General features: G+C 39.5%; 3 protein-coding genes across 15 annotated transcripts; 1 reads left to right on the top strand and 2 right to left on the bottom strand.

Moving 5' to 3' along the window:
- Window positions 1–69,133: 69,133 nt before the first annotated feature.
- C4BH4orf33 (chromosome 4B C4orf33 homolog) lies at window positions 69,134–75,850 on the bottom strand. Of its 7 annotated transcripts, XM_030450797.1 has the most exons (8): window positions 75,697–75,850; window positions 75,295–75,615; window positions 74,753–74,847; window positions 72,747–72,936; window positions 71,896–71,956; window positions 71,673–71,724; window positions 71,392–71,582; window positions 69,134–69,975 (listed from the first exon to the last, which is right to left on the bottom strand). In XM_030450797.1, exons 1-8 carry the CDS (start codon window positions 75,848–75,850, stop codon window positions 69,876–69,878), a joined length of 1,164 nt encoding a protein of 387 aa, XP_030306657.1. In that variant the 3' UTR covers window positions 69,134–69,875. The 7 variants fall into 7 exon arrangements, with proteins under 7 accessions (XP_030306657.1, XP_030306656.1, XP_030306660.1 ...); XM_030450796.1 differs by having other exon boundaries at window positions 75,295–75,850; XM_030450800.1 differs by lacking the exons at window positions 75,295–75,615; window positions 75,697–75,850 and adding an exon at window positions 73,764–73,888 and having other exon boundaries at window positions 72,747–72,996; window positions 74,753–75,222.
- SCLT1 (sodium channel and clathrin linker 1) lies at window positions 75,338–99,202 on the top strand. The gene is made up of 21 exons (XM_030450802.1): window positions 75,338–75,534; window positions 76,308–76,375; window positions 76,562–76,614; window positions 77,487–77,556; window positions 78,062–78,117; window positions 78,459–78,591; window positions 79,193–79,315; window positions 79,628–79,693; window positions 80,446–80,516; window positions 83,257–83,347; window positions 83,519–83,610; window positions 84,626–84,803; window positions 85,581–85,679; window positions 87,065–87,136; window positions 88,075–88,149; window positions 88,572–88,717; window positions 89,604–89,796; window positions 91,202–91,398; window positions 95,819–95,897; window positions 96,931–97,026; window positions 98,787–99,202. Exons 1-21 carry the CDS (start codon window positions 75,501–75,503, stop codon window positions 98,847–98,849), a joined length of 2,055 nt encoding a protein of 684 aa, XP_030306662.1. The 5' UTR covers window positions 75,338–75,500; the 3' UTR covers window positions 98,850–99,202.
- A 1,225-nt stretch (window positions 99,203–100,427) lies between these two features.
- On the bottom strand, window positions 100,428–138,724 carry JADE1 (jade family PHD finger 1). 7 transcript variants are annotated; one of them, XM_030450794.1, is made up of 12 exons: window positions 138,447–138,724; window positions 129,174–129,251; window positions 121,698–121,757; window positions 121,533–121,615; window positions 118,024–118,181; window positions 114,274–114,461; window positions 112,712–112,923; window positions 111,139–111,306; window positions 110,440–110,556; window positions 106,406–106,936; window positions 105,018–105,135; window positions 100,428–104,130 (listed from the first exon to the last, which is right to left on the bottom strand). In XM_030450794.1, exons 2-12 carry the CDS (start codon window positions 129,223–129,225, stop codon window positions 103,229–103,231), a joined length of 2,589 nt encoding a protein of 862 aa, XP_030306654.1. In that variant the 5' UTR covers window positions 129,226–129,251; window positions 138,447–138,724; the 3' UTR covers window positions 100,428–103,228. The 7 variants fall into 7 exon arrangements, with proteins under 7 accessions (XP_030306654.1, XP_030306649.1, XP_030306651.1 ...); XM_030450789.1 differs by lacking the exon at window positions 138,447–138,724 and adding an exon at window positions 138,097–138,415; XM_030450791.1 differs by lacking the exon at window positions 138,447–138,724 and adding an exon at window positions 137,531–137,751.
- Between the last annotated feature and the right edge of the window lie 5,455 nt (window positions 138,725–144,179).

Genomic DNA, 144,179 nt, shown 5'->3' with positions numbered 1-144,179 from the left:
GAAGTCAGTTCTTCAGTTATAAACTTGTTTCCTTGAAATAAGCACATGTCATGGGGCTTTGATATACCAAGAAGTCACAGCCTTAAGTCACTTAAAATTCCTCTGCCATCTGTACAAGAATAACAGCAAAGCAAGAAACATTTCCTTTGAAATTCTCACTTCTTCTTGCATTCCATTTCAAGAGAAGAGAAAGGTTTTCCCTTTGCCAGATTAGATAAGAAACTCGATTTTTTTGTGAAATTTGTATTTAAAAAAATCATGTAAACATGTATCAGAGTTGCTTTAAATCCATTATATTCTATTCTTAGCAGGGTAGTAATCTTAAATGCATCAGTAAGCATTTATTAAAAGTGATCTTTCTGCCTTTGCAATCAAAGCTATAAATGGCAGAGAGAATTTCATTTGTGGGAAAAGAACAAAACAGAAAAAAACTTTTGGAATTTTTCCAAATTAAAAAGTCAGCTTCATGTCAAGTGCACAAAATCAGTGAATTTGAAAGTAAAGGCTGCTATTTATCTGAACACAGTTTCACATTTACCTGGTGTAGATAACTCCACACACAGCAGCATAAACCCTGGGCCTGTTTTATGGCACTGTCTCTCTCTGCTTTCTATTTAATACGACTGAGTTCATTTACTCAGGCAGCACTCCATATTTCTCCCATTTTTACTACAGCCTCTCCATGGGTTTGGTCAGAAACTATTGCCCAACAGTAACTTCTCAATACCCCAGAAAGCCAGGCTTTCCACTCAAAAGCACTGTTTACAAAACATTTTTGGCACTCTCAGAGAATTAGATCTTCTCATTTCAATTTTATGACTGAGAAGCCAGAAGCAACATGAAAATTTTTAGGTCTACGAGGGACGTGCAGATGCCATCACCAATTCTAATCATATGCTGCTAGGACCTGTAATCTTGTAAGCATGAGTGTCTTTTGGCAAGGAGAAAATCCTCTGAGTAAATATCCTCCTCTCCATCCCCCCCCAGCCTGGCATCTGCAATGGGAAGGTCACATCTCAGCTCCTCTCACTTGCTTCCTTCCAGCTCCTGGTACAAATGCTGATCCATCCACCTGAGAACAAAAAGTCACATCCAAAGACAGGCCAACCAAAAACTGCTCCAGATCTTTGACCAGCAAGGAAAATTTTACTATGGAGTACACACCAGCTGGAACTTCAAGTTGCTTCTGTGTCTTAGTTGAGGAAAGCACTTAAATTAAGCCTGGTCTCAGCATCTTTGTGACACTGAACAGCCTTCAAATCAGCACACACCACCACACACACACCTTGTTGCCCAGCCCTCTAGCAAAAAGCCTTTTAATTTCAGTCCATGGGATAATAATTTCCATAAGATTGGGCAAGGTGCATGTAACCAAGCCCTCAACAGGTACCTGCATCTTCCCATCCACTCATCTAAACACACAAAGAGCCTTTAAAGGAGCTGATAAAAATCACCTGAAAAACACAAGCATTTCTTAACTGAGGAACCTTAAAAGAAAGAACACTTTATCTACATGCAGGTCCTTAAACACAGCAAGGATTTCACTTCTACTCTTACCAGCTGCATGGTCTTCTCAAAGAAAAAAAAAAAAGGATTTTCTCCTTCTTTTAGGAATGACAGAATAAAATAAACAGATGCAAAAAAGCCAATCACAGAATGGTTTGGGTTGGAAGGGACCTTAAAGCTCATCCAGTTCCAACCCTGCATGGGCAGGGACACCTCCCACCAGCCCAGGATGCTCAAAGCCCCATCCAGCCAGAGGATGAACACTTGAACACTTCCAGAGAAGAGACAGCCACAACTTCCCTGTTCCAGCATTTTTTAATGTATATTCAAACTTATAAACCTTAATCCTAATACGTGCTACGAGTCTGTATAATTTTATAGAGTTGTATCTATGCAAAAAAAATGTCTTTTTTCTTGTGGTTGATCTCTTATTCATTGGAGCTCATTTTGTTATACATTCCAGTGATTAAAGGCAGAGTCACAAGGTGCTTCTTCAATGTCATTAATGCCAAAGTGCCTCAGGGTTTTGTTCAGCACCAGTGATACTACCTCTGCCAGGTCTTTAATGGCAAAAAACATTTTCTAGGCTCATCCAGGGACTTCATACCATGAACACTCCATAAGGTGAACTCTTCCTGGTCCTCATTTAGGTCTAGCAGCAATTATAAATTTAAGCAATTATGCTTAAATTATAAGCATAATAGTAGAATGCTCTTTTTTTTTTAACTAATAGTCATAATATTTTCCAGTAGACTGGAAAAAAAGAGGGGAGTGTAAAAGGAAAACAAAACCCTTGGATTTTTCTTGCATTACCTACTTTGGCATGCAGACAAGTTCCTCAGCATGCATCTCTAAAAACAGTAACTTCAAAAACCACAGTTCTCCTAAACAGAATTTCTAAGGAAGAAGAAGAAGAAGGTTAAATGTCTTAATATCCACTTAGCTCAGGTTTAGCTCTCAGCACAGCAAGAATTCCACCTAAAAAGCAACACGCAGGGAGAGAAGTAAAACACCATGACCAAATGTGCATATTTGTTCTGTATAATGGGAAGAAGCCTCATTAATAAAAAGGGAAAAAAGTAAGAAGAAAGACACTAATATTGTTTGTAGGTTTAAGTGAGACTGACACAAAACATTCTGATATAGATTTGAAAGCTTTCACTAGGGTGAAGGCAGCTTATGGTGGTGCTGAAGTGTGAATCTGCAGAAAGTAAAGGAAATTAAAATATCCATTGAAAATTCACTTGAAAAAAAGATTATAGAGAATTCAGGTGCTATAAAGCCATGTTTTAACTTAGTGCTACATTCACTTGAGCTCATTTTGTAACCTTGCATACAGCTGTTGGGTGGAAAGCCTTGATTCTTTTAGTGAGCACGGTGACAACGTGCAAATAAAATATAAAAAACCTGATCATCTGAGCAACCTGAGAGGATGGCAGTGGAGGATGAGTGAGCAGCCTGAGAGGATGGCAGTGCTTCCATCACTGCATCTGTGAGAAATTTCTTCCAGCAGCACATTTCACCTCGACACCAACACTAAAGCCAGTGCATTTTCTGAAGACACGAAGAGCAGTGATTTAAAACCTGTTGTGCATGACCAGTGGGGTGGGGAGTGACCTGCAGATGCAGATATGAAGGACAGGACTGCCCCTCAAAGCCTCTTACCCCACTGATTTATACAAGGGGGGCTCCACTGACAACTGACAAAAGCTGGGGAACAAATCCCCAATCTGCAGAGGAATCCTTGCCAGTTCATGGAACCTGCAGCCTTTATTTCTGTGAGCAGTGCTGGCAACTGGAGGCATTCAAGCCCATGTCAGTTGTAGACCATTTATTCCGAAGTCTACTAGCCTGGTGCTTTTGCCAAAGCAAAACTGAAGAGAGTTCCAAAAAATGGTCTGGAGTTTAATTCACAGACACAACAATCATGTGAAAGAAAATTCAACCGTATTGGCTGAAATCTGTATTTCAAAACCAACGTTTTATAAGAATCAAGGGAAGAGGAACTAAAAGTTTAGAGCTATGACATACAGATTAAAGTCCAGTTGACAGCAGCTGGAGTGTTGCTGATGAAACAATAGTTTGGGTCCAAAGACATGGATATCACTGGCCTGTCTATTAGCTTCAGCAGCACATTTCTGCAACAGGTTTGGATTTTTTTTTGAAGTACACAGAACCTGTGGTCAGTCCATGTATACACAAGAGTGATGTGACAGCCTCTGGCATCATTCCATGGTAAATCACTGTCAAGTTTAACAGCACAGAAGGATAATACATTGTGTTTCCATCTTTTGATGACATTTGATTTTTCTTTACTGTTTATTTGCTTGGTATATAGTATACCAAGTATAATTGCAAGGAGAAATAAGAGGAGGATGGATGGAGAAATGAAGTACATGAACATTTATCTTTTCCACCTTCCCTATTTCTCTCTCTCTCTCATTTTTTTTCTGTTTTCTGAAGCAAATGAGGGACTCTTCTTATACTGAATTAGAATGAAACCAGTATTGAAACCCCCTGACTAGCTCATTAGGTCCTAGTATTGCAAATCATATTACTGCACCAGGCTGGATAAGTCACAGTTTCAGTCCACATCCATACCAATAGGAGCAGAAAACCGAAACCCACGAAGTTTCCCACAGCCATACATTTTTCCTATTTAAAAAGCTGTCAGTAGACATATTTTCAACATTCTGCTCTCTCTCAGCAAAAGATTTGCATGCCATTACCTATTTGCTATTCTGCACAGAAGCTGCTTTGGATGTGTGCAATTTGGGCAAGCACACAGTGGGCGACTTCAAATTTCAGCTTGCATGGGTGCTAGCAGGAATTCTGACTGAAACAGACACTTCCTGGCTGATTCTGAAACTCAAAGCACTGCAAATACTTCCACATCCATAAATTCAATTGGATAAATTGCTAAAGAATGAGTCTCTGCCATGACAGATAAATGTTCTGTTATTGCCTACAATAGTATCTCCCACGGAGAGAGGAAATCCTCTGAGTATTTTGTGCACTTTCCCCTCCACCTTCAGAGCAGATCAGGTTAGGCAGAGTGTTGATTTTACTCCAAGTAGAAAATCTGCTCCAGAATGAGGCTGATTTCAAGGTTAGGAGCCTTTTCTCTACAGATTGCACCTGGAGAGCTGGCAATGTCTCCAAAGGAAAAGAAAGGATCCCCCATCTGAGCCAGGAGACTCTGCCAGATCTCTCCAAACCTACTTCAGTGCCCAGCTTGCCAGGCCAGCTCTTTCCCCCTGATCAATGAAGCCAGTCACAGAATCCACAGAGGGAAAACATTTATCAAAGGGGAGTGCTGAAGTGAGACAGACATGCAGTCCCTTCACTGAGGATGTAAGGAGCAGAATCCAGTCTGGTGAGGCTCTGACAGATGGGTCAGGCACTGCTCAGATACTCTGCACCCCTGCAGAATGTCCCAGCCCACAGCCAGACCTTCCCCTCAGCTGAACAGTGCTGGAAAGCTTTGCCTTCCCTTTAACATCCTCAGCTTTGAGAGAGCTGCTCAAACTCACATGTCTAAAGTCATTTAAATCAGACTAAAGGTTTGAATGTGGAGGTTACTCAGACCTCCTGTTCAGTCCTACTGGAGAACTGGTCACTTCTGGAATTCACCACTAAGTCTTTTAGGCACAGACTAAACCCCACAGCACCAATATTGATCTGCATGGCTCCTAAGTGACCTGTCACTGATGCCCACTATGAATCAATAACTTTTATCCTTTTGCTTTCCATCCTTAAAGCAGTTGAGCTGTTCCGACATTTCTCTTCCCATCAAATCTCAAAATGAATGGTGATTTTTGTTCACACACTTTCACATCTTTTGTAGACTCTGTTCTCCTTCTCTGTGACCCTCCAGCCCTTTTTCTACTCCTCATAAATATAAAAGTAATGTAAATAATTTTTCTACAGTACAGATAAACCATCTCCATTTTCTCCTCAGGATGACATTTGCTCCATATCTATAAAAAAAATCAAATTTTGCTTTTATGTATAACATGTACATACATATGTATGCATGGAACAGCTCTGAAATTATGTATACAAGTTAACATTACTGTATACTACTATGTATATTAAAATAGTATATATTTTTACATATATTATAGTCCATCCATACATTTTAGAACCTATTCTGAAACATCTCCAGTTCTGTAACCATGTCCCAAAAGCATCCTTGTCTTTCCTTCCTGCATTCTAATTAAGGAATACTTAAAACCCATAAGTTTTCTGAGCTATCAAATTATGTATATATTAAAGAATCTTGTAAAAAAAAAAATCCTATAAGCATTATTTGCCTGTATCAGCTCTTTCTGTCCCCAGAATGATAAACTACAATCTTCTAATTCAGTGCTGAGTCAGGAAATACGTTTTGATCCACTTCAGTATTATTTCTGTCCTTATAGAGTGATCTTCTTCAGCTCTGCCCCCTCTTGCCAAGGGAACACTGAGCTTTTAAAAAAGTGTTGGTGGCATTTAGGTCATTTAAATCAGACATTTCCATTTGTGGGGTAAGAGTGTCAGAAGCACCAGCACTCATCACCAAATCTTCCTCACACCAGAAACAATCTGGAATAAAAAAATGTCTAACTTCTCAGACTGATTAATGCTACAGCACATCAGACAGCTGAAAAAATAACATCTGCTTTCAAATCCATCCTCATCTGTGTTTCCACACACACCCTGTGAAATGAAACTAACATTTCCAAGACCAAGCTTCCCAGACACAGAGCATTATTTCCATTACAGCATACAGTAGATGCAGACAACCCACTCTGACTAACAGAGAGCTCATCACAAACATTGAAGGTATAAAATCAAAACTGGATCTCCCCCTAATATCCACAAAATACCCACAGAGTTGTAGGTACAGATTTTTCACACCTCTTCAAATGAGAATAAAAATATAAATTCTGCAGATTAAAGACATTCTGATTTGCTTTCCAACATTACACAATCCTCCAACTACTCAAATACACCTGGTGTACAACAGTTTTCTTTAATGCAGGAAGTGACAGTAGTATCACAGGCTGGTGCTACTACAAACAAATCTGTAATTACAGTAATCAGTATTTTTATAGTCCCAAGGACAAAGAAAAGAGAGAAAGGGAGAAAGTGATCAAGCTTTTCAGAATGATTTACATTAAACTTAGGCAATCAACCCTCCAGGCTACTTTGCAAAGTGAAGCCTAAAAATTCTTTTTATCTTAATCTTTCTTTAAAATTCTACCCAGAGGAAGAAATTCAAGGGTGTCTTTTCTGTGGAATAATGCCATCATTTATCATCCAGGCTGATATGCAAAGTGACACAAGATACAGAAAATCTTTTTAAAAAGATGGGATGAAATGCTGGACTCCTTCAAGTTGCTACCAAAACTTGCATGACTGGACAAAGCTGCATCATCAGTGGTCCTGATTTCTGAACACTGTGATGCCAACCTTCCAGTTTGCAAGAAAACTCCTTAGACCATTAAATGTAGCTGTTTATGTTCTATCATTACTACCCGCATGCCTAATGAATCCATTGCATATAATTTGATTATTAATTATATCCCACTACAATCCTAAAGACTTATATATCAAGTTGGATATAAGTAGGAGAAATCTGCTACTTTAAAAAGCACACAGAAGCTTCCCTAGGTACGGACATGACACTGAACAGAAGGGCAATGAGTGGCAAGATCAGAGGATGCAATGATAAACTACAAGAGAAATGATGAACTGAGCAGATCTTCAATCAACTTCCAAAAGCAAATGAGGAGTGCACTCCTCAAGCAGGCAAGTCACAAGACAGATATGGATCAGGAGCAACTTGGGAGAAGGACAAGGAATTTCTACCAAAATTCTCCAAAAAAAAAAAAAATAGGTAGAAGATAAGTGGCTTGTCAAAAGAGGATTAAAAAAGAGAAACTGAGTGCTTAATTATTGTCTCATAGGAACAGGCTATTCATGCAAGATAAGTAGAGGTAAGATGGATGATATCAAAGATTTAAGTCTGGAATTTTAGAGGCACAACTGAGCCTCAGAGACTATTAGATATAAGTGGATGTACCAAGCTGGTCAGGGATGAGTGTGAAGTACAGCATGATAAAGCTGGCAGAGCTGTGCATTGTAAAGAATGATCTCCAGGCAGTGCTACCATCTGCCAGACAGAGTTGGAGAACAGAGGAGGAAAATTTCATAATATTTTTACACTGGTGTAACTCTTCATGATTCATACACTATAAAACTGGTTAGAGTGACAAAATATTTCACTGGAAACACGAAAAAGGATTGCAGTGGATGGGAACTGACAAAATCTTGGTCATAAAAACACATGTGCATAATATTGCTTTTTTTCCTCTCACTTTAGGATTTCATTAAGATGATCTCATTACAGAGCTATGAAAAACAGCAGCTGGCCAACACTCTGAGAATATAATCTTTCCTAAAAAACTCCAGTAGGCTTCTCTTGAGCACCAGTTTGGGTGACAACATTCTGAATTTACTCTAACATACTCTAATTTGGAGGGTATCAGTACTTATGTGGGACATATGGTAATATTTTTTAATTGGTAGAAATTTGTGAAGAATTTACTAGAAATGGTGAAGAATATGGTCAAAAGAAAAAAGAAGTGTATGACTGAGCAGTCTGGTGGAGGAAGAAAGCCATTAAACAGTAACTAATGCCATGCATGTACACTTAGATAACTCCTGTGAAATATATAAAATTACTGTGAAAAAACTTTCAGCAGGAAAAAGAAAACATGATAAACAGATAAACCCACATGACCATTTACAACTTATGTTCAGCCCAACTCAGCATTTAGGCAGCAATCAGAGCATCTTAAGTTTGCACTCAAATGATTCCAGAGAAAGCTGGAAGCTGCTGCCTGAAAATAATCATCCAAATTCTTTCCCCCTTTCACTCTTCTCTTTAGCAGGGTGGCACTCATGAAGCTGCCATTTGCTCCATTAGGATTCATTATTATGTACACAGAGCCTCCCACACAAGAATATTGCTATTTGCCACCTCAAAGTAAGCTAATAGCATTTTCAAAATGCAATTAGAACCTTTCAGGAGAAAGCTCAAGCTGTGTTTGGATAATATGAATTTAACTCTCTATTACATTTCACAGACAGGCACACCAAAGCTAATAAATTCTTCTCATGTCTTCAGATTATTAACACACCTACTGGCAATGTCATGATGTTAGTTTAAAGAATTTCAAATAGGAAACAGTTCAATAATTTGGTTTATGACAGCTGACTGACAAAGCTAATTAGCTGCCTGGAGAAGATTCTTTATAAATGAAGCAACTTCTGTCTGAACATATTTCCAAGAAGAACAAAATGTTTGTTTTGTCTTTCTTCTCCTTCATATTTCCTCCCTTGTAACCTTCCCCCATCCCATCTAATCTTTAACAGAAGCTTTCTTGTTGGTATTTATATCCTGCCCTTCCTCTGATTTGGTGGGGTTTTATTTTCTGTGTCCTTTGTAGCTTCCTGCTGAACACCTGGACCCCTCTCTCCAGACCTTTTTCATTAAAAGGTCCCTTGTGCCCTGAGGGAATTTTATGTTTGGGCATCTCCAAGCTCTCCCCAGCTGCAAGGTTGCTGTTTCCCAACATCCATATCTGCCTCAGGGATCTTTCTCTTTTACAGCCCTTCCACCACACAGCATTTCCAAAAAGCACAGATCCTGTTTTTATCCTAGTTACAAAGAAGAAAAACAGTACTTCAGGGTCTTTCCCCCCCTTTTCCTCACAGAATGCCATAATTTGGGGGAAGTTTTTGTGCAGAGGAAGCTAACACTGATGGCTCCAGTCATTACTGGCCTTTACTGGGAGCAGCACCACACAAGTACAGGTGGGTTTTTCCTGCCAGTACCTCTCCATCTTGGCCTAAAAGACATCATTACACCCATCAGGTGGTGTCCCATTAGTAAGAATAATCTTTATTAAAAGAGATCATGTTTTATGAAATGAACATGCAGCAAAGCAAATTAAATTACCTATTGTGTGACATTCACTATGAATCAAGGGCACTGACAGTGGTGAAGTTAGAAAATACCTGCAAAATCCAAATAAAAACCCCTGCAACAAGAGGAAGAGTTGTTTTATTCAGATAAACAGACTTTTATTTCCACCAGAATCCAACTCTAAGTGTAATGTGCTGCATTTGAGCATTACAGGCAGAATAAACAGCAGCAGGATAGGAAATGCTGATTTTTAAACTGATGCTAAAGGATGCCTGGGATGCAGACCACCAGCAGCAGATTACTTGTAGCTGGAATTTTTGTCATCACAAGTTTGTAAAAATTGCAGATCTTAATTCAAAATAATTTATTTATTTATGCAAAAAAATAATTTATTTATTGACCAGATCTTTTTCTAACACCAACAGAACAGACTGAAAATTTCACTGTGTACCTCACCATAAGTATCAAAGCAAGGAGCTATCAGATTACCAGCAAGACTTGCAGAAGCATCTGCAGAAATTCCAGTTGCAGGTGTCTGATCCTGCTCAGTCCTCTCAGAATGAGGAAAACCCACCCAGCACTGACAGAAAGTAGATGTGTGTCCTGTGTCTTCCTGCCTCATTTGCACCCTGCCCCTCCCCTCACTGGTAATACATTCAGAAAGGGTTCAGGTTTTCACACTGAATCATGAATTCAAGCAAATGAGTGGAATTATGCAGAACATACTCAAGAAAGAGGAGTGGGATAAAAAATGGGAGATAATGAGACATGGAAACTGGCTTGTGTTGCTGCAAAACAGGAATCTGAGCTATTGCCGGAGTCCTTCCCCATATGGCCCTCAGCAAAAGTCAGAGCTATTCACATTTGGATTTCTAATAGCCTCAAAAACTTAAGTTCATGGAATGTGTCAATTTAGAAGCAAATACTTTATGCTGTTTCAGTCAAAACTTAGCAGTACTGTTTTCCTTTCTGCTGCCACATAAGGTCGCCCTGAGGACATTTCTTCAAAAGACTCTGGCCATTAGATTTGAGGGAAATAAAAGCACTTGAACACACTTTTAAGTATGCATATATTGTTAAAGACTTACTGGTAAATAATCTTTATTAATGAGTATGTCAGGATTGAGTCAGAGAGCCAAGCTCCAGATGAGTCATTTTTCCCAATCTCTCAAACTCATTGATTGTGCTTTGCTTTTAAGGTCTATGCTTGCTAATTAAGGAATATCAGTAATCTATTTTTAATATGTACCATCTTCTGTTCTTTTCGGTGCAGCCTTAAGACAGACTTTTATCTTTACTGCTGTGCACAGATCATCTGAAAATATAAGTTCCCTACTACATGACAACTCATAATGAGCCTTAATGAAGCTTGGGAACAGCTGTTAAGAACTCCAGTTGAATAGGTTTGCCCAAGCAGCAGCTTCAGATGCTTTTTCTCTTACAGCACTGTTGAGTCATCTGCTCACCATACATATAATGAGAAAAATCAAAACTGAAACACTAAAGCAGCTTAATCCTTTTTCCTTAGACATTTTATTTTAATCAGTTTTAATAAGTACATTAGGAACCATCATCTCCTAAGCCTTTCACCTTTTTAATTATATTCCTGCTCTGAACATCGTCAAAAGCAAATGTTATTATGCAAATTTTTCTCTGAATTCATGTCCTTACCAAGAGCAGAAGAAACGGAGTTCAAACTCCATTTTTAATTATACTATAGATTAACGAGCTGCAAATTACTAGAAATGACAATAATCTCTCACGATGTTTCCATGCCACCTAAGCTAAAAGTCAAAGGATTTTGTATTTTGGGTAGGACAGAGAACATAAAGAACTATGAAGGTTAAACAGGATGGGAACTAATTCCATCCCTTTGTAATGTTTTTCTTCTTTTATTGACCTTTCATTGCTTAGACACCAAGCTATGCAGCACGCAGGACACTCAAGGGATTTTTGTTTTGTTTTTCTGATTACAAGGTTGTGGAGGTTCCCTCTAGCCCTCCAATTGCTTTTTTTTTCTAAACTTAATTTGCCAGCCATTCAATCAGAACACACAGGACCACTTCACTTTTATATATCCACTGCAAAGCACTACTTCATGAAACAGAATTTTTTTCCTCCAGTATCCTCATACTCTGGTTTTGTCCCTTTAGCACCCATAGGTCTAATTCCCACTCTGCCAGGCACAGTAGTGCTGAGTTCCAAAGCACACAGCTCAAGTTTAGAGCCAATGGAGGAATAAAAACCCAGGTGAGAGGAGGAGGAGATATGGGTTGAACATAAGCAGAAGCCACAGAACACCTGACCAACTTTTTCTTGTCTCCTTCCCTCAGTGTTTCCCAATGGAAGTCTCAAAACCTGACCCTCCATGCCAGTGCCAACATTTTGAATTATTAACACCACCCCAAGAGAGTAAAAAACTAGCCATAGGCATTGGGGTTCAGATTTTTGGTTCATGTTTCTGGGCTTTGAATGCTTCATTGTGAAGTTTTACAGTTGTTCTGTAGGGAACCACCAAGAAAAAGAAGGTAAGTGATAGAGCAGTATATGATGAGCAACAGGAAACCTGCTGATGCCCTGATCCAGTGAATTTGTACTGTCAATTGGCACCAAAGTCCATTTTCCTCACCAACTCTGAACTCCTTGCACAAAGACTTGGAACTGGTTGGTTGTGGAGAGTCTGCTGTTTGCTGAATTTTTCAAAGTTCCAGTCTCCTGGTTCATTAAGGTCGTGATGCTGACATCTCATTCTCATCGTTTGCTTTGGGAGGTGCTGCACAATTACCACAATATCTCTCATAAAAAATAAGTTAAAATGGATCTGCACAACTCAGAACTCAAGTTGGCAGCTCATACACTGTTTCCTTTCCAAACTGGGACCATACCAGCAACACTCAGTGAGTTCTATGCTCACTGCAGACAAATAAAGTGATGCTTTATCTCTAATCTTTCAAGGAGAAAAATGAAGACTAAGGCCATGATTCTTAGTTATAAAGAACTTATCTGAAGTAGTTGCACTGGAAAGACTGTAAAGCTTCCTACTAAGAATTCGATGCAAGATGGGGTGGAATTTGTAAGGGGTAATGCACCAGAGTCTTTTGCATAAAGCAGAAGTTTTAAGCAGCTTAAACTTTTTTTTTTTTCCAGAAGGGAAGAGTAAAAATAGAATAAGGCTGGGGGTTTTAAGGCAGCCACTCTCTCAGAGATGGCCCTCAAAGGTCACATTATCTGCTTTGCTCAGTGAACTCACTCCCACTAGACAGAATAAAGGGAGGATGGTGGCAATGTTCTAATTAGTAAAATTAGCAAATATTGTAAGAATTAATGGAAACCATACATGTGAAAATAGCAGAGTGGCAGTGAAATGTTAGTACAACACTTAAAAGTTCCAGAGTCATTTCCCAAATAGGCCTTTCAGTGTAGCATAAATACATAAATAAGTAAATTAACAATCTGTCCTTCCTGCAGTTTGAAAAATGAACCAGATTACAGGTTAAGTACCTGGCAGAGTGGTCACTTCATACCCATGTTCCCTCACTGCTCTTTGATGCTTGGCATCTGTGCAAGCTGACCAAAGTGTTCCCTAAGGAACTGATCCTGAAGGATTCAGTGCTCCCATCCACACCTGTGAAACAGCCCAGGGGGGCTACAGGCACAGGAACAGCCATAGGCAACATGCATCTAAAGATGCAATGCACACAGAATACCAATAATAAATAATAAAAATATATTTGCTGTGTATTTCTTTGAGATGGAGTTCTATCCCCAAAGAACCTGACACTTGCTGTATTTTATAATCTTCCCATTTCCCAGTACTTGCCTATATTCATCACCTTTCAGAATCCCTGACCACTATTTTGCACGTTTCACACACACACACAACTAAAAATAATTGGGCTTCTTTTAGCCTTTAATGTCTTCAGCTGTATTTGACAGTTGGAGTACTGATAGCAAATCAGAAGGAAAAGATCTCACAACAAGAGATAGAAATCTATCTTTTTACAGATCAAGACTTCAAGAAAGGAGCCTGAATTTACTGAACTGGGAATCTTCTTGCAGTTATCTGCTGGAAAGGTATGAAGCAGAGGAAGGCAGACTTGGCTCAGAGGTACACAGTAAAAAGAAAAGAGGCAATGGGAAGAGTTGCAACAAGGAAAATTCTAACAAGATGTTAGAAACAAAATCCACTAGAAAAGCAATGAAAACCCAGAGCAGGTTGCCCAGAGAGCCTTAGAGATACAGTTTTTATGTTAGAACAGATAACATCCAGAAGTCCCTTTAAGTATAAATTAATAGAGTTCAAAGTTTAATACAAGAATTCTGTTTATAGGTGAGGCCCCACACAAACTCACTACCCTTGCTTTCCAGACCTTCTCTTTGCTTTTCAGTAGATATCAGTAAGTATGAAAACCTCTTCACCTTCTGTAGTGTCTCCACTGTTAACAGCTGCTGTAGGATTGCAGAATTTCAAGAGAATAAAAATCCCAAAAATACACAAGTGAAGTTTCTATTCTTCTGCCTACACACAATAAAATGAGAAAAATTCCACAACACCTCCACAGAAAGAACCACTGGTTTTCAGGATGAAATCAAACTTCTTCTCCCTCCTCCACGTTAGCATCAGAGAGACTTCTTTTTGACACATACACTGTATTTCTGTCATCTCTCAGGTGCTGCAGAGAAGAGTTTAACTTTGTTTGCACCTAACCCTCTGCCTCCATTTTGTGGTTTTGACCCTAGACTTGCCCACTGCCCTGTGGATGCAATAGAGCAAATTTTAAACCTGAATTCGTTGAAAATTAGAAGGAATCTATTTTTATTTATTGCCATGGTGAAAAGCTGGCAAGCAGAAGAGAGTCCAAAAATGTTCAAAGGATTCTTCAAAAGGTGGGGCTTTTTTTTAAGTTTTGGGTGTTGTGGGGTCTCTTATAATTTAGGTGGGTTTTGAATTTTTTTTTGCTTGGTTTTGTTGAGGGTTCTTTTGTAGCTTAACAGTGAACAAGATCACAGGCTGTTGCTTTCCAAGCTTACCTCACCCATATCTTTTCAGACAAGGAAAATAGTTTGATTTTAGGAATGGTATCAAAGCCTGAGATGCCTCCTGAAACTGAAGAGGTAATGATAAAACACAATCTCAGTATGACTGGGGCAACGAGGATTTCTTCAAATAAAGCAGTTGGCTTTTAAACCTCCAGCACATTTAGCAAATTTTCCCTAGGGGAAGAATAAAAATAAATTTTAAAAATTCTTGGCAAGTGAGCTTGGTGCTCTGTAATTCATCACCTGTGTTACAGCAGTTACATGCCCCAAAAACCTAATGGTACCCTCCATGCAAACAGTTCAGGTTTGCCTTAAAATAATGAGCTGACTTAAACCTGGGTGCACTTCCAGGGAATCAATTAGAGCTAAATTGATGCTAAGTATGACCCTGTGTACAGCACTGCCTCAGAACAGGCTATTTGATGTGCAGTGGCTGTTGCTGTTATGCTGACACTTTGCCAAGCAACCAACTTGGCAAAAATCTCATCTTTAATCACTTCAATTACACATCAGCAAAACATGCTTGAGACAAACAATAAGCTGACAGGCACTAGCCTCACAAATTCAAGGTACAGCTACTCAAACAGCCATTGCCAAGTGAATAAACTGATGTCAATAAAACCATATAGCCTAATAATGAACATTTTCCTTGAGTGGATGCATGCTGCCATAAGCAGACAGCAGACAAAATGGCATCGGGTTGCTAGAACAGGACTTTTTGCTCCAGCCATAAGTGTCAATAATTTCAATTTAACACATAAATTTGTATTGTGATGAAGAACATTCAGTCCAAACCTGACAACTACTGCTCTCTGCAAGCTCTTAATTCATAAGGCACCATTAAAAGCAACAGTGATGGGATTAAGAGATGAGCAGAGATCAAAACAGTGATCCCACTTTATTACTTTCAGTAAAATAGATACTAAAAAGGGATGAAAAAGATCAAATACTTTGGGCCTGGAACACTAAAGGGTACTAAAAAGCATTTGCTTAATTATGCCACTAGCTCAGTAAAGATCAACAGCATTGTACAAGGACTTAGAGCTAAGCATCTCCTGAGCTGCCTTGTGAGTCCAGGTGTTGGCAAACACCTTCCAAAGGCATTTCCAGTTAATTTCTGTCCGGATCAGATAAGTGGCACTAATAAGAATGGATATGTTACACACAGAAAACCAAATATTTTCACTTCAGCTTGTGAAAACTTAACAAGTGAAAAGTTTTTCACTTAACTTTCACCTGTTACCCAGCAGATACGAGGTCTCTGAAGTGTAACTACAGCTTAATCACTCTGGATAGCACCCCCCTGATAAGAAAAATACCTGCTGAAAGCAAACTTATTCAAGGGACAGAGAATCATATGTTTGAGCAGCAACACTGGATATTAATTTTTTTTTTTTTTAAGAGCAAGTTCTGTCTTGCAACTGGAAATTTTACTTTGTCATTTCTCAGGCTACAGTTACCAGCTGTCCTTCTGTTCCTCAAATCCTCAATGTTCCATGGTCAAAATAATGAGTAAGGAAAAGTGCCTTAAGTTGTGGTTGGGGTAATGAGTTTAAGGCAAGGCATTCCTACTGTACTGCTGGGAAGGAATGCTTCAGTAGGCTGCTGCATGTTATTATAACAGCTCTGTTAATAAATTTCATAAGTAGATATACAAAAGTGATAAGGTATTTAATCTAAAATTCTATTTCAGGTCATTTATTTTATTTGTTGTTACTGGCTTTTATCTATAGCAGTGCCAGACAAAACAGACACTTATGTGATTTAGGCACCTAGGAAAAGGCAAAGAATTATATGCAATGTTGACAATTTATATTCAGCAGAGCCACTGTGTGACATCTCAATCTGTCAAGATCCATCATCCAGTTACCACTGTAGCCACTTTAAAATTATCCTACTTTCTGTCATAATGCCATGTGGGGAGGGAAACACACTGCCTTCTTTTGAAGTTCTTGCACCTCCTCACTCTAAAGCCCTCTGCTGAATAAAAATATCTGTCACTTTGCAGATTTCATTGTCATCTACTTTCAACATACTGATTTCCCCAGAGACCTAGTCAATTGATTTCATTTTTTTTTAAGCTACTGTACAGTTGAACAGAGATGCTAAAGTAGCAGTAAAACCAGACACTTCCAAGCTATCATATGGAAAACTCCCTACGTGGTTCTTTTCCTTTCTAACTAAATAGGCTTTTGTCTTTTCCAAAGGAGCCTTAACACATCAGACTAGACCTTTCCTCTGATGTGTTGTAGTAAGTCAAAGTAAATCAAAGAGTGACCTTAGAGCAACAGACCTCCTAACCAGGCAGCTCTAGCTGATTTTTCCTACCATAATAACTAGCTGTGAATATTCTTCATGTATTTTCCTTGACATTTTCCTCCCATTTGGTTTAACACCACCCAGTCAGCTGGGCAGTATCAAGATGTTAACTTTGAATCTAGGGCATTCCCTCAGAAATTAAGGGACAGCTTTCTTATTCCACCTTGCTCAGCTTATGTTATTCTAAGCATACTCAGAAATAAAGACTTCAACATTTTTTGAAGTGCAAACAAAGTCCCCTAGAAAAGATAACTTTATAAAAAGGCCATAAATAAATATATTACTCTATTTCTCTGAAGAAAATGCTGTGCAGTTTTGAAGTTTCAAGAACTGATACCAAATGGAAAGTCAGCAGAACTGTGAGGAAAAGTAAATAGCTGAAAAGCAGACCCAGGTGGTTATACTTTGCTTTCAGTGTTTGCTAATAAATGCTTTAAGTTTGGGGAATACAAATAGAAGGGGAATTGCTTTTTTCAAGATACACATCATATATACATATATAGAATTTCCATAGGAGAACACTTTGTCATTCACAGGAATTAGTTTGTGACCCTACTGCTGAAAACACATGAAAGATTGTAATTAATTTTTGACAGTACCTTCCACAGCAGGACATGTTAATCCATTTCTGGATTATGATTTCACTAGTAGGAATTTTGAAGACACTATTATTCAGTATTAAACATTCCTAACTGAAAAAAAAGAGTGGCTAGAAGAGAGCATGGGCACACATAACAACCATATTTTCAGTATGCAGAAGTTGGCTGATTTCTGACATTTCTGTAGGAATACAGAAGGGCACCTAGGGCCCAAAGAAGTCAAATACTCAGGAGTTTTCAGACTGCCAAAAAAAATGTCATTTTCATAGAATAGTTTCGATTAGAAGGGACCTTAAAAACCATCAAGTTCCAGCCCCTTCCATAGGCAGAAACACCTCCCACCTTGAGCCCAGGATGCTCAAGGCCCCATCCAACCTGGCCTTGGAAGGGGGCAGCCAGAATTTCCAGCATGCCAAACGTGTTCATCTGAGCATCTTGCACCCTGAGCTCCTCTTTTATAATCTCTACTAAGATTATTTGTCACTCATTTAGGTCTCAAGCCTTCTGCAAGTGACAAATCCTCTCTCTTAAATTTCTAAGTACTATTGATGCTATTTAAAAAGTACATTTCAGCATTAGTTGTTTAAGCTGTTTATATTCACACCACAAAGCAAGAAGATCACTGAGTTAACATTGGCTTCATGTTTCAACTGTTTCCCAACCTTGGCTGAATGACCCCACCTTGAGGTCTTGGCATCACCACCTATGAACATGACACATTTTGAGCCTATTCATCCATAACATCATAAACCAATAAAGAATTGACATCTTCAAGTTGCTACACACACATCTTCATCCCCAGGATCTGCTCACTCCTCAGTACAAAACATGGAAAGCATTAAGGGTTTCTGAGAGATATTTTGAGTCTTTAAAGAAACCCTCACCAAAACCTCCCTGTTCCTTTGCTTACAGATACAACAGCCCCAAGAAGAGTCATTATAAGCTTCTAATTCCACCTGGAGTGCTCCCAGGTGACTGGGGGTTTCCTGGAAGCCAGAGAGTGAGACCACCTGCACATAATTACAGCACATTAGAAGCTCAAAGGACACAGCTGGGAGAAATACCAGAAACCTCAACTTCTAGAAAGTTCCAAGACAAACTCCTTCAGGAAGCTTCAGCAAAGTCTTCTTTCCCCATACTATCAAAGACACCAGATCCTCCTTCAGAAAGCAATTTATACAGTACCCATTTTGTTCTATTATGAGAAACCTTATAGCCATCACCACTAAAATCTCCTTTGAGGAAAAAGAAGCAGGAGGAAAAAGGGGACTAAAATTGGTCCCTGAAGCAGCAGGGAACTATTAATGGAATTATTGGAATAACAATTCCTACTTATGTTTCACAAGTTTTAAGACAGTTGTCTGTTGCCTTACAATGACTAAAAAGCTCTAAACTTAGAAAAAAAAAAGCTTTTAGCATTTTTTCTCATTTTTTTCTTACTGAATCAAGTCTCACATAAGTAAACAGCAAAACCTCAGTTATTTTAAAGCACTACACTAAATTTAGCTAGAAGAGGGAACACAATGACAAACTTTGTTAGAAGAATGCTCATCATCAAGAAAAAAAAAATTTGCAGTGCTATGAAGGTGTCTCTGCTGGACACCATAGAATTATTTTGGATAGCACAAGCTTGCCAAAGGCTGGAAAATCAAGCTATTAGTTACACTACTTCTTAAGCAAGACTAGGAATTCATCAAATCTCTAAATCAACAGAACAGGAACCAACACACACATTTATTACACTATAAGCAGTTACCCAACTCCATGCCCCCAGGGAACATACCTTTACAACCAGGAGGTCTGGAACTCAGCAAGTCTTCAGTCCTTTTCACTCTAAAAACTATTAAACTGCACAGAAATCCCTTCTGTCCCTCCAAGAAGCAAAACCTCCAGGCACAGAGGAGGAAAGAGAATGAAAGAAGCTCCTAAGCTGGTGTTCCTTATATGCAATCATTAGGAGCACCTGTTAACCTCCCTTTCATCAGCACTGATGATTTTCACCTGAGTGCCATTTCTGTCCCACCAGAGCACTAAGCTTCTCATTGCTGGATGAAACAAGATATTTGCTAAAAACTCCTTTATGTAGTCTAATAATTCCTTGCTAAAGTCAGTGTATAGAATCTGTTTTACCAAAGGCAGGCACTTAAATTTTGAGATGGAGTTTAGCTATAAGATACTGTTCAAAGAGTAGAAAAGAAGGGTGGATTCCTGATTATTAGAATAAACATTTTGGTAACTTTGTACTGCAGGTTCCCAAGGAGGTCTTTGCCCTGCCAGTTTCTCTCTGCAGCAGGCAGGCACAGGACCACAAGATGATATGAAGTGTTACTGAGCTGGGATATGTTTACTTGCTGTAGCAAATTGCATTTCTTTCAATCACAGCCTTTTTTACTCTATGTGAAGTACAGAAGCTCAGTGCTTCAGTCTCTTTTTAGCAGTAATTACAATTAAATGATAAGTGCATTTTATAGCCTCCAAAATCTTATCCCTTTCCCTGTTATATTTTTTTCTTCTTTTCAGGAGTTGTTTCAGTTTTTCAGCCTTTTTTCTGCTGCTGCTGTCCTTAAATTTATACTCCCAGTACACCTTATGCAGGCTTCATGTAATCACTGAAGTATTATAGCATTGCTGTGTACCACAGGATTAAGTATCCCATAGTATGTTTTAGAAAAAACAAAGCTCACCCACAATTGCCATGTGTTTTCTGAAAGAAACTATTTAGGGATGTTTGGAAGACTTAAACTTGAAGCATATCCATAGGGTAAATGCAGTATTCCTTACAACCATGGTCACTGCCTACATAAAAGTACAAAGTGTCCTTTTAACAACATAGTAAAATGCAGAGATGAACTTTTCATCAAAATACTAACATTAATATTACTGCAGTTTTACCTCTACAACCCTAACACACCACTAAAAGCTCATGGCAATTGCCTTTGCCTTTTCTCCCTTTTCAGAGCAACCAACGCTGCAGATTTCAGGGGAGTCAAAGGCCCCACAGTAAACAAAAGGAACCTTTTGAATAGTCCTAGCTAGGGACTGTAATTTTGAACAACTTCCTTAAGCCAAGCTCTGGTCTCTAGCCCAGGTAACACACAGCAGAACAGAAGCTCTCAGTCTTCTAAGGAAATACAATCTCAGAGGTCTGAGATCAGCTCTCTTGTACAATTTATAAGTACACGATGCTCACAGGGCTGATAAACTCTGGACAGGTTACTAAATTGCACCCAACAGTGAAAACATTAGTATAGACCCTTCTGTGAGAGTGAGCAGACATTCTGCAACCCATTTTGCTGTCATTCCAGGCAATATTTCCAAATAAAGCCATTGAAACAATCCCCTCTGAAAACACTGAACTGAATTCATGGGTGAATTCAAAGCAAGCTACCTTCTATCTTGCATTTTGCTTTCTCTCCCCCTTTACCGGCATTGTATAAGATGTTAAAGAAGGTCCCTAAAACCTTATTAAACAGAACTCAATGTATTTAATCCATTATGCATTGCACAGGACACTGTTCTTTCACAGAGATGAAGCCTGAAAACTGAAGCTCTTAAACCTAGTTTTACAAAGAGCTCCCTGCAGTGGCTCCTGCGGTCACCCAGGAGCCCTTAGAGAGAGAACTCTAATTAAGGGCCTAACAACATGGTTAGATACCTAACCTGAGGTATCTGCTTCACAAAATACCATCCCCCTAAGAGCTTGGTTTGCAAACCTGCTCAGAGAAATTTGTTCCAAATCTGCCCTTAAGAAACACCCTCAGCCTCTTTTACAGTGGGAAAGAGGTCACTAGAAAGGATCATTATTAATCATTCCCTTCCATGCCAGCATCACTAATTCTATTCGTTTGCTCACAGATTTCATACTCATTACAGAACTTTTATTCCTTAGTACAGCTAGGAAAGAGATGACTCTGCTTGAGATCACTGTAATTACAGAGAGCCTGGCAGGTGTGGTATCCTTTTCTTTCCTGTTAAATCACAGTTATTAGCTTCTAGTTGGACAATCAGAATTTGGCAATGTAGTATCAGCAAACCCCACCTTCACCAGGTCTGGTAGAGCTCCTGTGACTGAGCACTTAGCAGGTTGCTGAGTTTGTGCATTTGTAACAACTCAATTAATTTCTATGGCTATAATGCCACTTCTGTCCTTGGCTTGCCCAGTTACACAAGGTATCTCTGCCTGCCATCTCTTTGTGTAAAGGAGATTTTGCAGCAGAACCCCCTGATGCTGCATGTTCAATCCTTATCTTCCAGACTCACCAACAAGCACATCCTCTTCTGGAGCTGGGCTTTGGTTATCAATTAATCACTTCCAAGGCATATGACAGCTGAATCAAACAGTACACAAACCTCATTTCAAAAAAACATACACCACACTTTAAGTGGTACAAGAGAGAGATAGATGTAAGCAAAGCAATAAAACACTCCCACATATCTCTTCTTTAATACTGCTAACTAATATGAAAAATCTAAAAGTAGCCTTAGCCAGAAGGCATTTAACTTCCCAACTTCCCTTAAAAAGAATAGAATTTATGTACAGAGGTGACCTTGAGAAGGCAAATGAGTATAAGGCATCTAAATATTGTTTTCAAATTGGCTTTAAGTCCCTTCATAAAAACAGGACTTGGGTAAATTGTTAGTATCCTACAGGTAGTGAAAGCCTGTAAGAGAAGTCTAACCTACAAAGGCATCCTGTGGAGTCAATGAAAGTTGGGAGTCTCTGTGACTTAGCATAGCATGACTAACCACATTTTAAATACATCCTTTTCAGAAGTTATGAAATAGAAATTTGCCATTTTAGAAGCTTAGACAGCATTTATTAGAATAAATTGTATCTGAGACCCTTGAAGCAACAAGAAATGCCTCAATTTATTTCATGGCAGTGCAGACCCACCTTTGAGTTATTAGAAGAAAGCAAGACTGATGCATCTCATTAAATATCTTACACTATGTCCTTTGTCTGGAGCTTTTGCAGCTCAAGACTATTATATTGACAGCCTGAATGAGTAAATCATACCTGTTAGATTAATATCCAAGAAAACAGTTTGAAAAGCTTAAAAACTCCCCCTCGCCATTTTACAGGAGCTGAAAGTCACAGGATTATCTGGAAACTGTTTCAGAAGTGCTTTAGATTACTGGAAATGAGAATTTGAATGGAATAATTATGCAGAATTCCTAAGATTACCTGAAGATGAACCTGTTCTGATGTTCTAAAGTTCTAAACTTTTGTCAGAAAGTTACATTTTATGCTCTCAAGTCTGAAATACTGAAATCTTCTGAGATACCCCATTTTCACATTATTTCATGGCATCAGACCTAAACATTTCCCTTGACTTGATGAACTTTATAGAATTACTGTCAAACTATATTTGGCAGAAAGATCTGTTTATATGAAGCTGATTCATGGGTTTGCTGCTAAGTAAAAAGATAAGTCCATCTGCTGTCTTTGATCTCACCTTTTTATAAAAGCCTGCAAGATGAAGCCTCTAGCAATTTTATTTTTTTTTTTTTAATCTTTCTTTGGCTGTTCCATTTTCAAATATCAAATGACATTTTTCAGCCTACTGAAGCTTCCTTCCACTGAGGTTGCAAAACATCATTAATCCTTAGCTCTAAAACCTACACATGCAAGATGGTCACATATTTAAATGCTCATCAGCTTCCTACTTTTCATAAAGGTTGTAGTGCAAGAAATGTCATGTACAGGTTCTTACTGTAAGTGACTTTAACTTCATTCCAAAGAGCCTGTTTCTCAAAGCCAAAGAAGAAAGGCAGAATATTTCATTTCCTTAAGACTCAGTTTTTGGAATATGTTTAATATTTGGCTACCTTTGTTGACATACACTTCAAATTCTAGACTGGCAAATCCTTCCAGTTATTGTTAAGTAGACTCCACAGTAAGAGATACCTGATCAAAAAAAAAAAAAGGAATAGGAAGAACTATTGCCTATTCCTTTTTTTTTTTAGGCAATAGTTCTTCCCACTCCTGTTATTTTGCTAGAACATTGATTGAGACCAACTTCTAAAGAAACAAAAAAAATCTGTGTAGTTCTTCAGGATGATAACACAGAGCCATTATAATCAGATACGTGACTGAAGCATGATAAAAACCACAAGATTGTATTGCTTCATCTTTTCATCTTTACTAAACTGAGTGTTCTGGTTTGAGAAGCTAAAACTGTGCCACTGAGCAAGGTCTCAACAGGATACATTATCTCCAAGATACTTGCTGCCATTATTCTGGATTCTGTGCTTCCAATAGTAGCTTAAATAATCAATCCTTGACAAGAATCTTTGGAGATACAGATTATGGTATTCAGAAAGACCCCTGCAAATGCAACCTCATCAAATAAACAGAACAAACAAGTAAATCCAAAGACTATTATCTGGATATTTCTGTGGGATAGCTGCCATCTAGGTGTATACACCAAGGGCTGTGAATGTACAACTGTACCACAACACACCTACTTGTCCATAGGCTGCAGAGACCACTGTTAACCCCTTGCTGGTATTCAAGATGGTGAAAGTTACCTTTACTATCCTAATCCCTTTGCTAAAACAAAACAGCATCTAAAGCCCTCTTGTACAAGATACATCTGGTCTTCTGATAGCTCCATTTCATCCTTTCTTTGTCTACATGCCATGGTTCATATGGAACCTAAATTAAGAACTGCGTTTACTTGTGTCCATCCCTTGGTTTGCCAAGAGGCAGGTTCATTGGCCATGTCAGTGATGTCACAGATCTTTGTATTTCAGTCATCTGGAGTAGCATTTGGAAAGTGCTTTTGCTGCCTAAAATCAATACCTTCTCTAGCTGCTGTAATATTTCTTCTTAGTTGGAAATATTACTCAGAATATAAAAGCAATCAATTGTAAGCAGAAAATATACTTGCCAATTGCTGATGGTGAGAGGAAAAATACAAAGTGCCCTCTAGCTTGAGTAGCTTCAGCTGGTGACACAACAGTAGAAATCAGCACGTGTTTCAGAGACATGAGAGCCTTCTCCAACTCCTGCCTGATTTTCCTTCTTTTATGTTGAAACCCAAAGTCTGGTTTATTCCAGTGAAAACATGAACCCAGATTTCTAATGCTGGATTCCTCAGAGACTAATTCTACAGTATGTGACTCAGAATATATGGTTGTAGTGAAAATGTGAGCTAATTTGCTTATTTTTTAAAGCAACCTTTCCAATAACCTTATCAAAACTAGAAGAGGTCAGCAGATCAGTGGAACAGATTTAAAATAATGGATATTTGTCCTTTCTTGGGACTGAAGTTCAAGTAAACTGGAAGTTGTACAGCTGACTGCAAAAAGAAAAAGTTATGATTACCTAATAAGGGTGATACTCAATATGATAACAGCAGATAACAGTTTAGCTTTGGTTTGGCAGGTGTTGTACCTCTGGGGTGGTGTTTGTTGTACCTCTGGGTTGGTGTTTGTTGCACCTCTGGGTTGGTGTTTGTTGTACCACTGGGTTGGTGTTGTACCTCTGGCTCCTTCTCCTGCTCTCCAGCCACGCACGGTGTGTGTCGGATCATAGCAGGAAACCTGGAAGTGGAAGAAAAGCCCCAAAAAAAGAGTTTCAATAAGCAAGACAGAAGCAACAGGTAAATGGCCAAACTCTCGAGGATGTTGGGTTGAGTAACACTTTTTCTCCTATCTCTTGTTTCCCTGTGTACCAGAGAGTCTTGGTAAGAGCTATTTTAAGGCTCATATTTTCACAGGTACCTCAGTACAATTTAATACTGGATTAGAGCACCTAACTCAAACTTTCTTGAAAGAACAGATTAAAGTATGAATCTTTTGTTTCTTACACATGCCAAGTTAACCCTTTCTTTAGAAGGAAGCCCTGACTTCCACAGATGTCACAAAAGCCATCTGTATGTTAAATCAGACAATACTCAGACAATTGTTTTTAATAACAATATTAACAACATTTTCAGAACCTGTATCCTTCTATACTTACACAGCTTAGTTATTCAAGGATCTAAAATAAATACCTTGATAAATTTGAGTCCTCCATGATATACGTTGAGACCTAGAACACAGTTCTGATTCTTCTCTGTATGGGTTGTTCCCTTATGAATTTCTATATTCCACCACTTTATGTATACCCCAGTCATTTACTCAGATTTGATCTCAAGAAGTACTTCAGTGTTTTTAGCACCAGCAGCAAAAAAGGTTCTGAAAAAAAATATTTTATTTAAGAACTACTGTAAACCTAGAGCTAAATATAACACACTTTCTAAGAGAAGACAAAGTAAAAAAAAATGCAAAATCAGAAAATGTTTTGGCTGGTTTCTCTTCACAGATAACTCCCTCTCCCTTGCCCTGACATTATACAGCCATTACAGCAGGCAAAGCCATCAGTTAGCACACTTAGCAGGCTATTTACATTTTAAAAGGATGCTTTGGATCACACTCAGTTCCAAGAAAGCATTACATACAATTGAATTTGATACATTGGGCAGTACTGAACTCCATTTGCCATGCTGCTTCAACAAATATTATGTTGACAAAATGTCTACAGCTTCATACTTCCAAAACAACAACCCTTACCCCCCCAACAAAACAAAACCAACCAACCAATCAAACCAAAAAAAAAAAAAAACCCAAAAAACCAAACACTTTGTGTTGAACCACTAAATCTTTGTTTCAAAACTATATATAAACCTATATAAATTATTACTGTGATGGACAGATAAACTCATAGACCTTTAAAGAAGAAATTTTTAAGACAGGGTCAGGGTGATTTTTAGTATGAGTCAGTTTGAAAGGCTTAACTTCACTGGAAAACGTAGCAATGTTTAAGTCTGATTTTTAACACATAAGTTACCATCCATAATGGTGCTCACATCCAACTGACCAATGCAGAAAACTGAGTTGTGTTCAAAATCCATTCAAGGATAAACCTGTTTGTTTCTAGTTATTTAAGTAGGACAAAAATAACTTATCCGTTCTCCATATTAACTGGTTTCTTGTAAATTTATTCCATTCTAAATACATATAAACAGCACAATATGTGATGTTTATCTACATGCTACACTTCTAACATTGCAAATGTTGTGCACAACAAGAAGCACTAGGAAGAACAAGCAAATATATTCATTTAGGCAAGTGGAAAATGAGAGAACGTTGTCATGAAAAGTCTCCATCAGTCACTTCATGCTTCAGCAATTTCAGCAAGGTCTGCTGTGCTCATATGGCAGCCTACCAAACACTGGTTTGCCCAAAATTCATTTTGCATCAGCTTGGTCTGTTGCCCAGCAAGGAACTTAATAAACGCTTTCAGAGTGAAGAATTAAATGGACTGCCACCTTAGGCATCCCTTGTATCTTAGTCTCTTTTTCTCAGCCATGCCACTTCTCTGCTCTGCAGTGCATAACCACTGTCTAACTAGATAAGTGTTACTATCAGCAGCTCTGTACTTGATCCAGTTTGAATCTGTCACTATCACAGCTAAAGAGTCACCATCACTTCTGCTCAGCCCGTGTTGCTGTTTCTATTCTGACATCATTTTCTGACTCCTTCAGTTCTCCTGACTCCTAGCCAGACCTGGATGTGTCAGCAGAAAAATTAATTGTTCCAAAACTTCTTTTTCTGCATAATGTGGGAATAATGAATTATCAGCAACCCTTGAGTAATTCTGCCTTCCAAACTTTCACCTTTATTTCTGAGAATCAAATGCTCTGAAAACTTGGGGTATTCACCTAAACCAAAGTGATTTTGCACAAGCTGAACATATTGGAAAGGTGAGGCTCGTCCTTAGGAACAACACTTATGCTGCTGGTTAGGATTTCTTCTGACACACCACTTACCCAAATTAATTTTCTATGCTCTCCTTGCCCTAAAGATTCTTTTCACGCTTTCAGGAACAGTAGCATCTGCAGAGGGGAGCTCCAGCCACTTGAAACTCATTAAAACATACTTGAGATTGACAATGAATAGAAAACATCTGTCAGACTTGGCCAAGATTTCAATCAAGTGTGATGCCACCATATTACTTTGCTACATTGACTTAATAAATGACTTGGCTGCTGTCAATGCAAGGAAAGTTGGGTTCTAATTACCAGCCTGATTTTTTTTTCTGTAGCTGAAATGCACTTTCACTTAAAGGTCCACTGTCTATGTGACATGCATTTAAATTGTTTTGCTGAATCTAGAAGCTGAGGTAAAGTAACAGAGATTGGCTTTTTTACATGTTGTATTAGACCTCAGCTAACTTCTAACATGGTGTACATGGAGATGGGAACAGAATTACCAACAGAAGGTGAGTAATATGCTTCTCCCAAACAGCCTGAGTAAACAAGTGAGTACCTGGTACTTTCAGCCTCATTTTTTATTATTAACCTCAAGTCTCAAGCACCTCTAAGTAAAAGCTGTGTAAGAACTAATCAAGACAATTTTTTCCCTTAGCTGTACTCTGGAAAGACACATAAATGGAAAAAAAAACAACCCCTCAATTTTTTCAAATTATGGAATGCACTTTCTGTGTGTTGTCTTACTGTATGGAGCCCTGTCACACACTTGGTTCCTCAGTGAGAAGCTGGCAGACAGTCTACTTGTAGCTGTATTCTTTTAAAAATATAATTATGTGGTCAGCAATTGAGTTTCCTAATGATTTTCCCTTTGGAGGAGCACCTCTGCTTACAGTAAGATATTATAACATGAAAAGATATATTAGACTCACGTGTTCTTTACACTATAAGCAAGGTTTTGAAACCCTAGCAATGGCTCTGATTCTGCAGCTCCTTGTAACCAGGACAGGGCATCAGGAGAGCAGTGATTTCAGGTGCTTTCAAAAGGCAGAAACAGAGCACTCTGGGTTTCAACCTCTGGACACAGAGGACCTACCTGAAGCTACTGAGGCTCCACCAGGGCACAAAACTCCACCTGCCTCAAGAAAACTTCAAGATGGGGATCATGAATTGCTCCAGTGAACCTGAAGCCAACACAACTGCCAAAGGCATATGAAGAAAAACAAGGAAATCTCTTCGCAATTAGCCCACGACCACTTAACTAGATGGTCATCAACATACTGAAGAAAAAAATTTGTTGCCAATATAGTCAGGGCTCTCTTAATTTCATGCACTGTGACTTCAACAAGTTCTTCATTTCCCATTTTATTTCTCTAGAAGTGGCTTCATTTAAAAGCAGGGAAACCACATTTCATGCTCTTCAGTTTCATTAAAGATATACAAAAGCCCTTACCAAAAGAAGACTACTCTAATTAAACCACTGTAGCAGAAGGAAATATTGATATGATGAATCTGAAAGGATTCTGACGTGCTCTATATTCTCTTGCACTTGATTCCTTATAATATCAAAGAAAAACGAGCTCATCCTTTAAAAAAAAAAAAAAAAAAAAGGATTAGAACCACATGACAAAGCATGTAATACTCAACATGGAGTAGCACAAATAGACTATCTCACAGATTTTCTAAAGTGTGCCAAGAAAGAAGGTCATTGATCACTTCTTTACCAGTATAAGAACATGGTGTTACACCTTCAGAAAATCAACTTCCATCTGCTTGAAAAGGAAGGTATGGTTAAATCCCCTGCTTAAAACTCATTCCACAGGAAATGTGATATAAATACCACATGAATTACATAAGAGAAACTCAGCATTATTCAATATGTGCTGCTTAATCAGCACTTGAATTAAAGCATTGCTGAAAATAAAATAAAGGAATAAAATCTGAGTGTTACTCTTTCCCTCAGGAACTGAGGGACTGACTCAGGAACTCAGGAACTGACCTTTTTTTTAATTAAATCATTGCAGGAGCAAAAATAACAATAACTGTTCTGAGTCCAACAAGAATTTTATTTTACTTTTGAAGCTCAAAAGAAAAAGTCCTAGGACTTTCTAGGACTTCATTAAAAAGGGAACTCAGTATTGTGGTTAATCAATTAATTGCTCCTAATTCCAACAGTATTTGAGGGATTTTAAATACACATATCAAGGACTTGTTCCTAGGTGGGTAAGCAACCATTTCTGTGGCTGTCTTGAACAACAGAAGCATCTTATATTTATTCAGATCCCATTTCATGGTGGGGAAGGACCTTTTGACACCCTTTAGCACTCAGCTCCTACACAGGTAACCACAGCCTGCTGGCTGTTCCATCAGATGAGGCTACTCCAGGCAAACTCACCAGTGGTGAAGATATCTATCACAGCCTCTTCTCTTTTCCAGGTCAAGAAAACAGCTTAAAAAGCAAAGTTTAAATTAAAAAAAAAATACTTGCTTTCTTGTAGCTCTGTCCAAGGACAGGAGATAACCATAACACTCCCATCAGAGAGCCCCCTCCACAAACACACCTTCAGTTCCTGATGTTCTCCAACCCCTGTACTGCCTCTGACTCCTGGTGCTACAACTTGCTGAAGAACCATCCCTCAGGGTCTTGCTACATGAAAAGGAAAGGCTGGGAAAGTATTTAAATACTCCCAGTCCCCACAAAGCCTGTAACATCATGTTTCCACTTGCCTCTGATATCCTCAGAGTTCCAAGATGACAGAGAAATGGCACAGAGACAGGTGATTAGACTTCCTTGTCTTCAGGACTTTTTTTTGTCATTCTAGTAAGAAACACCTTCACAGACATTTGGAACCTACAGAAAAGATGAGCAAAACAGATACTTAATTCTGTGCTTTTTTTCAATTATTATTCCAATGGATCCTGTCACATAGGCACAATGTATGACAGAAGACCCCAAAAATCATTTCCAGTAATCCAAATCCTATTTATAATAGGCAAGAGGAACATGAGAGTAGATTGCAAGGAAATCAGGAAACCAAAATTTTGCTTCTTTCATCACCTGAATGAAAAGGAAAAACTGATCTTCCAACCAAAAGAGAAGATAAATTAGTGAACTTTGTCAATCTCACAAAAACCTCTCTATGAAATGAAAAGCCATGAATTATTAGCTGTTATTTTAAATCTACTTTTGCTGCTCTCCTTACAACCCACTGCAAATACTTAAATACTGGAACCATCCAGCATACACCTGTTCAGAGCTCTGGCCCTACTATCAGCAGCCATCAAAGCAGTGAAGAGAGGAAATGCATTTCTGACTGACTTTTGGAAGACTTTAATCTTCTGCCATAAATCACTTTTCTCCAGCTACCTGATCATTTACATTTCAGAACAAAATGCCTCTTTTCTGAAAGGTTCTGATTGATCTGCATGGCTCCCAAGAAGGACCATGAGGAGTCTGAAATGGCAATGGCCACAAGGCTTCCTGGGGGTTTTATGCATCTCTTCAGAAACATTAGACTGCCAGAAATGAACCATGACTCAGCTCATGAAGAAAGCTTTCATTTTTTTAACAGAACTTAATATTGCAGGGAGCTATAACTGATCATTCTTTTCTTCTTTTTTTTTTCTCTTTTTTCTTTATTCTTTTTTTCTACCTTGTAAGACTTCAGTAAATATGTATTAAACGTATATTTAAAAAATATTTGCTAAATCCATCCACTAAAATCAAATAATTTAAAATCTTGCAGTATATCTAACTTGCTTACTCCATGTAAAACAATGGATTGCATGCTATAAATGCTGGTGGGAGTGCAGGTTCCCTAAAACATAACCCACAGGGAAACTGAGCTCTAACATACCTTGCCAGTTTTGCCTGAAGCTGTTTCCATCAACAACAAAGGAAAGGAGGTATTACTGATTTCAATGGATTCTGGCTCAGATGCAAAGGCAGTACACAAACAAAGCTTCCTGGACTGGTTTTGATCATCCAAGGTGTTTTTATTATTATTTTTACTCAACTCTGTATTTCCTGCTTTTGCTGAAATAAACAACAGGTGTTCCACAAGCTCACCAGTTCAAAGCTGTAAAGACAAAAGTTGCATCCAAATTTCTTTTCTCTTTAGTACAGATCTTATCTCATTCAATGGGGAACAAAATAAGTATAAAAAAGGGAGGGAAGGAAGTCAGTCTCCTAAGTCTGCTAGATGTGGAAAAAAACATCTCTCCTGCATGTGTATCTACAGACACATTCTGCAGGAATTTTTTGCTTCTCAGTATGTGACCAACAGAAAAGATACCACAGTGAGATGGCTCACATCCTGAGGACTGTTCCCCAAAATTGCTCCTGTCCCATTACAGTGACAATCCTGCAGAGCTGGCATTTTTCCTGGATGGAGACACATATCTATTCTTCAACACACATGATCCTCAGACTGAGTTACAGTACTTATGTAGATGAGTTGTAGGCACAGAAGATCTGATGTGATTATGCTCAGTGGATGCATTCTGATTTTCTGGACATTCAGTACTCCAGACAAACATCCTGAACCCTTGTTTTCTGCCTCAACAAAATCTGCTGCAAAGTAAGTGGATATGGACAGAGAATCATGAGCATCAGAGTAAGATGTAAGCTCAGTGTGACCCCAGCCCAGTACATAGTTTAGCATGTGCTATAAAACCTGCCCAAAAATTGGTTCTGGTTCTTTGGTACCACAGGCACACCACTGATACAGCACTTTCCCCAGAAAGATGCGGCAGCTACCTCTCAGCTTTCCAAGAGCATGAATCAGCTCAGGGAAAACACTGTCATGTTTTCAAGAGAAACTTCTCACTTTGGATGGGGCTGTGTGTTCCAAGTGTACCTCCAGCCTCTCTGCTCTCTGCTCAGCTCAAGCATCACTCCCTACAGTCACTGCCATACCAGAACTTTACAGAGATCCTTAAAGTGGGGTTTAGTCTGTGGCTGAGGAACAGGAGCTCCACATTTGTTCCTTGCTGCCTTTCTAAACTGAAGGAAACAAATTATGCTTATGTGCCTGTTGCTCAGGGGCTGCTGTCCTTTCCAAACCAGAAGGACAAAGATTCCTGGCTGCAGGCAAGAGGAGGCAGACAATTAGTGTCATACACACACTCATGTCTAGGAAGAGATTTGTCTCTCAGCCATAGCAGCAAACAAGGGATCAAGAATTCTAGGTCTAGTGCTTTTTTCTTCCTTTCCCTGCTGTCACAGAGAGTGAGATGAGGCAGGGATGACAGCTCTCAGGTAAGGTGCTGCTTACCTGTAAGTCAAGTGCCACACACAACTGGTTGGCAGCATCGTTTCCCACTCACAATAAGGGCCCATTCAGAACCCCAAATATTAATTCAGCTCACAAGACTCTGCTCATTATCTGGCCCTTGTGCTCTTGTAAAACCCTCCTTGAGTATGTAGGCATGAAATAATCTGCTGCCTGTAGCACTGGCCCTTTTTCTTTTCATATGAGTGCAAATAGAAACTCCTTATTCAAAAAGGAAAAGGTTATTAAACTCAGAAGAGTTATTTTAAAAGAGATAGAAATGAACTGTGACTGCAATCTTAAGTGTGAGTCTTGCCTGGAAAGCCATTCAATGCACAAAAGGCAAGCAAAAAGCAGAGATTCAAGTCAAGCCTGGCCATGTATTGTCACCATTAAGCTGACAAGACAGTAATATGGTACCTCATTTTGTTATGAATGGCCCTTTAATTTAAGGGGTTTATTATTTTTATTAAAGACTCCTTTACACTGTATGCTCTTCTGACATTAATCTTACTTTTTCAAAGAAGGCACACATCTCAAAAGGCTTTAGATATTGATGTGATTTCCACTGGTGAGCTTCCTCACTGGTGTCAGAGTGACTCACAGGAGTAACATGAAGACCAGTAAGTCCACTGGAGCCCCAGCTGATAAAATCCTCATATCATCAGCAGTTCATCTGTAAAGTATCATAATGGCTATGATAGGAAAAGTCAGCAGCTGGCAAGCCAATGAATCAACCACAGGCCTCCAAAGGGTGATTTTTAACTTAAATGCTTGTTTTAAATAGGGTGATGAGTGACTGTAAAAATGACACTCGTTCTTTGTCTTTCTCATGCTCTTGTTTGTTAAGGGCTGGATTGCCCAGTTACAATATTTCTTTTAACACATCAAGCTTTTTAAGTGCACTCCAAAGCTGCAGTTTTAATGCAATTCTCTATGCTAACGTTTGCTGGGTGCATAAATTGCCACAACAATCTCCCAGCTCCTGTGATGGCAGTACAATGCCTTGAATCAACAGTCTCAGGTAATTCTGAATTACTATTAGCACCAGTCACACTTGACTGAAAATAAAACAGATAGTCTGGTATTAAACCATCTTATTGGTAACCATCAGAAAATGAAATGAGCTAATTACTATTTCCTTTCTTTTCCCAGTGATCTGCCATCAGTGGATGGATGCTGTGTAAACCAGAAAGGTTTTTGTGGCCATCCTTTAGTAATTGACCTTTAGCTCCCCCCATTTCATTTGCCCTAAGTGTTAATTGACTTTGAAAAAGCAGTATATTATCCTTTTAGAAAAAAAAAAGTCTGTGCCCGCCAACATCTTAGAGCATCAAAGCCCTGTGAAATCACAGTGCAGTGCAGCTGGAAATGAGACTCCAGAAGAAATGGAAAGGGGGTGGGGGAAGGCAGCAGAGGCACCAACAGACAGAGCTCCACTGCCATCTAGAGAGCATCTGCAGCAGGCAGCTTGCACTGGGGAAGGATCAAGTCGTTAGTCAAAATATTTCCATTCTGTTGCCGTTCTGGGGGGAGCCAGGGACTTCATTAAGGTTCACCACATTTATACATTTTTCAAATCAACTTTGTAGTAATTTGCACTAAATATAACCTACCCTGGAATATAATCCACTATAAATCCTAAGGAAGATAGATTTAATGGCTCACTTAGAAGCTCTCCTACAATGAGGTATTGTGTCTGTGCAGTTTTCTTTCAGACACCCCTTTGAAGGGGTAGGTGCTGTATTTTTGCAGAAGGATGTTTCAGTCACAAACAATTTACCCTTTGAGAGACATTCCGTGCTCCCAGCAGCTGTCCTCATATTGCTTGTCAGCTAGAAAGAAGGAATGTCCTATTTTAAGCTACAATATTTCCCTCAAATATATAAAATTGTCTTTTTCTGAGTGTTTTATACGCAGCCAGCTCCCCAAGACTGGTCAGACAGAGAGCAGGAGGCATCCATGCAATGTGTTAGTAGTAGCAGCCCACTCTAACCTGACTAATTTAATTTACTCTGCCTCTGTCCAAAGAGCAACTGAACTCATTTAGTGTACCTGATGGGTCAGCCACTATGAGAACAGGAGAGGCATTCCTCACCACCAGCACCTAATGCAGTTCCATTCTCAAGACAGCTGACACATGGCTACCTGGCTAACTGCATCTGGAACAAAAGAAATTAATTTGTAGCTTAGGGTACAGTCAGCAAGTAATGAAACCACACTGCTAATGCACCTCAAAAGGGAGAGTTCATTACTGCTGTCTCACAAAAACACTCACTCTGAGTTGTGGTCCTCTTGGTCTCCATCACTGCTGTTTACTTGCTAATTAAAGAGCAATGTGGGACTTGTAACAACTAATAGGAATTCTCAGGTCCTTCTGGCTCTGACTCCCTGAAGATTTCAAAACCAAAAACTGTTTGAGGACTAAGGACTGCTAGTATCAATCTAGATGTAATCTCTAAAACACTGCCTGGAATTCTTTCATATTACAGTACAATTTTTGTTTGCTTCAGTTCTGAAATCCTATAGGGCAATCCTATCTTTTGAGAGCAACAAACCCAGGAAATTAGGTTTTGGCTTTCTGCTTCAGCTAGCCAGTGAGGGGCTCTGTGACAGGGCAAGGTATTTGCCTGCTATGGCAGCAGTGGTGAACTCACAGTCCACAGAAGAAGCTGATGGTGGTTATCCTCTAGCTAAGCATATGTTCAACATGCTGCTTTATACATTTATGAATGGCAGCAGCCAAACTATTTATACTACTCATTCCTGACTAAGAATGGCACCTGAAAAGATGATTATCAAGGAACCAGGAAAAAAAAAAAAAAAACAAACACCTTTTTCATTTTACTGGCAAACACTGAAATCAGAAACATTTGATTACACCCTGCCCTGCACTTCTTGACATTTATCCCAGCTGGATGCTAAATCAGACCATTCTTAACACATTTTATACTGGCATGGGTGGCTACTCAAGGTGACAGAGCCTATTATGCAAACCATAATGTTCACTAAGCCAAGAACTACTCTCAGCGAGGTGACTGGCTGTCTTTTCATTTCTATTAATGGTAACTCTCATGATCCCTGGATGGAAGAACACAGTAATTTTGAGTGATGGGCTTAGGAGGAAACAGAATCCAGCACTTTGATGGAGTAGCAGGAAACTCAATATAGAAGAATGAAGTGGATGTCTGACTAGATAGATCTTCCAGTCCAAACGTGTGGCAAAATTCAGGAGGCATTTCTTGCATTCATTACAGCCAATAGACCTGTCAAAAGGAAACACCCAATGCACCTTTAAAACCCAATTTATCCTTTTTGCTGATAAACAAAATAAAGGTGTGCAATTCAGGGAGAGAAGAGCAGGCATAATAAAATAATGGTTATTGTGAAAAGGAAATAAATTAAATATGGCTAGATTGGGCTCTTGGCTGTCATCCTGCTTCTTACCCTGTCCAGAGACTTTGAAGACAGTCCTGAAATAATGGCAGAGCTCACCTTATAAAAATACAGCATTAAAACTGAATTGGGTAAATGTCAAAAGCCAGGCAGTTGTAGACATAGCACTGCTTCTTTTTTTAAAGGCAAATAAATTCAGCCAATAGTGTTTGCAACATGCAGACCAGCCTTTTGTCCACTGTATTTCACACCAGAAGTGGTTTTAGGCATTATTGCCGACAGACAGTCCTGTTAACAGCAGACACAAGTACATCAACTAGAAATAGAAATAACAGTCATATTGTGGGAATGAAAGGATAACATCTCTTTTGTGTCTGGAATTTATTGTGGAGTCAAAGGGCACTGAAGGAATTCTCTCTGATTTGTACATGCCACTGGCTATAGTAGGATGAGCTTCCTGCAGCTATATATATCAGAATTTTTTTATTTTTTTTTTTGGAGGCTCACTTAAAATGAATTTTTTTTCAAGGGATATAAGTAAACTCCTTTAGAGACACTTCCAGTGTAACTATAATCAATTTACTTCATGTCTTGATGCTCCTCTCCCCTCACTTCCAGACTTAGTCTTGCTTACTGCAGCTCTCTATTTCCAAGGGTAGTCTGTCTCTCAATATTATTTTTTTGTGTGAAATCACTGGTACAATGAGACCAAGTGCCCACCCTAAAGGTAATGTCAGGGTCCAGTTCTTGTTCAAAATGAAGTTCCCTAGAACATTTTCACTCATGCTAACTGGTTTTCTTCACTTGAGAAAAAAGAAAGGAACACACAGATCTTCCTCCTTCTTGCACAAGCTCTTTCCTCATAGGTTCATGGACTAACAAGTCTCATTGCAGACAGAGGTTCGTTTCTCAGTAAATACCACATAAATCAAGATATAGCTGGTACTGTGACAGATTTTATGATGTTGTAACACGTTTATTTTTATACTGACTGTAAATACTTTTTGAGAACAATCTGGGCCTGCTCTGGAGAGAGCAAAAGCAACATCTGATGTGCTCTGTCTGCTTTCTTCAGTTACAACAGCTTTACTCATTTGGAGGTACCAGTTGCCCTTAAATAAATGCCAAGGACTTGCCTTCTTGGTACAGAACCATAGAATGATTGATAGAACCATAAATGTTAGGGGTTGGAAAGGAGCTCTAGAGCTCATCTAGATCATCTAATCCAACCCCCCAGCCAAAGCAGGATTGCATATGGAATTCCACACAGGAAAGCATCTAGGAGGGCTTTGAAAGGCTCTGTGTAGAGCATCTTGAGTTTGCTCATGGTGGAAGATGATCACACATGCATCCATAACACTTGAAATCAAAAGTCAGAAAATGACAGAGAGAGATAGCAACTACCATGGCAGGTCACTAATGTCATTCAACACCTCAGCAGCCAGAGCCAAGTGCTAATCAAGCATGAAACACAACAACATTGAGACTAGTCAAGCTTCACCAATTTTTACCAGCTAAAAACTGTCCTGTCATATAGTGATGTACAGAAGAGCCTCACAACAGAGACCAGAACTGACAGAGCAGTAATCAGTGCTCTTCTGTTCTTTGTAAGTTGCCCGTAGGAAGAATAATCTCTGAATTTGTTTGCTTTTTAAAGATCTTACCCAGCTTTTTGATCAGCTTGTTTCAGATTTGAAGCAGTGCTCAATTTCCAAGGAAGAATGCTGTAAGATCTTGTTATATACTTACTTCGGGACATGAGATATAGGTGGCAAGGTGCTTGGGTGGATAAAATCTGGGTAACATACTAGAGCCAGAAGGGACTCAGGACTTGAAGCAGTTCCAGAGGGTGTTCACTTGTGGAATACTGTAACATTAGTATTGATTTTGTTTACTTTATAAACCTGAAAGGAGGAAAAATGCAGTAAAGGGATGAAATGTGCTGATGATACATAATGGGTGAATCAACAAATGCACAATAGGGAAGCAATAAAATTCACAGGGACTTGGCTAGACTAGAATCATGGGCAGATAAGTGGCTTATGCAATTCATTTTGGGAGAAGGTAAGATAATGAATCTACAGACAAAATAACAAGAAAAGGGAACTCTATCTTCAGAGGACAGAGAGGCAACTGCTGAAACGTTTTCATTTTAACATTCCAGTGCAGGAAATGGTATTCTGTAAACTCAAGTTTCTCTAAAAATGCTACTTTTCTTCCAGCCTTTTTTTTTTTTTTTTCCAGTAGCTGCTGCTATCTGGTACAAGAGAGAACTGAAAAGATTATGTGAAATTCTTTAACTTGTGGCCAATTGACTGACCCCTTTTCATATTCAAAAAGGGACAAAAGCAATGTTTAAGCACATAGAAACTAAAGGAGATTATTGTAATACTGGGCTAGATAAAGTATTATGAAAGTGACATTTGTAATATGTGTATCACTCTGATTAATAAAATGAAACATCTGGGAAAGTAGGATGTGAAGACAACAAGGAGAAATATATCTAGGCTAATAGAAAATACTTATTTAGGAAGTCTGAGAAACAGGGTATATGCTTGGAAAGCAGTGAGGAAGATTAACCACATCACTCTTACAGGCTTTACAGAAGCACAAATCCCAGGATATTGTTGTGAAACCCATAAATGTACTGTTAAGAGGAAAAAGGAAAAATAAAACCCAAATCCTGACATGTGAGACAGGATTAACCAAGGAATACAAAATCCCAGAGCTGTCAGGATTATCCCAGTAACTTTTGTACTGTTGAGAGCTCCCAAGAATTGGTTAACACCACTTTGAAACAAACCTCCTGTGCATGCCAGGAAGAGTAAGAAGCCATTGTTGCTCAGTATTTGTCATCACCAGCACAGCTTTAACTCCTACAAGACTGATTTCTGCTCAACTTTCCTTTGTGGTTTTTCTGTTCTGAAGAGATGGTAAGGAGTGTTTAAAAATGTGACAGGAAAATGTCACAAAACCAAGGAAAAAGTAGTGAGGGCTGGAACATCCTTTTCCTTCACAATTACCCCCTCAGGCAGGATCTTTACCTACACCATGAGCTGTAGCACCTGGAGTGGTCCAGGAATGACAGGGAGAGAAAAGATGAGTCTGCCTCTCCCAGTCAGCATGAAGCCATCCTGAATGCCCTGGTGCCCAGCACTCTGATCACTTTCTGTTGGCCTTTTCTGTGGGAACACTCCCACTTTAAAATAATCCCTGACAATAGTATTTTGTCTGTCCCATAATACACAGCTCCAGAGAAAAACAGTCACTTCTTCCATGGTTTTCCCTGGGACAGTTAAATAAGTTACCATCCTTTATGCTCTATGTTTGAAACATGTCTAGGACATCTCATTTAATCTGCTAGGACAGTGTCCAAACCAGTAACATGTATTTCACTCCTGAGGTGAAGAGGCCAACATGACAAATGCCATGAGGCATTTTCTTTAGGTGGCCTTCAGAAGTTCTACATGTTTGTGAAATATCTCTACTTCAGAATTCCTCAGATGATTACATCTCCCATTTGTTTCACACAGCCCCAAGGGGCAAGGGTAGGCATTACACACACACACACAGAGATATTTTTTTTTATATTTTGTGGATAATTACACTACTGCTAGAGGCTGAATGCTAATTGCCTGAAATCAAAGTGAAATAAAAAGCAGCCCTCACAGCTGTTAATTTGACAGCTGGCCATTTCCTCAAATCTCATAAAGAATCCTTGGGTTGAGACAGCTTTTAAACTGTGTAAGGCACCTGGCTGCAGGAGGCACCATAGCAGCAGGGCTCCAAGGAGGTAGCCTCAGCTTTATTAAACAGACTGGCAGCTACAAGAGAGAACTCCAGCATATCTGCAGGTGTGCCTAGAGCTAATGAGTGCATGTACAGCTCAGAAGGGTTACAGAGCTCCAAGTAAAACTCTGACCTAAAGCTAACACTAAATTTAGAATGAACTTTTAAGAATTGTGTAAATAATTCATAAGAATTTTAATTGATATTTCTTTTCTGTGGCAACAAGCCCATTAGCTTTATGGATGATCACCTGTTTTTTAATCACTCTTTGTGTTGTAGTTGTGCATTATATAAACTACCCAGTCTTGATATGCTAGAACTAATTCTGCAATAGCACTTCCAATCACAAAAGCAATCTGATTTTCTTCAATGGAATCCTACCAGTACAGGTAAATTACTGTGGAGAATGGATTGTACCATACCTTAACTCTGAGACACATCATGGGAACATTTTATGCACTGTTTTGCACACTACTAATTAGAGGGTCAGGTATTGTTTCCTTCAGGGGCAGCTGATTTTAGTACTTTTTCAGATAAGCCTGGTGTCACAGGGATTGTGGAAGAACAGTAACCATAGGACATTTAGATATATTCTCACCCATACCAACTTTTTGTAAAAGTGCTTCATTAGTGTAATTAAGTCTACTCTCCTAGTAGGATCCCAAGGAGATATCATAACCTAGCAACCTCCTTTTCTTAATCCAGGTTTAACTTCTTTTCACTTCCAGAAAACACAGTGGTGGTAGCTTAATGCTATCTAAGGATTCCATGTCAAAGCAGCCTGGAGAAAGGGAAAGCCACAGCACCAGTAAAACCTTGGTCACTGGTGCTGACCATCTCATTTCAGGAATAGCACATCTGTGTAAATAAATTTACACTCAAAGTAATACTGCACATCACCAACTTTGCCTCCAGTATAAAGGAATGCCTAGATAGGATTGGAAGTGATATTAGAAAAAGGTTTTAAATTTTGTTTTTTCCTGAAGGCAATCTGGTGTGCTGATAGATTTCAAGATCCTTCTGGAAACCCCTGCCAATGCCTGGGCACATTTGCTTCTGCTGCTCTGCACTGGGAAAAGCTGATGAAAACAACAGCCCAGGAGATACTGGGTATTTATTCTGCTCAGCCATATCTTCCAGAATCCCCTGAGTTCCCAACACACTGTCTTGTCAGAAAAAGTCCCACCCTTAAGAAGGCAAGGTCTATGGTGCTGCATTGGAAGATGCTCTTATAGTGAGTATTCTGTATGCACCAAAAGAAGCAGCATGAGGAGCATTTATGGGCACACATAAATAATAAATAATAAACAAAAGCAAAAATAAGGTGAACAGTGCAAGCTTAGAGATGAGAATTGTCTCTCTCTTTGAAGACTCTCAACCTAGTGGTAACAACGAGTCAGGAACAATATTTTTTTCAGTAAAATCTTGTCAGCTGTCATTACCACAGCTGTTTGTATCCAAAGTGGTTAAATGGCCAGGGCTCCGTGCTGATTCAGCAGCTCTGCCCCAATAAGTCTACAGATAACTAAATCCCTGAGCATCTCCACTTGCTAAGGAAACAACTTGCTTGCCTGAAGTTGTGCATGTGCTCAAGTGTTTGCAAGAACTGGGCCTAAATTACAAATCACATTCCTCATGCCTCTGTGGCTGAGCATGGCAGCAGCAGTTTTAGCTCCATACACCAACACGACACAGCCAGTGAGGCGAGAGAGCATCTGACCTCACAGTACTACAGGGAGAACTCCAGGTAGGCTGATTAAAATTACTCAGATGGAATGAGTCTTAAAATATGAAACTTATAAATTATATAGTCCTGTCAACGCCAAGGGGACAGGCTCTGCAGCAACTTCCATACACTGACTCAGTTTCACACAACAACTCGGGAGTGAAGTTTGAACTCCAGTAACACACAGAGGAAAAGGCAGAGGGACAGACCCCTGGAAAAAGGGAGAGAGAAGGAAACCAAACCATTGGAATAACAAAGCTAGAAGTATTTCTGAAAGCAGCAGTATTAATCACAATAAAATTAAAACTATTAGTTTGTAATCTGACCATCCGTAGACCAGAAGCAAAGTACGGGACTGCCATCTGCTGGCACCACCGCGTCATGAAAGCGTGGCAACAAAATTAATTTCTGGAAGTTCCTGCAAGACTTGGCTCTTGGCACATCTGCTGGTGGTACCATGCCAGAAGAGCTGCACTGGCTCTCACTGCCAAGGCACGGGCTGCCTACAGAAACTGGATTAAATGCACCAAGAATACCGAGATGATGATGTTTTCTGACATGTACTGCAAGATGTAACAGGCACCAACCTCAGTTTACACAGAAAATCAAAAGCAAAGGGAAACGACAGAAACAGTAAATGTTTGCTTGCATCTGCAAACCTGGAAGCAGATTGTACCCCAGCTTGTACACAAATTTAATACCAGATGAAACTCCAGCAAAAGAGAAAATTATTAATCAGCCTGGAGGCTATTTCTGTCTGAGGAAAGCATTTTTTGATGTATAGTCACACTGTGTATATTCATGCATATAGCTCCACATAAGAATCTGTCTGCAGCCTTCAATTCAGGTTTTTTTTTTCTGAAACTAAGGATAACATCTAGTGTATGCTAATCTAATGTTACTGTAAATTCATAAGCTATTTTGATTCAGCAAAGTTTCATACCAAGAAAATCAATACAGCATACATATTCTTTGAATATTCCCTAGGGTCTTCCTTTAACTATAAACCCATTTATGGTTAAAATTAAGCTGCCCAATTGTTCCATTACTTCTTCATTCCTTTTATATACTAAAACATCCATTCAGCATTTTTTTTTCCTCCACTAATGTAACAGAACCTCATCTGTTCAATGAGATTTATTGCTTGTTTTTTGTCAGTGTTCACAAGAGATTGTTGTGCATTTTGCAATAGGTCTTTATTATCTAGTAATGATGGCTTGCAAATTAAATTAGTTTTTAATGGCACAGTTAAATTCTAATTTATGTTTTGGAGCTTTGTTTAATTCATTTAGTTGTAATGTAATTGCTTTCTCACTATTATCTTACATAGGAAGAGGAAAAGCATAGTGACTCCTCTCCATATATTCAATTGTTTTGCTTTTATTAAATCTTATTACTGATTGCATTTCCCCAAGAAACTTTTAAAACTATTATAGGCTTATCTGAAAGGGTGGGAGGGGCAGCAAACTAGGAGCTCACTTGGGATTCAGAGCCTTGAAGGAGGCAAACACTCCCTGCAAGTCACTGGGGTCTGACTCCTCTCCTGTGCATGCACACTCTTTCCAGGCATGGCTCATTACTGCTCTACAGATTTCTGGCAACAGGTATGCATGAAAAGAGGGCAGTAAATATTTTCTGCACAAAGGTTACATTAAATCCAAAATATTTCTCACTTGTTTGATGCTGAATATAACAACCAAAGATGGGCCTGCTACAAGACAGTCAGATAATTACCATGACCCACCACTACAGATTTCAATTATGGTGCCATGATCAGTGCCCAGAATAAAGAGGGAAATTTTGTAGCAGAAATCCATAGGAAATAAAGTGGACTGACAGCTGACGAGAATTCAATTTTGCTGAAGTGATATTGAAATACAGAGAGGTAGCAGCACATTGATTAAGTTTCAAACTGCTGCATTACTGATACTGTCTCATGAACCTGTATGCTCTGCTGTCACCATGGCAACATGATCATCAGAGCAATGCAGAGAGCATGCAACACTACAGACTGTTCATTTACATTGGTGATAGACACTGAAAAGACTTGGGATTTAATAAGCCCAAATTTCTTCTAGTGTATGGAGGAAAATGAAGCCCTTCAGTTATGAACCGTGATGGAAGTACATAAATAAAAGTTGCAGGAAAGCAAAGGGGAAAATGTTATCAGTCTTTCAAGTATATAGATTTGTTCCAGATTTTGTAATAAGAATTTCCAGCCTCCCAGAATCCCATGACTCACAATTTTACTGGAAATAGTGACCTGTTCATGTCTTGTAATGCATCCAAATACAAATACTATTATTTTAATCTTAGTCAAATCTGCTCTGGAGCTGAAGTGGTATTCAGATTCTGGACTTGAATCCTCACCTTTAAAACATGAGTAACACACTTAAAAATCCAGATCTAGACTTTATGGTGGACTTCAAATAGTCCCTAATTTATATATATTTGTATCTGAAGTGTTATACTAAAAGCCTACAAAGATGCTTAAAAACATCAGAATTTATGTCTCCAGGCTCAAAATTCTGAGTAAAGTATAAGACAGGCCTGTACCAGCCTCCTGGACACTACCTGCATTGGCTTTCTAAGCATGTACAAAGTTGCAGCCAACATCATCCTTTTTGAGAGGAGGCATCTCAGATGGTCATCCATTTTACAGCATGATTCCACATGTAGCTGTTCCAGTACAAGTCACAGAACTGCAAATTAAATTAAAGTAGGAATAAGCAGCTAAAAAAAGATATATAGGAACTATAGACTATACCAGCAAGACTATATATGCTCTCAGACTTACACATCCAGCACTATAATATGCAAAAATCTGTACAGCTGTTACACTGGTGGCATTCTTAGGGTTATGAGTAAGCAATATTTCACTTTGAATAATGAATTCTTCAGGTTGATAAAAGTGAACTTATTTTCAAAATCCCAATTTGAAAAAACAAAACAAACAAACATCTAAGGACTTTTTTTACAAATACCACAATAAAAATTGTTTTATCTAAATAATGTTGGTGAGATGGGCTGAAATTGTTGCCTAAATGGCATGGCTTCACAGGATGCTATCTGAACACCTACATTTTCACAGCTCTTCCTGTAAATCATATCTTTTGAGAGCAGAGATTTATAGTCCTGGAGGAAAGATTTATAGTCGTGGCTTTATGGAGAAAACTTGGGATAAAAAGAGTAAACAACTTTTCAACATTTCAGAAAAGTATGCTTTTCTACACTTAAACTGAAAACCATAGGGAGTCCTCAGCAGAACTCAGCCATCACCCACACACTGACCAAATGTTCATCTCACAGGGACATGGCCTTCTCCAGTTTTAGAGGATGCATGGAAAAAGATGGATCTCTGGAAGGGCTGGAGTGGAGCTCCACATGGGGGAGGAGGAGAGGGACCATAAGAGAATGTTTTTCTCTGAGGTTTGTTTGTTTTTTTATGGCAGTTATTTGCAACGCCTCATGAAACTGAAATGCCACTGGAAATCCTGGAGAGAGAGAGAAGAGGCAGAGAGCAAGTGAAGCAGTCAGGGGCAGAAGATAAAGATATCAAACCCATTTCAGCTCCATATACACAGTATGTTCAAAGAGATGGGCTGAGATGGCATGAGTATGTATACAACAGCACTGACAGAAAGTCCAGCAGTTTATGCATTAACTGGAATCAGAAGCCTGAACAATCAGACACACTGACATTATAAAATCCATCAAAATGAACCCAAGCAAACACTTGAAAATAATAAAAGTAATAAGAGTAGATTAAACTGAATGAAACAGCAGATGCTTTAATGTAATTCTTGTCTAGAGTCCTGTGTTCTTTTGAACAGTGAGAAAAAGTAAAATGCCACCATTTTCCAAATATATAATTACAGCAGTTCACCAAGCTAATTACAAATGAGTATCACCAGCTCCAGTAGTACCTGCAAAGTAGAAACTTCATGGACAAGAATGTAATAATTATCATTTTTCATGTTACCACGTGATCAGATGCACAGCTGACAGAACACATGCATTTAGAATGCCTGAAGAAACAGACCTGGACCCCAGCTACTACAGAAAGGGAGGTAATTTCTAGCACAAACTGACAGTGCATGTGATGGAAAAATATAGGAAAGTCAGCATGCAAGCATCCAGTCAAAACCAGGAAAAAGAAATGTAATTATACTGAAATCAGCCCCATAAAAGTGCAGATATTTGGGGTTCGATCAAAAGTCGTGAATTACTCCTGTCATATTTCAACAAAAAAATCAGGGAAATATCAGCAAATGGTATCATAAAATCAAATGCAAGGTTGGCCACCTCACATAGTTTTTAGTTGGCCTAGAAGTTGAACCAGAACCTTAAGCCCCAAATCTTACTTTTCTGATTCATGTTTACCTAAGTCCCTCTGTCCCCCTTCTCTCTCTCAATTTTTTTCCCACAAATGCTAAAACAAGAAAAATCTCCCTTACTAAGTGCCAAACATTACACTCATACTATTATATGATTTTAAATAGTGTTGAAAATTATAGTTTCTAAGCCTCCACATATAAGAAAGAGATGAATCATTGCCCATTCACATTTCCTGCTACAGCAGCCAAAAGACTTTCCCAAAAGGGTCCATAAGAAACCCAAGAATTTTTCAAAAAAAAAACCAAACCTACCTCTAGTAAAAATAAAAAGCATGAAGCATTTTGCAGATGTATGCTACTCGTCTTCTGAAACGTGTTAATAACTGCTAAGTGTCAAGGGCCTGCTGTAACTTAGTACCAAAAAAGCACTAAATGCAATTGCCTTTGACTAATAGGTATTTTATGCTAAAGGATAGCCTCTAATTCTGTTCCAAGAAGTACATGCTTGCCATTCACTGCAATCATTAGGAATTATGGTTAAGATACATGAATGGCAGTCATCCTGGAGAAAAAAAAAAGTCCCTGTAAACTTAGTGAATCAAAACACTAGAAATAAAATTGGGAGGGTTTTAATTAATAATCAGTAGAACTCAGAGCCAAAGGAAAATTAATTTTAATGACTACTAGATGATTTGTATCTCAGTAAAACTAAGTATTTAGAGGGACATATCAGCTCCCTGGATCACTCTAGGTAAACCTGCTCTGGCACAGTGGTTGGATTAGATGATCTCCAGAGGTCCCTTCTAACTCCTAACATTCTGTGATTCTGTAAAACAAATCCTAGGAGGGAGTCAGGAAGAATTTTCTCAAAATAACATCCTAGCTTGTTAAATGAATTATGGCATGACCCCATTCTCATGTAACTCAGTGAAAAATGGATTCCAGTAGCCCCAGAAGCTGTATTTATCTCTCTGAGATGCCCAGCTTTCCTAGGAGACTTGATACCACAAAAGACTGGCATTGTACTCACTTTAAAGGGGCAAAGCCCAGCTCCTTTATTTCCATGTTCCCCCAGCACCTGCAGCTCTCCAAGTCTTATAAGTGAGTGGCTGAAAAGGCAGCATTTCCCTAATGCACACAGATTATTCTTAAATCCAAGTGTGCTCCCTGAGATTAAACAATTCAGGTCCTGAAAATATGGCTATGAAAAAACAGAAAGATCCAGGGGTACAGCCAGAGGCTGAGTCTATAAAGAACACATACTTCAGATGCACCCCAGGGCAGAACCTGTGTGTGCACCATCCCTTTTCCATCCCCCACACCCTAACAGGAGTTAACCAAAGCCAAACCTGAAGAGCAGGGACAGGGGCATGCAAGGCACTGCCCATCCAGCAGCATCCTCTGCTGCCCATGCAAACCACCCAGAAGTACTGAGTACCCCCAGTCTCTGAGCAGTCCCTCCTGCCACTCCCTGATGTTATTCCTTGTTGGCTTTAATGTAAAAATGATTTCTCAGCATTCCTGCTTTTAGCTGCTGGATGTTGTGGTATTGCTCTGCACTATCTATGTGTTCTGACTGCAAAGTGATAAAAATCTGTATGGTTGCCACTTCCTACAAATACAAAATGTTTGGGTTTAGTTCTCAGTATGCAGATATTTAATCAATTTCAATGGGAGCTTTTATGCACTCAGTTATGTCCTTATGACTCTGTCCAGAAATGTCAGATATGTCTTGAGAAATACATTTAAGTACAGTGTAGAGAGAAAAAATCTGCTTCCAAGGAACAAATTTATACCTACAGCTTTAAAACACACTTCAGTAAAAGCTGAGAAAATAACCTTTCAAGGCAGAATTATATCTACACTAGACATCTTTTATTTCAAAAAATGAGATCACTGAATAATAATCTAATGCTGGAAAAGAAGGGTTTTCCCAACACAGTCCCTGTAAAGAAATCCTCCTTTCCTTACCAAAGCTTCAAGTGTTCAGTATGATCTATTTTAGGAGAAAGATTATAGAATAAATTATAGAAACTGGGGGGAAAATATGGAGAGGAAGCAGGGAAAGAGTAGTCACTCCTTCCCATTTTCCTTCCATCCTCTGACACAGCAGTTATCACACAGTTTGGAGGAGTGAAGGGGACTCTAAGCAGGGAACAGTTATTCTGAGTGCTCACCTCAGAGCAAAAAAAGAGTTCCAGCTGAACAGGCTCTCTGGCAATGACTGCCAACAACAACATGGCAATCCTACCCCTTCAGCCAGCCAGGCTTCAGCAGGAAAAGCACACAAACAGCTGTGTGGTCACACATCTTCCTCCAGTCAGGTATCTCCTGCCTGTACACGTCCCAAAATACACAGATCTTTGTTTACTTGCACAGTTCAAGTTGTAACAGCTGGTTCATCTTGCCCTACAATTTATACTTCAGTCATTCAAGACAAATATTTGCAAATATAATTCAACAGTGCTCAGACCATACCACTAAAAAGCCTCCATGTAGCATAAAAACTTAAACTGAAAGAAATGTTCTGTAATAGCTCCAAGTTTTGATTAGCACTGTACCAAAAATTTCAGTTTTCCCTACTAAACTCTATTCCTCTACTGTTACTGTAAGTCCAGACCTCTTCCATTGGAAGTTAAAGGATTTTCAGGGGCTTAAGTCATTCCTGCATACAGGTTTTCATTTTTTTCCTCAATAACTTTATCCATTCAGGGTCTGCTCTGAATCTCAGCAGTCAGCAGGGTGATTCTTGCTGAATTCAGCAGTCATCTGTGGAGGAAAAGCAAACCATGTTAGCATCACTTAGAACCCAAAACAGAAGTGCTGCATTGTCTGAGGGAAATGATTTACTGAATGGAATATCTGAAATAATTACAAAGAACAGCTGACATTTGATAGAAGTTCACAATCATTTAAGTAGGCAGTCCTAGAAATGCTAAACCTGTTAGATGCTATTGAGGTAGCTGCTGGACTGACAACTACTGACCAATAACTGGTTTTCACCCTTAAGTCTCTTTTACACCTGTAATTCCTTCCCACCTTGCAAAGTTTTGAGAGGTTACATTTTTTGTTTGATGTTTTTTAAGAAAGCTTCATTGTGGTCTTAATGAGAATTAATAAAATACAAATAAAAATATTAAGCACCAGTTTATGAAGTGTACATGGGAAAAATAAGCTTTCCAGTTGATTCTGAATTAATTTATTCTGCCTGTTGTTGAGACTTAGGCTTGTGGAATAGGATAAAATGAGATGGACAAGCAACTGATCTTCCCTGTCTTCCATCAGATTTAATGGGATTTTCAAATCACCTTAGGAAGTCTATTTAGAACTCACTTGCTATTGCACAGTAATCCAAGTGATTTAAAGGAATATTTCTTACTCTGACCAAAGCTCTAAGTATGCTCAGCTCAGCTGCTTCCTCATTTCAGAAAGAACAGCAGCACTGATATATGGCTGCCCTACACTACACAAACATAACAGCATTATTTACTTTAATGACAATTGGCCACAGATGCTGCTTCCAGTACTGCAGGATAAACCCCCACTATTAAATGTCCTGCTTCAGCCTAATGCTATGAGCTTTAGACTCAAAAGCTTTAAGCTGACAAGCAGCAAGTAATATAAAAAAATGGAGCCCCATCTTGGCAATTAGCTGTAACAAAATAGACACCACACAGGCAGATCAGTCCTCAGCATCTGATCTCCTTTTCAGCAACTTACTCTTGACATCTTCCCATTTGTCAATAATCAAACCCTGGAGGGAGGCACATTATCCTTTTTCCTCCTGGCATTACAAACACAGCAGTAATGTCCTGATTGCATTAGTGTGCCACCATTTGCCTAGAATAGAATGAAACCCCCTCTCCCCTTGGAAAAATGTGGGGGGTTTTGAGAAGAGAAGGAATAGAGTGAGTTTTAATCATATCTTATTTTGGCCTGTATGCCCTGTAACATTTCAGAAAAGTCCGGATTCAATTTGGGCTGAGGCTATGGTCCCACAGCTGAAGTTTTGCTTTAATAATTCAGATTTTCTTGGGTTTCAGATATACAAATATAAATTTTCTTCCATGCATAAATGGCACAGCAATCACTGCTCTCTCAAAGTCTATTCTTCCCTTTTTCCTAATGAAAGGCAAGAATGACTTTCAACTTCATGCTTCACACTAACCACTGCTTTCTAGTTTTGGAAAGCAGTAAGTCTTTCATTATTTATATTTGAGAATTACTTCTGATCCTGTATTTCTTTACCCAAAGCTCTAAGAACTCAGTTTAATACTGATGTATAAAATATTTTTAAAATAACTCTTTATTAAAGATCCATTTTGTTTCCTAGAATTTTCATGTTTCCAGCACAGTAATCATCCTAAGGAACATATCCAAATGGAAGTGGTTGCTTGTACATGGCATTGCTTCAATATTGCAGAGAAATCCAGCAGTAAAATTAAGTTATCAGAGTTATCTTGAATATCCCTTTGAACTTGGGCAGCCTTGTACACTCTCACTGCCAGTAAACACTTCTTTAAATACCTCTATCATCAGGGGATCATTTTCCCCGAGTTCCAACAACAAAAAAAACCCTAAACACCCCAAAAAAAAACAACAAAAAAACCAGGCCAAGAGAGGTACACAGGATAGTGACATCTTATCTACCTGTAACAGATCTGTTTACTCCAGCTTTGCTGTGATGAAACTCCACTGAAATGAAGGGAATTCCACCAAAGTCTAGAAGAGTCATCAGTCAGGCAGAAAAAGGCTGACAGCTGGAGCTTCTCTCTATTTCCACTCTTGTTCCCTCCCCTCTGAAGTGTTCAGTTCCATTTTTTTAAATAATTTAATAATAATAATTTAATATTAATAATAATTTAAACAACACAGTTCTTAATAGGGAATGAGACTAGGTACTAGAAGATGCAAGTTCAGTTCTGTCACTTTCAGTTCTGAAGTCCACATTAGTGAAATGGACTGGAAAAATTTTAAAAAGGAAACAAAACAAAGCCCTTTATTTAAACTCCATTGTTTTTTCCCAAAGTGAATGTCAGTAATAAAATAACATTCCAAACCATCACAGGACTGGGGAGGGTAATAACTCCAGTGCTTATTCAAGCCAATAAAACTTTAGGGTAAACCATATTAAACCTGCTTATCACAGTTCAACAGGAGTAGCTTCAATAATGCCCAGTAAAAAATGTGAATCTCAGTTTTTGAAGCAAAAGGCAGTGATCTCTAGTTTCTGTGCTCAACTCAGCTGACTAGCAGAGAGAGAGATTCACCAAGGTCTGGAGTCCATGGCATTGTGTTTGATGTGCAGTGACAGTTTTCAGACTGACAAGTAGGTTTAGGTTTTGTAACTTATTCCTGCTTGCACTGCACTGTAAACCCACCAGTGCTATGGCTGTGAGACACAGAATTGCTTATTCAAAGGTTCCAGTGAGCAGCTCATTGCCACCTCCATCAGTCACAAAACAGATGCTATAAAGATAAAACATCTTCTTGCTTCTGTCTGCTCAATTTTACATTTCCTAATGACTGAGAGAGAAACAGGTGCTGCTGTAAAGTAATGGGAAGGCTCTGAGTTAGCTGGAGAGTAATGCAAAGACAGTAATTCCACAAGAGGGGAAGCCTTCACAGTAAAACCTGTGTAATTCATTTCCCTCACACAACATTCTCTGGTGACTTTTGTACAGACCTCCATGTGTTAGCAATCTATTAGTGATGTTTTGCAGTTGGTTCAAAAGCAGGTTTTGCTCTGTGGACTGACAGCAGTGGCAGTGATGAAATGAAGCTGGAATTCAAGGTCCTGCTGAGCTTCACCTGCCAGGTAGCAGCCAAGCCACTCTACTTGGGAACTTCAGGGAGCTTTTGTGGGTTTTTTCTTCTTTCCCTTGCCAATTTATGATTTGTTCTGTTTGACTTGCTTCCCCTTTCCTTAAGACAGTCCCTGCCTATGACGAGGTAATTATGATATATTCATTTCTGAATACTTTGAGAGAGATGTCCCAGAATGTCAAATAACGTAATGGAGATGAGGAGAAAACAGCAGGTGCTTGACATCTAATTTAGTTAGGGCTGCCAGGCTAAAATAATGGAAGAAATGAGCATACAACATGTATCCTGCATATATTTACTAAATTTCTGTGTGTCTGCATAGCAGAGAACTGAAATTAACCAGGCCAATAGATTTCACTGTTGTTCCATATCTCTTATCTCCTATATATTAGCAGGGAAAGAGGAATGGAGTTTGGAACACCAGTCTTGTCTGCAGCTATTAACTTGCAGAGATTCAGAGGTGGAGCTAGGACTTGATACCAGGATATTCTCATTGCATTGAACAGCAGCTGAAGCTGTTCCACATCCCACAGAAGTATCACACTTTTCAGGGTTTCTAGCTAGATGAGCATCAGGCAAAAAAGGTTTATAAATATTACTGGAACAATCTGGAACAGGCATGATTGTCCTGCCTAGAAAGTCATGATCTTCTTGGAGTCATTCCTAATAAAACCATGAAAGAAAATGCAAGTTCACCCAGATTTTCTCTGACCTCTAGATCTCAACTCCTTTGTTGAGAAAATCCTTCTCTTCACCAAATCACAAGCCCACATGACAATAACAACATTAGTAGGTCTTGAGGAGACAGAGGAAGCTGTATATTGGAAAGATTTTAGGCAGCAAGAGGTCTCTTATCATAGCAAAGTGAACTCATTAAGAAAAAGTGGGGGTGTGTCTACTCCCTTGTAAGGAGAGAGGATGATTATTAGAAGTCAGCTGAGCTTCATTAGCAAAGCCCCAGCACTTGTGAGTCCTAGCAGCCTCACAGCAGCAGCAGACAGCAGGCTAGCCTGCATGAGCCATTTTAAAATCCATTTCTATCAGCCTTCAACTACTACTTTCAACAGTACAATGCTTAAACTGCTTACCAGAACAGAAAATCACCTTCCTCAATGTATAATTGAAGCACTCAAACAAGGGATTCTGGCAGGTAATGAAAAACAGGGCATTATATACAACAGCAAATATTTGACTGGTTCTTCATAAGAAAACTGCAGCATTTCAATATTTACTTCCACTCAGAAGTGTTCATTATTTCCCTGCTGAGCAATAAAATAGGAAAATTAAAAGTGCCTTTGTAATCACTCCATCTTCCCTTTAAAAAATAATATTTGCCCAAACACTCTCTGTATTCCTATTGTTCCTGAACTGGAAAATGTAAACTTGCAAATCCATTTGGAAGTGCTACTGTTTTAAAATAGCATCTCAAACTTTGATTTTTCCTATCTGCTCTCTGCCCTGAGGCAAAGAGCAATTTCTCTATGAGAAGATGGATCTGGCATCCTCAAGCTACATCAGCATGAACTTTCATCAGCACTTGCTGATCATCTATCTCACATTATACACAGCTCCTAACACATTTATGCAACAATAGCAATTACAACAGTAACACTGGCTGTCTGCAGATGGTGATTTGATCCATAACAAAAATAAGTTCTTATTTTTTATTATCACTTATATAAAATCCAGCCTGTCTGAGCAGAAGACAGATAACAGATATTCTCTTTAACTGTGTAGTCTCTTGAGAGTAAATAAGCAGTTATACACAATGAAAAGGATGTTCCAAAGTGTTACTCCAGTTTTGATCATTCAAAACATTTTGAACAAATCTCTGAAGTAGTAATAATCTACTTGCCTACACCTTTCTACAGAATTAAATGCATAGTAAACACAAGGTATAATTCACCAGATAGGAAGTCAACTCATTAACTGGTGCCACCTAGCAGGCACACAACTGCTACCTGTGTATGAGTGAGTTTCATTTCCATCTTCACCAGGCAAAACAACTGAATTAGGTAGTGTGCTTTACCTAGTAGCATGATTTTAAAGTGGTTTTTTTTTCAATATTCAGTCTGACTCTTGCTTTGAAATACTGACTTTATAAATAAAGGGTCAAATCCTTAATTAAGCCTGAAAGCAGCTGTTCAGCATTACCCTTCTTTATCCACGCTGGACATCAAGTTTTTTATGATGAAAATTAACCAGAGAGCTCTGATTCTTCATACTTTGACTCCCTGAATTTATAGTAGGAGGCTAAAAAAGCCCTCTAGGCTGCTCTTAGAGTCAACAGTGAGAAACAGAACTCCAGGGGGCATTCTATCCCACCCCTAAACAAACGCTATGATGCAGAATTGCTGCTCCCTATCTGTTCACCACAAATGAGGTACAACTGCTTTTTCAGAGAACTAAAGGTGAGGAGGTCCTCTGACAGAGTGTCTTTTACCAAAGCAACACACAATTTGGTAAAAGCAAACCAGAACCAGCATTTCCAACCAGGAATTCCTGGTCTAATTGTAGGACGATAGCAACAGAATTCTAAAGAACAAAGACTATATTATGATTAATTAAAGCTATGCTACAGATAATTATGCTCTGATATTAAAAAATGCTTTATCAACGTAACTTTTTCTCTGTTTGCAGAACACCCTGAAAAAGCCTTAGGAAGGAAAATGTTTTCTTTTTCAAAGTACATATGGCTCATCACTCACCTGAGAAGACTGGATTTTATAGATAGAAAGGAGGAAAACGTTGTCAAGCTTAATTTTTATATTTTCTGCTTTTGTCAGCTTGCATGAGCAACTTCCATCTCCTTTTGCACAGCTCTTAAGGTAATAAAAATAATGAATAAAGGAGACTAACAAGAGAAGCCAAATATGACAATATAATTAAGTTACTCAGCATCCAGAAATCTCTTGCTTTTCAGATCTATGAGTTAAATATATGCCCATTCAATTTCCTTAAACACTTGACAGGACCTATTTTCTATGAGATTTCTTGCTAACAGGCTTTCAGTCACATTAAGTGCTCACAAACTGCACAGAAGTTGTATTTTACTGCACAGCTCTAATTGAGCTCTCTGGGCTAAAGTAGCTGAATGGTACAGAAATGTTTATTATACAAGACCACTTACTCTCAAACTGGAAAAGAACATTTCTGCACATTTGAGTGTTACTTACCCTACAAAAAAAAAAAAAAAAAAAGAAAGCAAAAGGTCTTTTAACACCCTCTCATTTCAGTGAATTATGGTTATGGAATTCTTCTACAACTCAAAAGCTGACATCATTCAAAAATGCAAAAGAGCAAAGTCTCAAATCACTTTCAGTTGGCTCTGATCTCTCTCTGCACAAGAACTCAGCTCTTGCAGCATTCAGTAGCAATCTCCTATTTGTAACTCCTAAGTGTTCATACCTCAGCAGCACTTTTAATGGGGGTATTAAATATTTTTGTTTCCAATAAACAGCTTGTTGTGTGCCTTTATTTCCTATAACTGCTTTTAGTACCATTCTCCATTACTTCTGAATACTTCTCTATCCAGTCTAAGTTAAAAGTCATGTTTAAAGACACAGACTACTGGAACTTGGCACAATTAAAGATTTGCTGCAACCATCTGAATTTTTCAGTGGTTTTATTAGCCCCGGGGTACATCACCTTCTTAATATTGCTGTAGACTTCTTAGTGGTGTGACAAAGCAACCAATAGCAATAAATAGCAATAAAACTACAGTGAAGCAGCCTTCATGGCTGAGAAATTAAGACAAAGTAAATTTCATGGATTTCAAAATAATGATTAGAGATTACAAAGAACCAACAGTGATGGGGAAAGTGTAAAAACAGCGACAGGGTCTCCACAGGTCATCATACCAAAACATTATTTCTGTATACACACTTGATTTAGTGCTGGTTACACGAGGTCCAGAGGAGTACAAAAGCTAATAAGTCATTGCCTTGGATGACAGCCTCAGCACTTGTGCTTTATCAAGCAGCAGGCAGCCTTATAAATAAGCCAGAGAAGCAACTGGTGACTATCAAGCATGCCTAGGAGAATCTTGCAAATCACATTTCAGCACTCTGATTAAGTTAGTTTCATTTTCAATATTATTGAAGTCCAGGCAAACACTTTATATCACTATCTGTTTGCTCTGATTACTGTTTTGTTTCTTGCACTAACAGAGATGCATTATTTCTGATTTTTGAGGCAGTGCCACTGTCTGTGACACCAGTCTCAAATATCTACTAAGTTAAAAGGAGAAGTAATGCCTAGAGAGTGATGCTATAGAAGACCCTAGGCTGTGTTTGTGGATAGAGGGATTACTTATACATATGAGTGACAGCAAAACCTTTAAAAGTACTGGACTGCAGTTAAATTGCACCAAATATTTTTTCATATCAATGGAATTTACTTAGAGTCTAACAGAATTATTAGATTATGTGTTGGCATCAAGGAGAGAAACTCCAGTGGCATCCCTAGGCTTGTATTCCTATCAGCAGGAAACAGTATAAGTCTTGAGAGTATGCAGATGAATGTGAAACAAACTTCACAGCCTACATCCCATATTCCAGCCTACAAATTTTCAAAATAACTCCAAGATCTATTGTTGCCAGCAAATGAGTGATTTGACAGAAGTTTTAAGGAGCTTGAAAGTGAGAAAACATAAGAATTCTGCTTCAAATATTAAGATGTAAGTTAGCTCAGCAGATTTCAAGTACTTGAGGTTGACATCTACCTTTAAGTGCACCTCTGAACAACTGCAAAAAAACAAACAAAAAACCCCAATAAAAACAAAACCAAAAAAAGCCAAACAAACAATCCCACCTGAATAAATGTACTTGAATGACCACTAATAACAAAGAGAAAGGCTGTACAAAAATTCCTGAAATTCTTGAATATATCCAGAGGGTCAACAAAAGGGACCCTGTAGTCCTACATTGCCCAGACTGGACTCTGCTTTCTGGGTACTTACAGGGTTTTCACTGCAGCTCCAGCACAAGGTGTCCCAGCTGTAAGGCACAGAGCCTTGGGCTGTTACTCACACTAACACCACTGTTGTGCAGCTCCTACCCACCACTGACCCCAGAAGTCAGACTTGAAAGCTTGTTTTCCTGTGCTAGCCAGGTGCATCCTTCTTTCCCTCTCCCAGTAACCACTTCATACAAAGTTTTTAGTGTGCAGATTATTTCTCGGAAGCCAAACATCCCATTTCTCTTGACCATGACATCTTTTGATCCCCTGAAGCCTTTCATTTAGACACAAAAGTAGACAGGGAGCAGAGAAATTGTTCCATTACAGCCTATATTGTGTCTGTGACTAAATGACTCCATGCTCCAGGCCCTCTCTTTTAACCAAAGCCAGCTCTACATTTGCAAAAGGTTACACTGTGTGCTTCACCAAAAAGTGCTCATGTTTAGATCGATCTAAAATGAACTTTCCTGCCTCAGACTACAAACCTGGAGAACGTTCTGGCTGCAGCTTTTATTGATTGCACCCAATGGTATTTTGACAAACAAGTTTAACACTGAAACCAACAGCTGGAACTTGGTGGCCAGGAGGTTTCTCTCTTTCATTTTAATCCTGTTTCTGCCAGCACTCACTGTTCTTGTCAGTCAAGGTCCAGCAGCCACAACTCACCCCTCTGGAGCACTCCTGGATGTATACTTAGGAATAAAGAGAGCTCTTAGGATGTCTAATATGTTGTCCTTTGCAATCTGTTATTTCAGCATGCATCACCTTGCCAGTTAACCATAGCATTATGAATACTGAAGACATGAAAACCATAAGGGGTTGAAATGCATGTATTTCCAAATTAAAAATAAAAAGCTATTGGAAAAACACAGGCAGAATAGTGAAGAACTAGGTTTGGAACTGACTTGGATTGGTGCAGAAAACTGAAAAAATTTAAAAGGTCTTTGTTGTAGTTGTTTGTAATATTGGGAAAAGAAAGGGGAAGAACATGCAGGCTTCAATATTTGCTAAAAAATGGAGATGTAAAAGGAGGAATTGAGCACATTTGGAAGAAACCAAAAATAATTTATTAAAAACATTTATATATATAAATACATCAACCCTCCATCTGCATTTTCATTTTAAGCAAGAAGAGGCTGATGCATTTAGTCAGCCACCATCAGTACTGCACAGCATCATTAATCTCTTGCTTGTTTATACATCAGCATTTGGTTTGCTTTCCTTGTGTGTACTTTGCTGCCACCTCCAGGATGCTGTGGTTATAAGACTGAAAGATTTTTTTTTTAAAAAACCTAATTAACTGGAAGTTAATTCACAATATTCCAAACTTATAACCAATATTTCAGTGGCTTTAGTTCCATTTTTAGAAATCACCAGAAATGTTTCCAGGCACCATGCACAAACATGGGTGTTATGATGGCTTACAGATGCAATAGCTACAGGCTGCTTGTTAGAAAAACTAAAATGGTGCTTTAAAATAATAGCCTATTTAGCATAATACTAAATTACTGAGGAAACCCTGTAAAAAAAAGATATTTATGGTAATCATTCATTCCAAACAAGTCTTTTACAATTGTTACTCCACTTAATTCCAGCAAAATAAAGAGCACACAGACAGCTCTTAAATGGAGGTATTTCACAGGGCTGAGTATTTTTATTTCCTCTTTAAACAGTACTAAGACATTCAAAGGATGCTGCCAGCCCCTTGGGCAATAATTGGAGTGGGGGAAAAAAGGTTCAAAATCCTCTAAGAATGAGAAGGTAGCAGTGGTATCTTTCTTCCCCCTTTATTAATCAAGTTGATTATTTTATTGAATTATCCCTTGCCTTTGCTATATTCACTTTCAGTGGTCCCTTTTTTGCCTAAGCACCTTTTGGGCCCTTCACACAGTACTGCAGCCTTCATTAGCTAAATTAATTGGACCTGTGCCAAACCAGAGTCCTAAGAGGCTACAACATAATACTGACCAAATCTTGAAAGATCTCATTCTCATCTTTTGAAGAGGAGTCAGAACTTCCCAAGACTAACTGGTTGTACACATACCATATATTTTTTTTTATCTTCCAGATCATAAGATCTTCAAGTCACCACTTACAACAGTGAAGGAAAGATCACCAAAAAGATTCCACTACAATGAGTTTTGATCAAAAAATAAGATTCTGTGAAAACTAGTTCATACTCTAACTGGGACTTAAATTTATATTATGAATCCTCCTCAGACAAAGGTATAGGATGCAGCCTAGGTTGCACTGTATAGAATCCACACCCCAGATTTTTCAGTCCTTGATTAACTGTAACAATTGGCAAATTAACATATCAGACACCAGGACAGAAATGGGCTGTGTCCCTGGATTAGGAACTGCCACACTCTCTAGAGAAGATCAAAGCTACAAAACATTTTAGTGACATTTAACCAGGGTGGTAATTTGTTACTTTTGCTGTCTTTATGCTACTGACAAGTGGTTTTCCACAAGTCATGTAAATGGCAAGGTGAACACATACACATATCTGTCCCTGTTAGAGCCTAAGTGCTTTTCCAAAACTCATTGAAAATTACATCTACAAGGTAAGTTGTTTGGCTCCATTTTTATTTTTATTCTTGCAGTTTATATAAAGAGCTCCATTCCTAAGGATGAGGTGTGTGTTCACTTAGCAATAATCTTGCCACAAAAAGTGGAAAGCATAGTAATATGACTTTCATTGATTTTCTGCACTCAGATCATTACAAACATATCAGAAACAAAAATGCATAGAATAGGTGCTTGCTGCATTTACAAGAACACTGAACTGTGCTTACCTTTCAGAATTTAAAAGGCTCAATTACTTTTCCTCTATTTTAGACAGAACTTACTTGCTTTCCAACAGGATCAGAATTCTAAGTAGTTATAATTTATACACAGTAAATGCAATACTTTCTTTATGGTTGAAGTGGGTAGCTTGAAAGGAAGACAAGACCATCTTTGGTGGAATGTTTCTATGTAACTTCATAAATTTAACCTGCAATCCAGAAAACAGGGCATTATTTGTCAATATTTCAGACTACTTTAGAGCCAGTAAGAAATAGTACCAAAATAAAAGCATTGCACTCAGACCAAGGACTTGGCTGCTTGGAGATTTTCATCCACAGCAGCCTGAATTGAAGCAGTCAGCTACTCTGGGGCCTTTGACTAAAATGATCATTTCCTGAAAATCCCTGTAAAAGGTATCATAACACAAGCCCTCTTTTTTTCATGTTAGGCATGCTGAAGAACTACATTTTAACTCTTTTGTTCTGTGGTAATTCCCAGCACATCAACATCTCGTTAGCATGGTATATTTGTGGTTGTTATATGGACAGAGGTATAAGTGTCTGCTAAAAAATTCAGTCACTCAAGTCCTAATAAGGATCTCTTTTTATCATAGCCCTCTGGCTTCTCTGTTTGCTTTTTACATGCTCAGTGAACCCTAAGGTTTGCATTGAAAAACGTATGGAATGCAAGGAAATCTAGAAATTAAAATGCAAATACTAAATACAGAATTTCAAGAATATTTCTTGTTTATATACCAACTTTTCTTATATAGAATGGAAATAAAAGGCTCTAAAATTAACATTTAAAACAAGTTTCTAGAACACTAACTCCATTACTGTTATACTTTATAGCTTTTTTTCATAGCAGAAAGCTGGATCCCATTTTTCTTGTGATTGTTAACTTGCTATAGGCCCATGTAAACACAATCCCAATTAAATGTTCATCACATACAGACTTCTGTCAATATTCAGTATGTTTCTTCCTCAGGAGCCATCAATATGACCTATACAGTGTATTTTCTAGCTGACAGGTCATGCATCACCCACATGCTGTTTATTTGTTAGCTTCATTGATTTAAATTCTTTTTTATGCTTTCACTTGCATATCCAGGAGGGTGATATTAGCAGAAGTCTCACAGCTAAGATGCAACAAAGCAAACACCATGAGATGAGAGTCTGTAGCTTGAAGATGAAGAGAAAATTAAATACAGTAAGTATACCAAGATGCTTTTGCCATCTTAGAGGGTAATAAGTTGTCAGGATATGTGTTCCTAACAGAAGTTTTATACTCCACTTACCATGAAGCATCAATGTCTGTGTATCAGATTTATCTAATTTTTTAAAATATTAAAAAATATATATAAAAGTATAAAAAGTTTCTCTGGTTTACACTGCTGTTGTGACAGCTAATATAGACAGGAGAAGGAGTTCAAGCCTTCCGTGTGGAGAATGAATCAATTTGACACCTTTAAGCCAGACAAAATTAAGTCTCTTCCTTATCACGGAAGGTTGAGTGGAAACAGTACTGCTTCACACTAAAAGGAGGATTTAATGCTCCCTTAGCCTTGCTTTAGAAATAGTTTCATGAGATTAGTTACTGTACAGTTACCAAGCACAAAAAGAAAAAAAAAACAAAGTGTAAAATATTATTTCACCCCCAAACAACTAATGGGCCAGATTTCCAGTGTTCTCTGAACAGAAAAAAATCCTGATCAAGACAAGCAACAAAGGAAAATAATAATTTAGTGACCACCATGGGCACAGTGCAACTCCTATTTCAGGGTAAATCTTATTGAGATGAGTCCCAGGGCAGTCCCATTTAAACTAATTTAGCATAAAATACCCCTCAAAATAATGGTGGTAATGTCTGGTCCCAACTGCCTCCTGCAATTTACTTTTAATCTATAACATCCCCCACCTTCTGTGCAATTTCATGGTAGAAAAATACTTCTGGAGGCTACTTGAGAATAGTGTTTGTGTTTCTGGTTACAGACCATTGAAATACAGCAGTGCTTTTATTCAAATGTAAATATGTGGGTTTGACATCTAACAATTCAAAGCAAAAGGAGCTTTTCATTTCCCATCCTTTCTCTGCTCACAACACTTGGAACAATATTTACAGTCAACATTTCATTTTTTCAACAGAAGTAATTTTTTCCCTTAGCTCAATATTCATTGTCTTTGAAAGGTTGCTCTCACTACTGCTAAATACAAGAGCATCTTTTTCAATTACAAAAACACTGTAAATAATAAATTTGCCAGTTTGTAACTGCTGAGCCTGAGGAAGAATTGAAGGCAGGAAGTGATTATAAATATCTCCTTGTACCTTTTGTCTCAAGACATTTAGCAGTAATAAGTTATCTCTTCTCAATTCCTATCCCCTCACCAAGAGGGCATTCTGTAGAGAAGCACTAAGATGAAAATTAAGTCTTTGGGTGAATCAAGACTTAGACAACTAAACACTGTTTCCAACAAATACACTTCTGACCCTCTTTCAGCAGTAAAGGTTAAAAAACAACTTGTTGATGGCACAAACAACCAAGCAACAATGGAACTAGTCTAGAGGTTTAAGATAAACCCTTGTAAGTTATTTTCTCACTTGAGAATGACCACAATTCCTTCATTTTGAGTCCTTAAAAACACAATCAATTCCATTGCAAAAGAATCATCATTTATTGTGACCCAATGATTACCAAATTGATTACCAATTTGGTGAATCACTAAGACCAATAGTTTACATCTAGGGGTGTTTCCCACTTCCCCAGAAAAATGAGAACATGGATCCCTAGAGTAGAGGGAGATGCCTCAGAGCAAAGTACGTGCAACAGCTCTGCACACCTGAAAACTCAGAGGAGGACAAATTAATTCAAAGTGAGGCCTGGAAGCCTTTAAAGACTGACATGATTTTAGCTTCCATGCTACTCGGGTTCAACTCAAACCTGGCAGCTTAAAGCTCAAACAGTGACATGTAGTAAGAAAGGACATATTAAGTAAAAGCTGTACTCAGATGTAGCCCTGTTAAAAAACAAAAATTGTAATGAGCTCTATGCTTAGGAGAGAGCACTGTGCAGTTAATGTAAGTAATGAACCTTTCATGTGAAATGATGTAGTGTCACAACTCATTTGCATCTTACTTAAAGTGTAATTAAGTTTCCCTGACAGCATGGCTTATGGCTGAAAGAACAGACCTGGCTGCTAAATTAATCCAGAATCTCTCTAGTTAATAACATTCTACAAAGAAAACTTAACACACTTGAAATGAAAGTTCCTAAACTTAGAGTCACTATAAGAAATTTCAGAGAATTTTTTTAAAGACTTCAAGCCACACTCAGTCACACAGATAACTTCAAGTCAGATGTACTGAATCCAAGAAAAAGTTCAGTACAAACCATAGGACACAAGATAATGAAGCAACACATCTCAACATGTTTCCATTTTTTGTTATTTTTGGAAAACTGACCTATACATTGCAGGAACTCTGTCACCAGGGGGATGTTCAACTGCAGAGAGATAAATGAAAAGGTGCTACAGGAAAATAGATGGTCATCAGCTGGGCATTACTTGTAATGACAATAATGCCTGGTTTTCTAATAGAGCAATAGCATCCAAAACTACCCAGAAATAGTCAACAGTTGTTTTGGTTTTAATTGAGAGAAACCCTACTATTAACCACCACCAATCTAGGCTCTAAAAAAAAACGTGTTGCTAAACATTCTAGGATTGTTTGTATAAAACAGCAATGCTTTTATTGTTGGGGTAACTCGTTTTATGAATCAGTTTATTCTTTACTGATTTTTTTATATGTTTTATTTAGAGCAAAGAAAGATGAAAGACTTCAGAACATATAAATTCTGCAAAATCCACGTGGATCTAAGATAAGTTAAATCATTACCATAAGTTATGGACCATCTAGAATAAGAAGTTCCTAAACAATAACATCTTATTTGTTAAATACCTGGTATATATATACAGGTATTATATACCTGTCTGCATGTTACAAATAGTGAGGAACCTGCACAGTCTCTCCATGACTCTGAAAATTTCATTAGGGAGAATTCCATTCTGCCTCTGGAAAGAATCCAATTTCAGCAGCTCCACAAGATCATTCCCAGGAGTCCCTCTGAAATACATTACATGAAAATCTGCAAAGTCAGAATATGAATCCAAAAGAGCAGGTACACAGCAGCTATAATTAAACTGTAGCTGTTACAAAGGGCTTATTCCTTACCTACAAGAGGATTAGTTCTAACAGCTTTTGTGACTACCAAGGATGACTAACTGAAAAACAAAAATCATGTCTTGCAAAATGTTTTGATGTTCTGGAAAACAATTTTACCCTACAGTTGAAGAAAATGAAAGCTGGTAGCAGTCATTATTTATATAAATAAACGTTGCAGAAACAGTTTACAGTTGGTGGTAGCAGAACATAAACAACAAACCTGTCTGTATTTGAGAGATTAAGCTATAGCCTTATAATATAAAATGTCATCACTACTTCAGGGATCAGTCAAAATAATTTCAAACATTTTCTCTTAAAAGGATACTTTTAGAAAAGCATGTTGTGACCAGGAAGAGAAGTTCAAAGCATCAATTATCCTTCCACACTCAATTTACAATTACCACTGCAAAACCTAAGTAGTACTTGGAATTGGAGCCCCTTGGTAGCCTGAATTCTGACTTTCAGTCTCAGACAAGGCAGTTTTAGCAATCTGTACCTGATGTTTGTTTTCAGGTAGTTTTGGTCATTGCTTGGCAGTAGGAACTGATTCATCTATAAATCCCAAAATGGTCAATGCAAGCTCATAGACCTTAGTGAAAGCTGATGATACACATGGAGAAAAGAAATCTTTTCACTCAAAGAAAAATTCAGTATATCCCTGTTGTCTCCATTTGTGAGAAGCAGATGACTGATACTCAGCTCAGACTCTGTCAGCAATTACAAGCTCCTTAACTGTCACTCTTCTAACAAAACCTAAGAACCTGAAATTATTTCTATTGCCAGAAGGGTTCAGGGAACATGGAACACAAATCCAATGGAAACCAGGCTTCACAAAACAGCTTGTAATTACTATGTTCTAATTAGATGCTGAAAGACTCAGGAACCATTCAGAATTACTTCTATTTGTGGTGTGGCTTAGGGAACAAGACAACTAAGTCAGAAAAGCCACAAGTGCCAAGAAATGTGAAAGCAATGCTAGGTGGCTCCCAGTATGTGGCCTGCTTAGAAATAAACTCATCTTGGATAATGAAACAATCCAGTCCTTACAGCCACACCTAGTTACGTTTCAGCTGCTGGATAAAATGGACAATTAAGTAACCTAGCCATTAACTTGCAGCTATCAAGGCCTGATTTTAAGAACAGCATATTTAATAGTTTAAAACAACCATTAGGTTTGCCAGTTAGCAGCATCTTTTTTTAATAAAATCATCTTCCCATGAACAGAGAAAAAAAGAACAGAAGTGTTTTATCAAGTTAAACCACAGCAGATGATTCTTTGACTAAAATCCCATTTTTAAGAGGTGTAATGGCTAAGCCAATGTTTTGAGCTGTACAAGTTTTTCTCTGGTTTAAACCAGAGGTAAAAAGCAGTACAGAGCAGTATGGTCAGACAGAACTAGCTTCTAGAATAGAATTCTCCAGGTAATACAGATACTAATTTCAACAAATAGACAAGTAGATGGAAAAAGGCATAATTGTGATACACTTCATGTTTAAACTGCTGCACTGATCTCCCTGGGACTGTTTGTATGAGCCTGAGTATAGCTGTTTATACAACCAATGTAAATAAGGGTTCTATATAAGCTTTAAAGCATTTCCAGTGCTTGTGCTGAAGCACTGTTCAGAGACATTGTAGTAAACTAATGCACTCACTGAAAGCAAAAGGAAAGAATCAACAATAAAATAAATGCTGGTTAACTATCAAACCTCAATAACATCATTATAAATGTATCACAATTAAATGCAATGAAGTCCACTTCAGAGATGGCTTTGGCTGTGTGAAAGAACAGTTTTAAACTTCATGCAACAAATTATGCACTGTGCTGCTGATACTCTGAAAATATTTTACAGAGTCAGAATCTAAAACACAACAAATGCTTTGTACTGTGCCTTTCAGAGGCACAAAACCCCTCACCCTGGGAAAAAGGTACAGCAAGCAGTGTAGCACTTGATATCCAGCACTGTTGTATCAGAGTGCTGGGCAGTACAGTTATTAATGACTGGCATTTCTAGTAAGTTAACTAGAACAGATAATACAGCAGCTATGCCAAGGCTGGCAAACAAAACACACATATTCCAGCATGAAGTTACAGTTTACTACCCAACATCTGACCTGGCATATTGAAGAAAAATTTTTAAAAGTACACAAAAGGCATCAGCAAAAATGAGCTCCCATTCAGAGCTGTTATAAACCCATGCCACTGGATGGTGTTACTACATGCAGTGTCAGATTTACCTCCTACCATATCTGAAAAATCTGAGTTGCTCCATTTGTGCATTTATGTCACATCTGCCAGCAATGCACAGTACCACTTAGGTTTTCTTTAAAGAAAAGTTTTCCCCATTTTTGGAAATAAGATCCATTTTCTGTCCCTCTAAAGCTACAGTTTTCACATTGTTTCACAGTATTCTCTAAGCTTTACTCCAGAGTGTTTGCATCACTCAAGCCTGATCCTTGAGAGTGTACCATCTCTTACAAACCAGGCTGTATTTAAAAACAAACAATTAAAAAAAACCCAAAACCAAAACACACACACACACACATTCCCAAGGTCCTTTCAGAATTACCTTTCTGGAAAGTTTGCAAGAGGGTATCCAAGACATTGAAAAACAGCACACAACCCAAATATTCAAATAATTCATGTAACACAACACTAACGTTTATATTACAGACTGGCATATCATAGAATTTTTCTTTTGTTAATTTTGTTGCAGATTTATTTATAGAAATATTCCTCTAGGAAAAGAAAAATTAGAACATTCAAAAAAGATGTTCCAAAAATATCTAAAGAAGTCATCATCAGCTTGACTGAAGCATCTCTCTAAAATCAAGTTTAGAGTAAGAAGGAATGTGTCTGGGTAAGGATCACTAGGCTGGTAGCACCACAGCACAGTTTTGATAACCTTCTTCTTCCACCTAGTGGCAAGAAGCATAAAAACAAGGTCTTCGTGAGTGCAGTCATAAGATGTTTTCAAACTCCATCTCTAAAGGAAGAAGGTTTGAGTCACCTACAGTTCTGGTTTTCACCTTCGAGTTCACAAGTAATAAATATACTATCACCAGAAATGCACTTACAAGACAGAACTGTTGAAACAAACTTATGTTCTCTTTACAGGCATTTTTTCTCTCACAAAGCTCAGTATTTTTGTTTTCCTGGTGATTCAGCTTGTAATTAAGAGATTACAGCTACCCAAAGCTGCATTCTGCTTCAAGTATTTATTGAGAAGATCTGGAAAAAAAAAATTTAAAGCAAAACTGCTCAGCATTTCATTCATCTTAGTAAACCAAATACCAGAATAGGATAAACTAAGACAAAAACCTATTGCTCTATAGACAGGGAGTTAATTGGAGCAGAATATTAGAATTTATTGGAAGCTGTTGCTAAATTATCCAGCCACAGTGAAAACCACCCAGTATTACTGAGCATTATGACAGCAATAGAAATACATCCATTATCTGTAAGAGCAGTGTTTAAGCCTACATTCAACATCTTTTAGGATCAGCATTCTCACAATGGATCCTACTGAATTAGAAAAGGGATTAAACCAGAAATGTATTTTCAGAGACAATGACAAGATGGGAAACTCCATCACTCATCCTTTGTGAGGGATTTTCTCCTGAAAAAGGATAGGAATAGGGGAATTACTATCTGAAGTTTAAAAGAAAAATCTAAAAATAAAAGCCCTGAAAACATGCTTGGATGTAGCAGCAGGACTAACAAAACACTGCTTGTCATACACTTCTATTTTATACATTGTCTGTCTCCTAAGCTTCTTACCTCAAGATAGATCTAGGGCATTACTCTATGAAAACAAAGCTTACCACTGTGACACCATCTCATATCCCTTAAATTCCACAAATAAATTTCCTAGTTTTCTAATTAAAGTCCAGAAGTGGAAGGCTGTATGTATGACAGCTGAACTTAAGCATGCACAAACCAGTTCAAGTCCTGGGCACTACAGCTACAGGATAACAGCTAAGAGATGATCACTCCTTCTCCTCAATTTGGGGTGCTATAGTGAAAACTTGTCTCCAGCTGTGCACATCCACACATTTAGCAATAAACCCCTGTCTTTTAATGTTGTCTGTTCTTCTGACTCAGCTGATATTGGCTTATGGATTTAAAGATTGTGGTAGTGAGTGAAAGGATGACAACATCTCCAAAAAGGCAAAAATGTTGCTATAACCCAATAGCCTCGTTTCCTTGGGAGTTCTAGCTAAATACAGGAAAACTGAAAATTGTCAAGTTGACATTTTCATGTAAAATAAATAAATAAAAATTGGCTACTTGCACTCCCCCTTGGGTATTCCTCCATTTCTAAGGAATAAAATTCCTGCACTGTAGACTTGGTACCTTGCATGCTGTAACTGACCCAAGCCCAAATACTATCCACAAGACTCATGAGATAGGTCAGTATTGTTTTTAAGAAAGCAATAGATAAGAGTTGGTTGAAGTGTTTAAATCCATTTTGAAAAGAGAGATGAATTTGTGGATGGAATGCTTGCATCATCTTCATTTTCCATGATGCAGCTCTGCATTTTACCTGATTGATATCCTACATAAAGTATATCCAGTGACAACCTATAGAACTTATATATTACTCTTGATACCAGTTTGACACACAAAACCAGCCCAAAGCTGAATGCCAATGTATATATATACACACATATATACTGAGCTAGACTGGACTGAATCACAGCTCTTCCATACCAGGACTAATCATTAATGAACATGTACTTAAAACAGCAGTTTTCTTTCCCTCACGCATTAAAAAAAAGACAACTCATGAAAGAAAAACAACAGCTGTACTCCACAGTGTAAAACAAGCAGATCAGAGCAAATCAAGCTACCAGTGACCTTTGGTATGAACTCTCAAGCTTTATATTGCCAATAATTCACTACAAAGTGCCAAGACACCTTGGTACTTCCATTTAACATATGCCTTATGTAAAGACTCCTTCCTAAAGGAAGTTTCTACAAAAGGTTTTATTTAAACTTTTAGGTACAAGTCAGTGCACAGGTTCCAACTCTGCACTCAGCCCAAATGGAAACCTGATGAAAGACAGCTCTTACAGTTCAAACACTCTGAAAACTTAAGACACACAAGTGAACCAACTGACAGCAGTGTGGAGAAGGATGGGCCTTGAATAAAGTCTGTGATAATTGCCATTTCCAGAAGTATTTAGCATTAATTTTGTACTGCAAAGACAATTACTGTATTTTCAATTGTGTAGGGAAAAAAACAAAGTCACCCCAAAGTCCATAATTCACGTCCAAAATCATACCTGAAGCAGTCACTCTGAAGGAATCAATACAAGATGAAGCCTTTGAATAAAGAATTTGATTTACTGTCCTTTACATACAAAGGGCACCATTCACCCTGTGAAAACAAGCTTTGGATGCCTTTTCTGACAAATTGTTTAAAACCAAAGTCTAAAGCTTTACCAAAACGTGGGGTTTTTTCACTTTTGACTGAACTTTCAAAACCAAATAGTACCTAGATGTTTTCTATCAACACTTATTGGATAATTCAATATTTTAGACCAACGTAGAACTTTTTAAAGAATAACATGGAATGAAGGTAGAAAAGAAGTGAAACAATTTGATGAATAAACAATTTTCAACATGTGGCACTTTATTGCAAGGAATCTATAACACTAAATTAGGAGAATAAAACCAATTGGATGGCTGAGTGCACTGACATGCCAGTGTCTGCATCTGAAGAAGCCTAATATCTTTAAATTGGCAAGTGTAACTGTATAAAACCAAGTACAAAGAAGAAAGCTAAAGCCAAACAACACTCTGAAGCCACATTCCAGTTATTAATTGCACTGAGATGTTCAAAGAGGCAGGATTCCAAACTGAGTTTGAAGCAGAGAGGTCTGTTAATGAACTAATACAGATGAAGTGTCCCCCTTCAGCACTGTGCAAAGGAAAAATTCAGTTATAGAAAGATAAAGGAAAGGGGAGTATTACACCTCAAAAACATCTTGCACCACAGTGCTGGGTCACAAAAGGCCTTGATATTTATGTTCTTCTCTGTTCCCAAGAAGATTCTCTTGATTGCAATCTACAAATTTAGGTATATAAGGTATTCAGATATCTCATTTGACAGCCAAGAAATAACAAAGCAGCAGTAAAAATACAGCAGAAACGCACCATCTCCAAGAAATGGAAATATTCCAAACCAGATAACATCAGGCTTAGAGGTCTCATTAAAACATAGCTGTAATTTTAGCACATTTTTTCACTTCATTGGTAGAAGGAGATTTGGTATTTACAAACTCTGCTCAGAATTAAGTCCTTTCCATATAGCTTCATCCAACCTTAATGCTATAAGATTTTATGTCCCAATCCATTTACTGAGTGAGAGACTTCCATAAATCTGATTCAGGCTGCTTCCAGTCTTCTCCCATCAGTCCTTTCAGGTTCAAATATTTGAAATATTCCAGACGATGACTGCAAAGAGAGAAGAAACAAAAAGATTGGAACTCTTTGTGCCATAATAAAAGGCAGTACCCATAATAGGTTTAATAAATGGTTGTTTTCAGGTTTTCTTGGATAGGGAAGTAATGGACATGCCACGTGTTCATTTCCCAAAACTTGAGTTTATAAATAAAAAACATTTCTGTATTTCTCAAAGTGTTGTACTGCAAAACACAGGACAAAATTCTCAGCTATGAACAAGTATTGCACGGCACAAAATGGAGTTAACAAAGAGCTCACCTTTTACATTCACTTGTGTTGCCTAGAACTGCAGTCAGAACAAGAGGAGAGCAATATCCTCCTTTATGCCTTACCTGAACTCAAAGTAAAAATTTAAAACTCAACAAATTGAAAAATTGTACAAAGGCAAACTATGAGCAATGACAGAAGCAAGAGGAAGCTTCTTGTAATTTCATCTGCTACCCACTTCTGAGAATATCAGGGTTTTTTTGGAAGGGGTACTATAAACAGAAAGAATTCCTTCCTGAAGACTATTAAACAGTCTCCAGTTTACAACAGCAAAATAAAAGTATATTTCTTACAAAACATTGAAATATAATGTATTTTATTAGCAATAGCTTAAATTTTTTTTTCATAAACAATTGTTTTTAAGGCAAAAAAGGGTAACTTACCTAAAATTTACCTTCCTTGGTTATCATTGTATAATAGGTAACCAGTTGGCATAAGAATTAAATCTCTAAATCTAGTTCATTTATATAAAATGCCAGATTTATATAATTTATCCTTATATATAATTTAGATACATTTATATATATAAATTATATAATTATAGTAAATATATATCTTACATATACTATATATATTATATATAATATATATAATTTATATAAAATGCCAGAAGTAGCAGTTTTTATCAAAACATGGCAGCCTCAGCCACAGACCCAAAGTACAATTAAAAATCAAGATGTTCTGGTTTTCCATTTATGCTGTGTATCCTCCTATTATACTTTTCAGTTTACCTTTTCAAATTTTTCCATGCTATGGAGCCCCCTGTAGAGGGAAGGTTGTTTAGAACAGTAGGGGAGACAAAAAAAAAGGCTTGCTGGAAAATGTGGTGAAATTAATACTAAATGGCATTTCAGAAGGTGCTAGAGGCAAGGGAAAAGGTAGAACACCCTATCCATGACTTAGCTGAGGAAGGTGATAAAACAGATGCCAGTGGTGTTGAATGCATCATTTTCTGTGCACCAGAAATCAAGCACTAATTACAGCTACCTGCCACAGTGCTTTATATAAAGTACAGTGCCAATGGATCTGGGACTAAGCAGTAAAATTAAAATACTAGTGGCACTCAATCTGAAAACCAGATTAGCCTTCTAGTAGCTCAAGAATGCAACTGTATTCCAGAACAGCAAATTTCATGCTTACAAATCTGGTTGCTGTCCTTCTTGTGGTGGTACAGGATGAAGAGCTTCATATTTTCTCTCTTCTCCTGAGCCATGAATTGCAAATGCATTGAACTTGTTAGTGGATGGTGGAAAATAATTCCAAGGAAGATGAGCTTTACCCTCCCATTTGGTGTTCATTCTGGTCACCTCAAAGTCTAACGGAAGTTCATCCTATTAAGGAGGAAAAAACACATCTTCCAATCAGGCAACAATTACCTAAAACCAGTTTTCCTATACATGATGAATATACTTATCACTTACTTTCCATACTTTTCTTTTACTAGAAAGCAGCAGCAGCAAGTGTTGTCCATGGCTGTCAAAACAGAGCACAACTTTCTCAAAATTACATCCTTAGTCTACTGCTCTGCCACAAACATGTACATACTGGAACCATTTCTGTAGCCAGTGTTCCTCTTACATCTATAAGCATTAGAAGTGGAAATGGAAATTACCATTGGTGAGTTTTTCAGAGTGCTGTACTTACGGACAAAGCTCAACTTCTAAATACTGTTCTGTTCTGTCCCTCAGGAAAAATGCTTCTACAACTGAAAAAACAACCTGTCAGTATTTTAGATTAACTATTTTGTAATATCCCAAGACATTTACCTCCAACTAAAACATTCCTATTTCCACCATATTTAACAGGTGCACAGCCAGCCAAACCCTGGCATAGCACAGGCCACTTGCAGCTTCCTAACTATGTGCAATGCTGTGCCAAAACTCTTAACACCAAGAGTTATTCTTTATGAGGCTCTTTATGGTAATGGGCATTAAAAAGCCCTGCTCTAATTCTATTTACTTTTCCAACTCCACTTTTGGAAACACTCGTCTTGGTGCAACAGGAAAAATGTCAGGTCTATCATCTTAGCTCTCTGTAAGCAAGGAAAGCATCAGCATGCAGCTACTGCATCTATCACCTCAGACTGCTACACCTCTGAAATAGTAACAAAGCTTTCAGGCCTTGAAGGGATTTTCCCTCTAGATGGCTGACACTTTGGACAGAGGATTACAGTTCCAGGTGTACTTGAAAGCCAGGTGTGACTGCTGAGTCACCTTTCATACTGTTACTTAAGGAGCTGTTCAAGGGTAAGGCAGTGATTAAGTTCTTTCCCAGTGCAGTTCCCCACATAAAGGAAGTTTCTTTTACATTTCAGATCTGATCTTCCAGAATAGTACTGTGACCCCAGAAACCAAATTCAATTAGACATCATACACTAACAGTCCTTGGATCAGTTTGAAAAAATCATAGACTTTTTAGATGAGGCATATTAACTACAGAGGAACATCATTGTCTACACAAATCAGACATATTTTCAGCACAACAGTTACACTTACCTTCATAGTCCCACAGTCTATTAAAAGGTTTCCCTGGCTCCCCAAGTGGTGCTGGAGGGTCATTAAAAAAGGGAGCACTAACTTCCATTATCAGTCCTGAATTGTCTGGCTTCAGCACAATCCTTACTGGCTCATGGCTCACAGGTAAACCATCCCACGTGTGTTTAATTGCAAACTCCATCTTCATGCACTACATAAATGAGAAGCTTGTCACACATCTCAAACTCCATTTTTGCACCAACTACACTGCCTGGACAGAAAAAAAGCACACTCTGGCATTAAGACAATGATCAAATCAGGTTTCTAGGCACAAGAAGAGTTGGAATAGTTCAGTTTTATAAAGCAACTAAATAAACAGCTACATGAATGCTTTCCATAGGTTTCTACACCTGCATGGTTACAACGTAACTCTGAAGTACCACCAAGCCCAAGGCACTTCAACCATGTACCTAAACACCTTCCAAAACCACCAGAACTATTTACCGAGAACAGGTAAGCAAAACAAAATCTCCACTACATTTTTGGATTTGGTAATATGAGAAAAACAGATTGACAAAAAAACTCTGTGAATCTGAGATGCAAGAAAATGAAATTTAGATAAAACTTGCCTTCAGGGTCATTGCAAACCAGTCAAATTACAGGATTTTGAGGCAAGTTGCAAGCACGTGTTGTCAAACACACTGAGCTCTCAATTTGTTATTTTATCTCTACCCAGATACTCATTTTCTTGGGCTCACAGAAAGGTAAGCATAAAGTACTACATTCTGCAGGTGTTATCAACATGAGGTGTTACAATGTAACCACATCACACTTCCCTGTATACTATAGTCTTGCTCTTACACAAAACATAAATAAAACGTTTTATGTACACAAAACATAAATAAAACATGTTTTATGTAAAACATTAGTAGCGTTATGAACCCACTTTATCCTATGCCACTGAATTAACATCACACACTTTAAAGTCAGCATTTCCTTCTATTATTCTGTTTTTAATACATAACCAAATTAACTTACGAAAACGTTCAATGCAGGGAGAATTACACAAGTAGCTTTTACAATTCCTGACTGAAGTAAGGATTGTGAAGCTTCTTGTGCACAACATTCAATCAGGAAGAGTCACATAAAAGTTTAAAATACAGCTGTAAAACAACAGATGCTGCTGAAGAACTTCAGACACCTCTGTAACTGTAGGGTGCAAAATGAAGATGAGACAAGTTGCATCACACATTTCTATTTGTATAGATGAGAAACAGATGACTTTTTTGTAAAGACTTTTACTCCTGCACAGACAACTTACAGTGTACTGACATGAAGACACTGAAGATTTAGCTAATTGGTGTAAACAGGTATTACTTTTGAATAGAACATGCAATCTTAAAAAGAAACAAGGTAATACGGAAAACTGCAAAACACTCCACTCTAATAAAAGCTTATTAGAGGTCTACCTAGTGCTAAGGGTATCCAATTAAAGTGACAGCAGATCTATGACTTTCCAAAGGGTTGTTGGTCCAAACTTATCAGATCACACAAACCTAGCCAAGCTGGATGCTTTTCATCAATAATAAAATCATCAAACAACAGCGGTGTAAAAGTCATCTTAAAAAGCAAGGAGGCACCTTTCATTGCCTTTTAACACCTCAACTCAACCAGTTTTTAATGAACTGCAGACAGAAACACCATGAAAGTTTCACAACAACTACTTCCTCAGATATTTGAAATACATCGCACTGGATGTCCTTAAGCTCCAGAGCTGGCAGCAGGAGGTTGAGGGGCTCAAGACCACCCCAGCAAGGAGCAAGCTGCTGCTGCTGCCACCCTAACCCCCTCCTGCCTCGCCTCAGCGAGGGGATTTCTGCCTTCCTGCCCCAGGCCTGGAGGCAGGGGTTGGTAATGAGAAAAGCAAGCAGGAAGTAATTAGACTGGTGCTTTTAATTGTTTCATAGGAACACGGCAAAAACTGGAAGCCAGATTAAGAGCAGCTTTTACAGTAGTGAAGACCTCACCAGTCGATGCAGGAACAAGCTCCGGGAGGGCTCGAAACCGTTCCCGGTTTGGCTTACGCCTCCCCCGCTCCAGTCACAAAGAGCAGCGGCGTTTCCTGAGGAAAAGTTAAAGGCGAACGCGCCCGTCTGTAACCCCCAGGTTGCTTGGGGGGCTCCTCACACCTCACAGCCGCTTCCTCGCTGCCCGCACCCACCGGAGCGCTCACATCCCACACTCCTCCTCCTCCTCCTCCCCTCTTTCGCCTCAGGATAGCCAACGGACGCGCGCGCGCAGCAGCTCTGAGGCGGCACGTGACCCGCGGGAGCGCGGGCGGCGGCAACGGGAAGGGAGGAGAGGGGCGCGCGGCGGGGTGAGCCGTTAGGGGCGCGTGACAGGGGGGTGGGCGGGGGAGCTCTGCCTCCCTCAGGCGGGCTCCATACTGCCACATACACACGTATACACAGACACACACACGTATATGCACACACACATATATATATATACACACAGACACACACATATGTGTATATACACACACACAAAGCCGTAGCTCTTCATTTACCGAAAGAAACGTGAACCGATGTGTGAGGGCAGCCGGTCCCCGGTCCCCTGCAGTTTCTGCCCGTGCCCGCGCTCTCCGCTGCGCTCTCTGCCAGCGAAGTGAAACGCCGGGGGTGTCGAGCGGCTGAGATGACCGGCTTTTCATTGCGCCTCAGCAGGCTTTCCAAGGATGGAAACTGAGGAGGAGTGAAGCTTTCCAACGGGAATATGGCCACTGGGTTCGGCAGCGAGGGAGAGCCAGGTGAGGTCTCCGCAAGCGGCTCCTTCCTGGGCTGCCTGACTGCTCCCGGAGCATCGCGGGTTGGCCCAGGTACCCCCTGGCCTGGGGAGAGGATGGGGGTGCCCAAAGCAAGGGTCTCAGGGACAGTTCGCGACAGTCTGACAGCCCCCAAGCTTGTCTTACCTGGGAAAGTAACAAGGCGAGGAGTGGCGGTGAATTGTGTCCTTCTCCGGCAAGGAAAGGAGGAGCAGGGGCAAGCAGAGCTGAACCCAACTAGCACAACAGGCAGAGAAAACCCGGAGTGTTCTCTTGGGAGACATTTTATAGTGAGAACCATGGGATGGAATGCTGTGATTAGTCCCTTAGTGTCACCTGATACACCCTCTCAGCTGATGCTCATTATCACCAGGGCTGTCCCAGACTGGGATTTTCTATCCTGCTCCTCTCAAACCGGGACACAAATCTCTTATTCTTGTCAGCATTTCTTCTGTATATACTCGAGTGCTCAGACCCACTTACCAGAGAAGTTCTCTTGACACAAGTTTGTTGAAAGTTTATTTAGAACTGCTGCAAGGTTGAGTTCTCAGCCACAGGTTGTTTATCAAACACCCAGATAAGTGAATTGTAAACACAGTGTGACTTGTTACACTTAGACCTCTCTAGTAAGGAAGATGTGTATGTGTTTCTCGATTCTATAGGCAGAAACTTCCTTTTAAAAAACTATAAAAGAGAACAGGAATATTTAAAAAATGGCCCATGCTGTAGCTATGATTCTCAAACTTTGTATTTTTCAGATCAGAGACTAAATATGGCATTTGGACAGTATGAAACAGATGAGATTCTGAGAACTACCTCTGAGCAGGTATGTGAAATCAGGTACAAAGAAGTAGGATTTTTTGTGATGGATTTTTTTAACATAAACCTGAAAGTACTCATGTGGTATATTAATTACACTATAGGCAGACCAAACAGCTTTGGATTCCATATATAAATTTGAAACTATATACAGTCATATGCAAGTACTAATATGTAAAGTATCCCATTACAGAAAAATGCTGCTGGAGGTGATGGAATCTCAGGATCCAGGATAACAGAGCAAAGGTAACTGATTCCAAATGATAAGTGCAAAAAGTAGGAAGTATTCAAAAGAAATTGTCATGTGCTTTTAAAAGTGTAAATATCCAGGTGAGCCTGGTCTTATGTGCACAGCTCTGAGATCTTGTGAACAGAGTCTGCAAAAGTCTTCCTGTAGCAGTTGGTTTTAGACACTACTCCATTTATTCAGTAAATTAAGTATGACTTTTCTTTCACATTCTGTAAAAGAAATGAGAGATGAATGAAGGAGTTCTCTAGTCTGCTTTAAGATAATTAACAAAATCACAAGTTAGACTATCCTGCTGTCTGTTGAGGTCAGTTGGATGGTTTTTGAAAAGATCATTTGACAACCTTCAACTAATGGTTTCCTGCTTGTAAATGGCTTAGTAATTGTTGTCATTTCCTCTTATAAAATTAATTTATCTCTTCTTATTAACATTGAGGTATTATTGCTCTAGACTATGACAGGATTTGCAGGGAATTACTATCAGTTGCAAAAATAGTAGAAAGAATCATATAAGTAAAACTACATGACTATACTTTGTTGGCCACTGTTCTATTGTATGTGAAAGTAGCAATAAAATCTCTAGGTTTCAGTTGTTTGGGATTCTCTATATGAATTATTAATGTTGTATTAATGCTCCTTGATAATGTTCCATGTTCTAGTTCTGTTACACAGGAAACCTGCTGCTAATGGCCATACTTTAAAAGTACTAATTACACTTGTTCATTTGATTCACGTGAATGTTGAGCTTGGAAATAAAAGTGACTGTTTTGTTCTGTTCTCTAGATTACAAATTCATTTAAAATAGTTAATTATCAGAACAATGTTTCAGCATTTATGAAACTTATTCCCAGCATGTTTTTCAACTTTTTAGGTTGTCAACTCTAATCACAGAGCATGATAAACACTTGGAAAAAATGAGAGAGCAGCTGCAGCTGTATAAGGTAGGGATGTTCCTACCACTTTATGTTTTTAGTATTTTATAGTATTAACAGCTAGGCCATTAGCTTTTGTCAATAAAGGCAACTGTGCTACTTAACTAACTTCTGGACTGCCAGTCTGCCACAAATGCATAAACAGAGAGCTGGTTTGGGGCATGATCCAAATTGCAGATTACTGTCTGTTCGGGGAAAATAGTGTTGTGAAATAAAACAGTCTTGGTTTATTTCTCTAGATGTTCTGATAGGGTTGCAGATATTTTCCTCAGTGAGGTTCAGATGAGACAGCAGTTTACCCCTTTCTTTACAAGTCTGATCTTGGCCATGCAGTCCAGCTCAGTTCTACAAGAGCCAGGCTTCTCTATTCTTAATAATTCTTCAGAATCAAATAATGCTTTAAATGTTTATTGCCATGGAAGCTGAGGTGGAGGGGGGACTGGCCTTTCAACCACAGAAAAACGAAACTTTTCAGTGCTTCAAATGATCAACAAAAAAATTGATTTTGTGTTAGGTACAAATGTGTGAGATGAGAAAAAAATTTGAAGAAGTCACCAATGAAAACGAAAGGTAAATAACTACATTGCCCTGTTACTACTGCTGGTTTTCTTCATCTCTAAAGCTTAAAAAGTTTTTTTCTAGACCTTAAAATCTTTTGAATCTACGTAACGGCTGAAGTTCTCATATTCACGAGCTTCACGTTAGAGTCTTGAAGTGCTCAATCCAGATCTGAACATCAGCTTTAGGAGCTTTAACCATATATCTAAAAGAAGAAGATAATGAACTATCTCTAATTGTCTGTTATGTATCTAAAACTTAATAGACTTAAATATGACTTAGAAGGAAATAGCATGTACAGATTGAAAGTATGATGTACTTCAGTTTGCAGAACGTAGTTCTTTGACTTTCAGGCTGCATGCAGAGTTGAGAGAGGCTGTTGAGAAGCAGCTGGAGGCTCTTCCTTTCCTGCCTCTAGGAACTGATATGATTGGAGATGAAGAAATAGTGAGAAACCTCCAAGAACAACTACAACTGACAAGTCAAGTGTGTGAGATGAAGTATTTGTACTGTTTTATTTCTCTTGTGCCTTGGCAGATGAGGTGAAGATGTTCTGTTTCTTAGTTCATATTGAAAGTTTTTTATACTAATTTGTGCCTGTAAGGTTATTTAGTTGACTTGATCTTTGTATTGAATTCCTGAGCAGTAAAATTAATTAAATACTTTGTTCAATTCCATTTTTTTCAGTACCTTGTCATTTTAATAAAAAACATTCTAATGTGATGTTAGGAGACAATAATACTTAAATCTGAAAAGATAAGGAGAGTTTTTTGAGCTTATTAGAGTTATGTATCAATCCTATTGCATATGATTAAGAAATTAAACTGTCAGAGGAACTTTTGCATTTAAATATTGTGTTTATTGTAGGGCTACAGTGAATACCTCTGAAAGTTCAAGCTGTAAAAAATACTTTAAAAACTTGCAGTTTGCTTGTAGCTTCTGTTTTTCTGCATCTGAGTTTTGAATTTTGTCTGTGTAGTTGTAGTAGAGAAAAAAATTTCTTCAGACCAGAAGTTAAGGCTTGTCTTTTGAGAGAATGACACGAGGGTGAATAGAACACTTACTGCAAATCATTTCTGTGCCACAGGAAAAAGAGCAAGCAGTGGAGCTGTGGCAGACGGTGTTACAGGAACACGACCGGCTCCAGCAGCAGTACCAGGAGCGCATGGCTGAAACACAGATCCATGTGGCTGAAAGGCAAAAGCAAAAAGTAATTTTCTTTTTTTCTTTGTTGATTTTGGAATGTTTTTCTATGCTGCAGTGATTCTGTTTCTATGTGTAGTCAAACTGAAGTAGTAGGGGTTCTACCAGTACTCTTATTTCCCATAATAGTCATCTAAAGCTGAGTGGCAGGTGTGGTGGTCAACAGCTAAAAGCAATCCAATTAAAATCTACAGAGGCATATTGAGTTTCCTGCAACTTACACATTTTTTTGAAAATATTTTCAGTTGAATTATGAAACTCCAACTATACAGTAATTATGATAAAGATGATTATAAAAAACTCTGATTTCTTTTTTTAGAAGCAACTGACTGGCTTTCAACAGTTGACTGAGCAACTGCATGTAGCCAATGTGAAAATAGAGATGGTAAGTAAAACCCTCTGACCTGGTAAATTGTTCATTTTCCTACTAGAGCCTCAAAATAAAAAGGAAAGCAAAAAGTCCTTCATACATACCTGGCTGAAAGAGAAATGGTTGCACTCAGATGTGCAGACTTCTCTAGGGAACAACCAATTAATGGCTTTTTCCTGAACACCAAACACCAAGTCTGAGTGGCTGAGAGGTTAGGTCCTAGTGCTATGTGAGCCCTTTCTTCACTGAGTCACTGCTAATCTTACACTTGAATTTTAGGATGTGCTGAGTGTTTCTCTGCCACACTTTGAATACCATTTTCACAAAGGAAAAACTTACCTGATGTTACCTGTTACAGGCCAGCCCTACCACGTGTTTATCAATTCAACTGCTGGCTTCAGTGCCTTTGTCACTGACCTTTGCAGGCATTTTTCTGAGCTCTGATCATCCTCTAGTGTCTCATCTGTATCCTTAGACTGGAAGACTTCTGAGTCTCTAAGCCTGGGACTTCCAGCACTGACAAATAATTTTATTATAGTAGAAAAATAGAGGCAAAGTTTCTGGCTGCACAGCCACTTCTCTGAAAGACATGATTCCTGTGTGATTTTTGATTACTGTTTGTCTTTCATACAGTGCAGAAAAGACTCCTGACCTTCTCTCCTGTCTTTATCACTGGAACCTTTTTTTTTTCTCACATCTGATCTCTCATTAAAATACAAGCCAGACACAAGAATAAACATGTTACAAACATCTCTCTTATTTTGCAGAGCAATCAACAGTTTCTGAAAACTATAACTGAACAGAATGTGGCACTTGAGCAGCTACGAAAACAGCTGAGGTATAAACCAGGCAATTAAAACATATGTTGCATATTTCCACAGCTTTTCTGTCCCATCTACTGCTGTATCATGGGCCTTTTTGTACTGCAAATTGACTGGGTAGTGATAGTTAGAATGTTTTCAGTTTAAGTTTGTTACAAATGTTTGCATCATTACTGTTTGGTTCAGCTGTTTCAGGAAATATTCAGCATTCGACCTTTGATTTAAAAGGAACAAAGTGTCAGTTCCACAACAAAACTGGCTCTGAAGATACAGGTTTTTCCTTACAATACAATTTCCTCAAAATCCAGTTACACAATTACACATGGCAGTTCTGGAATTTGAGTGTTCAAAGTAGTTTCAAGATTTAATGTTTTTCATAAGTTTTCCATTCACTGTTTCTCAAAGCTCTAAACCACAGGCTCTTTGGAAGTTGGAGGTACAAGAAGCATTAATTATATTCCTGCAGGAAAATGAGAAAAATACCTGTGACACAATTTCATGATTAGTTATTTTGTTCCATGCTAATTTATTGTATCTGTTGTTATCAGCTGTATCTGTTGCCTCTTTTAATTAGTGATGGTTGAGGTCAAACTAAAATGTAATTTCAGTAAATACTGAATTTGTGGACTGGGAATAAAAAGGAAATGGTTTCATTATTAACCAGTGAATGTTTTAAATGTTAGCTAAAGCCTTAAATAAGCTTCTTAAAATAAACTTCTACTTTTATAAGCTTAAAATTTATAGTGTAATTTTGGTTTCATTATTAAATTTCCCTTTGAATTTAGTGACAACCTGAAGATGTGTGTTTGAGGGTGACTTGCTAGCACCTCTCATTTTTACCAGCCAAAACTTTTTCCATGAAAAAAACCATTTTCAAAAAATGTGTGTTTTGAGAGGAGAACGTTGTGGGAAGCAATCAAGGTTTAAGGTAGAATTCAGGATATATGCTCCAATGAAGTATTTCCAAACTCATTTATCACTTGAAATTTGCTTGTGCATACTACTATTTAATTCTGAAAAGCAAAGCAACATTACCATACCCTTGCAGAGGGTTTTCTATTGAATGACTGTTTTGGTATCTCATTCATCTGTAAGTCTTTCATCTTGCATAGAGATGCCTACATTGACTCATGTAATCAGTGGGTATGAGAGCAATTAGCATTAACTGAACTGATTTTAGGCATTCAACAAATGCTATCAACATTCAGTTTATTGCTGCATTTCTAGCACTCCCAATGGATTTTATCTAAACACAAATGAACAAACTTTAAATCTTTCAGGCTCTGGCTCAGCAGCCAGTTAAATGTTTTTGTCAAAATTACAGATCTTTATTTCCTTTAGTCTCATCTTCCTTTTGTCAAAAGAAGACTCCATTTTAGGCAAGAAACGTGGCATGGCAGGGGCATGTTTCTGCATTTCAGAATCTTAAAGCTTTTAAACAGAGGTAACCTGCCAAGATGATGTTAAAGATAAATTGCACAGTGAGGAATAGAAGCTGCATCCAGAGAATCAATTTGTCACTTGTTAAACACACACCTCTAGATTTTATCTGATTCTGGTCTTTAAAATGCATTTTTAATACTCAAGCTGCTCTGTTTTATGAGCTCTTTATATTTTCCTTGTTTTTCCATTCCTTATACTGAGGTTTGAGGTTTTTTTATTTCACAGCAGGTTTTAAATATTTTTTGGGAAGCAGCTTAATGTGCTCATAAACTTAACAGTACTTTTTGTAGGAGAAAGATGCATCATTCAGATGGAGTAAAACCAAAGCCATAGACTTGCAATGTGAACCATGTGTCTGGGAACAATCTTTTTTTTTTTTTCTTTTCTTTTTAAAGAAATTACCATGAAATTAGTATTTCTGATTTAAGCTGAAATTATGTATTTGCTGTAGAATTGCATATTTTGTTTAAGATTTTCATATATAGGTATGATATTCTCTTGTCTTTTATGCCAGTAAATCAAAACTATTCTTTCTAAAAATAATTTTTGCTTGAAGTTGGCTCTTTGCAGTACTGAATGTTTTCTAGCTTCTTTTGTGGCTACTAATGCTCCAGTTTGCATTAGATTATCTAACACATTTGCTCTTTTTTAACTTTATCATGCATTCAATCATTGCTCTTTAAATTTAGTCTAATAAGCAGTCTGAATAATTGGGTTACACCTCAGATGGAGGATTCTGCCTTTCTGCTCCCAGAAGCAGGGAAGTTACTCATTCCAGTAAGTTTTCTATTGAGCAGGAAATCTCTTTTCCATTAACTAATCCATTTTTCTTTCCTGTTTTGTTTCCTCTTGTCAAACCTCTTCAGAATTAATCATTGGTTAAATTCTTCAGAAGTGGTTAATGTTTTTTCTAATTCCTACTCAAATTGCTTTAAAAAGTAAAATCAACTTCTGAAAAAGATTTCTCTATGAATCATCTGAGGTGTTAGATTTACATTATTCAGTTTTTGATACCCTAGTCCCTCCAAATATTTAATCTATACATACACCTTCCTAGGAAGCTATCTTTAAGGAAGAGAGGACAATTTTTTAATTTTTTAATGAATTTAGCATTCCTCTCTCACTGCCACATAGTGTGGAAGAGAAAAGGGAAACCTTTTCTGCCCTGTTTTACTGTTCTGTTGGAATAGTATTACAAAATCTCTCTGTCCCTCACAACTATTTCAACAAAATTATAATGAAATCAGGTTTTTTCCCCTATAGTAATTTAAATGGAACTCATACACTGTTTTTTTCTTTTTTTTTTAAAAACAGAAAAGCCAAAACAGATGGAAGGACAGCAAATGCAAAGGTTGATGAAATGACCAAACTGGTAGAGAAGCTTCAAGGCCAATTGGAGAGAAAGGTATTGCAGAGAAAGGAACACTTTTATGTTGCTACTGAATGGCTAAACAGTTATCTGAATGCTGACATTAAGTTCATCAAAAGTTGTTGACTAACTTGTTTTATGTTAGCGTATCTTTAATTGTTTGAGGAAGTTCAGATGATGTCTGTAAAATATTTCTGTTCTTTCTAGGAAGAAGAAGCAGCATCTGCCCAGCAAAGAGAAACAGCATCTGACAAACGCCTGCAGCAACTGCAGTCTTGTATAAAACAGTTAGAAACCAGGTAAAGGTAACACTCACTGAGTGTTAATAACAGGATACTTGCAAATGAAATAAAATACTCCATTACTTTTCTTTTTTTTAGTCAAATGACCTGGTATCTAAGAATATTTGTAAATTTCTTATTGAAATAGCTGTGTGACTTTTCATCTTCCTTTCTTGGTCACAGACTTGTGAGCATGATTAGCAAGCTCTTCAGTAACTCCAAAACCCAAATAATTACCAGAGAACCAAACTTGTGTCTGTGTGGCCAAGTACTGCCTGAAGGAGTTTTTGAAGGAATTTTGAAAGCTATTAGGTTTATTTTAGAATGTCTTAAGGAATTATTTAGTTTCATTATTTTGTCTAACTTTTTGGTCCTACAAAATGGTGCTTTGATTCCACAAAAATGCAGTGGTTGTCTTTCTTTGTCTGTTTAATTATAAAGATGTTAGCAAGTACAAAAGCAAGGCTGCAGGAAAGAGCAGCCCAAGTGTTGCCAAAGTGCTCACTGTGGATGTTTAGAGCTGTGCACTTTACTGAAACATCAGCACTTCTGGAACTTGGCGAGATTTTTCTTGAGGATACCTCAGAGACTCTCTTGCCCTTTCTTGTGCCTGCCAATACTGACAATCATATTTAAACAAGAAGAATTTCTGAACTGTTGTAAAATTACCAGTGGTTTTCTTGTTCTAATGGCATTGCTGTAACTTCATTGCCCACATCCAATTATCCCATTTCCTCCACAGAGGAAAACTTTATTCCTTCTGGGGCTGTTCTATTCTGTTTTAATATAGAACATTTCCAGTGATGTGTCCCAGGACAGCAACATTCTTCTGAGGATCTTCTGAGATTAGATGTCTGAGTTAACTCCTTTAATTCTGTTTCTTTCTAGGACTTGATGAATATTCAACTCAAATATAACCAGAAATATATTTTTGATGACTTCTGAATAAATAACTTCCCATCAGTTTAGTTTGCAAGAGTATCTTAATTAAGTACCTTGGTTTTAATTGAGTATAATTATTCCTGCCCTGTAGGTTACGTGTTACTGTCCAACATGCTGAAGAGCTGCAAACAGAAAGAACAGCCCTGGAGAAACAAATTGGAGACCTTCACACAAAGTGTGCAAATCTAAGAAGGGAGAAATACAATGCTGTTGCTAAAGTTGAAGATTGCATACAGCTCTTGGAAGAAGCCAACCTACAAAAAAGTCAGGTAAGACTGAAGATAGATATTAGATATTAGAATTCTTTTATCACTTACAGCTGTGAAGTGCCTGATGATGTATTCTTACAGGCATCCAGTCATACACAACCAAACTTCTGTTATGTCTGTAGTACTAACATTGGTAATGTGTAAGACAGCAAGCTGTGATACATTACTTAGACTTATAATACAGTATAAATTTCAAAAAATATGTTGAGTGCCTGGATAAAGGTGATCTAAGTGACAACAGTGTACCTGGACCTGGATTTTCAGAAATTTCTGACAGGGTTTCTTAGGAAATACTTATAAACAAATTGGGCTTTTAGAATAAAAAGAAAGGCCCTGTTACAAATGTGTAACATCCTAATGGTTAGGAAAGAAGAGCTAAAACTAAAGGGACTGGGATTTTTCATCCCACCTGTCAAGAATTCTATGTTCTGTAATCTTTTCAGAATAGTTTCCCCTATTACACTTCTACATCAATGGTTTTCTTGTATCCTCCAAAGGAAGGGTTCCTTGCTACACCTTTTTCTGTAATTCTCACCATCTGAAAAAGGCATCTACTGACACTAACAATCCTGTGGTTATGATGTACAAGAATCTGCATTTAGACCACAAAGTTCTACCTGTTCTTTTCTTGTTGCATCATAGTGTCAGCTACTCCAAAAAAAAAAAAAGGAAAAAAGCTTTTCTGAACAGTGACTGCCTATGGTTTCTTCTCTCAGTAGGAGATGCAATGTCACCACTCAAATATTACCAGCAGTGTTTCAAATTATTTTTTTCTAGGCACTCTTTGGGGAGAAACAGAAGGAAGAGGACATTGAAAAAATGAAAGATGAAATGTCTCAACTTACAGAAGATGTGGCTGCAAGAATTAGAAAGGCAGTAAGTTATGATGCTTAGAAAAAATGAGATGAAAATAAGATGAAGAACTATTGATGATACATGGTCATGAGCCTTCTTTGATGTCTTTTAATAATCTAGGTAGCAAGGCAGCACAATGGCAGTGCTGTGTTCTTCTGCTTTGTTTGCTAGACATATTCTTGCAAACTAAATGATACTGTCAAATCTCCCAAGAACAAGAAGTGCTGATGTCTGTGCAGACACAGGTCCCAGGTATAGAAAAGGCTGCACTGCAAAGATGTAAAGAGTGGCACTTCAGTCTCAGAGATTCTGTTCAGTAGTGTCTCAGCAGGCTTGACTCTTGTATTGGTGTAAAGGTATTTAAGTTGTGATACATGGCTTCATCTTGGAAGCTGCTAATGGAAGCTTATCTTGTACACTCTGGTGATAGGACATGGTCATTTTTTGCTGTCTTAAAACTTCAAAATATTTCCTTTTTAGACAAGTAAGGCTCTTGTACCAAGTACAGCTAAACAACAAAAGGCTGAATATCACAACACACTTAGAAACCAGAATTTGGTGAAAAAATATTGTATTCTCTCTATGGTTTTTCTCATTGTCAAAAGCACCCGAAAGAATTGAAACTCTTCTGATAGAAGGCTACTCACAAAATTAGTTACCTCCATGTTTTGTCCCATCTTCAGTTAAATCACAGACTTATCTACCCAGAGGTTCTCAGCAAGGACCATCTTCTGAGGAACATATCACATAAATTTTCAGCACCCTGAAAATAAAGTTAGGGGTGGTTTGTGCCTTCCACTTGGCAGCTACCTGAAAGAATGACAAAATTGTGTGGGTTACTTTTAGTGCAGTATTTAAATGCTTCACATGATTTAGAGAAGGTGCAAGAGCTATAGATTAACTAGGATATCCACTCTAGTTGTTAGAAGTGAATCTTCACATGGTTTTAGTAATCAAAATATGGAAATGTCCGATTTCTTATTTTGAAGCTATCTCAGTAAAAGTGAATCTTGCCAAAAGCATTGTAAGGAGAAGTTTAAACTGAGTTCTCATGTTTCTCCAGCTATTAACAAATATTTTTTTTGTTATGTGATCTAAAAATATCTGTTGCACAAACTGCAAAGATCTTGCACCTCATGGACAGCAGCCTTCTGAGCATCTTACTGCTCTTTTTGTAAGGCCTTGTTGTGATGTTACTTTCAGCTTTATTCCTTAACACCCTCAGCTAAAGTATTATGGATTGATAATAAACATTTTTTAATATTTATGTAGTAGGATTTGTCAGTTACTGCAGTCCCATATATTTCAATGTTTATATACCTGCACACATGTAGACTATATATTAAAAAGATGGAAAAATAGTTAATGAGATTAACTTTTTAGTTTTGTTTTGGCTTTGCTCACAGGTGGACTCCACAAAGAAGCAATACAATGTGCAGATTTCCCGACTGACAGCAGAACTTTCAGCTCTCCAGATGGTATGGTGCTGAGCAATACAAGTATTTTTGATAGCAAAACATTAGAGGCTTCTTGGTTTTATTGATGAAGTAAAATGGTAAATTCAGATAAAAGTCAAGTAAAACATGTTTAACAGGTAACTGTCTAGGGCTATGCTTAGAGCATACTGTAGAGCACATAACATTGAGCCTGTCTCCAGCCTTCAATGCAACATAAAGTGTCTGTCATGTTACTTGACAAAAGCAAGTGGATGCAGTGTCTTAACAGTTAGAGCAGAGATTCAGATCTAGGTGTAAAGGATACATGCTTTGAAAATTCACTTTTTATGTTCAAATTTGCCTTGTGTATATACAATCATATCATAGTGACAGCTTGCCTGCCTCTGCAGGAAATAACACAGTTCTGCAAATGCACACAACTCTTTCTGTAAGCTTATTCCTTGAGTTACACATAACTCTTATTATAGTTCACAGGCATCTTGACAGGGGAAGTATGTGCTCCAGGAAATACTTCCCATGCTATGGCTTTCTTAAGTATCCCTGCTTCTTTCAGGGATAAATAAAGTGTGAAAAGCTGAGTACTGCATATCTATAGTTGGGTGAAGTATGGGAGAGCTGCTGAGGCTGTGCAACACAATCATAGTGTTGAAGGAACCAGGAACTGGTAACCAATTATGTCAGAGACAAAAAAAGCTCAGTGCATAGGCACCTATTTATGTATTAAATTTATTTTAAAAATGTTAAATGAAACCTTTTTAAAGAAACTAAGACTCATAGTCTTTTTAATGAATGAAACTGATCCTATAGAGAAAATACTGGGCAGGGAAATATAGTCAAATGTATATTTACCAACAGCAAGAACTACATTTCAGTGGCTGTTTTTTGGATTTGGCACGTCTTGATTTTTATTGGAAGGGGTTTTTTTATTAGATACATTTTAAAATTGCTTTTTAAAATAGGAATGTGGAGAAAAACAGAGTCAAATTGAACGAGCCATCAGAGAAAAGAGAGCAGTGGAAGAGGAACTTGAAAAGGTAAGGTAATTGCATGCATTTTTACATAATGCTTAAGATCTCTTTTCAAGAGGAAAAGATATGTTAGTTTGTTCCCATTTCTCACGTGGGTGTTTTCCCCTTAATTTTCTTATTGTGTTTTTTGAGCAGATTTTCTTAGTTGTCAGTTTTCATGTGACATTATTTTAAGGTGATTTTTTTATAGAGATATATATCTGCAAAGCATTTTAAAGCAGCATTAAACTGAAAAAGAGAGTTCTGTGAAAACAGAATATTTGAAAACTTTTTTTCCAAGTAGCAGCAGCAATGATAGAAATTTAGTTTTATTCTAAAACACTGGAAAATAGGATGCAATGAGAAGTGACTACTTGTCAGTACTACACTGCTTATCACTAGTGCTAGGTCAGGATAAGGATGATCTGACATTTAAGTTTATTCTTCAGATTTACAAGGAAGACAGAGGACATGAATCTGAAAACAGAAAACTAGACCAGCTGCATGAGAAATATTTACTTGCAGAAACTAGAAAGTGTGACCTTCAGCTGAGCCTACAGACAACAGAAAATAAACTGAAACAACTGAAAATCAAGTAAGATGTAACAGAAACTGGAATGAAAAACAATGGAAATTATTACTGGCTGATTAAATTGCTGAATGTGTGTTTCATTTTATCTTGTTTAAACACTATCAGGAGTGGTTCTGAGATGCTGCAGTCCTGCAGTAAAGGCAACTATGAATCACTGTAAAAGAATTACAGGGGATAACACAGATGGAATTAAAGGTTTTCTTTACAAGATGAGAACTGCAAGCAGTTGTTTGACAAAATAATGAAAAAAGGAATGTATTATTTTGGATTCTTACTGCATTTTAAAGTACTGTTAGTGGCAAATGTTACTCTGAAATATTCAGGGAGAATTTATGACTTGATCAACTCCCCTGTAATGTGGTATCTTCTAGTACATGCAGAACACATGTTTACATAGAATACTACATGTCAGATCTGTGTTCAGAGCTCACAGACATTATTGCAGTTCCAATAATACAATAATGGAAGTACAATATGATACACATTTTTAAGCCAGGTTGTTTCCATCATGGAAAACGTAGAATTCTCTACAAGTTTCAGTCATTTCTGTGCTCTGATGATGGCAAATGCTGCCACTTCACCAGAGCAATCCTCATCTGAAAATCTGGAAATAATATAAAAATGAAAATCTTCTGTTTCATGTTGTCATTGTACTGAGATTGCTGCAGGATTAGATTGGTTTTATGAATTCTGTCAGCTTGATAAAGTTGTTTGCTGACTTGTGTGTAGTTCTATCTCTCGCTCATTAAACCTGCTGAGCCAATACAAACTTTCAGGAAGAACAACAGCTGTACAGGGTCAGAGTAAAGATCTGTCACAATGTGTATTTTTTTCTCTAGTACAGTAGTTGTTCAATTCCTGAGTTCCAATAAGACTTTTTCCCTTTCAGCTCTGAGAAAGAGAAATCTCGTTGCCAGGAAGTCATCTCTAAATTGCAAAGCACTCTGGATTCAGAAAGAGAAAACAGTGCTTTTGTTAGTGAACAAAGGCTGAAACTTCAGCAAGAGAATGAACAATTGCAAAAAGAAATGGAGGGCTTGAGAAAACTGGCCATAGAGGCTCAACAAAAAGCTAAACTGAAGGTATGGTTTGGATGTTATTTTCATTTTAATATGGGACTTAATAAGGCAGCAGTTCTAAGGGAAAATAATCCTTATATTAAGGATATAAGAAGGATATTAGGGATATATTAAGGATATATAAGGAAATTTCAATGATGCTTCCTGATTTCTGCTTCAGAGGAATGTTGTTGTAGCATTGTGTCTTCAGAATATTTTGTGTAACTCAGTCTCTACTAATTAAATTGTATTTTAGTATGCACTAAATTCTGCTTGAAAGATCATCTGGTATGTTCCTCACTTTTTATGAAATGAAGAGATTCAATTATAACATATTTTCCTTCAAGTGATTTGCCTTATTCCAGTTTGAGGTCTTCACTTATCTGCTGTCTGTCATGTGTTAGGAATCTCTGTACAACTTCCACTCCAGAGTCTTCATCTACTGGTATGTCCACCATGTTGATAGAGCAGTGTGCAACTCATAAATCATTGAATGGTGTGGTTGTATTTTCTGGATAGGGAACATTTTTCTCTATGAATAGTTGCAAACAAGACAATTAGCAGAAAGATGGTTGTTCTTTTTGCATGTGTGCATAACATGGACCTGAACAGACTGCAGGTGGGTAATGAGTCAATAGTAGCCTGGACAGATTCAGAGAGCACCTTTGGGTTCTGGAGGGAGTAACAGCTTTGATCCTTGCTACTCCTATGGATATCAGATATAAAACTGGTACTTTACCCTCTGCTCTTAACTCCAGGAGTGTTAAGATACTGACAAGGGGTCTAAGAATCTGCAGAAATGAAGACACCTTCAGCAAGCAGTTTCACAGGTTATGAATAGGAACCATCTCAAACCCAGTTACCAGTTTGCACCACAAGATAAAGGAAGCAGTCAAATACACAGGAAATCTTATTCCAGCTCTAGAACCCTTTGATCAAACAAAGTTTGAAAGCAAAGGATTGAGTCCTGTAGCAGATAGATCATGGTTATAAAGCATATAACTTTGTCCATCTCATTTTTCATCAGACAGATTTCCATTGTAGTCACAGCAAAGATTTATTGCTTGCCTTCATTTTCCTCTGATGTACAAAGGATTTTCAATGCAGTTAAGAAACTCCTAGCACATTTTAGCTAGATGAGAAAGAAAGAATGTGTTTCTGTGGAGAAAACACAAGGGAGAAGGATAAAGATTATTTACAAAAATAAGCTTACACAGCTCATTATCCTTTATTGTCAGTTGTACTGTTTGCTTAGATTGGCTTTGGGAACATGGATCTCTTTGAGCATGTAGTTACAAGTTTAATTATTATATGTTGCATGCTTCCAACAAACATTTATAAATTTAACTCAAGTGTTGTAAAAAAAAGTTTAAAAGTCAGGTTTTGATGTATTTGTACTTGATTGTAGATGATTTGTCTTCCTTTCTAGATAAGCACAATGGAGCATGAGCATGCTCTGAAAGAAGATGTGTATGAAGCTCGACTTAAGGAAATGGAAGACACCAGTCAGAAGTCTACTGCTGAGCTTAGACGTTTGTTAGTGGCTCAGCAAAAAGCAACAAGCAGGTGGAAAAAAGAAAAAAAGAATCTTACTGAAACTACAGAAGCCACAATCAGTAAGCTGAAGTAAGTAGAATTTTGTTACTTTTCTAGAAACTTACATTTGTAGTTACTTTGTGGCATTAGATTTCTGGTGAAAACAATGAAGTGCAAACTGGACTAGATACCACCCTTTTTTTTGAGAAGAAATATTGAGGGTATTTCTTTTGTAAATGCAGTAACTAAAGAAGGGAAATACACTACAAAAGTGTTTTATGCTAAGGTAAATATAAACTCTTAAACCTGTTGTTATTTTCTGTAAAAGAACCTACAAAACCTGTCACCATCTCTAGGTTCATACCTAGATCCTGAATGTGGTTCAGCAATTCCTAAATAAAAGGGATATGCTGCAGACTTCTAAAACAAAGTTGTCTGTGAAACAGCTGCTGTCTGTAAAGCTTTCATGTTAAGTGTAAAGATCTTGTTATAGTGGACCAAAAGCTTCAGACTTTATTTATCTGCAGCAAAATGCTGACATAGAAAATAAGACAGAGCTGAGATGAAGTCTGCTTTTGTGAGTCTGCATGAAAAATAGGTAGCAGATTTGAGAATGTCCCTGTTTCTGTGAGACTGCCTATGCAGCATCATTTAAAAGGCTCCTGGAATAGTTTAACATCCCCTCTCAGAGAATACTGCCTGATAAGCAGAACAGAAAAAAATGTTCATCTCATTAAAAATTAGAAGTCTATACTAAGTCTGCAGGATTCTTTGTGACTTCAGTAGATATTTTGGTGCTAGAAAAAAGCAAAGTCAGTTACTTTTAAAGATGATTTCATATGTGATGTTGTTACATTCTGTATAAGTTAGAAGCAGAAGTTTTTTATCAGGCATTTGCTTTACCTAACAAGGAAAATGGCAATAGAAACAAGGTTTGTCTCTGCTAGGAGGTTGTGATTTAAACTGACATAAGGAATTTTGTAATTAAATCTGTGCAGTGGTGCTCTAATGTTATTGTGAAAAGCAGCTATAGCACAACCTCTAAGTATTATCTAGAAAATTTACAGCTTATTTTTCATGTTATATGCATTGCCAGATACCTAGCTATACAGCACAAAATACAGTTGGTATGAAGACCAGTTTCTGAGTTGCACAGTAAGAGTTATTCAATGCAAAGTCCTTGCTTATATTGCAAATATTTAGTGTTCATACTTATTTTGATCTTAGAGCAATAGCATTTTGAGTGCAGTTACAGAATGACAATTTACCTCTTCACTGTGAACTAAAATAAAGTTGCTGTATATTTAAAAAGCTAAATAATTTTGCAGTGAATGTATTTATCACAGAAGTATCAGCAAGACCACTAAATAATAAACTGATACCTGGTAAGCAGGATCTATTGAATTATAGGCTCTGTTTGAAAGTCTTCTTGATGCAGGAAATAGCATCACCAAGCCCTATAGCTACATACATGCATTCTTAAATTTGTGGTTTGGAGAGGGTTTGTTAAGCTGTGAGATTGTAAAGAAAATATAGTGTCTTCCTGAGATGAAAACTTAACCTTGTCCTGACTGAGCAACAAACAGATCTTGAAAACTGCAGACAGGAAAATGGTAGATCTTGTAACTTGAGAATTTGACAGGTTATTAACAGTTCTCTCAACTTTGCTATGAATATTACTGTGACCTGTTAGACATGTGGATGGTTGCTCCGTTCAGGTGCAGTTCAGCTTGATAGGGGTGGTAATAGTTATACACAATTCCCTCTCTTTTAGAAATACAAACCTCATCTACAAAACAGTGCATGAGACACTTTATAAACCTTGACTTAAGCAATAAAGGTGAGTTACTTCAATGAAACAAGGCACTTGGAGTTTTAAAAATCCTAGCTCTTTAACTAATAAAAAAGTAATAAAATTTAATACTCCTACACAGTGTGAACAAATTGGTAAACCAATAATCCTGACCATCTGTCACTATTAGTGTGTCTAGTAGTAAGACACAAATCTGGGGAGAGAATAAAAAATACTTGCAATGTAAACACACTATATTTGAACAACTAAATGAACAGCTTAATTCTTTTAATACTCACTTGGACTGTAATTGTCAGTACTTAGAAAAGGCAATCCTTGCCTTATTGTTTTTAAATTTAAGTACTTTGCTTAGCTTAAGTCATCTGACTGCATCTATTTTGGGTGTCTTTGTTCCAGTTTCTGCTTCTGAAACGTTTCTCTTTCATTATTAGAGTTCCTGACTCTTAAGTTACCAGTTTAATGTTTTTTTATAACTTTTTTTATAATTGTAAAGAATCTGCCTCTGAGGAATGAGCTTTTTTGGTGCCTGTGTACAAAGCGTTGGCCAGGACTGCCTTCTCCTCCTTCTTCCTACATCCTGTACAGCACATTGAGTGAACTGCAGAGTATCTTGAGATTAAGAAGTTTCCTCCATTTCTAAAAAATCACTCTTGGCTTCACTTCTGTAATGTTTGGCAGCCATTGCTGCTTATTTTAAGATGTTCATTAAAGAAAAAAATGAACAGGATGAGAGACAGCTGCAGGTACCGGCAGTATACAAAATTCTTAATTACTAAGAGTAACTGAAGCATATTATGGTATAATTCAACTGAAAAAACAGCTGGCACATGCTGTATTTGTCATAGGAGAGCTTTGCAGAAGGTACTTGCTCCAGCTGGTGGATTTATCACCCGGCTGCCAAAATGCTAAAAGCTCACCTTTTGTTTCCTACTCACTTAACAAAGACAATATGGATTAGGGACTAATTAGATTATTCAGCAGTTGAGGTTACTGCTCCATTTTAATATTAAAATCTCATAATGTGTGTTTGGGGGAAGGTTAACAATCAGAATGAATCAACTGTCTAGCTCAATAGCCATCAGGTTTCCTTATGCTTACAAGGTTAAACTGTTTGCTTTAAATACATGTGTGGTGTGATCTAATTATACAAATAATTTCTTGTTATGCAGCAGTATATTAGCATGTAAATTCTGTTTATGGTCTGTGCTGCTAAGAATGCTAATTCCACACCTCAGTACATGTATAGGAGACAGACTGTTCTTAATAGCTAGGAATTTTTAGTTTTAAAAATTGATTTTTTATTTCAGCTGTCATCTGAGTTATCAGTAAAGCTGGTTTGTCAAGAGTGTAAGAATTTCCTTATTTTCAAAGCCCTTTTTATTTCTCTATATAAACTTGAACAGAAGGAGTCTACACATTGTAAGGTGTAGTGTTTGACCAGTTTTAGATATAATTTCTATATATTTTTAACTGCTTAACATCATTTTAACATCTGTCTACTCACTCTCAATTTTACAGCAGCCAGTCAAAAGATGTTGAGCTGTTTTCATGGTATCTACCTGGCTTTGGTTAAAGGGGTTGGTTGAGAACAAGGGAGTGGAAACTAAAGCCAGGTATGCTCAGAGCCTTCTGTTAACAGATCCACTGCCATCTTGTATTTCAAGTGGGTACAGCAGTTTCCAATCAAACTTTTGTGAAATACTAAGTTTAAAAGGTTTTAAGAGTGAATTATTGTTGAGAACTAAATGCCATAATGAAAATAGCAGAAGCTTCTTAAAATGATGATTTGAGGTTAGATCTCCTGCCTTGCCCCCATTCCTCCAGAGAGAATTAAGGCTTCAGCTCCCATTACAGTGCAGGCAGTTTCAGCACTAGGCAGAGCAGCTCAGGGTTCGGAGTCAGCTTTCTGAGCACTGTCACTGTGCTACATATTCATGAAGGTGATTGCATTTCAGCATCCTTTCAACTTGGGAAAGGAAGGTAAAATGAGAATAGATTTAGAAATTCTTCTTTACAAATAATTTCAACCTCAAGGTAGGAAGTGAAATGGGCAGCTAGCATCTTGATCATACCATTTTGCAGTGACTGTTGATAATGAAGTAGAGACTGGTTAAAGCACAGAGCAGCCTGTTTAGTTTTGCAGCTTACCAAAGTTCAGAGCTTCTTCCATCTTTGGTCATTCCTCTTCTTCAGTGGCTTGTGATGACAGGAGGCAAGAACAGTTCCTTGAGCACCACCTCAGAGACCACTTTGAAGAAGGTGGCATTTTCCTTTCCTCCTCAAGTGTTGCATGTTGTTGTCTCAAGTTCAAAGCAGCTTCACAAATGTCCATGCTGAACTCTGATTATGGGACATGAATTAGAATGTTAATCTATGCAGCTTGTATTTCTAGCATATTTGATAACATGCCTGCAAAATCAGATTCAACAAATTAAAAAAAAACATTGTGAAGGGGTAAATACTCTTTCCAAACTCCTGTTGATTTGAACAAATCTCTCATTTCTCTGCCAGTATAGATTTGAATACACATCACAAAAGAGTTCTAGCTGTGTGTGTATTGCTTTGGAAATCAATGTTTTGACATCAAGGCTGTAATTAAAAATAAACCATAAGCACCTACAATGCAAGAAAGCACTTATATTCTGGTAACTAATACAACTACTTGTGTTAATCAGCATCTTTTCTTCTGATTAACAGAAGTGAGCTGAGTCAGCAAAAACTTCGTAGCCAGGAACTCATTGCTCAGCTGGAAATGGCAAATGAAAAAGTAATTGAGGTAAGATAATGACTGATATGACAATTACTTTCAGTTACAACCTGATCCACACACACTAGGATCTCAACAGAAACCTATTTACATGAGTTATGGTGCCAATTTAGAAAAAAATAAGGATTTTTGACAGGAGTAATTTTAACTGGAAACCCCCACTGTTTCTGCTGACTGAGGTGTTCAAATGGCAGGAAGACAAATTAACTTCACACTCAAATGACAAGAAAAGGTAAAGGAGAGACCATCTTTCAAGGTTACTAGTCTAGCAGTTTAGGCAGTGTGGGAGATGTTCCTGAAGTCACTTGTGCCTACGTGTGCATGCACACCTCTAGAAGGAGCAGGCATTGTGTTACAGATAATGGAGAGACACCAAATCCTCAGTGTGCTTTGTCTGTGGCAGAATTTACACTGTATATGGTAAAGGCATCACCCAGTAACAGTTAAGGGCAGGGTCATCTTTTATCTGAATTGTTCAGTAATTAACAGCCACTTCAGAAACAACTCTCCTGCCAACCTCATAAATCTGTGATAATACTCAGGTCTATCTAGGGTAAGTCCTGTGTTGTTTTCTGTGGTGTGGCATAGAGAGGGAAAAAAGGGCAGATGCAAGAATTGGTTTCTGTAGGTAAGAAAGACTTTGTGCATGCCCTGTGATGAGGAGAACTGAAGAAATCTGTAGTGACTTTGTAATCTCATTTGTATTATTTCATATATTATTTCTGCCTCTGAGTACAGCTTAAACATTTGCAGTGTAAGACTGTGTGAATTTAATTACCTGGATCAATATACCAACTTTTATGCATTTTACATCAAGATGGTAGAATGAGTAAAATGTCCTCAGATTATTCTGACTGGAAAAGCCAAATTAGACCACACTTGAGCTGGACTTTCTCCATAATGTGTCAGCAGTTATGTCTGCAGTGGTAAATGGTTCCAACTTAGGTTCCTCTTGTTTTAAGCTTTTTCACTACAGTGTGTATGGATTGAGTAAAAACAGCATTACAGACTGCATTGGTAATGTGATGTTTCATTTGCACAGGATGAAAAATTAATGACAGAATATCAAGAATATATTGATAGGCTGCAAAAGCGACTCAGCCTGGCAGAAGAGAGGGCAGCTACAGCATCTCAGAAGGTACTAAACTGATAACAAGCATGATATTGAAGTATATTTTAAAAATCCCATTGAATATTACAAAAACAGTCACTTTGTACCATTCCTGAGGCAGAGGTGATCATTTCTATGGAGTATTACTGCTAAAAGTTTAACAAGCAGCTTGTATTTTGGATCTGTCATCACAAAACTGATACATATTCAGTTAAACTCAGGGCTTTAGTTATCTAAGCCCTGTGCTACCTGTAATTCTGTATTTTCTCTGCTGGACAGGAAGTGGCCTTTTTTCTACCCAGCATTTCTTTTTTCATACCATTCAAGTTATACTTCTTGAAGCAAATTCCATGGCTTCCATTGCCAAGTAAATTTGTTACTCAGGTTGGTTTTTTTAAGTAAAGGTGGTCTTTCTGCCTAATTTTTTACAGTGATTCAGGGAAACCCATTTGCAAATTACAGCTTTTCAGTGTGGGTGATCCCATGTGAGTTGCAGAGAGGAAATTCCTGGTTGATCTAAATTGTCCAATTAGGACAAATGGCATTTTTTCCCCAACAGCAGTGAATAAATGGGCATAGCTGCCAAGCTATCATAACATAAGCTGTGCTTCCTGGCTGTAAATGCTCTCTCTCTCATGATAAGGTCTGCCCAGCTGGTGAAGCCTTGCTCTGAAGGGAATGATTTCTATTTTTTTACCTCCTGTTTTTTATATGGATTTGATCACCTCTGATACACCTGTGGTGTATCTTTAAGTGCAGGTATGTATTTAGGGGAAGCCTATCTTACCTTAAAAAAAATACTGATCATGTCACCTTTCAGGGACTGAATTCCTGGCCTCCATGCCCATACAGGAAGAGGTCTTGCTGTTCCTGAAAGCATCAATAATTAACTCTTACTCATCAGTCTCCCTCTGAAAAGTTACAGATTATAAAAAATGTTTAGCAGCTGAATTATTGTCCAGATCTTATCACCAGGCTTCAGAACTGCCTTGCCCTCTTCAGGCTTGGCAGAGGTTCCTGCTGCCAGCTGTCAGGCATATGGCTGCTTCAGAGGGACTGAGGAGCTTCTGTGCCCAAGCCCCCTTCTATTCTCTCTCCCCTCTCCTATCACTCCCTCTCCCCAGCTTCCCTCTCCCCTCAAAAAAAGACAAGACATACCTACATTGTTCCTGCTAATGGCTTGGGAAAGAGGTCTCCAGGAGAACTGCTACAACAATGTCCAATCTTCTGAACATGAAGAAAGGTGTTTCTTCTTTTCTAGATCTCAGAAGGCTGAATGTTCTCATGTGCTTCCTCCCTCAGAACAGTAACTCTGTATTCTGAATCTGCAGCTCAAGGGCTATGCTCTCACTTAACTCTGTTCTCATTTCATTACCCAGCTTCCTTGTGAAATTAAATCCAGTAGAGGCTAGAGCTGGACTAACAGGGAGTCTAAAAATGACATTTTCATTGTGGTTAGTTCAGTGACTATAAATTTTATACTATTACATCACAGTAATGAAGAAACAAAAAATATGTGACAACGTTTGCACAGGTTTAGAATGTGTGTATGCTATGTGTAAGTCTTTAAAGCTTACTCCTACTACCTCATCTTTCATCATCTTGAATTCTTTGGGATTTAAATAGCTCAAAAGCAGTAGCCATGTACAGAAAACATTGAAAATCTCTCTACCTCAGATTCCCACTGATCTGTCCCTGTGCACTCACCTTCACTATGCCTTCCATATTGAACTTTTACTTAGATCTTACCAAAAATTACATAAGAAACTGCTTGTTTTTAATTACAGCTCAGCCTGATAACTACACAAAAGAAAAAAGCTGCTTCCCTGAAGGATGTGGAAAACATTTAAGCACATGTACTGTTCATTCATACCATGTTGGAGTCAAGAAGATTGCCAGAGATTCTTCATACTGGAACATGAAAGTTGAATGCATAACAAGGCTGTAAAACTTAAATAAACATTTATTGGTTTACTCAGGTAAGAAAGGAGAGAAATTAAAATACTCTGTCTGTAAACATAATGAAGATTGGCAGAAGAGTCAAAAATGTTGTGATTGAAGTCCTTTAAAGTAGCTGATGGTGAAGTAACAGCTGGGAAATGCCTCCTCTGGCTTCCAGATTTAACAATTGGGTTCAGTTTGTTCTGATGTCCCTGGGAAACAGTTAATAAATAAAGTGCTGTTATGGCTATTCCTACAGCTCATTTCTAGAGACTGTCATCTTTTGTCAGTTGTGCTTTTCCTTCATTACTATTTTACAATTGTTCCTTGCTGCTTTCTGCTGTCTTGGATTGTATGTGTCTGGGAACTTCAGTACTCTATGACTTCAGTGTGCACAAAGACAATGAATTCATTGCATCATCCAGCTTTTGTGCATTGTGAAATAGTGTGAATTTTACAGCTCCCAGTACGTGGGAATCCCCTTGCATGTGTCTTCCTTTGATAGTTGAGACACATTACAAAACATTCTACAGTTAGAGCTGATCTCAGTTTTCTCTTTCAGCATATATTGTAAACATCCCATAGGTGGGAAGTAATTTTGAAGTGCTCCCATCTAGGACTTCAGTGACATGATCTGTTGTTCTTTCTCTTAAATGTGATAAGAGTGTAATTCTAGTTTATAACTTGTAACTCAGTTGGTGGATAATGCTGAGCCAGTGCTTGATGGCAACTGTTGTCTGAGACTCACATACATCTGCACAGTGATCTCCACCATTTTTGTGTTGGTCACCTGGGCTGATCACCACATGGAAGTAAGAGGTTGTTCAAGTAGAGCTTGCAAGAAGAGATGCAGCCTCAAGAAAAAACAGACCAGTTCCTACAGCTATGCTCACTTCTTCACCACTGAGTTCTCAGACACATGCCTGGATTCACTGCAATCTCTGATTTTGCTCCAAGACTTTACACCTTTTTTTCAAAGCAAGATGGATGCATTGTCCAGAAGCTCCAAAAGTCTGTTACAGTGGGATTGTCATCAATCAACCACATCTCTGATAAGAGAGGGAGGTATCTATGAAACCCTTATTTTCATTTGCACATCTGAGAGGATGATGAGACCACCTGGAAGATTTTGTGTGAGCTATTAATCCTATTGACTCCTTCAAGAGAGGCTCTAACTGTGAAGTGAAACCTGGCAGAAAATGGCAGGAAATAGAAGGGTTTTGAGCAACAGTATTTGTGTATTTGTTCCTCAAGGCACAGGAAAGCACCTGCTTGGTTCTCCTTTAATTATAAATATACTCATTTCAACTTGCACTGGAGCTCATGTGCAATGGTTATTTGCCAAAATGTGGTTTGCAATGATGACACAAACACCTAAACAGTCAAGGTAAGGGGCAGCACAGAGCAATCATCAAAGCTGTTCTGATCATTTCACTCAAGTGTCTGAACTCCCAAACAAAGTAACTACTCCAAATTCTACAACACTGCCAGCAAGGATACTGCAAAAATGTACAGCATTTATTCACATACAGACAAAAAGGCACAATTCTACTGAATATTTTAACAAAAAATACAGCTGTCTTCAACTAGGTCTTTATAAATACTTCAAAAAAGGGAGAAAATAAATACAGGATTGGGCCATGTAATATAAAATAGTTATCTCTACATATAATTTTTATTTCTATCTGTTTCTCTTCATGCACCTTTTTTAATTAATTTCAGCTGAATGGACACCAAAGCTAGGCACATGGTGAAAAATCTTCTGTACAGGATTTTACAAATGTAATGACAGATTTCTCAAATTTCTGAAATTAAGATTTGTACACGACACATATAACCCTTCATTTAGATCTGTGTGAGTTTATAACCTACCAAATGGCATTCCAGGCAACTTTACAGAAGTTCAACTAGCCTACAGCTTGACAAAATACAGCAATCAAAGATCTCTTGGTCGGTCTGCACAAGGAAAGGTAATGCCTAAAAACAGAAATCCAGCAAATGGGTCAATCCCAATAAAATACAGGGGGGGTTGTACTGTCACTGCTGTACTGACAACACCTTTTCTGCTGAGCACTAAGCATGGGAGATAAAACTAACCTACGAGCTGGTCAGACTGCAGTCTTCTTACAGCTTTTTTTGGTTTTGGTTCAGCTTAACTCGAACATTAGAAAGCTTATTAACCTAGATGTTGGGAAGCAAAACAGATAAGGCATTAATTCTGCACAACGTTAGCATTCAGAATAGTGCAAATTAACAAGGGACCTTTCTGAAACTGGTGTGAGGTTCAATATTCACTTAGAATCAAAATTTAGACTGTTCCATCTATGGCTTGACAAACAATCCCCTGTATGGTCATGAGCTTCTTCCTTAAGGAAAACAACAGTGCCTGTCTGGGCAGCATTGCTGTGTGCTGAGCACAACTTACCTGGATCTACCTTTTGCCTGTTGTTGTTTGATGAAACAAGAACTCTTAATACAGCCCAAGAGTGAGTGTGTAACTTCACATTCACCAGTGCCCTGCCTGACTCTCACTTCAGTAAATCACCAAGTTTAATCTTATTCTTGGACCCCAGCAATGGTATTTTAAGGTACTCTATGTTACACAAAACTCCCCTTTCTCAACAGAGTAAGACTTCTGAATTTTAAAACAAATGACAGGGAGATGCATTTTGGTGCAAGATTTAATTAATAACTTGCGTAGCAAGATTGGTTATTAATAAGCCTTTTTTTTCTTTTTCTTTTGTTTTTGTGTTTTTTCTTTTTGTGGGGTGTGGTTTTTTGTTTTTGGTGGGCTGTTTTTTGTTTGTTTTTTTTAAATTGAATCCTCTGGAAGACTTGGTTATGGCAGAGTTCTGTGTTTTAAATGTCACCTGCTCAAGAGCCAAAGGCCTAACATCAAGAAGTGAGTGGATGTGGTAATGGCAGGCTAGAAACAGAAAAGGTGGGGGGGAAGTGACTTCTTTCTGCCTGCCTTTCTGTAACACACTGCTGCTTCACCCTTGTCACCAGTAAATACCTGACTTACATTTATGCAGAATTCCAAAAGTTACAGGCTCCTAACACTCCACTACTATAGGTGCACTCTACTCGATACAAACCAGCATCCTAACCCTCTCTTAATATTATTGCTCACAGCTTACTAATTATTGCCATTTGCAATTAATAAAAAAGTACACAGTCAGAATGAGTTCCCTCTTCCATCAAGCCTAGCCCAAAATAGGATAAAATCTTTTTTTCTTCATTTGACTGTGAAGAGCTAAACACAATTTATTGCCTTTCCATTTTTTTTCTATTTAAAAATATATATTCATGTCCATTTTAAAGCAACCCCTTAGTGTCATAAGCATGGCTTTCCCAATACATACCATTAGTGCATACATGCTGGGCTTTGGGAAATCCTACCAACTAGTGCCTTAGAAACTCCTTTCTTCAACTGTCATCATAGTCCTGGAGCCAGGTGATGGTTATTCCAGAGGGGGCTGTAGCCCCCCTGCCTCTCTGCTTTCTCACAACTGAGCCATTTGAGAGGTCCCTCTGTGGCTGAGCCTTTCCAAGCTGAGCACTCTGCAGCAGCTCCAGCCCTGCCCTCTCCCTTCCTCTTCTCCAGTGTAACGTCAGGGTTACATCTCACAGCTGTATGGACATGGAAACTCTGGAGCTTATCCAGGGGTTCTGAGCTGCCAGCTGCACTTGCACTGAATGCAACAGAAAACATGCTGCAAAAAGAGGAGAAATAACCTGTCATCATGCAAAAAAAGTGGCCGTTTGTAACGGGGTTTAGCAGTGTAGTATCATTAACCAACCACCTTCAGTTCCCTAACACTAATTAAATTAAGAACTTGTGCTTTTCCAGAAGGCAGGGAAAGGGAATATAATCTCATCAGTGCTTTTCAGCTCACAGGGACAAACGCAACCTGCTTCCCCCTATCCACCCTTGCCCCTTCTGAAAGGCTTTTGTGAGTAATTTTAGTGTTCCTCACAAATCCCATCATAGTTATGATGTCATTTCTCTGGTTACTCAGAAAAGTTGCAAATCGAGTAAAACTCCTCATAGAACTGGGAGACAGGAGGGCAAAAAAACCAAACCAAACCAAACCAACAAAAAAACCCCAGCTTTAAATGCATGTAAACATGTTTATACAGCTCAGGAATAATGAGTTATCAACTTGTCAGTCTGTAACCAGGTCTAAGATCTCCTCTCTCTCACACCAATAAATAATGTGGAGTTGGCTTGTAGGCAGTGACTCTACAGACCACGGTGCTGACCCCGTGCTGTCCCTGTGTCCAGTCAGGATGCCATGATGCTCCTCCTAATGATGTCTGTCCTTCTGCTGATGGTGCTGTTTGGACTCAGCCTCTGCTGCCTGCACTTTTTGTCAGCCACTTCAGTCTCTGAGTCACTCATTTCTGCATCAGGGCTGTACCCATCATTCTCACTGTCAGGCTTTAGCTTGGTTTTTGCCCTGTCCTTCGGTGACACTCTGCCCACACCCAGGTAGGGGTAGCTGGAGTTCTGGTGGCAGGGTTCCTCTGGGCTCTCCCCCTGCTGCTGCCTCTCCCCCTTCTTTGGAATTCGGAATCCTCCCCAGTTTTTCACTGGGCTGGTGGGTGTTGTAGGCACTTTGACTACTGTCTGGTTAGAGTTCACTCTGACAAGACCCCCGTTGCATTTAGGCACCAGATCCCTCCGTGTGCCAGGTGCTGACCTACCACTGGAGTGGTTTAGAGCCCTTTTATTTTCTGATTGCCTCTGAGAGAGTTCTGTAGGTCTCAGTGGTTTGTGGTTGTGTTTAGAAGTCTTTTCCTTCAGTTCTGCCTTGATCATCTCACAGGGTGGGCGATTGTCTCTTCTTTTCCTGTGGTCTGGTATAACGAGGCCATTTTTCTGCTGTGCTGATACCACCCGTGTTTCTGCAAAGGGCTTCTCAAAATCTAAGAAACTCCCAGGAGGAGCAGTGCCCTCCTTCTGGCTGGGCTGCCTCAGCAGGGATTTGCTGTCGTTCCCAGAGCTGCTTTTTACTCTGTCTCTCTTGTGTGGCTTTTTCAAGGAGTGGGTTAGAGATGCACCCATTTGTTTCCTGAAGAATGCAGAATGCCATTTCAAATCCTCTATCTTAGGGGTGTTGGGGCCAAGAGATGGACTGTTGAACAACACTGTGTTTTCCATTAAGGAGAACGAGGAAGGCACACCTAAATGGAAACAAATTAACTTCATGTCAAGCAATTCCAGGTCTGCATAAAGACACGATTTTGATTGTACCTATTTTAACTCTGCTTCCCATGCTGGACGTGTTCTTGAGCCTAAATAGGTGATAATAATAGTGAAAATCATACGTGATAATGTGGCTAGGTCATTGTTCCTGAACATACTGCTGTGTGTAGTTTACTTTCCTGCAGCTGTGCTGCACATAATTACACCTGTAGCAAAGATAAGTCCTAGCACTGCTCTGTCCACTAAGACAGAGAAACTCCTCAGAGAAGGGAAAAAAAAAAGGAACCAGCAAGTTGATCTGATTGATTTTGTCTAAAATATGGTTTATCAGTTACTGAATACCTTATGGATGATCTAGTTAATGCAGTAACTTGGAAATAATTTATCTTTTTGAGAAAACATTTCTGTCAGTGAGAGTAGGCAGAAAAAAAGTTGTTTTCAAACTAGAGTGCACTTTTTCAATCATTTCTTTAAACTGCCATTTATGGGGCAAAGAAACAAATGCTAACCAGTAATCAGTGGCACTAACAAACCACAGGCTGATGAGGTGGCACTGGAATGTAAGTCAGGATCCCTCTGTCCTGAGAAGCCATTAAAGCCTGACACCAGGAGGGTCTGCAGCTGGAAGCCCCTCAGTGGTCCACGGCTAAGAACACAGCCTTACAGTTTCTATAGCCATGTGCCCACCATGAGCACGACACAGATTCTCTTTTTTTTTTTCCAATCTGCTGATTCCTGGTGGACCACACAAAAATGAGAATAAACGAGGGCCTGTTTGTCCTTCAAATGAGTCATTAGCCTGTAGCCATACCTTTCAGTACTTGTGCCTGTGGTCTTATGTGAAAAAAATAATGCTGAAGCATACCTGAAACTCTTTCTTGTTCCAGCTGCTTTGTGTACATATTAAATATCTGTTCTTGAACTTTGCAAACTGATCTCTTGATTTTTTCCCTCCGGGTCACCATGTAAGTGAGGTTCCGTACCTAGAAGATACCAAGTTGAGGAGTCTGACAGCAGTCACAGCATCACAGCCTTGTCTGATCTGAGCTGCACAACAGAGCCGTCAAATCCACAGAAGCTCTTGTTGCATTACTTGAACTGGATGACACCATCTCAGTATTTTTGTTTCTACAGGTATGACACTGTCATTAATGTCATTCTAATCAAGTCTACTCAACTTTATTTTGAAGAGGGAAAAAAAAAAGTAGGCCCCATTTTTATTTTTTTTTTAATCCCAGTTATCTTGGATGTACTATCAGTGGGAACAACTGAGTAGTAAAATATTTTAAAACTATCAGAATGATGTACCTTTTTTAACATCACACTTAAAAATGGGAAGGATACATGCAGAATAACTTAAGAGCCAGAAAACACAGTGATGTGACAAACAACTTAGCTGATCAAAGAGAAGATTAAAAGAAGCCTTGAGCACACAGAGCAGAAACAAAAGACTCAGTAACAGCTGTCTCACTGAGCTAGAACAGGGTCACAGGCTGGAAGCTGAAACTGGAAAAGAACTGCAACAATTCACTGTAAGAGTAATTATCCAGCAGGATCCTTGACAAAGGATGCAGTAGATGGATGAGCACCTGCTGTCCTGATTTCAAGACCAGATATGATTCTCCAAGAGAGGCTCTATTGCACTCACAGGTTGCTGTGCTCAAGCACCTCCTGAGCTGTGTGCTACATGAAGTGAAAAACAATTTCAGTGTCCTTCTGGCTCTAACCTATCTTAAACCCTTGTTAGTTAACTAAAGAAGAAAAAAAAGATCAACCACCAGGCTGATCCTACTGAAGTGTTCTTCAAACATTCAAAAGCTGGTTAAGTGGAGTATCGTGTGCCTCCCAAACCTACTACACAGACAGTCCAGTGAAATATCCCACTATGCTGTGTCAAGAAAAATCAGAACTGCTCCAAATCAAGACAGGTTTTATAATCTTTCCCTTCTTGTGCTCCTAGTGAAAGGAGTAAAGAAAGCCCTTAAAGGCTAGAAGAGCTCCAGCTGGGAGCTGCAGTACAGCCCGCAGCCATCAGTGTTCAGTAACAAAGCATAAGGCACAGCATCCCTGCTATAAGGAGGTTGGATACTGGATGCCAACACCTGCTGGCCCTGTGAATGTGAGAAGGGTTATTGGTGGAAATTTACTGTTAAGGGTCTGTTCTGAGAACACAGCGTGGAGTGCCTGCAGCAAGGGCAGGAACTGAGCAGAACCAGCACACCTCCTGGGAGTGCAGGCAGTGCAGGGCCTTACCCGCTCCAGATCCTGCCGGAGGTGTGTGAAGAGCTGCAGTCTTCTGAACAGAACATCCTGCTCCTGTTTAGCCAGATTGTCCTCTTCATCCTTCTTTGGGGTAATCAAAGGCTTGTTGAAGTTGGCTTTTCTCTTCAGCTTCCAGTACTGGTACAGGAATCCCACTGGCTCCTCGGGAAGTCTCAGTGCTTGAGCCACTTCTGCAGCCTCAACAAACGTGTAGAACTCATCCTCCAGCTGCTGCAGCTTCTGCTTGCGGAGGCTGACCCTGTGGGCCTCCTCCTGGTTCTGACCCATGCTGTGGAACGGGTCAATGTGGGCAGGGAGAGAGCTGTCCTGAATCCCAGTCCCATTCTCCCGTCCTGGGCTCTCAGTGAAAGTCTCCTCATCTGCTTTCTTGGTGGAGCTGTGCTTAGGGCAGTAGGACTTGAATTTCACCTCATCGTTCTCTGCCAGGATGGTTTTCATCTCCAAGCCACGGTCAAAGGCACAGGTGACATGGAAGGCTGTTCTGCAGTTCTTCACTGAACACTGCAGAGATGAAATTAAAATTAATCAAATAGAAATTCAAGAAGCCAAACTGCCTAAAACTGTTTGAGCAGTCAGGACTACTTTGGAAGACTAACCCTGTTACCATGTTCTGCTTCTACACTACATGTGCTTTCCTGCTCTCTTCCAATTAGGTTTGCAATTCAGAGCTTTCAGGCCAGGTAAAGGATCAAGTGTCCCATTGGGACAAGAGTGATTAACCCCCTCCTCTAGCCCATTCTCATTATTCACTAATCAGGAAATCCACAAGAGGAGCATTCTTGCTGTCCCCAGAGCCATTCATGAACAGCACTGGTACATAAAGGCAAACATTCCCCTTTGACCGTGCCAGCACAAGAGAGAAAAAAACATCTCAGCAGCTCCAGGCCAGTCTGATACTTTTAATTAAAAACCTTTCCCAGTGCCTGGAACCCTGATACCCAAAAGGACTCAACAGTATACAGAGAAGTCTTTTTCTCCTGTTATCCCCATACTATAATGTCAAAGATTAAATCACTGTCAGGTGCTACTCCACTGTCTACAGCCTTCACTTCATCTGGGAGATGAAGAGAACAGGAAATGCCATTTTTCTTCCTTCCCAGTGAACTCAACCATCATGGACTGAGAGGCACTAGGTTCAGCTGATTTAGCACTTCATTTCAATTTTATGTAGCTTCCTCTTGAGAAATGCTGTCATAGCTGTCACCAGACACAAAAGGAAAGGTTTAAATATATTTATGTATATACACACATGCACTTTTATCAACTCACACCTCTGCCCTCAGTGAAAAAAAGTTAAAGTGGAAGTGTCATTATCTAGGAGGAAGCAAAACTATGCTTAACCCAAGTCACCATCAGAGAAATGCCTTGCACTAGGATGTGTATACACTACACTCTGTAGAGAAGTCAAATCTTTCTCCTCTGGGCTTTCCTGTTCAGGCTGACTCAGCAGCCAGGTGGCATATAAAGGTACAACAGTATTTAAGCTGCAGAAATTTCCAATGAGCATTATTTAATAAAAGAAACATATAAAAGGAATTTTAAAAATACCAAAGCATTTTTTTTTTTGCTCTTCCCTCTCTCACTAACACACAGGGCAAAAGCAGCCTAACTGGAGCAGCCAACAGTGCAGAAGAGTACTTGAGCTGTCATTTAAAATAATCAGCTTTTCATGTGGCTGATGATTTATTGGGAGGAGAGGGCAAAGCCTGTCTCCGGAAGGAAATCTGCTGAACCTGGGAGAATATCCAGTCTTGGTTTTCCCAGCTTACTGCAGCTGCTCTCTGCTCAGCCTGATGCAGACTTCCAGCTGCTGGCTTTTCTAATTGTTGTGCACATCTCAACATCTCTGGAGGATTTCTCTCTCAGTTCATCCACTTAATGCTACTTCCTTTCTATTGCAGGGGCTTTGTATGTCATGTTTTTCTCTGCTGTGTAAAACTTCACAACACAAATCTAAATATTTCTCACAGACAGCTTTAACAACACCAAGATTTACAGAACTCCTCTAAAATGTCAGGCAAAACTGTAAATTTTTGTCTCTCTCCCAAAATTTCAAATGTAGAACTGTCTCAAGTGGCAGCCACAGTGCCTGCATGCCATTTGCACACTTACACACATAAATATTCAACTGTTTAAGCTAAACTACTCTAAGTTACCCTTCAGAACAGGTCTGGAGAATGGACAGAAGTTCTGACCATGTAACAGCAGCCAAGAGGTAGGGGACAGCTCTGCAAAGCAGTATTGTGAGTGCAACTTTATATGCTGTGGACAGATTTCTTTACTTATAATTTGCTACTGTATACATTCCTTAAATAGAAATGGACTGACAGGTTGGAGTGGAACTCCTGCTGCATTACTGTTATACAAACTTTTACCTGGCAACCTCATCAAATGACTCAGGGCAAAAGAAAAAAGGAAAAGGATAAGAATCTTTAAAAAGCATGGAACTTCAGAAAAAATCTGTCTTAATGCTGGTCTTACCATCCTGGAGCCTGTAACAGGCTGGCCACAATACAGGAAGAGCTCTACATCTTCAGATTTCTGAGACAGTAATATCTTATCTGTCTCAAGGAGCTTTCTGAAGATCATTTTGCAGAGTACATGAAGCCCATTGAGTGTGAAGAACATCACCACAATACTGAGCCACACTTTATTGTACAACACTGCCCTGAGTAGGTGACTGGCCCTTATGCTCATCACCCACTCTTGAGTAAGGTAGATCAGAGTTTTGTCTCCTGTCTTGGGAAACAAAGTGTCTCCTGTTTTAAAGATCTGAAGCTTGGTCATGTTTTCTCAGTCTCTCCAGATTTTAAAATTGTTCTTAAAATTATTCTTCAACACTTCTGAGTGATTTTCCATTGTAAAAGATCTGCAAGTGCTTTCCAGCTAACAATCCAATACAAATCTGAACCCACACTGCCCAGTCTGAAATGCTCTGGGGCAGACCAGTCCAGCTATCTCACAGCAACAATCCATAGGCTACGGTGAGAAAGGCTGAATGCAAATCCAAATAAAACTGCCAAGGGAATTTGAGAAGTATGCAGTGAGACAAACTGGCACTGGCCCAAGAATGTGAGTTGTTGGGATGAAACAAACAGCTTTACAGTGCAGCTTTACAGTTTGATGATTTATGGCACACAGAAATCATTCTTTTGGGAACGATGCAGAGCAGACATCTGGTTTGGTTCTGCCCCATCTTACTGTTTCAGGGAGTCAGCACACCTGAGCTCAAGTATCAGAAGTCAGGATGGTAACATCACACCACTGCTACAGCAGTGCCACCTGGGATGGGTTCTTTCTCCCTCAGAAACACCAAGAGCTGCAGAATCTACCCAAAAGTGATGGAGGAAATGGGGCTCATTTCCTCAGCTTGTGGCTTGCCTGAATCTCAGGGCAAACCAAACAATCTGTTTCTTCCCTACTGCTCAAAAAAGCCTGATACTAAATTATCACATATTGTCCTCAGCAACCTAAAAGCTGGATCAACAATCAAACCACTACAAAAAATGAGTTAGAGCCCAGTGTTTAAGTAGTAGCTAAAATGAGAAATTGAAAGCTATAACCAGCTTTGCTTAAGCTGGGAGTGCTCAGCACCTTAAAAAATCCATTTGTTACAGGAAACAACTCCTGCTGGGCTGTATCCAACTCGTCTTTGAGGTCATTAAATAGGGGCTAGCAGATAGGTTTCAGCACACAAGCTTTCCACATTCAAGCATCATTTTTATTTGTGGTACATATAGAGATTTTTCCTCTACTGATTTAAGTTTTATTTCAGTGTACTAAGAAATGTATCAGTGTATCAACAAATTAGCAAATCCTTTGGAATGTGGCTATTATTATTGGAATTCTACCAAAAAGTAAGAGTCCCCTAGCACTTGAAAGTACTTCATAATTAAGTCCATAGTAATGAACAAGAAATCAAGCAGTTTACTGGAGATACACATTTTGTGTATCAGGTTAAAACCCACCAAAACAACACATGGGTATCTGTGTCAATAAAATACCTGTATGGAAGCTCCAACTTTCTCGTTACAAAGGCTGCACACCAGTGCCCATCTACTGCTGGGAATGTGAGAAACCTTTGTAATGGGCTCCATTTTTTCTGGGCTTCCAATGCTCACCTAAGAGAAAAAAGGTTAAAAAACAGACTAACTATTACACTGTTAAACAAGAAAGAAATCAGTTCTACCAAGGAAATCAAATTCCTTGTGTGCACGTGCAAAATCAGTGTGTTTTTAAGGAGCATAAAAAGTTAAAATTCTTTTTTTTTTTAATTAGTTCCTCACTGCATTAACAGAACAGTTTCAATGTGAAGCTCTCCAATTTAAAAGCATCATACAGGATAAATCCCCAGGAATTCTCACCATTACATCCAAACCTTCCTGATTCACCTTTAGTGCTCTGTTTACAAAATAAACAGGTACTTTGTGTCCTGGTTAGATGAACTTTAACAGCAGCTAAGGCCTCATCTTTTGAGGCCTAATTTAGGTTGACAAAGGTCACGTAATTACTGCCTTTAGAGATGATGAATCACCCTGCCAGACTTCATCAAACTGAAAATCTTTTATACCCTTTTCCTAAGAAATACCATATATATAGAGAGGTATTTAGATGCTACACTCACACTACATCAAACAACGTTTTTAAGACTTCTTCCCTCCCTGAATCCCTGCAGCCCTCAGCTCCCAGAGGATCCCACCTACCTCTGGAATCCACAAAGCACAGCTGACGTGGACCCACTTGGTGCCACTCCGGGTTGGTTTCATGGCACCACCTTTCTTGGGACACAGCAAACACTTGGGCTGCACGCCAAGCGCGCAGGTCCTGCACAGCCAGCTGCCTTCCGGCACCTTCAGGATCCCATAACATGCCTGTGTTCCCATGGGCAGAAAAGGGAGAGAAAATAAACAATATCTGTTACTTTTTAGCTGTTTACATGTTGCCTCTCAAAATATTCTTTATGGAATTTCTAAAATTACAGAAACATTTGCTTGTGAGGCATTTTGGGATGCGTTCATCAACTTAGCCCACTGCATTACCCATTCGTTCCCAAAAAGATGCTCCAGGGAAAGAAGCAGAAGTCAGGACCAGCTGTTAGGCAAAGAGCCACTGCTCACTTCCACTGGGTAAATGAAGGATGTGTTTGCCAGCCCAAAGTGCAAGGGGACCCCCCAGGGACAGCCCTGCCAGCAGTGAGCCAGGATGGAGTTCAGTGTCACACAGACTGCATGGAGCAGGAGCTGGACTGCAAGTCAAAAGGCAAGAGCCATAAATTCAAGAAATCCCTGTGCAATATTCAGTGTTAGTTCAAAGCACAGGGGTTTACTTCTTATTCAGAGGAGAAAGTGCAGAACAGCTACTAACAGGATCACTTTCTTCAGAGGACTGCATCTTTATGGAGACCCCTGTCTAAATTACTGTCATTTTTAACCCTCCTGAGTTTTACACTTAATGTGATCAAATCTAGGCTCCAGAGAACCACAACAAGTCTAAAAACACCCACTTTACTCTCTATACTTTGCAAGATAGCAGTCTGTACCTCACAGCTGTCAGAGGTGTTTCTTTACCATTAGTGCAAATGCACTTAAGTAACACACACAAGGAAACACCAGGCTTGCTCACCAGACAGCACAGCTTTCCCAGCACTGAATGAAAAAAGCCTGAAAGGAAGGACAGGCTGATGGGGAGGCATCTGCCACAGTAAGAAGTATCCACAGAAACAGATATGATAAAGTTGTATCTGCTCTTCCCTGCCTTCTTAGCTGCCACAAAAAGCTGGCACACAATATTGCTGTCATTAGCTCAGCTCAGCTCAGGTCACTAGGTTCTCAATGAAATTTAAATTACTGTAATAAATCTTACCTGTGCCTTAAAGTGATTCCTTACCACCCCCTGCTGAGCCTAAGTTGCTGATCCTGAAGGTGTGTTAGCCCCAGAAGTGAGCAGGGACAGAGGAGAAGAGCAGTGACCAAGTGAGAATACAGAACAATACCCACGTGTATGTTCTGGGGAGGCTTCCTCACATTTTATGCTCCTCCATACACACAATACACCACTTTACACTTCTTAGCATGACATTTCTGGAATTACACACTAACAATTCTGCTTCTCAGTTACTTAATTCCTGAATTCATCCCACCACTCAGTGGGGAACTCTGCAAGAACTTACCTTATCAACACCTGTCACTGGAAAAAATCCAACCTGTTGTCTGTAATGGTTTGGGAAAGCTTCTGTCACCACCCCTACACCCTCCCACCATCCTCTGGCCACCATACCTGGTGCACACAGATATTGCATTTATCACAGAACACCATCTCATTGCCATCTTCTCCATCTGGAGACTGACAGACATCACAGACAACATCTTCATCATATTCAATCCCCAGTCCCTCCTCCGTCTCGATGGCGTGGTTCATATTCTCGTAGCAGCGGTGTTCAAACTCCTCCATGACCCTTTCCATCGTGTACTCATCCAGCTCAGGCATTCCTGGGAAACACAAGTTGTAACTTATTGAAAGGAAAAAGCAATAATCACTGCCACATGCAACTCTACTTTAACAGCTGAGTAGACACAGCTGACCTACACACACACACCTCATTCCTAGGCCACTGTGTGCCTTTTCCAGCATGGGAAAAAAAAAGCAGGGAAACTGCTAAAAAGAAGACTTGTAACTGTATGAAACTTGCAGAAGCAGAGATCCAAACCAATCTTTCAAAATCCTGAGAAAAACATTCAGAAACTGACTTTGGCTTCCTGGTCTCGTTCTCATTTCTCCTTCTGGGACAGCACTCCATGGCTTTTGCTTCCACTTTTAGTGTGATGTGATGTTGACTCTTTGGTAAAAATTTGAGAGAGTTTTGAACCAAAAGTGATGGGGGAAGAGGAAAGAAATCAGTGAGAGAATCTGCTATGACACGTGGCACAAACTTGCAGTTTCTTGCAACTGTTGTTGAGTTTTCTCCAAGTTCCAGCCCAACAGGGTGGAACCCCAGTGGGGGTCTCAATCAGCCCCTGCTATACTGATTAAAACAGTTGTAATAATTGCCACATCAAATCTGGGACAACAAATAAGAGCAACATCTAATCTGGGATTTATCTTTTAAAACAGCATCCATCAAAAATTATTCCTAACACCACAGCTACACACAGATTAAATTATAGTATCCTATAAATCAAATCTGTTAATAATATTAAATTACTATTATAGACCTGAAAAACTTTCTATCATAGCAGCAGTAAGCAAAATCTCAAATAAGAACCCAGTGCTTCTCCCTCTGGCTTCCATCTCTCACTTGCCACGACAATGACCTAGCTGCAGTATTTCCAAGTTTGTTCTATACCAACCTTTGCCTGAAAATCCTGTGGCACGAGCACCTATGAAACCAAGAAAGCTGCACGACTGCCAATAATCATTGTCCTCGTGCCAAGTCAGATAAGAACAAGAATTTCCATATACTTAAATAACTACAAAGAAATGCAGGCTCAGGATATTCTGCTTTTGGTCTAATTCCCAATACCCAATATTTACTGTGACAAAAAGAATTTCCTTGTGAAATTCTTGTGAAGTAGAAAGCAGCAGAGGAAAAAAAAAATGTGAGGGGAGATTCTGACCTGGTCTAAGCAGATACAACTCAGCAGTTATAAAAGCATTTATCTGATGGCTTAAGCACATCAGGTCTGGTTTCCCATGGCTACCCCACCTTGTGTGTTTAATATCTCTTCATGCCTCTGTCATCGATTCCAACTGCCACCCTGCCTTAAATTATTAAGTTGCTATCTTAAAAAAAAAAAAATAAAATAAAAAAGGTGAAAAAAACACAAGCACTCCTTGCTCACCCATTTCCTTGAATTCCTCATTGGCAAGTTGTAACCATGCCACATCCACATCATTGAGGTCGTAGCGACACACACTGTCTGCTAAGGTGCGGATGTCCACATAGCCCAGCTCCGGGGGCTCCAAGCCTGAGGATACAATGTACTTCCTGGGCCGGGTAAATGTGACAGCTTTCGTCTCAGACACAACCCTAAAACAGAGAGACAAGCAGACATCAGGTCATGCTGAGCTGATGAGACTTGGGTTTAGAGAATTCAAACTGTCCCACTCTAACAATCACCAGCAATCACTGACCCGGCCAAGCAACCACCGTGCACTGCTGAGATGGGAGGAGGGAACAGTGCAGGGGACTTTCAAAAGGGGCTGCAGGTATTCTAAAAAATTAACTGGAGATGTCTAGAAACCAAAGTCATTACTAGAATGCTAATTAAGATGAAACTATTAGAGGATAATAAAGCTGTGCTTACTCTTACCTGAAATTCACACTTGTTCAAAGCTAGAGGAGGAACCTGGTATTTATGTAGCAATGGTGGCCATACATAAACAGATGTTAAACTCTATTTTAAGTCTTTTTTAAAATCAATCTGGTTAGATACAATAACAAGAAGAAAAAATTCAAGGAAAAAAAGTGGTATTTCCTGCTACATTTGAGACTTTCTTTCTTACAGTATTTTTCTTCTGTTTTGGGGCTTTTTCGTATAAAAAATAGCCATGTGTGTGAAATTCAGAAGAACTTTCCACTGAGAAGCAGTCATCTGCACTAGTTTCTCCTTCACTTACCCAAGCAGATCCAAGCTCTGGCATCCTGGGCCTGAATTTCCCCTTTCACAATCACTAAGGTCATGCCAGATTAAGCACAAATACTGATCAGCTGCTGCTAAAGCTACCTTATCTCAGGTTTTGGAGTCCCAGTTGGCCAACAACCAACAATGAAAGTGTATTTTAGCTGCAAGCCTGCTGAAATTTTGTCCCAAGGCATTGGATTGGTTCAGGGCACAGTCAAGTACCTACAGCACACAACTTAGAACCAGGCTTCTGCAATGCTGCAGCTTGGCAAAGCCAGGACCTGAGGGCAAAAACTGCCTGGCAGCCAAAGGACAGCAGTCACTCAACCAGCAAGCTGTGACTTGCCTCCAAACAGTCAGACAGCTCTGTCAGTCCACCTGCAGCACAGGTAGAGGACATTGCACTGCCTCTTAGTGCACACACTGACACCCAGTTTGGATGAAACCTGCTTCTTGGGGTAATTCTGGTACCTCCAGAAGCAACGCTGCCACCACTGCCTACTGCACCACCAGTCTGGGCTTTCTGGTGCTCAAGTACTACAAAGAGATAACACCCCTTCATGGAGACACAACCTTCTGATTGAAACAGCCTAAGCTCCACAAGCAGGACATCCTCCACCCTATTTTGCCCCCATCTGATGCCCAACACAGGAATTCTTCCCATCAGAAGATCCTGATCTGCTGCTACTGTATTTGCACACAGATCTCAGTAAACTCTCTCCTCCTTTCAGTCTCTTGCACAGCCCTACATCTTCCCCTCACCTTATTTCATGCAACAACCTGAAAAAAAATGGTGGGCAAAAGCCAAATGCTGAATTTGGGGTTTTTGAGGTGCAGAAGGGGACTGTTACAGAACACTAATCTACATGACACTGCCAGGCTAACTGCACTGCCCAAACCCTTCCCAGTCATTCTTCACAATATTGAAATATTACAGACTACCACATCTCATGGGAATTTACTTCAAACTGGGCACTGCTCTCTGACTCTTCTGTACCATAAATTCTTTCCTGAGTACCTCTCCCCATGTGGACATCACCACCTCTGGCCAACATCCATCACATGCTGTCTAAACACCACTGCAGTGGCTCTGAAGAAACAGGCACAAGTAGTATGGCATCAAAACAAGCCTTCAACTCTTTATTTAAGTGATAGGAAGAAGTTTAGAACAGCAATGCTTATTATGTACCAAATACTACATTCAACCAAATTATCCATGTGACTGCATGACATTCCACCCTTCCCCACCCCTCTGGACCTACTCTTGCTGCCCTGCCCAGCTGCTACCAGCCAAAACCTTTTATTCTCTATTATGTACCTCATGATCACTACTGTCTGTACTGCATTCTCCTTCTATTCTTTACCAGCTACTCTTTGACTGCTGCTGATTCAATTTACAGAACAGCTCCTTCCTCTCCCAAAGTTAAGGCACAGAACTCTTGGAGCACCCCAGCACCACCACTGCAGGACAGTCAGGGATCAGAGGGACGTTCCAACCAGCAGTGCTCACCAAGGAGGATCACAGAAGACAGCTCAGCAGCTAAAAGAGTGGTGCCTCCTCTGCTGGTACCTGTAACTGTGGGTGCCTTCTTTCCCTAACTACTTCAGTATCTTAAATTTGGAGCAACATCTCTGTTGGTGATTGTCAGAGAAAACCTCCCTCCTAAGGGAATCACTGGAGCTGATACAGCCACAAAACCAGCTCCCTGGAAAGCCACGTGGTGGGGACCTGCTGGAAGTCCACAGGTCTCCTGGCTCTCCTGCAGCCCTGGGAGATGCCTGAGGGAAAAGGCAGCAAACGTGAGCACAGATGTACAGTGTGTGTGCATTTATGCAGAGTCTGGGTGAGGTCAGAGTGGAGCAGGCTGTGAGCACTGTGGGGAAATGCTATGCTCCCACACACTAAACTGCACAGCAGAGGGGAAAATGCAGTTTTTCTTGGAGCTCCAGGTCCAATCCTTCAGAAGAAGGAAGGAAGGAAAAGGTTTACTTGATGTGTGGGTGAGTTCCTCATTTTACAGACCTAGCAAGGCTGTGCAGTGGTCTGGAGGCTGCCACACAGCACACAAAAAGTGCTAACAAACATTCCTGTAGTCCCTCTGCACCAAGGTTAAAGCTGGCAGAAAGAGACCTGACAGAGGCAGCCCAAGTTTTTGCTATGTATCAGAGATTGGACTGTTCTCCCCCCCAGCACTGGTGGGTGGGTCGTTTGGCAATGCCTTATGGGCCAGCCTGGACTTACTCATGGATCTGGTATGATTAAATGGCAATAATCCTTCATCTCACTTTCTCCAAAACCAATCCCAACTGAGCATAAAACAGATACACGGGCTGCAGTGCTCTCCTGTCCTTAAAACAGCACTGTTTAATTTGAAACAGAAAACAGCATTTAAGTGTAACAAACAAGGCAAGGAAAATGAGAGTTTCTTGGACAAGAGTTACAAAAGCTCACGTTAATGTATTTAGTTATGTGCACATCTGGATGGTTCTTAGAATAGCTGAAGTTTCATACAACAAAAGATTTTGTAAGTAAGTGAAATTACCAAAAAAAAAAAGAACATGAAATCAATGCTGTGTTTTTCTCTAGCCCTTCAGTCTGGCTTGTCTAACTGTTGCTTGAAAGGAACCCTATGGCTTGGAACTGAGCACAGAAAGCACCAGACAAGGCCTCTCCCAGCAGTGCTGAGTGAGGTCAAGTCTGGGCTTAAAAATAGAAGCTTTAAGGTTCTGTCATCACACACCATCCTAATGTAATGCCAAAAAGGATTCTCTGATTATTATTTCAATCATACAAAGCAGAAGAGGCCTGGCCCCTCCAACCACCCAAAAAGCTGAGGCAGGCTGCTCCTCATCTCTGAAGAGCCTTTTCTAGCTAGGCACTGTGGAATAAAGCTCAGGAAGCCAAGGCAATGTAGACACAAGCTGCTAGCATCAACATAAGTGTGTTTAAATTCCTCATAACTATACCTGGCTACTGGTTCTGGGATGGTCCCTGGGCTAACAGGCACCTGAACTCCCTTTTCCCACTCCTGCCTCCAGGGGTCTGCCAGCACATAGTACTCATCAGGGTTCAGCTGGAAGGAGTCATGTAACTTCATGGCAGTGATCAGGTCCGTTCTGAACACCTGCAAAGAGAGTGACCAAGAGAAAAAATAGAGACACTGACATTTGATATTTACACTCTATGATTCACAGCTTTAGGGTAACCATGGAGCACAGCGTGTAACAAGGTCACTGTATCAACAGTGAACCAACCCAACCCTCTGCAGGACACAAGTTTTGCTTCATGGCAGGGAAAGGGGTGGCTGAAGGTGCAAATACTGACAGAATGACTTCCAGCTGGCTCCACTGCAAGTCCTGCTGCTTCTCCTGCACTGCAGACATGAAGCTCAGAAGCACTTTAACCTCTGTTTTGGCTGCAGTAAAAACTCTAGGAGCTCTGTGTCTTAAAACAGCAGCACAAAGACACTCAATTTTGCTCCAAGATTTTTTGTTGTTTTGTGTTTTTTTTAATCACTGGAGCTCTGACTAATCCAAACACATTTTAGAAATTCCCTGTGGTACAAATGAAGGCGTGACTCTACCACGAGCAGCTGCAAAAGGAAATTCTAAGGAGATGACTCTTTGTGCAACTATTTGAAATAATAACCCAAAAGATGAAATAAAGTAAGACCCAACCTGGAATTCTAGTGGCAGCTCTACGTTCAGCACAGGTGCTTGTCAGTCAGTCAGCTACAGACACTTCTGCATGCTCACTGTAATTTTATTTTGCCTTTGCCAAGGCATCCACCTCTCAAATAAGTAGGATGTTAGGCAACTTTGGGGTTAGCAGCCAGGAACAAGCAGCAATGCTGTGTTCTACAAGCCACAGAAAGAAAAACAAAGAGCTTCACTCTTGCAGCAGGCACACTGTGGCAGTGTCAGGGCAGCTTCAGCCTGGTTTTGTCCTGCCTTTCAGCACTGCAGAAAGCCCAGCGTGCTACCACAGGAACTCCACTGCACTTCCAGCTCTCCCCACCCCGTGCAAGGCAAGGTTGCTGTGCTCTGCTGCAGCTGCACCCAGTGCTCCTCACCTCCACAACCCCTGATTTTAACTACTCAAATGCCACTTCCAAAGGAAAGGGTTAAAAAAGCAACCAGGGGACAGAAAATGAGCACCATCAGGACAAGAAAAGGTAAGAGGCATCTTAATAAAAGTTCCCCCTGTGGATTACTCAGTTTGTAGTAGACACAAGTCATCATCCACCCAGTCTCCTGCTGCAGAGGTACCAAGGAAAAGAGAGATGCCCAGGGCAGTGCTCCTGGATCCTCATGGGATGCTGATGGGGCAAAGGGACACGACACAACCCCCCAGTCTCCCAACCAGTGGCAGCAATGAGTGGTTTGAGTTAGCTCCAGTAAACTGCTGCACATGGCTGAGGAAGAAGCAGATCTACAGAATGATTATTGGAGCTCCCAGGACAGCAGTTTCTGTCTATTAACACACCTGAAAACTCAATAGATGCCCCAGGATTTTGGGGAAGTATTTTAGGGAAACAATGAACCTAATGGTAAATTGTACTGATGAGAGTATTTCAAAGTGTCATTTCACTGCACATCTTGAAGCCTCCCTCCCAACACACATATACTGTTTCACTTCTGTCTCAATGTGTTTCCATTTCCACTCTGGTTTTGCCATAAAAATAGCAAAAAGTCATGATGTTTTTCTTAACATTTGTCCTGACATGTTCAGAAAAAAATGTCAACCTTAAAAAATAAAGAGTATCACCACATGAAAGAAAGGGTGAACGCAGGTAATGAAATATAATGAATTTTTTTTAACAACCAAATTACAAGTCCTGGGAGGCTACAATCAAGAAATGAAAAATAAGCCACAAAGTAAAACAAGCCAGCACAGCTGGCCAGGAGATCCTGCACTTCAAACTGATTTGAATTAAAGCAATCAAATGTCAAATGAAATGAAGACTGAAAATATAAAACAGGATGCAAAACTTGCTCAGTCTGAGAGCCAAAGTAACTCAAGCTTTTATAAATTTGTCACACAAAAGCAAATCTAATGCAGCACCTGCCAGCTAAGAAACCCCTCCCAAGGCCAGTGACCATGTGGTACCCTTCTATCTGCTCTAATTTCTGATACAGAGTGCCCAGAGCAAAGCAGAGCTTCCCAAAGTGCTGGCTCTCAGCAACACCAAACATTTCAAAGCTAAAGGGTGAAACCCTGCACATCCTGAAGTCAATGGGAATTTTGCCACTGAGGTCAATGAGACCAGGATTTCACCCAGATAGTTTCCTACTGCCACCCTTCTGCCAGCACACTCAGCATCAGAATGTTCTGTGAAGAGCAGAGACAACACAAATGCAGAGAGGGGAAGGAGAAGTGGAACAGTTTGTGGAACTGAGCTATGGTGAACTATATGAGAAGTCCATCCAGGCTGAGTAAACCAGAGAGAACAGCACAGAACCTCAGAGATCTCAACAACAAATGCAAGGAAAGGGAGAGAAGAAAACAGAAGCACATAAAAACCAACAAGATTTGCAATTAGATTGATCCTTGATGGCTTTTCATGAGGTAGTTCTCAAAACTGGATCTAAGGGGCTACTTCTAAGGGATTTACAGAAAGTAACTAAGAATAAATTCATGAGGGTCACCACATTCACAAAGCAAAAAAGGTTCTTTAGCAGCCAACAATCAAAAAAAGAAGACTGGAAAGCATCAGTACCAGATGTAGTTCAAACTGAATAATGAGTGGCACCCTTCTTATGAAAACTCTCCTCCAGACTTAGGTATATTGGCACAGGGAAAGTTAATAAAGCATGTTTTTTCTCAGCATCACTCACTGATGCATAAGAAATAGATGTATTGGACAAGTAAGTAAAACAGCAGTTCCACTTCCCAAAGCTAATGCTTTGCAGCCTTTACAAAGTCCACAGTGTAATATTATCTGATGAGAGGGAGAAACAGCAAAAAATATTTCCCAAGAACTGGACTGCATTTCTGTCTTACTAACAGTTGATCCATCCCAGCAAGTTCAAAGATTTGTATTTCCCTTGATAGGATTTCCTCAAAGCACTATCCTAGACAGAACTGTCAGGAAGCAGATTTCTAGTTTGACAAGCACTTTAACAAAGACCACATACCTAACTCAATGCCAACTATGAAATAAATGCACCTAATATAAATTTTCACTGTTCACAAATCAAACTACAAATAAACCCTGATGCCTAAAATACTACAAGAAAGATTCCGCAGCTGTGTTGAATGGGTGTCAGAGTGGCTGTGCCAACAGGAAAGCTCCCTAATCTCCTAGAAAATAAAATAAAATATAAAAAAAATTTAAAAAGAGGGTGGGAAGGGTGCCAGCTAAAATGTAGTAAAAAGAAAACATAAATCAGAAGAAATGGATTCATTACCAGAACACATACACAGCTTTGTATTTAACAGATGTGACCAAATGCAAATCAAATTCCAGAAATACCTCAGAAGGTTTTCTGTCCTCATGTCTGGAACATGAAGTCCTCCGATGTCGAGATCTGGAATGCTGGGACCATGTGGACAGACCTGCAAGACAGAAATGATCACTGGAAGGCACTGGTGTCACCCAGCAGCAAAAGCCTCTGCACTCCTCACATACCTAATTGACCTTTGCTTGCATGAGCAAAGAGAGGCAGACTCAGGCTTCCAGACAAACCTTCAAGAGACACTTTCAAAATAAACCAGAAAATAGAAGTTACTCAGTTGTAAACCCCTGTGAACTTTTGTTTCTAGTTTTCTACTGACAGATGCAGGTGTTGGCTACACTGCACTTACTGGCATTCTTCTCAGCATTTTAGGAAGGCTGCCTCATAGCATCCTTCCCCTGAACACCAATAAACCACTTCCTGCAATTACCAGAGCTCCACTGGTAGCCCAAGATGTACCCTCTGAAGCAAAGATATTGATGCTCTATATTGGCTACCCAATTTTTACCAGAGCACGCCTTTTCACAACCAACCACACTGCTGTGCACACAGAGTAGAGCCTGCAACAAAAAGCTGTAGTCTCTTCTCCTGAGCAACTCTCGGTGTGGTTGTACACAATTTTTGTCTGCATAATTATTAAGCACACTCAAAAAAAAAAAATAATTATATCCTTGTGCCTTGGAACCCTTTGATAGTCTTTATCAAGTTCCAGAAGTATTGTAAGAGGAGAAGAGGAAAAAGACAAATAATTTACACTAGAATAACAAAGTAGTGCTTTGGCACCAAGCTCATTAGACCTATGCAAGTCAACTGATTTTAATTCATTAAGGTTTAGAGGTACAGAAAGTATTTTCCACTGCCAACTACACATCAGTAATGAAAAAAAACCAACAAAAAAAAGAAAAGACAATTAAGCCTTACAGGTAAAAGAGATTAAGGACTTGTAGGACCTAAAGAGATGAAGGACTTGTAGGACCTATCTGTTTACCTCTGAATAATGAACACAGATTTTGCAGCTCTGAACTGCAGAGCAATACAACACAGCCTTCCCACAGTGCTCATTTATTCACTGCCTATGTGTACAGATGTAAAAAGTGCAAGTCCACAAGAGCACCACTGCCTCACATATCCAGCAGAAACCTCATAGGGATCAGAAAGCACTGTTCAAAACCAACTTGCATAGGGATAAGTTCTCTATTAAAAACAAAAATACTTTTCAAAGTGAAGTCACTGTGCAAGACTTTTATTGGGAAGACATAACTGAGTAACAAGCCATGAGAAGTCACAGAATGACAGAATGTTGAGGTTGGAAGAGACCTCCAAGCTCATCCAGTCCAACCTTTGACCAACACCATAAGCTAACCACTAAACCACGTCCTTAAGGACCAGGTCCAAATGCCTTTTAAATACCCCCCAGAAATGGTGACTCCACCACTGCCCTGGGCCATTCCAATGCCTGAGGAGCCTCTCAGTGAAAAAATGTTTCCTAACATCATTAAGTTGTAGTTCTGCTTTTGTCTTCTCTTTCCAGTTAGTAACACATTAAGGAATCTGCCCCAATAAAAACTACTCTGTAACACAGCAATGAGTAACAGAGGTTGCACAGAGCATGCACAGTGGTCAAAAGGGTTAGACCACTGGATTAATTAACCACACACCATAAAAGGGGAACTCCTAGCACCAAAACTACAGACTCTTCATTTTAAATAACTTCTCTAAGAGCTATATGAAAGCACACAATGTAAAATTTCCACGCATAAGGGATAACTAAAACCCAGCCAGCCTTCCTCAGGATGTATTATAATGAGCAGTTTTTCCATGCCAACAAGCTGCCTACGACAAATAAGGCAAGAAATTCTTACATAGTTCTGTTACAGCAGTTTCCTTGCACAGGAGATTGGTGAATGCACAGTGAAAACAAACAATGGTTTTAGTAAGTTACTTCAGATGCTGTTGGATTTTTCTGAGCAGTATAAACAGAGTGTACATAACACCAGGAGAAAAAGTTGGAAGAATTTCTCCTGGGTCTGAGATTTTACTGCCCACTTAGATCTGTATCTGCAGCTAACTTATGACCTTTGGCAAGGGCTTCACTTCAGTAGGGAAAACATTCACTCACTGAATAACAAAACCCAACCATAAGGCACACTGTCATAGATTCAAACACCACCAGCACTTAGACACAGAAGTTAAAGAACCTGAATGAGCCAGTGGAATACCAGTAAAATATCCAGCCCATAGCAGTACTTCACTGCTCTTGAAATCTCAAAGATGAGTTTCAACTCTGCTTCCACTATAATTCATGGCAAAACATCACTGCATCAGCAGTGACAAGCCTAGGTTACTCAACTACCCAAAGCTGCTTGCATCAATAAGCTGTCCACCCACTCTGAGCACACCAACAGATGTGCAGGAGGAAAATGAAGGATGTTATTTCTCCTTTAAGCATCCTTTCCGTATTTTCATACCTAACCCAGAAGAGAGATCTCACTGACAGATAAAGTTCACAGGCAATTATAGCTACTTCAGTGACTAATGATCTGATTTTTACATCTAGATACATGAAGTAAAGTAAAAACCATTCCTGGATTATATGGACAGAACAATCTACTGTGGTCTAAACAAACTCAGGTTCAAAACAGCTGTTCTGAGTTATAAAAGCACATGGACTGAACTGAGTTATTTTAGAAATATTCTAGGTACTTCTCACCAAAACTATCCTTTTGCATTAAGTATTCAAAATGACTGTGTATATAGATCAACAGCTTCTGAATGATAGCCTTAGTCCCAAACTTTGGGACTAAGTTTGGACTAAGTTCCAAACTTAGTCCCAAACCAAGACCAGAAAAACAACTCAAGTTCAAGGCAGAGCCAAACCCAGTTTTTGTGAAATAACAAATAAGGAAAGCAGAATCACTGGGATATGGAAGATGTAAAACTTTTGCAAGATAACATTATATACCTCATGGGGGAAATAAGTTCTACAGCAGATGGAAAATTAATAAGACATTAGGAGAGCCCATACTACGAAAAGCCAAGTGAATAATGCTGAATATGAGAAACACACAACTCCAAAACACCAAGTTAAACAAACACATCCAAACCATGCAGCACATCAGAGATAAAAGGTGTCTTATAAAGTCCCTGCCTGTTACCTGATTGTGCAATTTAAGCATGAAAACAGTAGCCTAGCTGGTATCATCACTCCAGGAGATCCCCAAGATCATTCTGATTCCTTTAAATTCAGATCCTTTCAGAGGGTCTAAGTGTTCAGATGTTGTTAAACATTTTCATTACTCAGAACAAAGGGAGGAGAATCATACTCCTGCTGCCATGCCTCAGTTTTCCCTTTGCATTTGTCCACTTACAGACAAGAAGCAAAGAGAAATCCCAAACCTCTACCATACTACTGGTATAGTAAAAGTGACTCCTAACACTCCAAGTGGACAACTCTCTCTTCCACTAGGCTATTATCTACACCTTACACTATAAATGTAGTGTTTTTATAATACTGCTACATGGTGTATATAACAGATACACCTCCTGATGATAAAAGAAAACAATCAAGACGAGGGAGTTCTCCTTCTGTATCTGTTACAAAAAGCACACACTTCTCAATAGAAAAAACATGACAAATTTTAACAGCATCAATGTATTAAATGATCTGTCAAGAGTATGCTTCGATTCCAAAAACTCCCATCAAAACAGAAACTTTCTCAGGACAAATAAAGCAATTTAAGACCTCAAGGAATGCTCACCCCTAGCTAATAAACCACTCAGAATGAGCAGAAAAGGCTCAGCCATTATGTATCATGCACAAGGATGTTGTAAAGCCACCTGCAAGGCACCCAGCTGTGTCCCTGGTGAACCACCTGCTGCCTCAGCCTCTCAGCACTTGAAAGCCTCAGATCTGGGCATCTGAAAGCACTTCTGCTGTAAACACACTGCTGCTACACCACCACAGCAGGCAGCACAACAGGGATCTGTGTCTGGCTGTCACTTCTGCTCACCACTGTCCTTCCCAGATGCCTACACTGTTCCTCAACTCACTCTGAGACCAAGGAGGTGCTTGCTGCTGCCAACTCTGTCACAAAGATCTGCAGCCTGAAGAGAAAAGGTAGATGCTCAGAGTCTCTCCATTTACTGCCTGCCCCACAACTCTTTGCACTAAGGCTTTATGTCACTCAGACACAACTCCACAGGTCCAGACCCAAATTCCAGCACAGGTAGAGCACAAGTAGATTATTCTAAGGGGAATTTCCCATTCTGTTAGGTATACAGAGAGCTGTCTGTGCACAACTCTTTAGGTCCCATCACAGAGAAAGCAGCATGTGTGCAACCACAACCCATCAGACCACTTCACACAGCCAAATCCCTCTTCTCACATGGCCACTCCTGGAGGATTTCCCACCTATCTTCCTTATCTTTATATAACAGCATATAATTATAGGATAATCTCATTCAAGAGCAGAACAGGAAAAAGCAAAAGATTTTTATATCTCTTGTCAACAGCAATCCTACTCAAAATGTAGTGTCATTTGACAACTACCTAATTGTGGCTAGTATTTATTTACTAGTAATATTTACTAGTATTAGTAAACCAATTTACTAATATTTTAGTGACTTAAAAATTATTAATTTAAAAAAATTTTTTAAAACCTAAAATTACTAAATATTTACTAATATTTACTAATATTTACTACTAATAAATTCCATTATTAGCAGCATCATTATTATTACCTTCTAAATATTCAGGTTCCTGAGTTGAATAAAATAAAATGTGTATTTCTTCATGCAAAAATATTTTCCAGGTGGCATGAGTCTACATCCTGCACCATCATTCAGTGCTAAGTTTAGTGGTCAGGGCAGAACAAAACACAGGGAACAGGAGTGTTCTCTATTACTCCTCCCCACACCTACCCAGGGGAATATAAAAGGGGAACAAAGGAAGAGAGACTTTCAAGTTGGAAGTTAAAACTAGAACAGGTTTACTAGAACAGGGTAGTAACATGTGGAATATTAATGTGAAAAATACTCAGATATATACAAAAGCCAGATTCAAAGGTTGCTGATGTGCCTGAAAACACTCAGGTTACTCCTACAACATGATACTGGTGGTGAATCTGACACACCTGGTCACACAGTCCAAGGCACTGTATGAAAATAATTTCAGAAATGAAGAAGCCCAACAGCTGGAGGGAGGCTCAGTCCTCACCTTGGAGAGGAGGGGAGAAATTCTGAGGTCCAAATGGACTACTGAGTTCAGAATGATGGGAATGGAAGAAGTACACTGTAGGGTCAAGAGGTGCCACTCACTGAAGAGAAGCAGATGTTCAGCAACAAGATTCCAACTAAGTGTTGATTAACATTTCAGCTTTTCAATTAGAAGAAGGCTGTTCACAGTGCTCAGAGTAGTCTGTTTAATTGGGGTTTTTTGCCTCTGGAAATTCTGAGAGAATAGCTAGTGAAAAACCTAAAGCCTTTCACAAAGAGCCCAGAAATTCACAGAAATTATCTTTTATTTTTGAGGCAACAAACTCTGCTTACCCTTTCAGCAGGAGAATCCATACAAAGTCATAATATGGAAATAGTGGGCATCATCAGTAACTCCACTGAAGACAAGAAAAGACTAAATGAAGGTGAGACCTGTAAGAGGAGATCCTTGACATTGAAAGGGAGTTGCAAGAACTACTGAGATCTCCTGTAACAGGAGAAGTGGAGAAAAAATGCCCGAGAGTCACACATTGTTCTCAGGGCAGTGTGAATGACAAAAAGCCCTGGGGATGCTGACCCTACATTAAATGTTATCTCAGCTTCTGGGTATTAACCCTTGATCTTTTTGAACACGTTTATGGTAACAGATTAAACATGAAGGAACCTGTATCTGAATTTGCCCAGTAACTTCATAAATGGAAAAAAACACAATCAGGTCAAGAAAAAAGGACAGGCAGTGAAAAGGAAGTGGTATTGCAAACAATACTTGAAAATACTTTTAAAATTTCACTGCCATTTGCCATGTAATTTATGAAACAAATAGCTATTCATACTAATCAGGCTTTGAAAAAAGGGAGAGAGGACAAGGGTTTGTCTTTCTTTTTCCAACTCATTTTCTTACATCTCGACCTATGGAACAGATGAAAACATGGTTTTTTTGAAAACTAATTTAGTAAATTGGCAGCTCTATTGCAGATAGTTATATATCAAATGGCATTAAAACAAGCATTATAATCAGCAACAGATCAGTCAACTGTATCTATTTCAGAACTTCAATTATAAGATGATCTGCTTCATATTTTATTTCATAGAGCCTGTAACACAAGCACATGAAGGGATCAGAGAGTAAAAATAAACAAAATTCAGGTAGGATTGAAAATAAACACTATTATCAAAATGAAACACAAAAATCTGCTAGAGAATGAAAAATAAAAAAGCACAACTCTAATGAAATACATCACATTTGCTGCTATTTGTCTATCTTACAAACAACTTCAATTTTTATGACCTCAAGTAAACCTCTATCAAAGAAAAAACTGATTCAGGATTTTTTTCCTTCCACAATCCCCCAGATGTCCATGGTTCTCCAAAACCAAGCTGAATCTGAGACCTCTTTGATAGATTTTATTCAGTCCTTATTTGGGCTGACTCCTGATCAGCTTGTTTGTTCTCACCTCCTCCAATCCTGCTCCCACTCCCTCATTTCAGCCAGAGTTTTCCTCAGGTTGTTTTAAGGTGCAGATGGGGCCATACCTGAGCAGACTCCCATGAAGCCCAGACACACCTGACACTTCTCTCAGGGTAAATCTTTCAGAAGTGGATGGAAAACTCCCCTGATCACTTTCTGTCATGTTTCATACTGAAGTCTTCAGATTTGAAGATGGGTATCCAGGCAGATCAAATTAAAACCAGGAATATCTCTGACAACTGTACTATTGTCAAGTACAATCAATTTGCTTTTTTTTGGCAAATAAAAATGTTTCCCAAACTGCTATTTTATCTCCTCCTCCCCCCTTCATTTTTTTTTCTTTTTTTCTGCTTAAATCAAAGAATATTAAAGGCTGGAATCCAAACACCAGATATATGGATACATAATATACAGAGCTCACTGTCAGTTATGTTAGAAACAGCTAAAAATAAAATTAAATTTGTTCTGTATCCAAATTACCAATTTACTGAATTCAAATTCTTTCAAGTTACTCCTCAAATAAGATAACCTTCAAACAAAGTAAAGAACAACTTTGATTCACCAATCTTTTCCACTCATGTTTGAAGCAATACACCTTTCCACTGCATAAGAAAGTATGAGAACACTGAAGCAAACTTTACATCCCAATGCAAACTTCTGTTAAATACCAAGCTGTGGACAACGTTGGCAGATGCCTCTATGCTTTGTAATGATAAATGTAATGATAAAGACTTTTAAAATTACTTTTTCTCTTGTTTTATCTTAACTAACACTGTAGAGCCAACACAGTGTGGAGGATTCTCAATCTACTGATCACCTGTGCTCAGACTGACTCGAGTTCAAAACTAGATCCTTACCAGACACATTTCTACCAGTCCAAGCAATATGCAAAATGCATCTGTCACATCATATACCGCATTTAAACCTGTTTTTAAAACTCCTAACCCACTGCACTCTGCAACAAAGGAGCACTTACTGCCATTGTCGTCAGAATCCTCACTGCTGCTGGGAACCCGGCGTCGTTTCATGATCTCCAGGGGAAACAGCAGGCAGCCTGCAAAGCAATGAGACAGCACTTAACCCAGGATAATAACACACTCATCAAGTTGTGCTTCTGATGGCATCCCAGGATTTACAGAACACAAAGGAAAACAAACAACTTTAAACAGCATCTGAAATATGAACAGGGAAGCTCTGAAGGATGCTTTAATTAGGCAGTCAACATAATAGCAGGTGATCAAAACTGGAGAGTATCAACCACTGACACTTTCACCCCAAAACAAAAGTGGATTTTGTTCTGGGAGGACTTAAAATCACTAAATACCTCCAGTCAATGGGATTAACTTCCCCTGCCCATTCTGACACTCGATTTGCAATACAATAACATTTTTACAGCTTGTGTAAATATTGACTTTGGCTAATATGTTTTTGGAACCATTTTATACCCTTTAAAGTGCCAGATTTACGAAATCAAAGATAAATGTCATCCAGCCATATATTAAAAAACAAAACAAACAGCAGCAGTAGCAAGCCAAGTTTTCCCAGATTAATTAAATCTGCATCATCTATGCCCTGGAAGGCACCACGACCCTCTAAGGTAAGAGAGTTACTTCCTCCTGCAGGCACATTCCCATCACCATCCCTAAAACTGGTTTTCCAGAATCAGACCACAAACTGAGTACACAGAAGCTCCTCCATACTACCACATTTCTACCAATATTGAGTTCAACTGCAAGGGAGCCAGTGATGTGAACAGAAAGTTCCACAGCTTTCTAACTGCTGTTCACAGGGTGTTGGCATTTTCACATGTATTCTCTGTGGAATAAAATAAAATTCAGGAAAAAAATAAGGAAGCTGTAAATAGCTAGTCAGCATTTACATGTAAAAAGCTATTAAAAAGTGTAAGTTGAAGAGCAGAAAAGGCATGACAAGATAAGTGCAGAAAGGCATATCCACTGTAAGCTAAACTGACAAGGAGTCTAGATGCACATCACAGCCCCTGAGTCTTTGCTTAACACGTAGCAATGGTGATATCAACAAGGTCTGGGAGTTCTGCTAGCAGCAAAGCCCTTACATATACCCCTGGGGCACAGACTGGAAAATCAGATGCTAAAATAGGGTTTTTTGCTTCTAGATAGGCACAAAAAATCTAACCTCATTTTTATGTGAGTTGGGATTTCTCAGAAAGCTGTGAAGAAAACTCCTGACATTGACCCTTCAGTATACAGTTAGCAACACCAACTTAGTTCCCTGAGAACATCTCAAGGTGGAATGACCAATAAGGCTTTCAACTTTAAGACTAATTCATCAAATAAGAAAATTCCAAAAAGCCTAAGCAAAGCCTGACATTATTTCCAAAAAAGCAGAAAAGTGTTTTCTCTTCCAAAAGTGATTCACCCCAAACAAAACCAGCACTTCTGAGGGAACTAATTTTTATCATCACTAGGAAATCACAAGCAACTGAACCCCAGACTCTGTTTTACACTTCCAGTTGCAAGAGCCTGATAATTGCCAGGTTGTTTCCTTTTGCATATTATACATACAAACAGTCAGAAGCTTCCTTCCCATAAAGTGGAATGTAACTCATCTTTGAAACATGCAACCCTTATGAACTGCAGATTTTGCCCACTATAGGTAAAGGGAAACAGAATGGTTCCCTTCAAGAGCTTCTGTCAACATTTCAGAGGGTGAATGTTCACAAATCACTTAGGGTGAGGGTGGTGAGACACTGGCACAGGCTGCCCAGGGAGCCTGGGGGTGCCTCATCTATAAAGTCCCTTCCAAACCAAATAGTTCTGTGATTTTATGATGTAATGTCTGATGCCAGAGAAAAAAAGACTCAAATGACAACCTCTTAAAGTGCTTGAAGAATTCTCTCCAAATAAAAGTGCTTTGCAGCAGACCAGAACTTTGTGTGTAAGGCAGATGGAAATGCTGCCAACAAATAAATACACAGATCAACCATTAAAATCATCTGAATACAGATCTATTATAAATGCAGTAGATCCAGAGCCAAGTTCTGATCCAGTGACTTAGAAAGCCAACGTTCAGATTCAAAAGAGGCTAAGGCAGAACTGAAAAATCAATTAGCTGCTACAAGGCCAAAAGCAGGGGGATAAATACCTATTCTGTAAGGCACTTCTTCTAGTAGTTCCCACACTTTTCCTCTAATTGAAAGAGACATTCACAATAGCAATGGAAAAGATCATATTCACCTAGAATGAGAATACCTCCCCATGAACAAGGTAAAGAGGATATGGAAGAAAGTAAACAGAAACTAAGTTCCTTTAGAAATGCTACTTGAATATACCTGATCAAAACCCTCACTTCTTGGTTCATTCCTGAATGGTCTGAAAAGTACTAAACGCACTGTAAAGCAAAGTAAGATGGCATATACACACTGACACACACACACATTAGCTTGAAATGAAAAAACAAAACTGAAATTCTGCTCCTCCACATCTTTTTGAATAGGTCTATTTTGAGTTCACCTTCTCCCAGCCATACGTTCTGCAAATTTACAAAATTTCTTCTTCTTCCTACCACTTGTCTTTCAGACACAAACAAAGCATCTTTTTTGTTGTTGCTGTCTAAAGGAGAGAGTGGGATTCACATCTCCCAATTCAAGCACCCTCCATAGTTCTTCAGGAAGTAAGAGAAGCCAGAGCTGAAGCCATGCTCCTGGAATACGTATGACTAGACAAGGCACTGAATTTCCATGTCCACTCTCATCAGGCTTCTGAAGTTGAAAACAAAATTGAAAAGCCCATATTCTCAAAGGTAACATTAAGAGAAACACCCCATCTGATGGAACTTCCTTGAGATTCCTTTATAAATGCAAGGGGGGAAAAAAAGTTCATCCATGGATCTCATTCTCCCATCTTGGAACCTGATCTGAGTTTACAGGGAGCTAAAAATCACAGATGGAAAAGCAGCATTTAGCTTCCTAGAGCAAGTCTCAAACCTCAAAAGATTAACCCCCTAGAATTTTTGCCACTACAAGTAATAAAACATCTTTTTTTCTTTTTTTCAACTTCTAAAATAATTTTCAACTGTTCCCACCAGCTGTTCACGTCAAGAGTTCAGAACAGGTTCTAGAGATAACACTAGAACAGCTAATAAGAATTACAGCCACACAGACTGAAATGCTGCTCTCCTCAGGGTATAACAGTGCCTCTGCCTCAAAGATTATCAGTTTCTATCAGGGATACTGACCTCAAAGTCACACAAGAACTGCATTAAAAATAAACATGGATTATGGATAGTGATGGGTTAGGTGCAGCTTGAAGGTGCAGGCTTTCCATGTGCAGCCAATCACACACATTTTCCCAGAATGTCCAGAGAATACTGCTAGTCAAATAACGTGCTTCTTAACTGTCAAGGAAAAAAAAAGAAAACAAAAAAACCCAAAAAAACCCCAAACCAACCTATAGTAACTTGTTTTTCATGGGACATCCTTAACTAAAAATAAAGAGGCATTTTTATATTGAAAAAGGCAAATGGAAAACCTATCAACTTTTTCAGTAAAATTACTTATATCATTCTCTTTCCTTTCCTAATCTGAGATTTGAGTGCCAGCAATATTATTTTCTTTCAGCTTCTCACTCTTCACAGTTATGAAAGTGTTGGTATTTTTCACCTGACTTTATTTTGACATACACTAAATATACTCAGATGAATATATATATATATATATATATAATATGCATCTCATCCAAGTCTGATCCCATTAAAACGTATTCTGAAACTTTTTTGCTTTGCAAAATTGTTTTTCAAGGCACTATTACAACTCCTAAAAGGTTTCTTCTGGCTACTACATTTCAGAGAGCCTTTCCCAGAATACCTGTAGAATGCTATGCAAATGACCTGATGATAATCCTACATAATCAGTGTCAGGCCATGAGCTGATATTTGGGTTTACATATCCTTGTGGAGGTGAGCAACAAACATTTTTACACAAATCACTGGACACAGTTACAACCAGGGACATGGGTGCTTAGCTCTCAGGCTTTGTTGGCACAGACAGTGCAATGGGTTAGAATCAAGCAAGATGACATAATACAACCAATTCTCTATTTTTACCCAGTATGCATTATGATGGTCCTCTGTTCTTAGCTCTGCAAGAGATTCAGCAACAAAAAACCAAAACACATTGGACAGTAATGCCAAGATCTTTTTTTCTTTTACTTTTTTTCTTCCCACACTGAATTACCAGTAGTTACACAGATACAAAAAACCCCAAATCCTTTTTCCTACCTTCCTCAGAGCAGAAATCACATTACCCCATAAAGCAAACATCTACACCTGCATGCCACACACCACAGAACTTTTTAATGCTCCTACTGCACAATTAAAAACAGTCTATTTTTTCACTGTTTGACCCCAAGTAAAGGGATGATCAAAGAGAGAGATGTAAAGTGTGTCAGTCTTTGTTATGCAAATAGCTAAGCACAACCAAATCTCTAAAAATAATTATACATTAAAAAATCCACGTCCTCAGGTCAAAGGTTTTACATAGCACAGTTCTTCCTGAAGTATTTTTAAGGACTCTCTAAGCCTCTGGGTAAAAAGAGTGTATAATTCAAACTCTGACAGACAATTAACTGTAACCATGTTAATGGGTGTCACTACAATAAACTGCACTGAATAGCTGCAGAGACAGAATGGAAAGAAAGCAGAATTATGACAGATGTACACCCTGAAGACAAACTGAAAAACTGGATTTTCCTGAAAGTAACCCACTAACTGCAATGAATCTAAGACCTAATTATCTCTAGCACATGAGAAATCATTTCAAAATACTTATTGTACAAATGGAAGTAAGATGTCAGCCTTAATGAAATGGATAGTAGATGAAGACATTTGGCTTCTACTACTTTACTCTTTTTCAATAGCTTGGTTATGACATGATCCCAGTCTTCAACAGGCACCTGACAAAGTAATGAAAAGTTGTTTTCTTTCTATGCCCAATGAAAATAAAAAAAGGAACTGCATCAAAAATAAATTACACTATTAAAATCCAAATAAAACTTTGCAATTCCTCTTTATCATCTATGAGAGCTTTGATAGCAACATTTTATAGTCACAAAAACAGAATTCTTACATTAAATACTGCAGTATTAGGGAGCAGAGTCTGCATACAGAAAGTTACAGATCCTCCAAGTCTCATGAAACAAACAAACCAACAAACAAACAAACATGTCACAAGGCAGTGTGTTCTCCACAAGGAATATCTCCACTGACTTCAGTTGAGCTGTTCAGAATTTCACAAGGCAGATGCACAGTTCTGACATACCAGCCCAACACTTGTCAGAGATCCACACGTTCACCTGTGCACTTGTGCAAGTCAGCTCATGAAGTCACCTTACAAACTGGGCAGTGGTAGCAGCTGGTTCCCAAACTGTGCTGCTGAAACTGACCGCCCAAAATCTTGAGCAATGATAAACTGCCCCATGAATTAACTGAATCCACCCTACACATATTGCAATTCATGTCTTCTATCTAGAAGCTGTCAGCTCCAGCTGAAAACAAACAGGAGCAGTACTAACCACATGGAGAAAACGTCTGAGGAAAGACTGCATGTTTTGGGTTTTTTTTTACTTTATTCTGTGAGTTGAGAATGAAACCAGAGAAGCTGGAAGGGAAATCTGCAGATGTGAGGGGAAAGGAGAGCTTATTATCATTATTTTAAACATATGTATTAGACATAGCTCAAAGGAAGGAAGCGAGTGGTATCTGAAGCCAGAGGGATAATCCTGCTGCTAGAACATACAACCCTTGCTGTTTCAACAATATCCCATGAAGTGTGTGTGAAACGTCTAGAAATAGAATCAGTAACAAGCATATTTTGGCATCACTTTTATGAAGGCTTTAGGTTTGCAAGTGTGGGCAGCTTTTGACTTACTGAAAACGTAGTGCCTGCTTAAAAAGGAAATTATTCCTAATTACAGCTAAATCTTTCCCTAAAAATTAAAAAACAAAAAAACACAGGGCTAGCACAAAAGCATCTTCCTGCTTTGCTATTCAAATGCCAACTACAATGTGTTGCTGAACGCTATCCTAATTTCTAGTACTACCTCTCAGCTATCCAAGGAGAAGGAATTTATTTTTAAGGCTGGTGTGCAGCCACACAAACCACAGGCGGGCAGCTCCCACCGGACCGACTGACACATCTCCAGAACCCACGGACTTGACCTGGGGGTCAATCTAATAAAAACTTTATTACAATAAAGCAGCAAAGCAAAGCCAAAGAGGCTGAGGGAGGAGTTAAGCTAGAGGCAGGTACTCCACCTGGGAAAGGTGACTCTTGGAAATGGCCTCACAGGTGTGCGGTGCCTCTGCCCACCCCACCGAGCCCACGGCTGCCATCTCGGGGCCGCCTTTCCTTCCAGAAGGCGGGAGCTGCGATCCCGAGAGTAAATCCCCTCATGCCCCTCACTCGCCGGCTCTAGGCCGGCCGGGTGCCTTCTCCGGCAGCGATCCCGGCCGAGGCGGGCGGCAGCGCCGGGAGCTGCTGGCACCGGACCCGGAGGCGCCGCGACACGGCCCAAGGAGACGGAACCGCGGCTAGGAGAAGAGACGGAACCGCTTCCCTGCCCCTGTGCCGCCCGGCGGGGGTGGCACCTTCCTGAGCAGCGGCACTACCGCCGGTTTCCATTTGAAACGGGCCGGCTCGCCCCCTCCTTCTCCTCCCGGCTCCTCTCCCGCTCCTCCCCGCCGCCGGCCGCACCAATCCGCTCGGCCCCGGCTGCAAATCAAACTTGGTGCCCCCGGCTCCTCTCCCTCTTTCCCCAAAGCCCCGGTCACTGCCGAAAACGGCCACAGCACCGTCTCCTCCCACCCCCATCTCCACGCCGCGATGGAGGGAGGAGGGGTGGGGACGGGACGGCGGTTAGGCGGATTGAGCATCAGCAACACGGAGGAGACTTGAGCTCATTTTCTGTCTGTCTCTCCTCCCACTCCCAGACAGTTCTGGAAACTGTGTATCACCTCTTGTCACAGGAAACCAACCAGCAGGCGGTGCAAACAAACAAACACCCTTTGCCTACACCCTCTCCAAAATAATGAGCGCCCCGCTGCCTATCGTTAATGAGCTGCCGGGCGCGAAAGGGAAGGGAAAAGCGGGAAATAAATAAATAAGTAAATAAATCACCCTCCGAGCAGGCGACCAGCCGAGTCCAGGGACCGGCAGGGTGGCAGCGGCAGCGGGGAGGCTTTGTCTTATTTCAGCAAGTGGAATAAGTCGCTGGAGCCGCAGTCTTCTCCCGCGGGAGGCCGAGCACAGCCCGTTACACAGCCGTAACGCGGTTCCCAGCCGCACGGCAGCCCGGACCCGTCCCGCTCGCCAGGCCCCGAGGGAAGAGCGGAACCGCCGAGCTACCCTTGACTGGCGACCGAGCAACTTCAGATGTTTGCCGCCGCTCCCCCGCGCTTGTTCTTTCACGTTACGTTCGCGTTTCAACACCGTCTGTTACATTCCGTTCACTCGTCAACAAACTCCGGCATGGCCACGCCGAATTCATAGCAGAACAACGTCCTGCCCTACGGCACCCACCGAGCGCCAACCCGCCTGCACCGGGGAGAGATATCGCTCCTTCCCCCCCCACCCCCGTGCCTTGCCCAAGTTAGCACCGCGTGTCCCCACGCCCCGTGCCCGCTCCTGCCAGCGCCCCGCACTTCAGCTCCCGGACCCGGGCGGGGGTTGGGCGCTGCGGGGTCGCTGTGCACCTGCCAGCCGCTGCCCCGCCTGCTCGGCTCCAACAGGACCTGCAGCAGGGATGCCCCCTCTCTCTCTCTCCTTTCTCCCTTCCCTCCCTGGCGGGCCCGAGCAGCTCCGCACGCCTCCCTCCCGCCGCATACACGCTCTCCAACACGTGCACTTCAGGGCTCCCGCAAGTTGTTCTCCAGCAGGAGCCACCGTGCGCTTGCCTCGGGGAAGAAGGGGGGGGAGAGGGGACACAGGAGCACCTCTGACAGCCCGCCCGCCGCTCTGCACCTCCAGAGGAACACCCATCGGTGCCACACGGGGTACACCACTAACTGGCTGCGGCTCCCCCGCACCGAAAGGCAACTTCTGCTTAATTTCACCCATGAGCAGTTTTTATGCTTTCCAAGCATTTTCTTTTCTACGAGCAAAAGCCAAGTGCGACTGGGGAGGGGGAGGTCAGTGTAACTACAAAGCTGTTTCTGCACATAAACACCTCTTCCCCCACGCACCCCCTCCTCCCCGCTGAGAGGCGATGGGTCTGGAGGACATGTGGGTGACACGGTGACAGAAGCTGGCCATGGCTACCCCCGCCCCCTTCCTACAACACATCGCTATCCGAGTAGGACCTGCGCTCCGCCGTTGACATCAGTCTACCAAGTTGTTCCAACGCTTCCTACTTCCCGCGGAGGCTGATGCCCGGCGATGCCCCTCACCCGCCCCAGCCCCCGGCACAGCCGACAGCGATGCCCGAGGTGCGGGGCCGGGAGCGCGGCACGCCGTAAGCTCACTTGGCCGCTTGCACCTTCAAAGCTGCGCGTTCCTCACTTTGCCCGGAACAAAAAAACACCCGGACGCCGCTGCCGGCACCCTGGCACACGCTCTCCTTCCTCCTCCTGCCACCCGCCCGCCCTCAGCCCGGCACAAGTTGCTTGTGGGATAGCGGAGCCGCAACTCGGCCGCCTCCCCTCGCCCCGTACCGAGCCGCACGGCTCTTGGCGCCATGTTAATGACGTACTATCTTATTTCCACTAGGCAGCGACCTTCGGCACGAAACTGCTCTCTCGCCGCCTCCGGAGTAGAGGGAGGGAGTTTAAAAAAAAAAAAAAAAAAAAAAAAAAAAAAAAAAAAAAAAAGCATCAAATATGGCTGTGCTGGCGGCTCCCCCGGCTGGCGCTGCGGCGGGCACGGTTACCTGCTGGCGGCGGCGGCGGGGCGGCGGCGGCGAGGGCGGGCGGCGCGGCCGTGATCCCCCTGCGCGGAGGGCTCGGGGCCGCCTCATGAGTTCGGCGGCGGCGGGGAGCGGGCGCGGAGATGCGCCACACACACACTCACACACACAGACACTCACACACACACACACAGACACACACACAGGCTCCCTCTGACTGACGTTTGTACTTGTTATGGAGGAAGGACTCCGTGAATCAAACTCGTTTCTGGGTCACTGCTGCCACAGGGGGGAGCTACTTTAATCCCCTGCCAAAACTGGAAGGCGAGGGAAAGGCGGGGGGGGAGGAAATAATAATAATAATAATAACGTACCGGCGGGGTGGGGAGGCGGCGGACCTGGGGGAGCCGCCGTTAACTCTTGGCGGGCCCGGTCAGAGCCCCGCAGAAGCGCGGGGGCTCCCGCCTCGGTGTTGCCGCTGTCTCCCCCCTGCTCTCCCCGGGCTGCGGGCGGCTTCCCGCCCAGCTCCGGCCTCTCCCATTGGCGTCGACCTGGCCGGAGCCCGGCTCCTGCCGCCCCTATTCGAGCGGGGCTGGAAGAAGAAGATAGGAGGTAACGTTGCAGGGCTGACAGCTGGGAAATGATAAGGTGTCTGCACCCACATCCCGCCTCTGGCACTGCTGGCGTTACCCTGCCACAATTAGCTCCTCTCAAAAAAAACCCAAAAAAACCCCCAACATGATTTCACAACCAAGAATGACAATGCTGCATGGGCTACCTGTATGAAAGACCCAATTCACTGTTTTTCAGGCAGAGAAACTGAGGCACGTAAGAGTTAAACGCTGTGGCCACATGCATGGCGCATAATTGCCAGGGCAAGAATAAAACTGCAGGCTCCCTATTCTCAGTGCCCAGCCTTATCCCTGCAGCTCCCTAACTTTGATACTTCTCAAAGACTAGCACAAGCTAACACACACTGCGGTTCATTTCACTTCTTTCTCGTAGGAAGCAAAATTATCTTAAATTGGCACCAAATTACATACTAAACTTCCCATTATGGAAGAAGTGCGTTTGAATGCAGATTTCTTTATTCGCCACACAAGACGCTTTAGTGCGCACCATGCACCTGTGCTCCCCGACTGAAGGAGAACTCCCCCTTTTGAGCAGAATTCCCCAGAAAATACAGTATGAGGTAATAAAAGCCACGGAGAAGATTCAACATCATTTCAGGCACAGAACTGAGGCTATCAGTATAAAGTAATCCCCACAGTATGCAAATACTAATTAATGCAGCCTCCACAGCAGCATTAGCCTGCCACAGAATCACACCTTAGCTCAACAGAGGAATTGGGTTGTTACTCATCCATGCAAACCCAGTCATTTATCCTGCTGTCTCACCCACCTACCTGGTAATGAAACAGTACTGGCATTGCTGCACATCCTTAAAAGCTACCAAAATATTCTCCTCCCCTAAAGATACTTTTTTCCCCTGTGAAAATAAAGACAGTCGTGGGTTTATTCATAGAAGCACCTTCAGATTTTAGTGCCTAAGACTTTGATTCCCCTTGCTTTTATCTACATGAAAATAAGAAAACACATGCATTCTCTCCATTTTCTCACACTCTGCATGTTTCTGCAAAGTCATCAGAAATAGCTCTGCTGATGGCATTCATGTTTCCAGGATCAGGGCCTTAGCTTTTTGTCATACATGGGACAGCCACTGGGCACCTGGGATCATTTGTGCAACATACTACATCACATCATCCAACATACTCCATCACATCATCTGCTAAATATTCCACTGTTGTCAGAATTACATTCATACACCCATCACATTACCTCTGGGCTATCAGGAACCGACTCCAAACACTGTCAATACTGTCAGTGACCAGAGACTACGTTGATCTGTTTTATCTGTACAGCATCTGCCCACTGCTCTGCTGTGGGAGAAACCTCCAAAGCCAGAGTTTTTCCACTTGGTGGTCTGCAGGCCCCTGGGGAGCTGCTCATGGACTACTTCTCCTAAGTCACAAAAAGTAATTAGGATTTTCAGGTATTTCCTCTACAGATATATGTAGCTCTGTTAGTTTTTTTAATTTTTTTAAGATTTTCCAGTGTTGCCCATTGCAAAAGACACAAGAAACACTGAGAATGTTGTTTGTCCCACTTTTCTGAACTCTTTCCAAGCAAGTTCAGAACTGGCTCCTGAGAAAATCTTAAATGTGAATGCACTTTAGTTTCCAACGAGGAACGAAACTTTCCTGTCTCAAATGCCTTGGATTTTGAGGCAATATTTTTGTTTTTCATCAATTAGTTTTCCTTTGCATGAACAGACAAGTTTAAGTTACATCTTATATTTTAGGAAACATTTCTCTTGGAAGCCACGCAAGGCCATACATGTAGGAACAGAACAGGATTGTTTGCAGAATGGTGGGCTGTGTTTGAGAAAGCAGCAGCTAAAAATGCTACCTAAATTACTGCAGAAAACTCAAAAACCACAAAACCCTGGGCCCTCTACCCTGAAAAAACAGCTAGTCCAGTCTTTATGAGGAAGGTAATTCACCTGGTACAAAGACTGTCTCTGCATGCAGTGCATCACTGATATTATTCTGAGATAATGTACTCATATGTTTCAAAAGGAAATACTGAATAAAAACAAAGGACTAGTAGCTAGAAGAACCATTTTTGGAAATTCTTGGAAAACACAAAGAAAAGGTTACATTCTATCCTACTTCGATACTACAGGTGTAAAGTTGTACAGAAATATCACTATGGGCAAATAGAAAAGAATATAACAGAGCACACCAGTGTCAGCCACTGGCATCATTAATGCAAAACAGGGCTAAAAAAAATGATTTACATACAATCTAAATTAAGTTGTTCACTGTAGAATTTGCTTTAGCAGCTTAAGACTGCCTCCTGCCTGAGGATCCAGTGGCAGACACTGGAGTGGACTGGACGAGTGATACTCTACGAACCCAGCTCAACCTGCCTGAGCAGGATGGTAAAAGCAAGCCAAGTGAGGCAAAGAGAGAAATCTGAATTCTGCATTAAACATCCAGACACAATCTGACTCTAAAGATTAGGGAACAAAACGGTGAGAGATGTTGCAGTAACCTTCAGCCACCTGCACTAGCTAAATTTCAACATGATGGGTAACATTCTGCTGAAGATAGAGACAGTAGAAGTCTTGCATGGACATCAGTGGGACCAGAATTTCAGCCTTTATTTCTAATAAATATTTACCCCCCCGAAAAGCAGGCATTTTGTTACAATAAACGGCATCAGACTCTGTGCCTCATTCATTTTTCTATCAGCATTAACATGCATCCCAGGAGCTCTCAGAGGATATGTAGCAGGCTTAAAGCTGAGCTTTGTATCAACACAGAGAACTTCTGGTCCCTTTTCCGAGTTGTTTCATCAGACATAGTCACTCCACATTACATTTTATTTAAATTTTCTGATTGCTTACATAGTGTCCTAATATCTCCCTCTTGACTTGTTTTCCAAGCAGATGCACAAAGCCAAGGAAAGAATATGTGGCTTTTCAGCACATTTTTCCAGGCTTTAGAGGAAATCTGTTACTGAAGATATTTTGTCTGATAAAATATTTTCACTGACTTTTCTTAATTTTCTTTTTTTATTATTATTTTTACTCTTTTTGCACTTGGAACCTTTTCTGCTAATTCTTGCAGAAATTTAACCCGATCACTTAGAACTCAAAACTGCTCTTCTGGCCCCACTTCTTAAGAGTATCTGCTAACATTTTCTCCTTCATTAGTTTGAAGATCAGAAACTTGAGAGAAACAATAAAGATCCAAACTGTCAAGATTCTAGATTGCACTTAATCTTGAAGCGTAAGAACCTTCCAGAGATCCTTCACATTTTCTGAGAAAGATGTGTGTATTGCAGAAAGATAAGGCTGATCCACAGTTGGGCCAAGTCCTATGGAGATCCACTTAGTCTCTAGTTGGTCTACTCACATGAGCAGGGAACAAAAAAAAAAAAGGATTTTGATTCATGCATTTGTAAATCTGTACCACTTACAAATGGCATAAGTGCAATATTTGTAACTCCTGCAGAAATCAAACTTGCTCACATGGCTTATGTATGGACCACAGAAGGACAGAGCTGTCACAGTTTTGTCTAACGCAAACACATCACTGATGGCAACATGGCACCTGACCACTTTACAAAATCATAGATTTTGTGTGCTGTTGATTTTCCTTCCTTATCGTTACTGGCAAGCCCTGATTTTTGGTGTGTCTGGACTAAGGAGGTCAAAAAGGACCCCAATGTTATTCCCTTTTATTCCCATATATTTTCCCTATATATCTCAATATTATTCCCTTTTCCTCTGAAGCTGAGGCTTATATGCACCAGGACTGTTTGTGGGAGGGATGTGCAGACTCACAGGCCATACTCCAAAGATGTGCTTTCTCCTGTGCTCACAAGCCTCATTCTTCTGGTTTATAGTTCCTTTGTATATTTACCAATATGTAGTTGTTGTGAGAGGGCATTAACTGGGTGTAGGAGCCAGTACTCAAGTAAGCAGAAGCTGTGCCATTAAGGGATGAGGATGGAGAGGGATGAAAATGAATCCTTAAAGCTGAACTTAATACTTAACATGCTATCAGAGTGCTTGCAACAGAGAGACTAATGTAGGCTTTTTAATGACAAACCTTGAGCAGCACAGATTATAATATTCATTTTATATGTGGGTGGGCAGGGTCATACAAAGGTTAAATCACTTGCAGAAGTCACATGTTAAGTCAGCATTAAAACCAAGAATAGAAACCTAAAGTCATGCCTCTCGGTCCAAGGTTTCTAATGATTAAACTTTATCCTCTCCTTTGGCCTGCTCTGCAGCCCATAATGCAGTACAAAGTGTACCTCTCCATGACATTTTGCACATATATACCTGAAAATATTTTTGCAAGCCAAACAACCTTTTCACAGATATGCAACTGCTGACATTGTATATTCATCTGAAAATGAACTGGGAACACGTATGCCCAACAGGTAAAATTTACTGAATCCCCAAATCTGAAAGTTCAGCTACTGAAATCGAGTGGTTCCAAACTCTTCTAATTAGACAGTGGAAGCTGAGAGGGAAACAGCAGAACAAGAACACCAAGGGAACACCTAGAAGCAGGCAGTTGACTTGCAGGTCTGCAAGTTAATTGGGATGAAGCTGATGCATCATCTTTAAGGTAAGCAACACAATTTTGAATATGATGAGAGAAGTAATTAGCAGCCTAAACACAGGAAGAATGGATTGTGAAAACCTCAGGCAAGTGAGAGTTGAGAAGCAACAGATCAAATCTCAGTTGAAGTACATACACGTGCCTGTCTGGCAGCTCATCAAGAAACATTACACTCTCTAATCTAAATTAACTTCAATATTCAGTTGTGTGGATGCAGGTAGAAATCAGGCAGTCCAAGGTGCTGTGACAAGACTCACAGAAGAGTCAAAGAGCTGAAAAGAATCTGATTACAGATTTTCTGATTGCAGACTCTGCCCTGCTAACTGGTTGCTAAAGGTGGAGTAGTGGTGCCAGCTTATTTGGGGCAGTACAACAAAATATCAGTGTCTTTTTTTGGTAACAGCCTAGTGCCAAAAATTACTTTTTAAAAAAAAGGCAATTTCAACTCTGGATCCTTAAAAGTCAGAAAAAGAAAAGATTAAACTAAAAAAAAAAAAAAAAAAAAAAGATCAGCTGCTGAAATTGCTCAGAGCAGCTTGTGGTAACATTTCTGGAAAGAGCAGAAACCTTGGAAGTACCCTCCCTCCCATGTGGCCCTTCTACATTCCCTTTGGTACTTGATGAAATTGCCCCAGAGTTGCTTCTATTTGTGGTGTCTCCTGGGACAGCCTCTTCCAAATGCAATGACTCACACTTCATTGAATTGAAAGCTGTTTCTAGACCATGAAACTGAGGCCTGCCACAAAAGCCAAGGGATCATGGATATTTCATGGCAGAAAACAGACCTGGGACAATTGGGCATAACTTACAATGTGGAGGAGATACTCTGTTTTTATCCTCAATAGGAAAAGCTCCCTCTCCTCAGTTTATCAAGCTTATCAGTTTCTATGCTTGAAATTC

This window comes from Calypte anna, chromosome 4B (assembly GCF_003957555.1).
Source record: "Calypte anna isolate BGI_N300 chromosome 4B, bCalAnn1_v1.p, whole genome shotgun sequence".
Lineage (NCBI taxonomy): Eukaryota > Metazoa > Chordata > Aves > Apodiformes > Trochilidae > Calypte > Calypte anna.
The sequence above is the reverse complement of the archived record's forward strand: the minus strand, read 5'-3'. Positions and strand labels throughout refer to the sequence as shown.

Coding starts and splice junctions, on each gene's coding strand:
- C4BH4orf33 (XM_030450796.1), bottom strand. CDS start 75,850: ATGGTTCTCACTATAAAATGTCTCCCAAGAGAACACTCCGGGTTTTCT. Junction 71,957..72,746: donor TAGACTGTGGGACTATGAAG/GTAAGTGTAACT, acceptor TTGTTTTTTCAG/TTGTAGAAGCATTTTTCCTG. Junction 71,583..71,672: donor GTAAAAGAAAAGTATGGAAA/GTAAGTGATAAG, acceptor CCTCCTTAATAG/GATGAACTTCCGTTAGACTT.
- JADE1 (XM_030450794.1), bottom strand. CDS start 129,225: ATGAAACGACGCCGGGTTCCCAGCAGCAGTGAGGATTCTGACGACAAT. Junction 110,557..111,138: donor GTGCTTTGTGGATTCCAGAG/GTAGGTGGGATC, acceptor TTTTTCTCTTAG/GTGAGCATTGGAAGCCCAGA. Junction 105,136..106,405: donor TCCGGCAGGATCTGGAGCGG/GTAAGGCCCTGC, acceptor GGTATCTTCTAG/GTACGGAACCTCACTTACAT.
- SCLT1 (XM_030450802.1), top strand. CDS start 75,501: ATGGCCACTGGGTTCGGCAGCGAGGGAGAGCCAG. Junction 78,592..79,192: donor AACTACAACTGACAAGTCAA/GTGTGTGAGATG, acceptor TCTGTGCCACAG/GAAAAAGAGCAAGCAGTGGA. Junction 83,611..84,625: donor ATAAAACAGTTAGAAACCAG/GTAAAGGTAACA, acceptor CCTGCCCTGTAG/GTTACGTGTTACTGTCCAAC.